This window comes from Accipiter gentilis, chromosome 29 (assembly GCF_929443795.1).
Source record: "Accipiter gentilis chromosome 29, bAccGen1.1, whole genome shotgun sequence".
NCBI classification, from domain to species: Eukaryota; Metazoa; Chordata; class Aves; order Accipitriformes; family Accipitridae; genus Astur; species Astur gentilis.
In genome coordinates, this window is record NC_064908.1 from 4450515 (window position 1) to 4590381 (window position 139867).

General features: G+C 56.9%; 2 protein-coding genes across 7 annotated transcripts; both read right to left on the reverse strand.

Moving 5' to 3' along the window:
* Positions 1-6650: 6650 nt before the first annotated feature.
* Positions 6651-24170, reverse strand: MDFI (MyoD family inhibitor). The gene is made up of 4 exons (XM_049833114.1): positions 23972-24170; positions 12559-12753; positions 8290-8544; positions 6651-7895 (listed from the first exon to the last, which is right to left on the reverse strand). The coding sequence occupies exons 1-4, from the start codon at positions 24039-24041 to the stop codon at positions 7639-7641; spliced, it is 777 nt and encodes a 258-aa protein (XP_049689071.1). The 5' UTR covers positions 24042-24170; the 3' UTR covers positions 6651-7638.
* A 12880-nt stretch (positions 24171-37050) lies between these two features.
* FOXP4 (forkhead box P4) lies at positions 37051-99885 on the reverse strand. 6 transcript variants are annotated; one of them, XM_049832690.1, is made up of 17 exons: positions 99714-99885; positions 76017-76236; positions 66930-67019; positions 58287-58409; positions 56180-56266; positions 50161-50308; positions 49417-49621; positions 49028-49132; positions 46409-46496; positions 44270-44353; positions 43419-43620; positions 43240-43316; positions 42917-43018; positions 38464-38585; positions 38271-38337; positions 37950-38116; positions 37051-37722 (listed from the first exon to the last, which is right to left on the reverse strand). In XM_049832690.1, exons 2-17 carry the CDS (start codon positions 76218-76220, stop codon positions 37578-37580), a joined length of 2016 nt encoding a protein of 671 aa, XP_049688647.1. In that variant the 5' UTR covers positions 76221-76236; positions 99714-99885; the 3' UTR covers positions 37051-37577. The 6 variants fall into 6 exon arrangements, with proteins under 6 accessions (XP_049688647.1, XP_049688648.1, XP_049688649.1 ...); XM_049832691.1 differs by lacking the exon at positions 99714-99885 and adding an exon at positions 99585-99657; XM_049832692.1 differs by lacking the exon at positions 99714-99885 and adding an exon at positions 98362-98480.
* Positions 99886-139867: the final 39982 nt, after the last annotated feature.

Below are 139867 nucleotides of genomic sequence, written 5' to 3' on the forward strand. Positions count from 1 at the left end.
CAGCGTATGTTACGAGAGCTCCCTCTGTGCTGCCAAAATCCTGAGCAAAATAACAAAGCCAGGCACGTTAGATATCTCCCCTTCGCAGCAGGGGTACCGAAGCAGGCAGAGACGCTAAGGCGCAGACACCCAGCAATGCTGAAGGCTCAGTGTACTTTAAAACTCAGAGCCTTAAATAAAAAAATCTTTCATTGCCCGTCACCAGGAACAGGCTCAGGCACTAACGAGCTTGGAAATCAATGGGGCTTGGGTGGAAATGGAGCTTGGATCTTCTGGGAGCCACCAGCATCCCTCCAGCATCAACAGTGCCAGCAAATAATTAACACCAAACGGCAGCGCAGGGGATGGCTCCCGGATTGCTGAGGGGGCTGCCGAGCCCTGGCAATCGGGCGGGAGGTTCAGCTTTCCATGGGAAACCCAGCCCCAGCACAGGGCATCCCAGCACCGAGGGGAAACCCACCCACAGGCAAATGAAACCCAGAGGCCGCTCGCGGGACGAAGCCTGCAACAACAAGATAATGCAGATAGTACCACTGGGGCGAGTATAGAAAAATATATATACAAACAAATAAATGCACAAAAATATGGATATGTAGGTATGTGTGTCTATCTATATGCATGCATATGTGTATGTGTGTCTATATATATATAGTCAGACAGACTATATAGCACACAGTAGGGTCTGTCACACCCACACCCACACGTATATAGAGGAAATAGGAGTGCTCAGGTCACATCCCCATGCCACCATCGCATCTGTGCACATGGGGGAAGCAGGGTGGGTGTGAGCAGGAGCCCATATGAGGCCCAGCATGTAAATAGGAGTGAATTAATGCGTGGGAGGTGAGTGTCTGTTTGCCCTGTCACGCACGTGTGCGCAACGTGTGCCAACTTTCCCTACTTAGCAGGGACGAGCGCTTTGGTCTTAAAAGAAAAATGGTGCCACTTTTTTCACTCTATAACTCACTGGGGCTGTTCAGCGCGTTTCTGTGTGGGGTTAAAGGTAGGGCCGAATTTTCCTCCCAAAATATTCCTGTTAATGGCTTTCAAATGTTGGCATCCCTGGCCGGTGCATGCGCATGTGTGTGTGTGTTGGCTGCTGGCGCTGTCTCACACACAGCAAACTCCCCAGCTCCCAGATATTTAAGCTAACTCCATCTCCTCTCCAGTTTCAGCTGCATTTTTAAAGAAAACAACTCCCACCGACTGCAGCAGGAAATCACTATTTGGGTTTATGAGGCACCTCTTCCTGACGAGCCGCGTGGAAAAGTCTCTGCTCGCTCTGCAAGGCAGGTATCCCTGTGCCGGCGGGGCGGCTCGGAGCCTCGGCATTGCACGCCAGCTCCCGGCGTCGTGCACCAGCCCTTGGCATCGCATGGCCGAGAGATGAGGTGACACTCGAAAGCTGCTTATGCAAAGGCCGCAGCTTTTGCTAGCAGGAAAAAAAAGGAGATGCTTGAGCTGATGATGGGGTTCGTATCAGCTCCATAGAGGAAATAAGGTGTACGTTAAGGTGTTGAAGGCATAAGAAGTGTTATTAAACCAAAAATAAAGTCACAGTTTTAGTAGCGACGTGTCCTGGTTCAGGTCGCCGCTCTGCACGCGTAGAGGACGCAGCACCCAGCGTGGGGCTCCTAAGCAGGAGCCCAGTGGCTGTAATTAGCCCCAGTAATGGTGATGCAGGAAAGCACAGTGCTGCTGGGCCAGGATCCAACCTTCCCATGCCCCAGCCCAGGCGTGCCCGAGTCCGGGGCTGCTGTGCCTTCCCCAGGCAGCCGGACCACACACCGAGCCCACCATCAACCCCTCTGAAGCGGTTGTTTCTCTCTCTTGTTTTCCTGACCTCTCCGATACTGGAAAAGTCATCTGCTCCCCACACGACCTGATCAACCAGCTCCTTCCAGCCGCCGGCTCTGCCCTGAGCTGCGGCACTGCCCGGGAGGCAGAGCCCCCTTCGGCCAGAGCCCGTGCTGATGCCGAGCTCTGGGATGCTCTTGGACAAGGGAAAACACCGACCGGGAGCGAGACGGGGTCTGTGTGTCTGTCCAGCTCTCCTACAGCTGGGTTTCAACCTTGTTTCTCTGCCTTTGGGCAGGAGGCTGAAGGGGTTTGCATTAAATCAAGCGGTGGTCCCTGGATTTATGTGCCTATGTGTATGTATGTGTATATGACCCCAGGGACCATGGGTCCAGCTGTCCTGTGCATCCTGGCTTTGTCCCTTGCTGTGTCCCTCAGGGTCTTGGTGTTTCTTTGGGGGCAAAGCCATCGCCTGCTCTCTTTGCCCAGGTCTCTGGCAGTGCGTAAGGGTGAGGAGCTCACGGGCTGCTTGGCTTCTCTCCGCTCCTCCCCAGGCACCCAGGAGAGGGTTAACATGAGCGGTTCTGCATTTTCCTTCTCCAACTTGGTAGCAAGGCAGAACATGGGGATATATGGTCTCCGTTTGGGTCCCAGCCTCCAAGGCTGGCTGGAGGAGCCGGTGCTTTCAGGCAGTTTGCCGTTTGGCAGCAAAACGCTCCAGCATTTGCCAATTCTGCACTGCTTCAGCTATTGCCGAGCTCAGACGGCTTCTGCACCCCCCTTCCCTTGAGACACGATAACTTTCTGTGTAATCTCTGCTGGCGACAGCAGCACAGAGCTGTCCCACCATGCTCCCCGCCCCTCAACCAGCTCCTGCCAAGCTCCCATCGCACGGAACGAAGGGGCCAGGGGGTGCCGGGCTGGCAGCACCCCTCACTGGGGTGCGGGTCTCCATAATCAGGGGACGGGCAGCTCCGAGGCTCTCCCCGGCACGGGTGCATGCACAGCATGAGGACACCCCAAAGTGACAGCAAACGTGGGCTTTGGGGCAGCCGGTGGGCTTTCGCCGGCCAACAAACCCTTTCCTGCGTCTTGTACGTGTGCAGGGCATCCATGCTGCCCTGAGTGGCAGCAGCTGGCAGCCTGGGTGGTTTTTTCCTTCCTCGATGGTGCTGTCTCTTGTGCAGGAGGTTGAGAGGTGCGAGATGGCTTGAAGCCACCGTGCAGCACTGTTGTGACATCCCACCTTGGTCCCGACCCTCTAGGATGCAAGGGACCCAAACTGGGTGCTTGTGCCGGCATAGGCACTGGGATTTTTCGTTCAGCAGATGCTCACGATTCTGGCAGGTTCAGGATCAAAGAAGAAATCAGCTCGGACCAGATACTGTCGGACGCCAGGGAGTGGGAAAAAGTGATGCTGCCGGGCCTGCGGCCTCAAGCTGGTTTTTGGGGAAGGGTGAAAGCGAGGAGAGGAGCTGGTGGACCTGAAATGTTAATTCCTTCCAGCTGTTGTCAGTCTGGCAGGTTCTCAAAGGAAGTTTAATAGACTGCAGTCGTCTCCCCTCGGCCCGTCCCCCCATCGCCGCGCTGTGCGGAGGCAGCCCAGCAGAACCTGGGATTACATGAGCCGCTGTGTCTTCCAAAGACCTAGTTTTATTTTTTTCTCTCCTTTGGCTCTGAAAGTGTTTTCTTGTGTATGTGTGTGTGAGTGTGCACGCACGCACGTGTGCAATGCGTTTCTCTCATTTCTCCCTAGCAAAACCTGCCCCTTGGATTGCAGTGACTGAGAAGGGACTGTCGGGGTTCCTGGGGCTGGGGCAGGAGCAGGGGACTGCATCAGCACTGAGGAGGAGGAGGAGGAGGAGATGGCTTCGTGGGCCTCCTTGCTGGAGCACACCCCAGTCCACCGTGTGAACTGGGAGGAAACAGGATGAAGAAAGTATTTGGAGTGGAAAATAACAAAAAAACCCACCTCGCTCTTGCTTTATTGATTGTGATTGTGGACAGAAATAGCTCGGGCTGTTGAAAGCAGTCCCCACCGAAGAAGCAGAGGCACATCCAAGCTGCTCGAACGCAGGGCTCGTCCCGTACAGCATCCTCCAGCCGCCCGCAGCACGCAGTGCCCAGAAACCTCACAGCAATGGGGTGAGCCAGCCCTGACGCAGAAGGGTTTCTCACCTGCCTGCCACGGCTTCTGCATAGTTTCCAAGCCTTGTGTTGTACATCTTGCTATATGCTGGCTGCATCTCTAGACATGCTCAGCATGGGAGCCTGGTAGCACAGACGCAGTCCCAGGAATGCACAGCCCTGGCAGTCTATTAGCAGTTAGACAATAAGCTCCCATCATTAATACACCCAATGTCCCATCCATAATAAATCGCCAGCACAGAGTATCGGACAAGCAGCAGCGATGGCCAGCTGGGATCATGCACTGCCCATCCCAGCGAGGTCGAGGCAGACGTGTGTCGCTCCTGGGGGTACCCTGCCACTAAGCTGCTCTAAAACCAGCAACAACAGAGCAATACTAGTTTCGGTGACCGGACCATTTCATGAATTTTAGCCTGCTTCATTGAATTGCTTCACTTGAGACACCAAGTGAGGGGCCAGGGAAGGAGGGCAGGCAAGCCCAGGGTGCCCAGCAGAGCCCAGCCTCCGGGGCCAGCATCCCTACAGGCACCGTGTGGTGGCTCCCAGCTCTGAGAGGCTTCGGAAGGAACAGGAAAACCAAGCGCTGGCAGGAGAGTAATTAGTTAAAACCGAGCACATCTGTTGTTAATTAATTCCCAGGCAGGAGGATTTAACTCTTGCCTTCCCCGGTGGTTTGCAAGGTGGATGGCCAGCATCAGCTTGCATCCAGAGGAAGGCTTGAACTTTGCTTTTCAAGCCCTTTCCACGGACTTGAGTTGCTCTGGTCCACCATTCCCTGCTCTGATCTGTCATTCCCACTTCCCAGAACCATCCCTGTGATTTTCAGGAGCGCCCAAGACACGAGCAGTACTGCTCAGGGCAGTGAATGTGCCCCAGGCTTGGGGCAGGGGCTGAAAAATATCTGGCTTTGCCTCTTCCAATCTCCAGCCTTGAACAGCTGGAAAAGGTGGGACCTCTCTCGAGGGTGAGTCTGCAGAGCATCACTCTGCAGGGCTGAGCTGTGATTTTTGGGTAGCCCTGCACTGGCAACTGCTATTTTATTTGCATTTTTTGAAGGCAGCTGTCACTAAAGTACATTCGTAGGCGTGAATATCACATACATTCAGCAGTACATCATGCTCCGTGAAGAGCCCAGCTCTGCTCCCCACCTCCCTGCTCTGCCTTGCCCGTGAGTTTCAAGCCATGGGTGGGTGGACAGGGCTGCTGCGCGAGGACCTGGTCCCTTGGGAGCAGCATTAAAAGGGCATTCGATGCTGGAGCAAAGGCAGGGAGCAGGCGGTGGGGGGGGCAACTGGCTGCTTGGGGTGCTTCAGGCACGTGGGGTGCGTGCGATCCCCCCCTTCCCACTCTGGGACACAAGCACACATGGCACGGCCAGCCCACAGGGCCCTCCCACACTGGAGGAATCTGTTCCCCATTAAGTGACTCCAGCAGCGCTCGTTACTGCGGCTGGTGGGGAGAGCAGCCCTGCCAGCTCCAACCTCCCTAATTAGCACCACAAGTGAGGCCAAGCTGGGGAAGGCCAGTGCCTCCATCCCTCCTTGCCAAGGATGCAAACGGTTTGGAGCAGGGCCTCAGCCAGAGCCCCTGGAAAAGCTTCCGAGCGCCGGATGGGGCCCCGGTCCCATCCGTCCCAGGGTGGGCAGCGATGTGCATTCCCCCCCGCAGCCCCCCGCTCCGGGGCTCAGCCTGAGAGGCTGCACCAGGGCAAAGGAAAAAAGCCCTGATCCACCACCTTGAGTCCTCCCTGCCGTGCCTGGGGTGGAGGAAGGCTGCCCATATCATCCTCTTCCCCTCCACGCACTTGCACTGCACCATACTCCGACCGCCTTTAGCTCACCACTAAAAATAGGTTTCACGGCTGAGCGGCAGTGCCGGAGGGCAGACAGCCCAGATCCCAAACCAGCCTGTGTCGCCGTGACCAACTGACCCATTTGGCCTCGATTTTTAAGTATTTTTCCCTCCTCGTTCAACTTCAGCCCAGGCAGCAGCCTCGCCAGGACAGCCGAGCCCCCCGAGGGGCAGCAAGACGCCGGCAGCGTGCCGCGGTCCCTTACTTGCATGGCACGGCACGGCACGGCACGGCACAGATGGTGGTCCTACGGCCAGGCTGGGAGGTGGCGGGTGGTAGCAGGAGCACCCCGGCCACCCAAATTCGGATGGCTGCCAGCTCTCACAGCCTCATGCCAAGCCTGGGCAGCCGGTGCCCACCCCAGCCCTGCAGCCGGGAATTTGCGTCATTTATTTTCTCCTTTAGGGAAGTCGTGTCCCTGGGGCAGATGAAGCAGCTCGTGGGTCCCGCTGCAGGGCAGAGCCCTGGGAGGAGCAGGGGATGGAGCTGCAACGGGGCCAGGGTTTGTCCCATGGCTGCAGGAGCAGGGCAGGGAGGCGATGCCAGGCTGCGGCACACGGGGACCTCGACTTGTTCCCTGGAGCGAAGGACAGGGAGTCCTCTCGCATTTTTGCTCCCAGCACAAGGACCACAGCAGGAGCACCCTGGGACTGTCACTGAGCTGTCCCACGTCCCCAAAGCCGAAGGAGCCCGGCAGCCTCTGTGCCAGCCCTCCTGCCCCGCACCCGCAGCAGTGGGAGCAGGATGGGGTGGCAAGCGCAGGGACAGGGGACACGGCAGCCATCCCCTGGGAATGCCCCGCTGAGCACATGACGGGGCAGCCGTCGGTCAGAAATGAAGACAGACCTTTATTTACAGTAACAAACAAAAGGGACAAAAAAAAATAAAATACCGTGACACTTCCCTCCCAGTCTCCCCAAGCCCTTCAACGGGGCATTTTCCACCCTCGCCCAGCCACGAGTCCTGTCCCCAGAGTGGTGGGATGGGGCCAACAACTGCTGGGGGTCATTTGGCACCAACCAAGCCACCCGGCCCCTCCATCCCCTGGGATGCACGGGGGTCGGTAACAGCTCGGTCCGGCTCCGGGCTCTCCCCAGCTGCCCCGGCCCCCGGCTGCAACCCCACTGCAGGGACCGGTGAAGGAAAAGCTTCTTCCCGGCCAGCCAAACAGGGAGGGGAGCAGGCTGCGTGTATTGCACTTGGCTGCCGATCTCAGCACCGAGGAGGGGTGGGGGCTGGCAGGATGCGTCCCACAGCAGGGGACCCCGCAGCCCGGCTAAAGGCTTCGGCATCTCCCGGCACCCGGTGGGCTCCCGGCGGGAAGCAAGGCTCTGTACTGCGCCCAGCCTTGGAGGTGTCCTTGTTGGGGAAGGATGCTCCATGCCATCCCCATGTAAACCAGAGCAAGGCACCCGGAGCACCGTCCTGGGGCAGCCCCAGGTGGTGGCAGCAGGACAGGCTGTCCCCAACGCTGGGACCCTGGGGTGGCACCCGTGGGATCTGTGGGGTGCGGGGTGGGTGCTCCTGCTCTCGGCTCAGGTGGCAGGAGGCTCCCGCAATCCTCGGCGAACTGGCCCGGTGCGGGGAAGAGGTAGAGCGTGACGGGATGCCGGCCGTCCCCGGAGCCCCTACAGCTTCACCCTTCCCCAGGCAGGATCCGAGCCCGGCTCACCAGCTCCGAGGATGAGGTTTGCAATGGGGGAATACTGCTCTCCTCCTTCACCAGGCTCCGTCTTTTGGCATTTCACACCGGCTCAGGGAGCAGCTGGAGCCTCGGCCGCTGCTGGAGAGCCTGGGGGGGGGACACCCACTCCTGGTCCCCCCCCAGCGAGTGCGGCCCCTCAGGAGGAGAAGCAGAGCCCGCAGCACTCCATGCAGATCTCCAGGCAGTCGGCGGACTCGCAGCAGGCGTCAATGATGCCGCAGTCCATGTCGCAGGGCAGGTCGCAGTCTGCGCACTCGCCCGAGTTGCAGCAGCAGCAGCAGATGCAGGAGTCCTCGGAGGTGCAGGAGCCGCAAGTGGCACAGTCCAGCACGATGTTGCAGAGGGTCAGGAACTCGCAGAAGAGGCAGGAGAGGATGCAGTGGACGCAGCAGTCTGCGGAGGAACGGCCAGAGATTGGGCAGGGGAGACGTACCCGGCTGGGTGAGACAGCACCCGACACATGGATGCTCAGCCCCCGTAAGGGTGGAAATCCTCCCTCGGGAATTAACGGAAGGGATGGGAAGAGGGGCTGGGAGGCAGGCGCTGCTCCAGGGGCCTCCCTCAACACTCAGGGACATGCCCAGACCCCAAGAGAGACCGGTTTTGGAGGACATGAGGTGACCCCACTCAGCACCCGCCCTGCAGAAGGCTGCCAGGAAAAGAGTTTGGGGCACCCAGGTCCTGGGGTCCCAGTGGGCTTGAAGGATGCTACATGAGAGACCCCGAGGGATGCGGGGCCAGAGGAGAGAGGTGGCTGGGAAGGGACCCCTCCGGGGAGAGCCGGTACCTTCTTGCGCCTCAATAGGGATGTGGGAAGAGGCCGACTTGGAGCTGCCCTTGCTCTTCTTGCTGCTCTGGCTGTTGATGGAGTGGTGCGACTGCAGCTTTCGGTGAGGCTTCTGGGTGCTGGGGAGGGGGCGGAAGACCCCGTTCCCCGCCTCCCCGTTGGCACCGCCTGGATCCGGCCCCCGCCCAGCACCGTTCTGCAGCAGGTGGGTGCAGGGACTGGGGGGCTGTGGGGCTGCTCGCACCTGGGGCTGGCCTGGCAGGGGGGGAGAACAGCACGTTACCCACCCCGAGCCCTCCCTGCAGCGCTCTGCCAGGGGACAGACACGTGCCCGGTCCCTTGCCACCACACGGGAACCTGGTCCCCAGATGGAGACGGGGTGGCCTCGTGGCTGGGAAGCAGTGATGCTAACAGATGCATGGTCCGAGAGGGTGGAGATGGAAAAGGAGATGCAGAAGAAGAGACGGCTGGAGGGAAGGAGATAGAGGCTCCAGAGAGAGGACGGGATGAAAAAAAGAGCAAGAAAGAAAGACTCGTCATGAAGGATGTGCTGCAACTGCCAAAACTCTGGGGTCTCCCGGGCTCCCAGCGCTGCCAGCACAGGCAGGAGGGATGACACCACCGGGGCCGACCGGAGTGGGCGCAGAGGCACGGCGAGGCGCGCTCGCCTCGTGCCGAGGGGGGAAGAGAAAAGCCTGTGGCTGCTTCCAGCTGAGAGCCACCCCCGTGGCCAAGCCACCGTCCCATGAGCCCTAGGCATGGCGCTGCCAGACGGAGCTCCTGGCTGTCCCCGTCACCTTTGGTAAAGCCAGAGATGATGAAGCACCACCAGAGAGCTGGACTGCTCATCTCCCCAGGACTGTGTGAATTGGCCACTTAATTAAAGGTCTCCCCAGCCTCTGGCTGAACTTCTCTGCAGGAGGAGGAAAATAACTATCTGCTCTGTCTGCACCTCCCTCCAGCCGTGAGAGAGGCCGGCGTCCCCGCATCCCGCCGGGATGCTGCCGGAGCCAGCGGCACGGCTCAGCCCTTCGCTCCTGCCCGGCGCCGCGTCCCCACGCTGCCGTCCTTCTGCGGTGGGGGAGAGGGCTGGGAACCCAGCACAAGGGAGGGGGGTTCAAGCATCCATCCTCCCCCCGCCACAGCAACGCCAATCGAAGCCACAAATAAAGTCCCGCCTGATGGTGCTTTGGCCAAACTTTGATTTTCCTCTCCCGTGGCAGTAAACAAGGGATGATTCAGGCGAGAGGCTCGAGGGCAAAGGCACCTCCAGCCGCCGGGGAACAGGAGCTGCTTTCTGCATGGGGTGGCCGTGGGGTACGGGGAGACCGACAGGGTGGAGGGGGCACAGACGGTCTCTGTCCTGCACCCGCCCTCACCGGCAAAAAAAAATAATAGATGGAGGTTAAAAAAACACAAGTGCACGGACCCAGCGCCCAGCTCTGCCAGACTGAGCTGGGCTCAGACCGCGGAGGCAGTTTAACCGGGTGCTTGGGTGAAACGCTGCGTCTTTGACTTGTGCTGGGAAAGGAACTTAAAATAACTGGAGCTGAGCGGGAAGGACGGGCTGGAAGCAGGAGAGGTGGGAGAAGGGCAGAAAGGAGAAATGGAAAACAGGTCTTGGATAAAATGGGATGTGTGGCCCCCTCAGAAAAAAACCTCCTGGGGTGTTGGCTTCCCATGCACCCTTCTCCATCGCCCTCGACCTGCCTGCGCCCAAGTGTGGGCGCCGAGTCGCACCAAGGTGCCCCAGAGCCGTGGTGGGCAGGGGCCGAGCCCGCAGGGACCCCCGCGGCGGCCCGGCCCGGCAGCAAATACTCTGCAGCTTTGAGCGCTGGGTTTCTCCGGGGGTTTGCAGTAGCATGCAACGCACTCGCTTTGGCATTCCCCATTTCGTTGCATTCCTCGGATTAAACCGTTTGTAAATCAAAATCACGCTCCGGCTCCAGTGAGTGGCAGCGAAAGGCAGCCAGTAATCCCCCCCTCTAAGTTAGGAAAAATAGCTCCTATTTTTTAGGAGAGCCTTTAACTCACAGGAGCCTAAAGCTCTTCTAAAAGAGACATCTTCAACCCGAGGCTTAGGTGGAGCAGTGTATAACGCTCCCTAATAACACGGGTGTCAGGGCAGGAGCCGGGGGGGACCAGCCCACCTGACGGCCCCCACGGCATCTGCCCACCAGCATCAGGGTGGGACACCAAGGCTTTGGGGGAAAGTGCCTGCCTTCAGCTCTTCAACGACCAAAACCTGCCTGGACGTTCACTTTGGGTTTCACACCCGAGACGATACTCCCTGGCACAGCTGCGGTGCTGGCTCAGCTCAGGTTCCTCCATGGCAGCATCACCGCGGCTTAGCAGACTGATGCCCAGACTGCAGCGGTCCTCGCCCTGCTGTGACCACCCCCCCCGGCCATCGGCTCTGCCAAAAGTCATCTTCCCGAGCCGCTGACAGGGCTTGGACAAACCGGCACGTTGTGGCCGCCTGAGCAGAGTCTGCTGCTCTCGCCTGAAACGCAACACCCAGAGCCCGAAACCCACAATTCCCGCTTTGGTTGCTCCTAAACTGCCAGAAGACTGACTTCTTTAAGAACCGTGGTGGGCTTCGACCAGCAGCGCTGAGCCTCGGGGGAGCCGATACCGGCACCGCTGGTGAAGGACATGACCCTACACCCGACAGCCCCTTGCTGCCTGGTCCCTCCTGACCTTGCATGTGCCAGACTGGCACAAAAATGCCACCCTCACCCCCTTCACCTTCCCTTGGGGGAGCTTAACTGTGCTCCCCAGGTACTACGGAAGGGAGGAATTTGCCCCTCCCAAGCGATGGTGACCCCCCCCCCCCAAAAACAGCAGCGGCGGGACGCGCCGTGAGGAGTGGGCTGCAAAGCAAGGGATGCCGGAGGCGATGCTCCGTAGGGAGCTGAACCTCATTTCCCCGGGGAAGGAGAGGGGAAAGAGGGGGGGTTCCCTGCACCCAGCACCCAGGCAAGCCTGGATGCAGGCGGCCACGTTCCTCCCAGCCTCGGGGCCTGTGGGGTGGCCGTACCCCGGGGGGGTGGGCTGGGGAGGGGGCTGCGCAGGGCTGCGCCATGCAGGGTGCAGCAGGCTGCAGCGTGACTCAGAGGTGCAGAATGTCTGTGGGCAGCCGGCCCAGCTCCCAGATGCTTTGCAAGGGCTTGAGCTCTGGTTGAGGAAACGTGCGCTCTCCTCGCTCCACGTACACCGTCAGGAGCGCCCGGATTTTGCCGTCCCTCCCCTTCCCACCCTGCCTGCCCGCTCTTCGAAGTTTGCAACCTCGTTCCCACCCTCCCTCTCCCCGTTGGGAAGCATTCATCCACTTTACACCCCTTGGAAGGGAAAGCTGCACGCTCGCATCCAACAAAAGGGGAATGGCTGTGTGCGTAAGGGGCAGCCTGGGAGCAAAACCCTCGGATCCAGGCTGGGGGCCAGGGAAAGGACGGACGGCGTGACTCCAGGAGATCCTGGCCCCCGGTCTCCCACATCTGCCAGCTCTGCTCTCCCGCCTTTGCAATGGGAAATGGAGCAAGGGCACCCCGGCCCCCCCGGTTCTGCTCCTACCCCACCCCGGTATTTCTCACGGCGGGGGGACCGGCCGGTCTGCAGGAGCAGAAATGGGGAGGTGCTGCTTGGCTTCACCACTGCCTCCAGCAAAACCAGATCCTCAGTGCAGACAGCCCGTCCCCTGCTCGTTCAGGCTTTGCACCAGCCTCACCCTTGCCCTGGATATGCCAAGGCAAGAGCTCTCTCAACGGGAGACATCTCCCTTTGCTCCAGCAAACGGCTGTTGCGCTCCCCTCCCGTGGCTGTGATCACGGACCCCGTTCTACCAAGGGCTCTCCTCTCTCCCGCTGCGGCTTTGGAGGATGCTCCATACAGCAGCCGGCTCCTTTCCCCAGGGGCCGGTCCCTCTTCCCACCCTGGCATCCCAGCAGGACCCCAACACGACCGAGAGCTCCTTCAGTTGCCCTCCCTCCTCCTCCTCTGCCTCCGGCCGGTCCCAAGGACGAGGGCAGCGAGAGGCATCGCTGCGCTGCTGGATGCTGCCCTTCACTTTCCCCGGCTCCCGGTGACTCACGCTCAGTTAAAGCCTTTTGCTTTGATGTGGGGAAGAGCAGAGCGAGGAGGAGACGGCTTCCCACCACAGCTACCCGCCTTTTTAATGAGCCCTGTTACTGATTAGATGGCAGCAGCCTAAAGCACGGGCACCTGGAGGTGTCCGGAGCTGCACGTGCTGCTGCGGAGGGAAACACTCACATGTCACAGCTTCGGGAGCGCCTGCGAGCTCAGCCCGGGAGCCCTTCGTCAGGACTTTTCGGGACTCGTCATCTTCCAGGGGTTTCTCCTTCTTCGGCGGCGCAGGGCCGGCAGCGGGGCGGGCGGGCGGCCGCGGCTCTGCCGATGGTGCCGCTGGCGTCTGCCTCGGCGAAGGGCGCGAGGTCTCGCCCGCTTCTGCAAAAGAAACGGGGTTGGAGCCGAGCACCCCGGGGTGCCCCGCGCTGCGGGCAGAGACCCCGGTCACTCAAACCCACAGCAACCTGCAGGACATCCCCAGCCGCTGCAAACGGCACCAGTCGGTGCTTTGGAACTCTGATTTCTGGCATGAGCCAAATCCAGCTGCCCCTGTTGGTTTTGCAGCCCAGCGTACACCATGCGGGGAAGAGCTGGAGCACCGTGAGGGATTTGGGGCTGCTCGGGGTGGGCATCGGGGCTGCATCGCTCTGCAGCCGCTCACCCCGCTGCAACACCAGCAGTTTGGCAGCACCCTCCTCCCAAAAACCCTCCCGAGGTCCCACATTCCTTCTCTAAAAAGCCAGGGGATCTAGTTACACTCAGTGGTTCAAGCTGGATTTTTCATCCCCCCTTCCCATGAAAGGGCCACTGTCTTCCCTGCAGGAGCCGGCTGCCACCTCCCCTCGCGTTCCCGCTTGCTCTGGGACAGGAGCAGCCCCCGCAGGACCCCCTGGATGGGGCAAACAAAACCCAAAACAAGAGACGTGCTATTTCCCGTGGGGATAAACCCCAATGCCACACAGCCCCTTTCAGAAACCCAGCGAGGAGAAGGCAGAACCACCTCCCGCAGAGCCAGCACTGGGGGCTGGGGGCCGGCTGCCCCACCACGGCAGGGTGTCTGGGGGGGCTGTGGGGTGGCCGGGGGGGGTCTGTATGATGCTCAGTGCGATGCTACGCTTCCCCACCCACCGCGAGCCCACTCCTCGCCACCCCATCCCTCTCCCTGTCCTTCTCCCCAGCACTCAGAATAGCAACCGCTTGCACAACAGGGGCTGGACCGCACTTTATATAAAACTAAATTATAGCTTGGGCGAAGGGAGGGAGACCAAAGACCCATAATTTCCCTGGCTATAACAAGAGGTCCTACACGCAGGCAGGCAAGGGCGGGTGGGGGGAAGAGAGACCTCGGACACTTCATTATACTCAATATAACAAGAGGTCCTACAAGCAGGAGCCGGGGAGGAAGGCAGGCAGACCTCACACATATAATTATAGGGACTATAACAAGAGGCCCTACAAGGGAGGCGGACGGCCCCATCCGCACCCCAGGGTCAGCAGGAGACTGAACACGCTGCAGAGGGGCTGCAACCAGCCCCGAGCGATGCTCACGCAGCTCCCAGCTCCGCTGCACCCCCACATGCTCATCCACCTGCCTCAGTTTCCCCACAGGACCATCCTCTCTGCCCAACTCAGGATGCTGATCCAGCCTGGGGTACCGGAGCTCCTGCGACAGGGGCTTTGCTGGGAAGGAACACTCATCCCGATGCAGACCCCTGCCCGCAGCTCTTGCACGCGAGGTGATTTTGGGGCTCAACCAAGGGAGATTCAGGAGCTCCAGCTGAATTTTGCACAGCACCCTTGGCTCCAAATCCCAAGCGGAGCAGGAGTACACGAGTCCCAGAAAGGAGAAAACTCATTCCCATGTCCCTGGAAAGCCCAGGGCAAAACAGAGAGGAGGAGAGAGCAGGCTGACATCTACCTATAGGTGTTTGCACACAGGCGTGGCATATAGGTGAATAATAACCACATGTTGCTGCATCCACGTCCTGTCATGTCCCAACCTGGACTGGCCTGAGTCAGACTTGCAGTGTTTAGTCAGCTCCTGATCTAAAGCCTGTTAAAGCCAGACATGAAAACCCTGATGGTTGAGGAGCTCTGGATGAAGCCCTGAGTCAGAGCCGCCCGGTGCAGAGCACAGAGGGTGCAGCTCCTGCACAGTCCCTGGGAAGGGATCCAAGCCACCGGGCACCAGCATAGCCAGGCAGCTGCTCCACTTTCTACTATAAGATGCCTGGAATATGCTCAGGGCTTAAAAATCAACAGCCGAGACTTTGGGGTTGCCCAGAGGAGCCCCAGCACCATCAGATCCCCTGCCCTGCTCTCACCCCCCGAGGTCAGCGCTCCCCTCCGCAGCGAGTGATTTACACTGGGAAAAAAGAGCCGGAAAATCAGGTGCTGCAGCGGGAGAAGGGCTGGCAGCTGCTCTGTGCACAGGGAGAGAGCTCCAGCCTCTGCCATGGCCGCCCTGCGCTGCTTCCATCACATCCCTCACCCCCTCCATGCCCGTTCCCAAGGGGCTGAGGACAAGGACGGTCTGTTTAGACCCTGAGCTCCGTGAGAAAGCGACGATACTGGGCTGTATGGCTGGCGAGCGCGCCGGTCCGCCGACTATTGAGACAAGGCTCGTTTTTGCCATGTCCACTTCACACATATAATTACCCTGCACAACAAGAGGTCTCACACACAACCACAGCGATGCAGGGAGGAAGATGGCAATTAAATTAACTCCCGCTGGAACAAGCTGGCCAGAAGAGAGACAAAAATAGACAGGAAAGAAATTTGGGTAAGCTGGTCCTTCTCTGCCTTATACAGCCTCGCTTCCCTATTGCTGCACGTCCATGGGGAGCGTACGGACAGCGTGGACCCCCAAGCGCACGGCATCCCCTGGGAGCGAGATGGAGAAGGGCTACGTCTGCCCTCGTGGTCGCAGCCCGACCCCGCGGCAGGGCTGGGGGCAGCCGGACACGTGTGGGCTCAGCGCAAACCCTGCAGGCTCCTGCCCCACAGCTCCCTGCCTGCGCTGCTGGTTCGCTGCGTCTGGGCGCTTCCCAGGCACCTTCCGACCCACAGGGAATGCACAGGAAAATGCAGGAGCACTGGGCACGCGTGGGTGCGGTGGGTCTCCAATAAGCTTGGCAAAATGCTCCTCTAAACGCTCGCTTTGGGGCTCAAAGCCCCTCCAAGAGAGGGGTTCCTGCTCCCCAAACCACACTAGATAGGGCGAGCGGGGAAAGAGGCATGGGGAGGAGCAGTTCCATCTCCCCCATCACCGGGGTCTAGCAGGGGGTTCCCCGGCAAGCTGATGTCCCCCCCAGGGTCCCCTCTCCCTGCTGCCACCAGGGCAGGGACTGGCTTCTTCCCTCCCCTGCTATTACCCCGCTGCCACCAGAACAAGACCAGGCTTGACCTAAATTTGACGGGTTTAAAACCAACCACAAGCCTGGGCAAAATGCAGATAAAGCCCTAAGGAGAGCCAGCCCTCGAGATGGGACATCCATCCCTTTCCCCACCTGCACCCCAATAGCAGCTGCACCCCCAGCCCCTTCCCAGCCAGGGCAAATGCTCATCAGGTGGTGGAGAAACAGCCTGGGACAAGAGTCCGGGTCTCTGCTCCCCCATTCTGCACCACCTTTTGTAAAATATGAGGGAGAAATGAAGGTAACATGACACAGTGAGAGCAATTCACATGTTTTGTTTACGGGAACAGAGATAATAAGGCATTTAAAAATAATAAGCCAGGCTTCAATAAATCACAGTGCTGCCGTAAGGTACAAAAGATTAGGAAAGCCGATAGAAGCGGAACTACTTTCTTTACCTCCTGGTTGCCAAGCCCAGGCGATGCACACAGGTCAGGTTTTCTGACTATTCTCCCCATTTACAAAGTCCAAATCCACCCGTCATAAAAGCCCCAAGACATCAGTGAGCTCCAAAGTCCACCAAGCATCACAGGAGTTGAGAAAAAAGGAGGGAGGGGAGGAAAGATGCAAAGAAGTGGAAAGGTTTCATTGGCTTTAATCGAGTATCTTGTAATACTCCTGCAAAATCAAACGTACAAAATGTCCCTCTGGGAGCAGCGGCCGCTTTGCACGGCCAAAATCTGCAGGAGCTTCTGGGGCAACCCCCAGTTGTTCTGATTAGGGGAAAAACTATTTGTGCTTTGGGTGCAAGGCACGCTTAATTCCTGATGAGCTTGCAGGACTGAGCTAACCCATCCCCAAAAAGCTGAACAAACAAAAGGAAACAGCAGCGTGTCAGCAGCCGGTGAGAGCACTCGGCTGCGCCGAGCTGGGCCGGGGCAGCACAAACAAGAGCCACACCGCAGGCAGCACGGCCACAGCATCTCACGGCTCACCGGGACCTGTGGGTTTCCTTCTCTGCAGCCGGTTGTGGTGCCCAGACCCCCCAGCAGGGAAGGCACAGAGGATGTGGGAAGATGCAAAGCTGGAGCCAGGCTTTTGGGTCAAACCCACTCAGGTTGTCCCACGGCTCCTGCTCAGCTTTCCTGAGCTGTAGCTTAATGCAACAGATGATCTGCCTGGCTGCTTGGGATCTCCGATTTATCCGCCCCTCTTCTATCCAAGTGCCTTTGGCTGAAGAGGAAGAAATCTGGTGGCGGGAGATGGACGGACCCCTCACCAGCGTGGCACGGACCCATCACCGCCGCCCCACACGTGGCTGCGTGCCAGCGACGGGCAGCACGGGAGAGAAAAATGCCTCCAACGCACGGGCTTGGGCCAGTGAGCTCAGAAGCAAATCCCACCTCTTTAGCAGGCAGCGTGTTTGCATTCGGTGGTGTCAACCTGTTGCAAAAGGGAGGGACAAGGGTCTCGACATGTCTGGATCCACATCTGAGCTCTTCTGGACTTGAAGAGCATCCAAATCTAACACCGTGGGTCGCGAGTCCTGCTGACGTGGAGATGCTCAGGAGAGTCTCCCGTTCCCCCTTCTCTCTCCCTTTAATCCCTCAGGAATGGCTGGTCAGGGACGAGATAGCGTAGGACGGAGACAAAAACAGAGACAGTCTAGCGAGGTATTTGCCATTAACAACATGCTACCTTGCAGCAATATTTAGTTTGGGAGCTTTCTAATCTGTTTTATGCAGATAAAATGAGCGTGTAATCTCTCTTGGTTTTCCCGTACATGCTGCCTGGCCCAATCAGGTGCCTGTCTGACCTATTCAAGGGATATTTTAGAGCTTGATTAAGTGGTTTCAAGTGCAGAAGAGACGGCACTGAAGCAAATCCTTCCAATCCCATGAGCCAGGCTGGAGGAGAGGAAAGCAAAATTCTGGTTTGAAAGTTTGCTCAACTGGGAAAAATCCAAATGGCTTATTTACATTCAGTCTGAAATTAATGCACTAAAGCATTTTCAGATTCTATGATATTCAGGGAAAGGAAAAGCAGGGTGAGAGGGGAAGGAGGAGAAATGCCCAGAGCTCCTGAGCACACCCAGGACAGATCCAGCACAGCTTTGCTTCTCTCCCGGAAAGCGTTTGCCCCAGCGTCTCTCTGCTCACCTGGGCAATGCTTTGGATAAACAGTTCAGTCCTGGGACAATGAGGAATCCGGTCAAAAAAAATATTGGTTTCTATGAAAAGTTACTTCCTAAATGCAAAAAAGCAAAACAAAAGCAAAAAAACCCACAAAACCCCAAATAGCTTGCCAACCTGGGAGTTGTTATTATTTGTTATTTATAGCCATTGGGTGGGTAGGAAGAGAGGAATTTCGGGATGGCCAGACAGGCCAGGATCAGCGTCTATCCAGTCCATCCGCGTTTGGCATTTGACCTCAGCTGAAAGCTCCTTTGGTGACAAAACCCCGACTCCAGGTTTGGGGCGCAGACCCCGTGCCAAGGTGTCCCTACAAATCCCATCACCCAAAGGTCCTCGTTGACCCAACCAGCTCCTGCAGAGGAGGCACAAACCAACCCTCATGGAAGAATTGCTCCTACCCAAGAGCAAGGGCACCAGGGTGGTGGGGATAACCCTCGAGAAGGGGTTTCAGGGAAGATAAGAAATAAAATCACTGCAAGAAGCACGCACCTCTGTCACTGCAGCAATGGTGAGGAACTACTCCTTACGCACTAAGACTATATTTAACATATATATATATATTAAGGCAGCATTCGTGACTACAGCTGCAGGTGTAAGGGAAGAAGCAATCTCCAAGCCTAAACTGGAGAAAAGGGACAACGTGACTTGCCCCAGGACACAAACCCGATCCAGCAGGACCAGGTTTCTGCCTCCAGCTGCCAGGCCAGCCCATCTCCCAGCGTCAGGCCTGGGCTCCACCTAAACCGAAGAGCAACGTCTAACATCCCAAACGCACTGTGGGGCCAAGGAGTGGAGAAAAATCATGGGAAAAACCCAAAGGGTCAAAGACCCAGCCTGGGGTTGAGTCAGCTTTCATTGACTTTGAGGAGCACCGTGCCGGTTCGGCGCTCCCCGGTGCAGGTTATCCCCCGGTACTGGCCAGAAGGATGTAAAACGCCCGTGCCATGGGAACTGGGCACGGAGGAAGGATGCAGGAAGAGATCCTGCCACATCCCGGGTGTCCTTAAGGACAAGCAATTATCCTTGAAGCCTGGAAAGCGGCTAACGTGATGCCTATCAGATCCAAGGAGATTCTGGGAATTACAGAGTAAGGAGCCACACCGCTGTGCTGGGGAAAATTATGGAGAGTCTAATTAAGGACCATGCCGGTACAGTAATTGTGTAACCTTACGGGGTCAAACCAGCACAGGTTCTGCCAGGGAAAATTTGTGTCTTTCTAACCTGCTAAGAGTCCTTAAAAAAAGTTAATTGAAGAGCAGATAAATGTAAGCTGGTGGACATCATTATTAACAAGAATAATAATTTGCACTTATGCAGCACCTTTCATCCTGAGATCTACCCAGCATACAGTTCTAAACCAGTGCCCATCATACATTACCTGATCTCCATGTATTTTACTTTAGCATAGCTGCAGCTCTAAGCCGCTGTGAAATGGAACCTTATCACTGCTCGGCCCGGCGGGGAAACCGAGGCACGTAAAAGGGATTTACCCAAAGCAACATCCTACGGCGATGCAGCCCAAAACTTTGCAGTCCTGGTGCTCAACTTCCCACTGGCGTGCGCTCTCGCTAGGTTGGGGTTTTCTTCTAAGCACGGACCCCAAAGCAGCTTCGGAGGAGCTACGGCGTGGCCTCAACGGGGCCGGGGCGAGGTGAAAACAAGCTCTTCTGCAAAGGTCAGGGCAGAGCTTGCGGGGCAGCAGCATGCCTGCTCGCTGAAGGAAGGCGGCGAGGCCGGCCAACGATGAAGCCATCCGGGTGGAGCGAGAAATCGCTGCCGGAGCCAGCCCGTCAACCCGCTCCCTCGCCATGCGAAGGCGCAGCCGCTGCGGGGAACGCGCCGCGCTGGCAGCTCAGTCCTGGCACCGAAAGCAGCCGAACCGGGTGAGCACCCTCCTGCCCCGGGCACGGGGGCCGCCCGCAGCGGGGGAAGGAGTCCCCGCATACCCATGGGGAGCACCCCAAAAGAGGATGGGACTAGGGTGAAAACGCTTCCCGAAGCTACTGCTTGCTCCCTGATCCGCCCCGTCGCAGAGCCGGGGATGCACCGGTGGAAAGACAGCGGGAAAGCACCGGAGCGAGGGGGGAACCTTCCCCCCACGTCAAACACGATGTCCAACGAGGCTGCTAAAGCCAGGGTGAAGATCAGAGATGGTCGAAAGCGTGCACATGTGCGGCTGCAGTGGGCAAAGCCCGAAAATTGGAATTTGGGGCAAAAAAAAATAAAAAATCCCAATTACCCCATCCCTGCTGCTACGCAATAGCTCATTTCCACCAGTACAACCCAACCGGGGGGGGGGGGGGGGGGATGTGGGAAGGGGCCACCCGCACCAGGAGGCACCGATGTGGCTCCATCCCACACCAAACTTCGCAGTTCCAGGCAGCTGCTGGTGCCCATCCCGCAAGAGGCTGTGCAGGGCACGGACTGAGCAAGGCGGAGCTCTGGGAAAAATCAGAAAAACTACAGAAAACGCCCAGAGGACAGCTTGGGTTTCTGCAACTAATAGACTCAAGCAGGCGCTTTCCAAGGAAATTCAATAGGGAGCTGGAGCGGGACCGGGACGCTGGGGCGGCAAGCAGCACAGCCCCGAAGGGCCCGCTTTGTTTTCCTCAAAACCAGAAACATTTGAAAAAAGTCAGAAATCTGCCTTTTTTATTGTTTTTTTTGAGTTTTGTTGTTGTTGTTCAAAGACAAGAGAAAAAAAAAAGATGCATTTTCATGAGTAGACAAGAAACTTTGAAAGGAAAACAGAAATGAATCTTTTGGTGCAAAAAGTCTTTACATGGGGTAAAACCCAAAATTAATTTTGATTCTTTTAGGGCTTTTTTTTTTTTTTTTTTTGCTCCTTTGCACTTACAGCATGTCTGCATGCAAATCTGCAACCCGTTGCATTTAAATCGGTGCTAAGACAACCAAAGACCCTTTTATTTTGACCTTGGAGGGGGTTGCCTTTGTTTCTGCCCCCCACCCAGGGCAGGACAGAGTCCCAGTAATGGGTACGTGAGTGATGGTGGCACCAACTCCTGCCCAGCCCCCCCTGCCCACAGCCCCACAGTGCTTGGGGCATCTGTGGGTGCTCAGGACCCCGAGTGGGGTGGCAGCACCCTCGTGCAGGCAGGCGGACCCCAGTATTTTGGGGGAGCAGGGCAGAGCCGCTCGGCGTATTGAAGGCTGCACTGCTGGGGCTGCAGCTTTTCGCCTCCTGTTACACCTCGGGCCAAACTCCTTGGGAACAGGCAGAAAGAATTAAAGGAAAAAAATTGCGTGTGTGTGTGTGTGTGTGTGTCTCATCCCTGCCCAGCTCCAAGCAAAGAGCCGCTGAGCTGCCGGAGCCTGCGGCCAAGCCGGGATGCAGACACGGAGGGGGAACATGGAGGGGGGGATGCGGCGGTGGTCCCATAGCAGCAGATGTCCTGCTGGGAAGGGAAAGAAGGGAGGTGGGAATGAGCAGACTCAAACCCGAGGGAAAGGTTTGTCTTCTGGAGATGGATTTGCCTCAAGCATCTTTACATGGGTTTGCTTCCCGTAAGGAAAGCCCCTCTCCTGCTGTCCCTGTTCCCCCTCCTCTTCCTCCCCATGAAGGGAAGGAAGGACAAAAATAATCTCATCGGCCAAAGGGCTTTCTGTTTTTCTCTCATTTTCTGTTAATTCCTCAAAAAAATAATTATACCCCATGTACTCCACACAGGCAGACAACTGGCTCTTCTCTCTGAGGCTCCTCTGCAAACTACCTGTGGCTATTTCGAGAATTTGGTTTGCAACATGCCCGTCCCTCCTGGCAGGGAAGAGGCTGCGACGGCACCGGGCCCGTCTCCAGAGATGCCAAGGAACAAACTCTGGGAAACAGGCTTCGTCTCAGGCTGGGAAATCGGACCGAGCATGGCAATGCCAACCCGACCCTGGCCACGACGCACTAACTCGGGCCAAACCACTCTGGCACCTCAGTTTCCCCATTTACTTCACAGGCTCGGTGTTACCAAATTAACTGGTCTAATTTGCAAAGCATCGGAAAAGGGAGCCGAGCAAAAATTCCCAGGCTCCGTGGTGCGTGACAGAGCCCCTGGACACTGCCCAAGCGATAATGGCTCTGCACCGAAACGTCACGAGGCCAAACCAGCACAAAAGACAAACCGGACCCTGTCCATTCATTGCTCACCAAAAACCACCAAAGAGAAGTTATGTGAGCAAAGAATTCAAAGCTCAAGACACGCACCCGGAAAGCTGCTCTCTGAGAGAGGACAGGGATGTTCTCTCAGCATGAAATTTGGCCCCTGGAGCCTGGGCAGATGGAAATCGAGGGTGTCCTGGAGACCCCCTTGACCCTCCTCCAGCTTTGCATGCTGTGAGAAGCGGGGTCTAAAGGAGGCAAATTTGGTCCCCCTCTGGTCGGGTCACCCACTCCAGGTCCACGCTCCCCTCCAGGAGGAGCTGGGGAAGAGGAGGGTGGGTTAGGGGCTAGTTTGGGATGAAGGTGACACCCCACCACCACGAGCCCACCAAATCGGGCACTCACGGATGCCCCCGGGCTCCCAGACGTTGCACACCTCGGCCGGGTCCCACCGCTCCTGCTCAGGCCACCAGTACAACTGGGAGGCTGAACCATGCTCTACCTACACACCGCTCCGGTGCGGCCAGCGGCTGGCAAGGCGGAAAAGCTGCAAGGCCGTTTTTTCCGACGCATTTAACAGATTTCTAAACTACTTTTTTTTTAAAAAAACCCCACATTTGATCTCACAGCAGCTAGTGCACAGCGTTCCTCCTAACCCAGGCCGGTGGCAAGTTCCCGTGCAAAAGCTTTTTTTGCACTAGGTCCGTGCGTTAACAGTTCACCGTTGCCCACCTGGAGAGGAAAGCAAATGGAAGGAAATCCAGAGAAATAAGCTCTGCACAGCCCCTGCAGCTGCCTCGGCCCCGCGACACGGCTGCAGCACAAAGCAGCGAAAGAGTTTAGCTGGGAAGCGGAGCCTGCAGCATCCAGCTGGAAAAGCAGGGGGAAGAGAACAAGAGGATGTATTCTGCGAAATTTGGGCCCAGCTGTGCTCAGGGCCAAAGCCAACAAGGGGAGAGATCCAGCTGTGCTAAGCTTGGTTTCTGTGTATCGCCGTGCCCGGTGCTCCCGCGGCACAGCTCCTGCCTGCTCAGCCCGCTGCCCGGCAGCCGCTTTTGGAGCACGCGGGGAGCTGGTCCCGGGGTGAATTTGGCCCCTTTTGTGTCTGCTCTGACAGCACACGCAACGGGGTGTTTCACCTCTTGCCATCAGCTTCCCGCTCCGGCATTTTTGCCTCTCGCATCGGGATTTTTAATGCGGTTTCCGCACGTGAACCGACCCTTGGTGGGGACCCACCACCCCAGGACCCCAGCGCAGGTCCTCACGGCCCAGGCAGAGCCCGGACAACTGAGGGGGCTCAGTTTTGTCCCAGGAAAAAAAGTGAGGATTCCCAAAACTTTTCCATCCACTTCTCGGTGGCCTGCTCCTGCGCCAACTGCATCCCACCCGAGAACCCCTAAAAGTTGCTGCGGGGTGGGGAAGGGACCCCCCCCTCTCCTCCCCAGCCTGAGGGGGTTTACCTCGGGGTATCCCTGTCCCTCGGGGGTGTTTTTAACCCTTTCAGCTCGCACCCCTCGGCTGCCCTGCGCGCTTGCCCGAAGTTACCGAAACTGCTGCAAAGTTTTGTGCTGCCAACTTCCCTCCCCCCCCCCCCCCCCCCCGCCCGGCACACGCACCCTGTCAGGGGCACACAGACACACGGACACACGGACACACGGACTCGGGCCTTGCTGGACACGCACTCAGCCCCCGCCCCCCCTCACAGCCCTGCACCCCCCAGCCACGCACCCCCCACCCCCCCAAGCCCTGCACCCCCCCAGCCACGCACACACTCCACCATACACCCCCCCCCAGCCCCCCCCCCACCCCCCCAAGCCGTCCTTACACCCCCCCCCCCCAACTACCCACCCCCCCATACACACGCACCGTCTCCAGCAAAGCACCCCCCGGCGGGGCACCGTAGACCCCCCCACCCCCCCAGCCCCAGCCCCCGGTACCTGTCGGCGGGACCGGCTCGGCTCGGGGGGGCTCCGGGCGGCTCGGTCGGTGCTTGCTGGCCTGGGACATCGGAGAAGGGGCACGGCTGCTGCGGCGGGGGGGAAAGAGGGCTCACTGCGGGACCCCGGCCCCGCCGTTCACCTGGGGGCCCCGGGGGTCTCCGAGCCTCGGCTCAGCCCCCTGCCCGCCCTCTCCGCCCCCCCCCACCCCCGGCATCCCCCGGCCCCGCCGCCAGCAGAGCGCCGGCAGCGCCCACCGCCGCCTCCCGGCCCCGCCGCTCCGGCGACCTATAATGAGCCGGTCGGGGACGCGGGGTTGGGGTTGGGTTTGGTTTTTTTTTTTTTTTTTTAAAACCCAATTCCTTCCAAAAAAAAAAAAAAAAAAAAGCCTGCGAGAACAAACAAACAACCACCCGCGTCCCGCCGCGCTCCGCGGAGCTGGAGGGGGAGGAAAAGTTTCTTTTGGGGGATGGAGCAGAGCCGGGGAGGGGAGAGGCGCAGGGCAGGCAGAGGTTGCTTGGCTCCCAGGGCCGGGCTCGAAATTAGGATTTCTCAGCCTTGCTGCGCTTTTCGGCTCAGCGTTGGGTTTCTCTCCTGAAAACTGGGGCGGGGGGAGCAGTGGGGCTGGGAAACTCCCACCACCCAGCCGTGCTCGGGACCCTCGGGTGGGTGCTCCAGCCTGTCCGCTCTGCGCCCAGGCAGGGGAGGAAAGAGGGTGCTTTTGTTCCTGACTCTGCTCGCACGTCATGGGGAGAGCCTCTCCCTCTCCCACCACTCCCTGCCTCAGTTTCCCCAACCGGTAAATGAGGTTCAGCTCCTTGGGGCGATGCCTGGAGGTGCTGGCATCGGAGGCGGCAGCGTCGCTGCTGTCATCAGCCCCGAGAGCGATGGCGTGGAGCCGAGGTTTCAAGCGGTAGCAGCACGTCCCAAGCGGGCCAACTCAGGGGTCGCTGCGTTTGCTCCGGCGCTGTGTCCCTGCGGGGTCCCCATGAGGATTCATCCTCGTGCAGAGCATCATGTAGGACCCGGTGGGACATTTTCAAAGTTGTTTTTTTTATAACACCGCCGTGTTTTCCTGAATTTAAAAAGCCCAGCATTGCAAAGCGTACAAAAAAGAGGCTGCAATCGCTCCGGAGCTCGGCTGGAGCCACGCTGCCGCCAGCGTGAGCCTGGAGCTGAACCAGCCGGCAGCACGGGGGGCTGCCCTCCCTGCCCTCCCCTGCAGCGTGGGGCTGGGGGGTCACCGTGAGCCGGCACTTCCCTTGGCCACCGCTTCCCGGACATGCCGGGGAACCGGGTGACAGCTCATTTTTGCAATCCAGAGCTATGGCTCCGGGTTCCCAGAGCAGGGCTGAACCCATGGGATGGGCCCCGAGTGACTCCCCATGTCCCGCTTCTTTCCTGCCTGGTGATGCCATAACCCTGCTGCCGTCGGGGCCGTCTCCTACGCTGTGGTGCAGCATTTAGCGTGGCGAGGGAGACGTCACCGCTGCGGCCACATGTAAAGGAAACGGGTTGGGAGGGGGAAATGAGGCAGCCTGGGGCACGAAGCAGGACTGGAGGGACCCGACGTGCTCAGGATCCTTCTGAAAGCTCCAGCCTGAAGCCAGGAAGATGGAGACGTCGTGCAAGACCTCAAGAATCGGTCTCTTTTAAAGCCAACTTGTCACTACGCTTTGTGCCTTTTAAATAATCCTTCCAGGAGACACATTCCTGCCTGCACCATACAGCGGCCCTAAAATCCCGCTGCTGGAGCTGCGTCCTCCGGAGAGCCAGCCAGCACCGTCCTGCCCAACCTTGCCGTGCCGGGCGCTGCAAATCACAGTCCCTGCTTGGTGGGTTGGGATAATAGGGATGCTGACACGGACAGAACCCCGAGTGCTCCCTGCCCAGGCACCGGTGGGTGCGTGGGGAGCAGCACAGGGTGCAGCGTGGGGTGCAGCACCGTGCACCCTCCGTCCCGGCCGCAGAGAGCCTTTCCCTGTGCATCGCTGCCACTGAGGGTGAAGCATCAATTGACACCACGACACCCCGTCCCTGGGGGGGGGCCACCCCGGCGCAGGTCACCCCACCAGGAGCCAGCGGCTGGATCATTTCCTTCACCTGACACCGCCGCGCTGGCAGCAGCCCCAGGAGGACCCAGCCAGCTTTCCACAAGGGTTCATTAAAAGCAGCGTCCAAGCGCGGAGCCGGCAGCGGCGGTGACGGCGAGCGGGGCCGCGGGGTGTGCCGGCATCACCGGCCTCTGAGGCAGTGTCTGTGAGTCACACCGGGAACACGCCAGCCCCACGCGCTGCCGCCGCACATTCCTCTCTGTTTACCTGCTCAGACACCCGTGAGCCTGGCCCCACCGAGGCGGACGCACCCTCGCTCCTCCCGGGCAGCCCCAAGGGACGTGGTCCCACCGGGCAAAGGTGCTTCTTGCAAGAAGGACCCAACAGCCCTGGGATTGCCTTGAACCTGGGGAAGAAGAAGGGCGGCTGCCCCGCGTGGGTGATGCTCTGCCTTGGGGAGGACGGAGCCCGGAACGTGGGTACCACGAGCTCGGCTCAGGCCATGAGGCTGCACAGCCGGGTGGGGATTAGCAGCACTTTTCCTCTGTGCTGACAGTTCGGCCTGATAACCCAGAAAAGAAAAAGAATTAAAGAGTACTTGGGAAGCTGAGTCATGGCTTTGGTGGCCCAGGATTTCCCTGCCGTGCAGCCCTGGCTTTGGAGGGGGAAAGGAGCTCCCCAGGGCGGCTGGCAGACACCCGGGCACAGTGGAACATGCAGCAAAGTGCTTTGCAGGGTTTTTGGGGCCGGAGAGCAGCAGGGCTTTATCGACAGCAACACCAGGGCCGTGGTGCTGCCTGCCCCGTGGGCCATCCCGCTGAGACTCCCGTGTCCTGAGTGGGGACACCGCTGGCCTCAGAGGCGCAGCATCGCTCCCCCTCCAAACGAAAGGGATTACACCGAAGCCAAAGGCAGGATCCAACCTCGCAAAACAACTCTGCACCGTCCTTTCTTTCACCACCCGTGTCCCTTTGCTGTAAGGCAAAATGCTGCCCATGTACCTGCTCCCGGTGCCCCGGAGCTCTGCCGTCTCCCTCCGAGACTGGGCAGGATTCATCCCATCTCGGCACAGCATGAAGATGGCTGACAGCGGGGCTGCTTTCTGCTGCCTTAACTCCCAGCTTAGCCTTCCTCCGCCGTCCCCCCCGCCACCTCCTCGCTGCCTCCTCCCATCGGGGTTTCTCTCCTGCCGTGTCCCACGTTCATTCAGAAGCAGGAGGCGAAATTTGGCAAGTGTAAACGAAGGGCAGCCGGGGCCCAGCCTTCCCCGACCTCTCCTTAGCATGTTGCATCGCAGGGACGGTTCGAGCACGTCACCGGCGGCGCCCGTTGCCCGCAGCATCTGGGCGAGCGGCTCAGCTGGCCCCGCTGCTGCTCGCCCATGAAGCGCCCTGGAAAAAAAAGAACCTGCTGCTGCTTTGCATCGGTGTTGCCCGACAGCGATGAACCAGCCTCCAATGCTCTCCCTCGCTGCGGGGCTGCTGGTCCCTGGGCATGGTGGTCCCACGGGGGCTCCAGCCCCATCCCTGTACTGGAAAGCTCCAGGGATGGAGGTGAGCGGGAAGCGAGGTCTCTCGCAGGGGTTACAATTTGCTCAGCGATGCTGAGTACCCAACGTGCTGACAAGAGCATTTTCCACAAGAACAAGTATTTTTTTTCCCCAAAGTGTTGTCCTATCTAAAGAAAACTCCCCCCCCCGAGCAGTTTTAGCATGGTGCTGGGGTGGGCAGGATGGGGCCTGGGGGCACCCTGCAGTGTACAAGTACAGTCCTGCAGCGATGACACCTGGATTAATCCTGCGATCCACCCGGGACTGCTGCACCCCGAGGAACACTGTGGGAGCTGGCTGTATTTTGGAAAACAAGGCCATTTCTGTAGGTGTGTGACTGCACTGACCCACATTCACAAACCCTGGCATCAGCCACCGCTCCGAGCTCCTCTGCGGCCAAAGTAAATCCATCCGAGTCCTCCCAGCTCCCGGTTGCGTCTCCGGCTCCTCGGTGGAAGCAGGGTCTGTGCCCCATTGCCCCCGGGTCTCCTGCTCCCCGTTTACCCCATAGCTCCCCATCATCCGGACTGGGGGTGGCGCGGAAGAAGGGGGCAGAGATTTAAACCTCCCTGACCTTCCCGACTCTGGCGAGGATTTAGCACTAAAGCCTCGACTTTGCAGTTCAAAGAGGGTTTTGCAACATTCCCGGCATCTATCCCTCGGCGAACCCTTTGCAGTTTCGAAAGAAAAATAAATAAATAAGAGAAAATGCGTGCAATCCGAAAACAAAAAAAACACCACCCCAGCACCCAGCCACAGCGTGCGGTTAACCTGCCATGAATGGGACTGTAGATTTCGGCTGTGTCTCAGCACAGAGCCAGGCTGTGCAGACTGAGCCGTGTTTGCTTAGGGTCCAAGCCATAACCCCCTGATCTGTCTAGCATAATTACCAGTCGCTGGGCGCACACAAAATCTCTAAACAAAATAACCTTCTCAAACCCTTCTGTGCAAAGCGGGCGGGGAGGGGGGGAAGGAGAGGCGCTGCCTCGCTGGGTTCGCAGTGAATGACCCCACTGTTTTAGATTTTCTGCTAAAAGATTTTGATGAGTCACGAGCTATTTCTGTAAATAATAAAAAAAAAAAAAAAAAGGAAATGGACATTTAAAAAAAAAAAAAAAAAGGGGCCCCATGAACATTCATCTTTTGAAGATGGAAAAATTAAAGACTTCCCCCCTCCCCTCCGCGCCACGCTCTGTCCCCAGGGGGGTTGTGTGCAAGCGCTGTTTTTGGGGAGGGGAGGCAGAGGCACATAAGCAGCCGCGGGAGCATCGTGCGGTGAACGTCGGAGCAGCCCCACCGCTGCCACCCACCACAGCCACTCTCAGGGGGATAAATCACGGGGGACCACGGCTTGGGGGGCTCGCCGGTCCCCCAGTGCTGGGGAGGGGGTGAGCGGGCTACATCCCAGCTGGGCAAGGGACTGAGCATCACCGCGGTCTTTTGCAAAGAAGGAAACTGAGGCACGAAGAAGAGGATTGCTGAGGAGGATACGGGTGCACCCGGGGATGGGGAGGTGACCCTCAGCAGCAGCATCCCTGACCGGGGCTGGGGACGGCAGCTCTCCCCGCTGCTGCATGGGGGGTCACGCTGAGCACATTTCTGGGCAGGGGCAGCAAAGCAGATTTGGTTTCGGGGTGGAGATCAGGCGGCCAGATCCTACCATGGGCAGCGATGCAGTGTGCTCACACTCGCCAAAAATGTCCCCTTTGTCCTCCCTCCCCGTCCTGCGCTGGGGGGACCTGCAGGCCTGGGGTTGATGTTCCAGATTTCAGCACAGACGGGTACGAACCAAGGCTGTCGGAGAGGCTGGGGTGGCAAAAGTGGAGGCTTACACCCACCAGCACCTGCTCCCCCATTCCTGGTCTTTTCCTTCCTGGCTACTAAAGCCACAGTTAGTCATTCCACTGCTTTTTGAGACCCCCCCACCCCCATGGTGCAGAGGTCTCACAGCCCCGGGCTGCAGCACATCACAGCTTGTGCCTTGCTCCGGACACGACGCGACGCTGATATTAAATCGGCCACGGTCTTTCCGCAGGGAATACAGCGCTGTCTGAGTGGCAAGAGAAAAATAAATCGGTTACAGGCACTTAAAGTATATTCAAGGGCTGTTCTGAACAGGAATTCATCTACACTGGTCCAGCAGCCCCCCAGGCAGAGGGTGGGCCGGGACCCCCAGGTGCTGCCCCTCCTGCAGCACCCTCCAGCCCCACGAACAAACCCAAAATGGGTGCAGAAAGGAGACTAAAGCTGGGAGCAAACCCGCTCTTGGCCCGTTGCAGAGCTGAGGGCTCTGCGTGTGCCCTCTGCCCACACCGCTGCAGGACCCCTTCTCAGCCCTGGTCCGAGGGGGTGGGATACAGCCACATGGCCCAGAGACCCCCCTGAGACACCAGCAGCTCGGGGAGGGGAACAGATCTCGGAGTAAGAACATTTTGGCCACATCCCTTCCTGGCCCCAGTTGCAATTCCTTAATGCTTATTTAAAAAAAAAAAAACCCAAACCCCAAACCAACCAAAAGCACTCCCTCCTTTTGGTTGTTGTTTTTAACCATTGGAAAGCCGTGCCGGCTGCGTGCATCCGAGGCAGCGACTTGTCCCCAGCCGGGGGCTCCGCTCCCAGCAGCAAACCTCACGCTGTGCTTCAGGGGTGTGCAAAAATCCCATGGATTTGGGGCAAAGCATCGAGCTAGCTGGTATCCTTGTGGGTGCGAGCTCTGGAGCACCCAGGAGGGAAGAGGAGGAAGGGAGTGGGTGCCCCCCGCCACTGTTTTCTGGGTGCATGGAGTTGCTCCGCACCCAGGAGCTGAGGGAAGAGGGTGGCTGGTCCCAGTCTCTTCCCCCATCCACGTACTGGTTTAGCAATCAAACCAAGAAAGCTTTCATGTCCACAGCAAAAAAAAAAAAAAAAAAAAAAGAAAAAAAAAAGAAAGGAAAAAAGGTTTCTAGTTTAAAAGTTAAAAGCTCTTTCTCCAAGTGTTAAATCAATCAAAGCCACATGCTCCCCCAAGTGATCGACAGCCCGCGCCCAACCGCGAGCCCCCGCGCCCTCCCCGTGGGAGCCGCTGGAGGAACGGGAACACCGGCCTCTCCGCACGGCTCCTGCACCCATGGGTGCTGGCTCAGGTCCCCCGGGGTGGGCGGCGAGGGGCTGGCGGGGGCACGTTCAGCGCACCCCCAGGAAGCCACGGGCGAGCTGGCCGCGGTGCAAAGAGCCCTGGAAAAGGGCCACTGGAAAAAAGATTAAGCGAAGTTTGGCTGAGACGGAGCAGCGGAGGGAAAGGGGATATAACAGTCTATTAATATTGGCAGGGTCTAGACGCAGATGGGAGCCAGCCATTTCGCTGGGCTGCGAACCGTGGGGCTGCGAGGCGGCTGGGGGCCGCGGTGGCGGCCGAAATCTGCTCCCTGCCCTCTCCCGTCCTCATCCCTGTCCCCTTTGCTGCTGCAGCCCTGGCCAAGACTCATGGCGAGGATATTCAGGAAAAAAAATAATGCAATGGCCAGAAGTCCCTGACGGCGAAGCCCCGATGGCCCGGGAAGTCGATTCCCCGAGGGGAGTGTCAAAACCTTGCTGTTTTGTTTTTTAAAGGGCAGATATCAAGGCTGCAAAACCTGGCCCTGCTTTCGGAGCCTCGATGAGCACCAAGTGCTTCCGAATAAACCTCCAGTCCTCCAGCTGTGGGTGCCGGGAACCCGCCTCCTCATCATCCCGGGGAGAACCGGGCTGCCACCGGGGCCGAGCCGCGGGCTCAACGGTGCCGGGTGCCGCGTGTCCGGCTGCCCGGGGGCTCTGCTGCTGGATTAAGAGGCCTCTGAAAGGCGGACATGGATGTGTTAAACATGCGGTGGAGGGGCTTCACTGCAGAACTAGTCTTAGAACAATAAAAAAAAAAAAGAGATAGGAGAAAAATTCCCTAAGAGCAGTGGCAAAACCTGTCTTACCTACTGATTATGAACTTCTTAGTAATTGTGATTTTTTCATTTGTACAGGGAGATCTCTTACCGCGGTAACTCCAGCAACTCACCTTCTCCCCAGCCTTTAGGAAAACCCTTCCCATCTCAGCAGGGTGGAGCAGGGGCTGTTTGGTGAGGAAGAGGAGGGACACTCCTGTCTGAGGTGCCATCGCACTTTTCCAGGGGCCACTGCTGCCTCACGCTATGCCGTGCCGTGCCGTGCCGTGCCATCCCACCCCACTCCATCCCATCGCAGCTGCAGGAGTCCACCAGCACGAGCCGGGTGCTGCCGAGGGCTGGCAGGGCTCTGCCCTGTAATCGGCCCATCCAGGGAAATTCAGGCACTTCCCAGGTTTCTGGGGTTCAGGGAGCAGTATGTCAGCACCCAGGGAGGTTGGGGGTACTGGGTGGGTGCTGCCGGGTCCCCTCTCCGTCCCTCTGCCCCCCTGGGGCTTGGAGGGGATTGAACTTGCAGAAAAAATGAGCATCTCCTGGCTCCCCATCAGCCAATGCAGCTCTATGGCGTCGGCTGGTGCTGACAACAAAACCCCCCGGGTTTGGCAGCTTATGGCAACTGTACAGTTCCCAGCACCATGACTGTACGGCTCCCAGCACCACAGCCATACAGGTCCCAGCACCGGCGGACGTGGGTGGCCCTGCTGCGATGCCACCAACAGCATCAGCAAACACTCCACGGGCAGGATGCGACCCCAAGGCTGACCAGCTCAGCAAACCCACCCAAAATGGGTATTTTAGTCAGTCCCCTGGGTTCAGCTGGTGGTGCTGGAAGGAGTGAGCTGGTGAGGTGTAGAATTAAGGACTTAAATTACCAGGACTGCTGTAGCCCCCCAGCTAGCCCAACACCGACAGAGCAGAGCAAGTCACTTCTCTCCCCTCTGACGTCCAGGCTGACCATCGCTCCCTTGCTGCTGAGAGCCTACAAGGATTAAAAATGCAGATTTATTTTTTTTTTATATCAATAATCATAAGAAAGCAGCCACCACAGCAGCATGATAGGTAATTTATTTTATTGCATTTTATAATGCCATTGTCCATACAGATTACATGCAGCTAGATCTACTGTACAAGGGTTTACCGTCTGCCAAAGCAGACACACGGAAGTTCAGAGTACAAATACACAGCAATGCTATTTCCTTTATACAGCACGAGGGATGCGGCAGCGAAGGCGGCGGCGGGAGAGAAAGGGTCACTTTATACACATCCTCCCTCCCCTCCACCCTCCGGCCCCCTCGGACCTCGTCCCACCTCCCCAGCGTCACCTTCCCACCCAGCGCCAAAGAGGATGGAAAAAAAAAAATAAAGGGGAAAAAAGGAAAAGGTTGTGGCAGGGCTGGCGCTTCCCCGGAGCAGCCAGGGGATGGGGATGCCCCAAATCCAGGCACCCACCTGGGGTCCCCCCAAGGCCATCGCGGGCAGCTCCGGAGAGCGGAGGGTCCCCGAGCCCCTGGCTCTGGCCTGTCCCTACCTTCCCCAACGCTTCCAGGACAAAAACCTAGATCCAGGGAGATCCTCTTGGGCTGGCCAGGTGTGTAAACAAAGCAAAGAAACCCTTTGGTTTAATGCAGGTTCAGCTGCTGCTTTCCCTTCGCCTCCACTGGCCTCCCCAGCAGCCCCCCAGTGCTATCAGCACCCCTTCCCTTCGAGCACCGGTTTCCGACCCCACTGGCTCTACCCATGCTAGCTATTCAGGGGAAAACAAAGAAATCATTGGGAAAAAAAAGGGAAAACATGGAAAACTGAGCAATTCCTTCAGTGAGAGATACCAGAAAAAATGCCTTTACTTACAGAGAGGTGCCCACACCTTCCCCTCGCAGAACTGCCCCGGGGGGCCAAGAAACAGGAAATTAAAAAAAAAAATAAAAAAAATCCAGACGAAAACCGAAAAGAACAATTCACGTTGGTAGGTTTACACCCAGCATATATATATCTCAATATATACAGACATACAATTCTGCCACACATTGCGTTTGGTCCTTTATCCTTCCTTCTCCCCCCCTCCCTGCCTCCGGCATGTGTTTGAGGTAAGACATGCAGAATTTTGTAAAATTCAAACCAGCAAAAAATAAACCAGAGGGGTGGGCGCGGGCGAGGCTGGGAAGGGACACGGTACCTGGGTTCAGATGGGACCCTGCAGAGGCGGCCGGGCCGGGTGGGGGGTAAGAGAATGAATTAAATTTACCCCTGAGTATCAAACCGGGCACGTTTCCCGTGAAATCACCCACCGTGATTCCCATTTCAGCAACGGCCGGGGAAGAGGCATCACCTGGAGCCACAGGACTTTCCAAACCTGTGCACGTGTTTAAAGAAAAAAACTCCTTTATATTTATATATTTATTTTTATATATATAATATATATAGAGAGAGTGCTCTTCGGAGCCAGGATGGCGGCTAAAGACCTATAGGAATATACGGTGCGGAGGGGAAGGCGCCAGGTTGTCCTCGCGGGGTCTGGGGGTGACGGTATGATGGTGTACGGGAATTTTGGCTGGACCCGTGGGGATCTGGAGGCACGCAGCTCACCCTGGCACTGGGAGGCCTTTTGGGGATGTCTGTACCTCTGGAAAAGCTTACAAAAAGAAATAAATCACACCCCAAGCAGGAACCACAGTGGGTGCTGGAGGGCTCGCCAATGCTGGGCGGGCTTCGTGCCTGGACCGCCTGGGTTTTGCTGAACCGTATGTGGAAACCAGGGGGTTGCAGAGCTGCTAAAAAATTAAATTTGAAGAGCGTGAGGAAGACGAGGGGAAGGGACTCAGGAAGAGCCAACGAAGGGGAGCAGCTACTGAAACAGCAAGGGGGGGGTCTGAACCCACGCAGAGCTCACAGCCCCGTGGATGCGGGGAAGGACCTGCCCACAGAACACCCCCAACCGTGGGTGGGAGCCGGGGTCGGCAGCACCCAGCACCCGCCGGTGCAATGGCTCGCAGCCCCCCCCGCACCCGTGCAAGCTCCCGAGCATCTGCGGTACCAACCGTGCCCGCACGCATCAGGCTGCAAAACCTCCCCTTCTGCGGAAAGGACAGACTACACCAGTACAAGGCCAGGTCGTTCCCAGTACGAGGCCAGGTCATTCCCTCCCCAGGAATACTGGGGTTTTCCAGACACGCTGGAGCAGCACGAGGGGTGACACTGGGTGCTGGTGCTGCCCTAAGAGGCACAATTGCTGCTCGCTGGGGGAGGATGCAAAGCAAAAACCCAAAAGCCCGATGGAGGCAGGCGATTCCCTGCCGAGGGTGAACGGCGGCCGAGCAGCGGCGGAGGCGGGGGGGGGGCCAAGGGGCTGCACCCCGACATCCATCGCGTCCACCCCTCCCCGCTCCTCCGTACAAGTAAAGCAGCAATGCGCGACGCCGGCCTCCCTCCAGCAACACCCGCCCGCGGCAGCTGTAAACTTGTTTAAAACAATAACTTAAAAGACTGAAAAAAAAAAAAAAAAAAAAAAATTAAGAAAAAAAGAAAAGAAAGCAGGTGGGGAAAATATGCGGCGCCTCCGGTCTCGCAGCTCTTTTGGAGGGACGGGGCTGCAACCCACACTGCAAGAGATGGGGGTTTGGTTCGTGTGTCCCCCCCCACTTCCCCAGCCTGGGCAGGGTCTTTGGTGTCCGGCAGAGCCCGGTGGGCGCCGGTGGCAGCGGGGACGAGCCGGGAGAGGCCGGAGGGCGAGGGGAAGCGGGTGGCCTGGCAAACCTCCTCACCCTGGTATTTTTGGCAGCAGCGATGGAGCGAGCGAGGCTGCGGCGCGGGGAGAAACACGGGTCGAGTGGAGACACCTAGCGAAGGCCGGCACGGCACCGCACGGCCACCCACGCGTGGGGCTGGGGAGGGCGGGTTTTGCAGGATTTTCTGGGGTTTTAGGGAGGGGAAAGGGCCCCCTCTGCAACATCAGCCAGGGGGGATGCTGGTGACCCCCGTTAATAGCCCCACCGGGCTGTGCCTTCCCCCCCAGCCCGGGTGGCTGCTGTTTCCCGAGGGTCCTGGAATGGCCCGGACGGTGCTGGGGTGGCACAGGACAACAAGGCTGGGGGGGGGGTTTCGGTCAGCCTCACCGCTGGCTGCAGGGGGGACCCAGGGACCCCCCCCTCCCACCGTCTCTGCAGCCACCTGGGTATCGAGGATGCACCAGGCAGCAAAAAGGATGATCCGAGGTATGTCCCGGGGACACGCCACAGGGCCAACAGCCCCTTGGGGATGTCACAGAGGTGACAAACAAGCACCCCCCCTGCCCAGGACCCGCAGCCGTGTGTTGCATTTTTAACCCAAAATGCAGCTCCCGGGGTACCAGCGCCAGGAGCCCGGCACGGGGCCGGGGGCTGCGTGCTGGGGCACTGACGCAGCCCCCACCGCCAACGTCTCAACCCAGGGGACCAGGGACGGGGAGGGACGGAGCGGCGCTTGGGGTTGTTGCGGGAGAGCCCGGAGCTGGGCTCAAAAAACGAGAGCAGCTCCACATCCATCACAGCAAATCTCCCAAGACCCCACTGCGTGCCAGGACGGCCAGTGCCAGCCCAGCCGTGCCGGGGAAGGTGCTGGTCCCCGAGGCCAGCACGGGGCACCCGGCAAGCCATGGGTGCCTGCCGGGAGGAGCCTGGCACTGGGTACCCACATCACCACCACCGAAAGAAAGAGCAGGGAGAAGAGGGGTGTTTGGTTGTGTTGTTCTCGTTATTATTAATATTTCTTTTTTTTTTTTTTTTTTTTTTTTTTTTGGCATTAATACCATCTGTTCACCTGAACTACGGACCTTCTGTCTCTAGAAATCTTTTGGTATCTTCCCATCTGGACGCACACGCACACAAAAGGATAATTAAAAGAAAAGATGAAAGCGGGAGCCCCAGCGGCAGCAGGCTCAGCTCGCTAGCCACGGCCAGGTTCAGCCGCCACGGGGTTTTACCGGGATCGGCTTTGCTACCAGCAGGATGGCCGAGCAGCGGCTCACTGCCGGGCTCTGCCCACGCCAGCTCCTCTGCGAGTGCCCCCCAGGAGAAAGCTCGGCCGGTGGTGGATGCTGCCTTCCCCGCGCCATTACCCTTCCTCGGAGACCCCATCCCGGCTTCGGAGAAGGAACCGGGGCGCGCAGGGGAGCGGGAGCCCTTTCCCTGAAGTCGAAGTCGGGCCGGTGGCCGTCCCTGCGTGGGCTGGGAGGGTGTCAGCCGACGTTGAGAAGGGAGCTGGGAGCTGTGTCCTCGCTGCCCGGCGCTGGTGGTGGTCATCACTGCTGGGTGCCACCAGTCCCCCCACCAGCAGGGACTGGGAGGGAGGGGTGGTCGGGGAGGGTGGCCAACCCGGGGCCGGCTGCTCTGCTCGCTGGGCAGTTTAGCAGCCTGTCGGAGGCGACGAGGCAAAGGGGACACAGTCCCACCGACGCGCCGGTCCTCGTCCTTCCCCAGCCGCCAGATAACGGTGCAAGCCCGACATCCGAACCATGGCAGAGGGCTCGCCCCCGTTTTTGCTGTTTCTTCCCCCGAAGCTGGGCGGAGGCAGCACGTGGGCAAGGTCCACGGTCCCTCCTAGTGCAAAACCCACTGGGGGACGGAGAGACGACGGCGGGTTCCTGCCATCGCCTTCCCTCCCCGGGGCGGTGGTTGGCGGAGGCTCGAGCATCGCCGGACGGCAGAGCACCGCAGGGGAAGAGGGGACAGAGGTGCCTTCCCTGTGCCCACCGTGCACGGGGAAGGAAGGAGGGACCATTTCGGACAGAAACAACCTACCATCCTCGTTCACCAGTCACTAACCAAGGGAGGAGGGGAGAAAAAGTCCAGCTCTTGGGTTTTTGCTTCTCGTGTCGCGGGATGTCCCCCGCGGCAGGGGTCGGTCAGTCACCGGGGCTGCAGCGCGGGGCAGTGGGGAGCGTGAGGGACGCGCCGTCGGCAACAGGTTGTTGCACCAAGGAAACCCTTTTGCTTTGTGGAAGTGCCTTTGAGAAACAGGTTAACGCCGAAGGTCACCTTGGAGAGGTGGGAGCCGTCGCTTGGTCTCCGGCCGGAAGGGTGGGAAGGGTTTGCCCCTCGGTGGGGAGGAGGAAGGGGTCCTTAGGACAAGTCTTCCACCGGCAGCTCCTCCTCCAGGTCCCTGTCGTCGGGAATCGTCACATTCTGGTTGGTGGTGGCCATCAGCGAGACAGGTCTGCTGTCGTCCTCCGCCTCAGCTGGTTCCTCCTTCACGTGCACTGGATGGCTGCAGGGAGGGAAGCCTTCAGCCTCGGGGAGCCGATCCCCCTCACCGCAACCCCCCGAAGCTCTCGGTCCAACCCTCCGCGTCTCACCTAGGGGACAGGAGCCACGGGAGGCAACAAGCACCTCCCGATGCCCAACGTACCACCGTCCCTTAGCTCCAAACCTTCCAACAACCCAGTAACACCCACCGGCACCGTCCCTCTCCCCCTCGCCGGCGGCCAGGCTGACCTGTACTGCTGCGGGGACAGGCGCGGGCTGTTGCTGCCGTTGCTGTTGACCTGCTCCACGGTGCTGCTCACGTCGTCGTGGCCCACGTGCAGCATGCCGCTGGCGGAGCTGGTGTTGATCATGGTGGGGCTGTTCAGCAGCGGGAAGCTGCTCTCTGCCAGCGCAGCCTGCAACAGAAAGCGGCGGCGGCTCGAGGCACGGAGGACGCGAGACCGGGAACCGTGCGGGCGGGGAAACGTGGCCGCGAGGGAAAACGGGACCACGGAGCGACGAAGGTTTAGTGCCCCCGCATCCCTGCCGGGGACGGGACTGGATCCTTACCTGGTAACTTGCATTAAGTGCTCCGTAACCGAGTCCTGAAATCATGTTTTTGACTAAAGTCGGACTCCTGCAGAAAGAGAGAAAGCAGGACGATGCACGGCTGAGTGCTCCCGGCCCGGGGACGGGGGTCTGGGAGCAGAGGTGGGCACGAGCGCGGCTCCCAGGCTGCGTCCCGCGGGAGAGGAGGACCCACCCTGTCATCTTTGGTGGCCTTCGCTTTTGGTACTCGTGCTCGTCGACGGTCCAGACAGCTCCCTTGACGTTCTCCACGCGCACGAAGCACTTGTGCAGGCTCAGGTTGTGGCGGACGGCATTCTGCGGGCAGAACGGGCAGGAGAGCTCAGCGGCGCGGCCCTCGCCCCGCCACCCGGACCCCTCCTCTTCCTCCCGATCCTCCTCCTCGCCCAGCCCCTGTGGGTCCCCGTGGCTCTGGGCTGTCCCGGCCACACTCGGCTTGTCTACGGCCAAATGCTCTGCAAAGCCACCCGGGGATGCTGCAAATGCTCACTCACCCCATCGGCACCGAGAGGGTTTAGGAGTTGAGCCCCCAAGGCCACTCGTGGGACACGACCCCCCTTTCATGGACCTTGGCCAGATGCCGAGGAAGATGGGGACAGCGTGGGACAAGGGACAAGTCACACCAGCAAGGAGCCGGGAGCAGAGCCACCCTCTCCGCTGCAGCTCACTCGGCGATGCTCGGCAAAGCTGGCTAATCTTTTCCTTTCTTTTTCTTGCCCCCCCCCCCCCCCCCCCCCGTTTTGGTCCTTTCCCTCCCTTTCTTCTTTACATCGACCATCTTTACATTTCTAAATGTAAAATAAAGAGACACACACGTAGGCAGACAGCACAGCCCCGAGAGATACCAGCTCCCTTTTCCCCTTCCAACTCCCTGCCATTTGCTACTGCCCCTATTTCATTACCAATTTTAATTTGCCTCTAATTAAATCCTGTGTATTTTTCCGACTCACTTGCTAATCCATGAGGGAGGCAGGAGGCTGGAGTGGAATCTCTCCGAGCTATAATTACAAAGGGCCTAATCACGCCGGGGCTCTGCCTTTGAATAAATTTCCTTGCATTAAGGTTCTCAGATTCTCTGCCTTGCAAATGAGAATGACCCCAATTTCAGGAAGTTGGCCTCGGAGGGTTTTTTTTTTTATATTTTTTTTTTTTATTTCGAGTCCTGATTCGTGATGAGAGACTAATTCGTTACGCTAAAACATTAACAGCAATTTAAAAGGTCGAACGGGGGCTGTATAAACAAAGGAGCTGGCCAACACAACAAGGCAAAAGGAGACACAAGGACTGAACCCCCCCGCACTGGAAAGTGTTAAGAGTTCCCAGAAACTCATCAAATTGCACTGTCCCCCCTTTTGCTTTTTAATTTAAGGACAAACCCAAACAAAGCTGAGCTCCTTCCCTCATCCTCCATCCCTCCATCCATCCCTCCCTCCCTCCCTCCATCCATCCTCCGGCAGCTGCCCCGTGCCCGCTGCCCACCCCGGCGTCCCCGGCTCTGCCATCGTTCCTGGCGCTGCCGCGATGGCCCCGGCAAGAGCCGGCTCACACGGTGGCGGGCGGTGGGGATGGGCAGGGTCCTGCTCCTCTCGCTGTTTGGCAGAGCCAGCCCAAAAGGAAAACTTTTCCCAGGAGCTGGTAGCTGGGGAAGGAGGTTTGGGCACAATCGGTGCTGTTTGATGTGATTTTTTTGGGGGGGAACCCCTGGGTCGCACCAGGAACCTGCTGGTTGGCAGCCGGCCCAGCTCCTCGGGCGATGCTTGGTGCGGTGTAGAGCCGGGTCCCCAGGTCCCAGCCCGGTACCATACCCAAAGGGATATGCTCCATTTGGGACATGCCCCGCCCCGGGGGCAGAAGCATCCCTCATCCTCGAACCCCATTGCTGGCATCACCCAAAGAGGAGAGGGTCCGGCTGCACTCAGCACCGCGCAGACAGACATCCCGGGGAGCTGGAAGTCCAAGAGGGACCCCAGGCATCGCTGGGCTCCCGGACCAGCAAGGGAGCAGGATGAGCCCCCGACCCCTGCTCTGTTCTCGCAGCATCTCCGCAAATATCCCACTCCCTGCCCGTGCCTGGGGGTCTGAAGTCCGGCTGGGCCTGGGTCCTGCCGCTGCCCTTGAACCCCCGTCCCCTGGCGAGCAAACACAGGACTTCCTCCCCTCGCCAGGGCCGGATCCTGCCCCGCATTCCCCTTCCTCTTTCCTGTGAGCGCAGGGGACTCCTCGTCCAAACAAAGCCCTGATTAAAGGCAAGAAGCGTGGCAAAGCCGAAACCTTTCCTGCACGTGGAGATGCAGCCCCAGCCCAGCAATGCCCATGTCCCCCCTTTCCCCCCGCCCCGGTGACACCCCCCCTGCTTTGAGGTACCGGTGGGTATGTGTTTGCAAAGGCAAAAGTGGAGATAAAATAAATCCTGGCACTGGGCAAGATGCGATTCAGCATCACCGGAGCCTGGGATACCCCTGGTGCTGGGTGACAGGCAGGGTGCTGGTCCCAGGACACGGAGGAGGTGCCAGGCGAGACCCCCCCCCCCCCTCACCGGTGACATGGGAATCCTCCCACCTAGTGTCAGGGGTGGGTCCCCTGCCTCATCCTAATGTGGCTTTTGTATTTCGACAGAGTATTTGTTCAGTACCAGACTTGGTTGCTCTGTTTGCTTCTCATCTTTGCCTTTTCTAATGATGTTTGCTTTATGCCCCTGGCCCCGCTCCCCATGCCGTGCTGGGGGGTCTCCCCATGGGCCCCCACGCCGCACCGCGGCTCTGCCCTGCCGTGGGGACGGGGTACCCACCTTGGCCCCTGGCACCCCTGCCCCATCCTGGGGGGCAGCTATGGCAGGAGATGAGGGAGAAGCCGCAGCAGAAATGGTGGTTTTCTGAAGAGCGGAAATACCTTATTTTTTCCTGCGTATCCCCCTCCTTCAAAAGAAGCCTGGCCTTGGACGCTGAAAGTTGTGAAGGGAATTATTTCCCCCCCAGCTCTTTTTAATCCCCTGCCATCCCTTTTGGTGGTGGAACAGGAAAAAATAAAGAGCAGCCAAAAGGGAACCAGAAGGGCTGGGGGATGCCCCTCTGAGACATCAACTCTGCCCTTGAGGGAGCCACAACGAAAAAAACCCCAAAACATTTACTCCTTTCAGCTAGTAAGAGGGCAGGAATAAGGCATTTTCACCTGCCATTACCTCCTTCCACAGATGGGGAAACCGAGGCACGGAGCAGGTAAAGCGCTGCCCCGGCCAGCCCCTGCTCTGCCCCACGGCGAGACACCATCCTGGGACCAGCGACGGCCACACCAGGCTCTCTGCCCCAAAGTTCCCCAACGCTTCCCACCCTCTCCCCAAACCCGGGGGTGTCCCCCCGGGCCCGGCCGGGGTGCAGCGGTGCAGCCAGCGCTGCTCCCCATGCCGTGCTTGCAGTGCTGCACGCGTGCCGTGAGGGGGACTCCAGACTGATGCAGTGTCACGGCCAGCACCAAAAACCAGCCCGGGCACCTCTGACCGCTCCTGTCCTTCTCCTTCCCACTACCATCCTCCCGCTCGGTGTGCGGGGATGCTCGGGATGGGTTGTGCCAAAGCCGAGGGCCACCCGTAGCGCTTTGGAGCCGAAAGGCCCGTTATTCACCCGAAGTTTGCTGCGGAGAAGCAAACCCCTGCTGCAGTCAGCTCTGATCTGCAGCAGCAACACACGGGGGCCCTGGGCTCCAGAAGAACCGATTCCTCCTTAACCCTTTCAAAAATGCACTATCTTGCTTGCACCTCGCTTATTCTATTTTTTGTTTGTTTGGTTTTTTGTTAGCTTCCTTCTGCCACTTTACTTCTTGCTGCTCTGAGCAGGAGGAAGCTGTGTCTCAGTAAATACATGCAGCAAGAAACAATAAATAAATCTTCCCTGGTCGGGGCAATAACCGCTCCTTTTCACAACCACCCTGCTCCTCTGAGTTGTGTTTTCTCAGTTCTCGATTTCTAAATAACCAAGGGAGGAGCAGCCTTGGCACTTGAGTGCTGCCCCAAAATTCACGGCCATCAGCCCAGGCCAGCGACAAACGGCTCCTCGGTGCCAAAAACTTTCAATACCTGCCCACACACCACCACGCACCGGGTGGGAGGACCCGACGGGCACCGGCACCCACTCGGGGTCTCGCAGCAGAGCCACGGGTGCTCCCACTCGCTGACGGTCTCCGCAGCCACCAGCGCTCTCCCTCCATCCCCACGGACCGCAACCCGCATCCCCGGCCACCATCGAGACCTGGCCGCCGCGTCTCGCAGCCCGGCTGCGGCACCTCACGTTCACGGCGTGCCACCCGCCCCCGGGTTATCATTAACCTTATTTGCTATTTCGAGTGTCTTGCTCTTTTCTCTGCCCCTCTCCCGGCACCAAGGCTCCGCAGAAAACCCCAGGTTCCTACACTGTGGCCCTCTGCCGTATCCTACTGCATGGATGATGTGTCCCCAGAGACCGGCGATGCGTTTTGGGTGGAAAAAGGTGGGATTTATCCACAAAATCATTTCCTGCACCATCTCAGAGCTATGCAATGAACTGGTCGTTTACCACAGATGCCCATATAAGTTGGAGCACCTCCTGCAGCAGGTGGGATGGGGTGAGCCCCACGGTGCTGAGCGGGGCTGCTCTCACCTTCCAGGTGGCCGTGTTCCTTCGGAAGTAGGCAAACATCCGCGTGAACCAGTTATAGATTTCGTTCAACGTTAGCTGCCTGTCGGGGGTCTCCAGGATGGCCTGGGAAACCAGAGAGGGGACAAGAGCATCACTCGTGATGCCCTGGTGAGGTTCAACGTCTGTCCCGTGGCGAGGCACGAGAGGCAGAAATGGGGGTTCAGCAGGCACGGGAGCCCCCCCAGGACTGAGAAAGTGGGGGAGAGTGCAGCTTTGCCCGAGATGCCCGGCAAGCAGGTCTCAGGGTGCAGAGCTGAACCCCGCGGGCACAGGGAGCCACTCACCTGCCGGATGAGCGAGGCGTACGTGAAGGGCGGCCGGACATCTGCGTTTTTGTAAAACTCGTGATTCTGTGCAAGTTCTGGAGGGGGGACAAGAAACAGGGGGGCGGGGGGTGAAGGGACCCACTTTGGGACCCAGAGACCGCATGATGGAGGGTGCTGAGCCCCACCCTGGAACTCACCTGAAGATATTGGGGTGCAGAACTTCTCCGAGTTTCTCCTACGGATGGGCCCCACGTTGTGTAAAGTGGAAGAGCTGATGACAGAGGGGCCCTGCCGCAGGGGGGTGATGGGCGCCGTGGCGGAGGTGGGGGGATGAGGTAAGCCATCGGGGAACGTGTCAGAAGTGCTCTTGGAGAGGGTGGCACTGGAGACCAGGTTCAGCTGCACGGACAGGCGGAAGGGAGGATGGGCGGTTGGGCACCGGTGCGGGGAAGGCAGGGACGGGGAGAGCCCCCGGCACACCGGCAGCTCGGCAGGGCTGAGCCGGCTCATGCCGCAAATTGGGCGGCGAAGGGCTTGCAAGGGGGGAAGACTTGTTTGGCTTGGCAGGGATGAGATGCAAGCATGGGATGGGATGCAAGCATGGGATGGGATGCAAGCATGGGATGGGATGCAACTGCAGGATAGGATGCAACCATGGGATGGGGATGCAACCGTGGGATAGGGATGCAACTGCAGGATAGGACGCAACCGTGGGACGGGGATGCAACTGTGGGAGAGGATGCACCCACAGAACGGGATGCAACCGCAAGACGGGATGCATCCACTACACGTCCGAGCTGGTGGAGCAGCACAACATGCCAACACAGGCTGCGTTTCACTCCCACCTGATGCCTTGCACCGGCACAAGGGCCCAGGCTTCACGTGCCGGAGCAGAGTCAGGGCATGCCCATCCCGGGGAGCCTGTCCAGCTGGGCTGCGGTGCCCACGTGCAGGGCAGGGAGGGGATGGCAGCCAGCGGCAAGAGGAAAGGGGAGGAGAGGGGGCGGCCGCAGGGACGTACAAGGGCAGGAGGGGGACGCACGCTTACAGGTTGGCTGAAAGGCTTTGGCTCTGAAGGTCTCATGTGAAGATGGGCCATCATTGCTTGGAGACGCTCGCTCTCCTTTGCCAGCTGTGGGAGGCAAGAAGCAGAAGGGAGACGGTCAGGCAGTGCCGGCAGTCACCGTGGAGGTGCCCTGGGCCTGGAGGAGGCGCCCACCAAGCCCCCAGCCCTGGTTCTGGGCAGGGAGCATCCTCCAGCATCCCCCGCAGGAGCCACCTCCTCCCTGATGCTGAGCCCTCCCAAGAGCCCCATCAGGGCTGTGGCTCTGCGGGGGGCTGCGGCACCCATCGTGGGGGGCACAGGGGCCGCCGCTGCTCCGGCTCCGTGTGTGCAGTCAGATGAAAAAAATCGACGGTGGAATGGAGTCACTTCCCATGCCTTCAGGCTGCCATCCACCAGCACGGCTCCATCCTGGCCACACACCGCAGCCCTCGCTCTCCCTCCTGGGTGCTCTTGTCCCCGGGGCCCGGCGCCTGCCGTCCCCATCCCCTTCGCCCTCCTCCAGCCTCTGCTGTCTCCCGCTCACCAGCAGCTCCCCGTCCATCTCCCCGTCCCTCTGTCCGTCCATCCATCCGCCCGGATGTGCAACATCGCTTTAATTGTGCACTCCCGCCTGTTTACTCCCCAGAGTGCGGAGAAGGGTGAAATATTCACTGTGGCACCAGGAGAGATTTTGAACCCGGCGGAGGCGATGGGATCTGACACCCGCTCTCTTCCCGTCACCTTTCCTTTCCACCACGACCCCTCAAGCTTGGGGCTCAACCACATCCCCGCATGCTGCCGTCTCCCCGCTAGCCAAGCCCCCTCCCCGGGCAAGCGCCGGAGCTGGGAATTGGGCGAGGAAGGAGTTAAAGGCAGGAGCCGGAGCAGAGTTTGCTGCAAGTTTGGAGCAGCTCGGATGCTTTTGCGCTGTCGTGGTGCTCATTAGAGCTGACAGGTCTCCCCTCGTGATGCAGACGCTCTCCACCGGCACAGCGGGAGCTCCGCGCTGAAAACTTTATAATTGGTAGCTCCGGTGGCAGGTTCTCCTCTCTGCACACGCAGCCCTTCAGCTTTTTTTCCCCCCTTCCTTTCCCTCCCCTCTTTAAGCCCCAGTAATTGCTTTCAACCTCTCGCTTTAGCGAGGGCTGGGGAGCAGGATGTGATCGCATGGCTTTGCCCAGGCGGCTTGGCAGCCTCCCCACCCGGGCAGGTTTTGCTGTGTGTCCCCCCCACCCCACAGCCCCCATTATAGTAACTCCAGGCAGAGGGTCTCCCAAGGCTGCCGCACAGCGTGGCCCGCTGCCCCCCCGGGGCTGCCGTCCCCTGCCATGATACCCACAGCCACGCACAGCGATGGGCACAAACCGCTTTGAGCTCTTGCCAGCCCCTGGCCAAACAGCCGGGCACCCAGGCAGCGTCATGCCACGGGGGTCTCGGTGAGCAACCCTCTGACAGAGACCCCTGCCCCGTCCCGCTTCCCTCCTCAACTGCTTTCAAGTCCCAAGATGAAAACCCTCCATTTCCTCCTATTTTCCCTACTCCCTTCTCTATTAACCGAATTATGCACAACACATCGGGGAGTCGGAGACACTGGGAAAGGCACTATTTCAAGAACTAACTTTCCAAAAATAGCACCCTGAAGTTGGGCTCCAAAGACCATCCTCAGCCACTGAAATAAGTGGCCTGATTTCCAAAGAGCCCAGCAGCCCCGTGGCTCTCGCTGCGGCGGCACGACGGCTGGGGCACAGCTCACATCCCGCCTGTGGGCATGGACCCCACCAGGCAGCACATGCCTTCCAGGTCCGTGGCATCTCCTTGGACCCACAGGGACACTTTGGGCAGGAGGGATGGCTTGCCCCTTCCTCCAGCCCCGTCATCATTGTGCAGGGATGCTGGTATCAGATGGGGAACCAGTTTGAGGGTTCCCCAGGTCTTGATCTCCACCAGGATGCAGTCCAGGGCCAGCACTCCCATTTGGGAAGGATGCTTAAAATGAGTCCCTGGGGTGGCTGGTTATCTCACTACGGTCCCGACCGACCTTGCTAACCCCCTCCTGCAGAGAGCAGCCAAGACACAGCACGCAGAGATGGAAAGGAGACGGCTTTTTAAACCCGTGTCCTTTGAGGCTGAGGCAGCACCCACCTGTATTTCCAGCTGCTGTACCACTTGCATCTGGACTCGACACTGGGCCGTGCTTCGGTCATCAAGTGCATGTTCTGTATTGAGGTGTCTGGGGAGGAGAACACCGGGGTTTATGCCCAGACTCGCCCAAAATGTGGACCCTCTGCTGAGGCCACACCTGGGATCAGCCCCAACCTGAAACCCCCTGTACCACAGCAGAGCCTGGGGATGCCCCGGCACTGCTGCCCAAAGCCTGATGAGCAGAAGGGAAACTGAGGCACGAAGGAGGGCAACCAAACTGGGCTGTGCCTCCTCCCCAACCCTGGGCTGGAGGGCAGCCGTGGACAACCAGCCCTGCCCATGGCTCCTGCGGTGTTCAGGAGCAGTCACCGGTTGATGGAAAGTCCTTGAGAAAGCTGCTGGCAGGAGGTGTCCAGGAGGACCTGAGGAGCAGGTTTCCAGCACAAAGGCGGCATTATGGAGGTTTAGTTACACCCTCTAAGGAAATCCCCGAGGTGGAAGGTGACATTTCCAGGATGCTCCTCATCCTACTGCTTTCGTGCCTTATGTTTATAAGGCACTTTATGTTTATAAAGCACGAGGACCTTTGGTCCTTGCTGCCCTCCCTCCTTCTCGGGGAGGGGAAGGGCTCCTGGCAGAGGCAAGCAGCCAGTGATGGGGACATCACTTGCTGCAGAGCCACGGACATCCCGGCATCACCTTGTGGGGGTCCTCGCCCCTGGACCCAGCAAAGCGGCAGCCTGGGGACGCATCCAGCCCTGAAGATGCCGCGTGGCCGGGCCATGTCTTTGCTGGGGTGAGTGCAAACCTGGGGGGGGGGTCCTTACCAGAGGAGTGGGACAGGTCGGAGGGGGATGTAGGGCAAACTGGACCAGGGGCAGCCCTGAAACACCCCAAAAGGTGGCACCTGATGCTGGAAAACACACAGGTGTCCCAGGGCCGTGGGCCAATGCTCTCCAGGACCGAGAGTGAGATACTTCTGCTGAGACATCCCAGGAGAAGGTGCCTCAGGAGTATCTACCCTCGGTCCGGATGCAGAAGATGGCGGAATCTCACCCAGCTGTTTGCAAGAGACTTCCAGCCCCAACTTGTAAAAACAAGTTAGGTAACTGGGACCAGCTGCCAAGCCTGCATGTGAGCAAACCCCGCTGGTGTCTCAGCCCCGCTCTGCAGGGCTTCAGCTGGCCCAAGCTGCCTGCTCCTCTGAGGGCACAGCTGTTTCTCCAGGGAAAAAGCTGTCGAGAGCCTAGGCTGTGCTGAGCAGGAATGAAGAGGTCTCCCACTGACCCTCACAGGCTTTTATAAACCACTGCTCAAAAGATGCACTGCCCCTTTCCACCCTAACACTGAGGCTTTCTGAGCTACTCCATGGAGATGATGCTCAGAGGAGGCTCGAAGCCGGTGCCCGGACCCAAAACAAAGTCCATGCTACAGCTGGGCTCAGCCTTTGGGAGCTGGAAGTTTTCCATCTGTCTGTCCCACACCCCGACACTCGCTCACATTGGCGGAGAGGGGACAGAAACACTTCACTAGTGCTGTTGCGGAGGCTGCCCCTCGGGAAACTTGCTCCTGCAACACTACGTGTGCTTGGGGGGGGGGTCAGGCAGATGCGACGCGGGACGCAGGGACCCTACAGCCCCGGCCAGCGCAGCAAGGCTCTCCCAGCACCGTGACCCAGCTCCGGCTGTCCCCTGTCAACCCCAGCTCCAGCTTCCAAACCAGAGCTTGCTTATCTGCCCCACGCCATGAACACAAGCCCGGAGGGGTGGGAGGAGATGTCTTATCTAGGTTCACCCCGAGTCACAGGCAGAGGAGGAGGACGCAGGAGCCTGACTCATTCACTCAGTGGCCACCAGGCAATGCTGTCCCAGCCTTCCCAGGCTGCCTTCGCACCTCCTCATCCTCCTGTGCAAGGCCTCTGCCCAGCTCCTTCCCTGGGAACGAAGAGGCCAGCGCGGTCTGCGGGATGCTCCCACTGGAGCCAGCCCCAAGTGCGTGGCAGCGGACGGGATCAGTTTGTAAAAACCCAAAATCTCGCTGATGGAGAGCGAAGCAAGCGCCCGTGCATCTCGGCTGCTGCACCGAGCAGACAGCCGGAGAGGCGGGGGGGAAGGAGCAAGCAAACCCGTCAGTTCCTTCTGATGTCTTTGCTAAAAATCCGGGCTACAAAGAGATCTAATTGCAAATGAACTAATTAAGTAAACCTCTGACGAAGCGTGAAAACAATTTGTTTGACCCTGACGCTAGCAGAGGGCTCTTCGACAGCAGAGTTAATCAGTCAGCGCCGGAGCCCACAAGCGGTGTCAGCGGGCTGCCGCGCCGCCATCTGCTTCCTCCTCTCCCCTCGCCCCCCAGGAGGGGAGCTGCAAACTCCCCTCGCCTGCTGCCTGCGCCTGCCCGCTCCTTCCCCCTGCATTGGGTCTCTTCTTCTTTAGCAGTAATCCCTGGTGTGGTTTTTTCCTTTTGCATCGGGCTCCCCTGGCTCTGGGCAGACAGACTTTGGGGTGTCTGGACATATTTCCAGGGTCTTCCCCTCCGCCAGCCCCACGCTGTCCCAGCCTGAGAGCACGGGCTCTCCCCTTCTCTGGCAAAACCTCCCCCCAAAAGGGGAGCACTTACTTGACAAACTGTCCCAAGTCCTCACAGAGGGTTTCGCAGCCGGGCCACTTGCACTCTCCGTGGCCGTAGAGCGGGTGGGAGCCGGGGGTCTCTTCGTGGGAAGAGCTGCAGAAGAGGAAAAGGGACCGTCAGATGGGACAGCTGTGATGCTCTGGCATTCCCATGTCCAGGGCCAGCCCTCGGGGACCCACGGGAGACCCCACAGCAACGGCCCCCGTCCTCCGTGGGCACATGGGCACAGCAAAACAGCGACAGGACTTATTTATGTGGTGGGCAGAAACCCCCCAACCCTCCCAACCCTGTTGCCAGCCCTGCGGGTGACAGATCCTGGCCCCTTCCACCTCTCCGGGGGTAAAAACACAAAGTGCCAGAGCCCGACCCGGCTCTACCTGTCCCTTCTCGGCGTGTGCATGGTGCTCTGTCCATTGGGCAGAGGGTGATGGGAAATGGGAGGCGAGACCTTGGCGGCCGAAAACGAGGTAGAGTTGGAGGTGTTGGTGGTGAGGTCGAGACCTTCTTGCTTAATGCTGTCCTCGACGGGCTGGGTGGCCGTGACCTCCTTCCAGAGCTGCTGGAGGTCCGAGGGACACACAGCTACGGCGCGGGGAGAAAGCGCCCGCCGTCAGCGGCGAGAAGGAGCAGCACCCACTGGCACCCATGCACCAGGCTGGTTCGGGACCCCACGGGCTCCCTCCCTGCCCGGCTGGCGCAGCTTGGCTCCCTGAAGCTCAGGCAGCCCGGCACGGACCGTGCATTGGGAAATCACTACCCGAAGCTGGGCACAGCCCTCAGTGCCGGCAGCCGGGGAGAAGAGGCTGCCTGACCCCATCGGGAAGCCCAAAACAAGCCGCCCGCAGCACCCGGGAACCCCGCAGAGCTGTCCCCGGAGGGAAGGAGACCCCAGCACCCTCCTGCAGGAGGAAGCCGGGGGCTCAATCCTGCAACACAACCCAGCTCAGACTCCCCCAAGCTGCTCCAGCTGTTAATGCAATCCGGCCCCAAACTTTAGATGGATGCATTAGGAAAAGCAATGCCCCAGCCCCCTCCCCGCAGCCTTCCCTCGCCCGGAGCAGGGAGAAGGTGCAGCCGCAGGGTCCCCCAGCACTCTCCCCACCCCAGGCAGGGGTCCTTACCTTGGGGCAGGGTCTGCAGGGGCACGGTGCCCTGTCCCGGCGGGAGGCTCACCAGCCCCTGGCGCTGCAGGTTTAACAGGTGCTGCTGCTGGAGCTGCTGCATCTGCAGGAGCTGCTGCTGGAAGGCCAGCTGCTTGTTCCCTAACGGCTGCCGGGAGACAAAAGGGAGAAATCAAAGCACGTTATTTCCAGCCTCGCAGCAGAAGCCTCGCAAGGGAGGCAGGGGCTCGGCGGTGAGGGATGCCCGCGGCGGCGGGACCGTGGCCGTGCGTGCCTCCGTCCTGCTGCCGGGCCTGCTCAGCTTGCGGCTGAGCCGGACGGAGGCTTTGATCTATCGGAAGAGGAGGGGAAGAAAAGGAAAGGGGAAGGGAAAAATAAAGCACTGAAAAGAGAGGGAGCGAGCAGAGCCGGGGGCTTGCTCAGAGCAGAGACCCAGCTCTGCCTGCAACGTGGGCAAACCTGCAAACCCAAGCCGTGGGGTCCCACGCGGGGAGGCTCAGCCGCAGGGCGAGCTCCCACAGGCACCAAGCATCGCCGAAGGAAAGGGGGCTCCCAGCACCCAAAAGGCATCCTGGATACACAGCATCCTCCTTGAAGCAGGGAAACGGTCCCTATTTGCCAAAAAATGACCATTACGAGCCCCTTCTTGTCTACAGGGGAGCAGGTGCCCAGCGCCAGTACCGGTGCCCCCACCCCAGCCACGAGCATCCCCCCAGGTAGGCGACCCTCCCACCCATCCCCAGGAGCCGGCCGCGCTCTGACCGGCACGGCTGGCCCTAAACTAGTTAGGCAGGACAGGTCCCTGGGGAGGCACCAAGAAATCCATGAGAATTAACTGAAGGGGAGAGAATTCAATTAGGGATGGGGACAGGCAGCTGCTAATCTGAGCCGGCCACGAGAGGGGAGCTGCCCCAGGCCTGCCTGGCCTCATTAGCGGGGGCAGGCGCCTCCGTAACCCCTTGAACCCCTCTGTTTGCGCAGACGTTATTTGCAGGTTGCGAGGAGCCGGGCTGGCAGGCAGCGCAAGCCGGCTGTGCCGCGCTGACCGGCCCCGGCAGCAGCCCAGCCTTTCCATGGCAGCTCCGTTATCCTGAGCAAGAAAAGTGCCGGGGTCCCTCTCGGCAGAGCGAGCCCCCGCCTTGGCGGAGCACGTCGGTCAAGCCCGTGCTAAGGTGCTTCCCCCCGATCTTGCTGTACTCGTGAGCGGGGGCACTTTGCAGCCCCATTGCTCAGCCGAAAAAGAAGTATTTTCACGTCCGTGTTCTTGCTGATGAGTGCAAAAGCTTTTTTCCTATCTTCTGGCTGGGTCTGAGCATCGTGGGGATTCAGGCCCCGGTGCACCAGGGCTCCCATGGACCTGGCACAGCCCTACCTCGCTCTCTCCGTGATCCCTGAGACTGCATCTCGCTCTCTGCTCAACAAGGAACAGCAAACAGAATCTCCGTGGCAAATCCAGTACACGGCTTAGTTTGGAATCAGCACGTGTCGCTGTACCCGAAGCAGCACCCCGGGCCTCGCGGGATACAGGTGGTCCCTTGCAGATGCTGCCGATGCTGTGGCTTTGTGAAACGGAAGGCGAGGATGAGCTCCAGGCACTGCCCTGCAAAATCCCTGCAGTCTGCAATGTAAGGCATGACTGCGAGTCCTGTCTAGGGCACAGAGAGAGTTTAAATCTGGTTTCATCAGTCTCAGAGGGATGTGCGGACTCGTCCCTGTCCTGTCCTGTCCACCTCTTGGCCACAGTAGAATTGTCTCCTCAGGGTCAAGTCCAGATTCTCTTTGGCTTTGCCTCAGTCCTGCACCTCTGGCGCTTGAAGATAAAGGCACAAATCAAAGAAATTTCCGCTCAGTGAAGAGAAATCCCTGCGCTCACCCTTGCTCCTGAGCAAGGTGCTGAGCCAGGAGGGCTTCAGGCCATGGGACTGGATGAGACCATGGACAACGATGGAGGGAAAAAAAAGCAGGACCAGGCTGTGTGCCCGAGGGTCTTAACAAAGGCAGCGCTGTCCCCCCCGGCGTCCCCATCCCCTGCGAGGGAAAGCTCTGCCATCCCGTGGGATGGACACTCATGTCCTTGCCTTGGTTAGAAACAGCAGCTGGGATGGGATGGGATGGGATGGGATGGGATGGGCTTCTCCTCCTCTTCCCGGCTCTGCTGCCACCCTCCCCGGGGGGGGCCGGGACAAGCCTGGGCTCCGTTGCAAACACAGCCTCATTCATGGCACTTCCAGGCTGCAGAGCAGGAGGAAATTGGGAGCGGATAAAGTCATGAGGATCCCCGGGGCACATCGCCTGCGCCTCATATCCCGGCTGGGATCTTCCGACCTGGCCTCACCAGAGCTGTGGCCGGCAGAATCAGACCCCGCTGAGCCCCCGGGGGACCGGGTAGCCCTGACCCACGTGTGGTTCTGGCAGGGACGATGTTGTCCACATTGAACCTGCACCTTCACGTGCTCCAAATCCACATGCGCATCCTTCCAGCTTCACCAGACCACGAACACGGGGACCAGCCTCAGGAACACGAGTCCTGGTGCCCAGCAGATGTGCAAACACCTGGGCTAAGCCAAAACAAGGACCGCTTCTCTCTGGGGAAGCCAATTTGCCAGTCCCTAGAGAGCAACCGCTGCCCGTGGAGCCAACAAACTGCCCGGGCTCAAAACCACTGAGCGCAACGGGTGAAGAGGTGCACCCACGTGCAGACCCACCCAACAGCACCCACCAGCCCGGGGGCTCCGAGTCAAGAGTTTGCCCTGGAGAAGATGGGGCAGCGTGAGCCTGACTTTCAGCCCCAATCTTATAAAAAACCTCACTCCCCGGCCATTTCCCCATGAGCTTTGCTCCTCTCCTCTCCCTCTGGCAAGCCCCAGCTGGGCAAATGCTGGCTGAATCCCTCCCAGAGGGGACCTTCCAGCACCCACCGGAGGAGCTTGCTCTGTGTTAAGGCCGGATCCTGCGTCTGGCCCCCACACCCCCCCATCCCAATCCCGCCTCCCATCCCAGCGCGGGGGCTCGGGGTCCGGAGCTTCGCCTGCGCTCAGCGTACATTAGACGCAGATGACTGGGTGCAGCTACCGGGGTAAGAGCCGCCGTCACTTTGATTTATGAGCACATCAGGAGGAGTTTCGGCGTGACACGCGGGACTGACAGGAGCAGTTCATTAAGCTGACACTGAGGTTAGGCAGCCGGCAGCTCCCCCTTGCCACCCCCCTCCCCTGCCCTGCCAGACTCAGGAGAGGGACAAACACCCCCCGCTCCGGCAGCTTTGGGGGCACACGGAGCCCCACTGGTCTCGCCCCCAGGGGATACTGGGGTCTCTCCATCCAGACGCCGCTGGGCTTGGAGAGGCAAAGCGGCTGGAGAAAGAGCGGGACGGCAGACACCGGCTTCGCTGCCTCTTGCCACGAGGACGAGGGGCTGCCTGGAGCCGTCCCAGCCCTGCGCCGCAGCTCCTCGCTTCCCCTGCGCCCGGGATGCTGCTGGGGGTTCACCCTGACACCCTAATGCAGGAAAATGCTCTGGGCTGGGCTGGGATGTGCTGCGCTGCAGCTCAGCCCCATCCCGGACCAGCTGCCTCGCTCGGCCCCTTCCTCGTGGCTCCTCGCAGACCGCGGACACCCCCCACATCCTCTGGGACAGGATGCTGCCGACAGGCGCTTCCGACACGTTTCCATCCTCCGCGGTCCCTCTTTTCCTGCTCTCCCCTTCCCCGCGCCCGCTGGGGGATCTCCAGCTGCGCCGCTCCTCCTGGGGAGATCTGAGCCGCTGCTCCATGAGATGCTGCTACCTGCTCCCGGCACCTTCCCCGGCGCGGCACAAAGCCGTTCCCACCTGCTGATCCCCCTCCGTGCTCACAGGCGAGCCGCCGACTTACAATTACACCAAGGCGAGTCCTTGAAATCAAGCAGAGGGAAAGCAGAAGGCGCTCGGTTTACAAACCTTGCAGTGGGGCCGTAATTAAATACCACCGTGGATTTCCATGAAGGAACCGACGCTGGCCAAGAGCGGCTCTGCGGCGGCATCCCAGACACGCCAGCTATTCCCCGCGCCGTCGGGGGAAGCAACGGCATCACCGTTCCCAGCAGGCAAGCGCTGCTGCCGAACGCAGGCTTTATTAATAGCAGCTGCCCAAATTCATGGGGTGAAGCTGACTCCACAAAGCCTGGCTGGGGGTTTTGGGGAGGGGAAACACCACGACATCTACTCGCAGGGACACCCTCGCTGTTTTTCCTGGCCATGGGGTGGTGATGCTGCCAGGAGCTGGACACGCATCCCTTTAGCAGCATCTAATGCCCCTTCCCCCCTGCCGGCCACTCAGACTTTCTTAGCGGATAAATTTCTCGTCTCCTCTGTACCATTTAATTAAAAGTTAACACGCGCTTTTTAAACCAGGAGCCTGCTAAGCAAGCCCTTTGTTAGAGCTTAATTATATCCCCGTTCGTTGCTGCAATATAACATCGCCACGGCCAAGAGGAAAGTCCTTGAGGAAGCTCAGATTTATGCCTCCCCTGTTCCTGGAGCATGAGCAGCTACTCCAGCTCCTGGAGATGGCTCCGATAAAGCCTGACCCCGCACACGCTGCGTAAATATGCCAACATCCCGCAATGAAAGCCCAGGTCAAAGTCTATTGAAGGCTCGAGTGGGTGCCAGCCTGACCCCGAGCTGCTCGAGCCGCTCTATTTCCCCAGCACCGGCATGTGCTTTGCTGTCAAGTCCCTGCTGCAGCCACCCCAATGCGTAGTCTGGGTTTAAATGCTTTCTTCCTCAAAGGAAAGCTGAATTTTGAAGTGCTGAGAATTGAGGAGTGTAAATCAGGGGGTTGGATTTTAGGAGGGGTGATTGCAATAAACAGCCCCCGCACCCTGTTTCCCTGTTTGCTACTGATACTTGGCTGGGGTCAGGGACTGAGCAGCTCAGCTCCACGTCCCTCTGCCCTGGGAGCCCAAGGAAGGGTGCCCGATAGAGAGGGCAGTGATGCCAGACATATATCAGCACCTGCAATGCAAAACACCCCCTCCCACAGTACCACATGCACTGATCTGGGAAGACAGAGGGGCAAAAATATAGAAGAAAAGGGAAGGGAGCGGTGCTGTCTGCCCGCTGCCGGTCAGGGTCGACGCCCAGCCTCCGTGCGACCGACACATCCCCAAAACCGAGCATTGCTGATACAGCCACAACGCCTCAAAGCGCATTACTCTGGGAAAGGACAGCAAAACCTGTTGTGTAAAGGGAGTTATACAAGATTGATGCAATCACACCAGCATAAAACACTTCTCCACCAGGCAACCACCTCCCCAGCAAAGGGCCCACCGCTGCTGACCTGGTCACAGCATCCTCTGCTTTGAGCATCTCCCATGGGAAAAGCCCTTTGCTGGCATCGCTGCTATTTCACGCAGCGCTTACGTTTTGCAGAACCGCCTTTCCAGGCAGGAAAAGCCCTGGTTTGGGTTCCCACCTGACCAGCCCTGCCTGCCTACTTGCCAGGGTGCTGCCGTGCCAGCTCAATCAGGACTGGGCTGCCCGACGTGAGCTGTGCCAAGACCCAGGCAGGGCCAGCACGTCAGGCAAGGGCTGAGCCGAGCCTCCTCTGCCCCCCGCACCGCAAGGAGGATTTGGGGAGCCCTCGCTCTGTGCCGGGGGGGGGGGGGGGGGGCAGCGACCTGCCCCTCCTGCCGGGGAGGGTCCGGCGGCTCTGCCGGAGCTGCCAGCCCACACTCGCTGACTTCACCGCTCCCCACACCCAGCCCATAGTTTCTAGACGCGCCAACAAGGATGCGGCGCTGAGAACGATGCAGCTCGGTGCACGTGCCAGATCATAGATAGGGAGGAAGAGGAGGAACTCCCAGCACCCGGACCGGCTGCCCCAGCACCCCCCGGGAGCAGGATGCCCCTGTATCCCATCCTCGCTGGCTCCCAGCCGGCTGCCCTGGGTGCTGGGATTCACGCACACCTTGTTTTGTGCTGGTCCCCCTTTTATTTGCTGCCAGATCTGATGGCCCAGAACCCATCTGCATGAGCTCACCTCTTTGGGTTGCTGCTTTCCGGCTTGCTGCTGTGTCAATAGCTGCAGGTGAAGCTGCTCCTGTTGCTTCTTGTAATATTCCTGCAACTGGGAGGGAGGGAGGGATGGGAGGGGAGAGAGCAGCCTGGATTAGCAGCAGGAACACCTTGTTCACATCTCCCTGCCCAGCACTACCCCATGCCCAGCACCGAGCTTTGCCACAGCCATGCCAGCTCCTGGCACCATGCTGTCAGGGCAGGCTCTTGGCTACAGGTTATCTTAAGCACCCACCGAAGGAGTCACGGCTGCAGAAAAAGCCTTGGCCACACGCTCCTAAGGGCTCTGGATCCCTGCAGCAAGTAAAATCCCCAAACACCTCCAATGCCAAACCTGCCATTCGTTTTAATGCCAACGGGTTGCCCTGGCTTTCTGCCACCGGCTGCTCCGGGAGCCTCCGCCTTGCCTGGCCTCCAGGAGGAGGGTCACAACCCCCTGGCTCTAATTCCTGTGCATCCTGGGGATTTTGCAGCTGTGCTAGAGGGATTTGTGTTTGATGGGGGAATATGAAACACCAGAAGGTGGGTGAGCCCCTTGAGAGAAGCGGGCCTGGGCACTCTGGCACGTAACGCAGTGTTTCAACAGCAGAGAAACCCCTTTTTTGGCATGGCGGGACCTCAAAACACCCTGGCAAGTGTTGCGAGAGCTGGGGGGGGCTCTTGGCTGGGAAGGGGCCAGCAGCAGCCACGGTCTGTCCGGTGCAACCCCGTGAGCGCTGGGGGCTCAGACGTGCATCCCCCTTCATGGGCACCATGGGAAAGCGCAGGCAACCCGGCTCCTCGCAGCACCCCGGTCAAAACAGAGGGTTTTGCTGGGCCAGTAAAAGAGAGAAAAACACCCTGGCCCTGTGATGAGCCACCGGAGAGGGTCCCAGTCTGCAGCAGGCAGCATCGGGACCTGCCAGCGTTGACGCCAGCTCTCGCCCCGGCCCCTAAATAAACTGTTGGTGATGGATTTGCTGCGTGCAGGGGGGCCAGAGGCACGGGGAGGTCAGCGAGACCCGGCGGCCCCCTCCCACCCGGCCTGTACCCCCGTGCAGGGGCGACGGTGGCGGCTCAGGAATGCCCCTTTGGATGCCGGGAAGCCTTTATCAGCTCGGGGCTGACAGCGCTGACAGCAGCAACTTTGCTTTTTCTGTCGGCGAACAGGTTTGGAAAGCCTGGGTGTTTACCCGAAAGCCAATCAAAGCCAGGTCTCTGCAACATGGTCGAGCGCGGCTGCAGGAACATTGGGTCAGGGGTGAGAGGTGTGATGTTTGGTTTTCTTCTGGTGGAGAATGCGAGCTATTCCGGCCTGGGTTGTTTAATTTGCAGTCGAACGTGTTTCTTTATCCGGCTCCAAAGAGGCTTGGAGAAGGACCCACCCAGGGTAGTGTTTACCCTTTGTTCTTTCCCTGGGGCCAACCTTGAATCCTTATCAGCCTGTTTGGAGTAAACAGGTACTGGAGGCAGGAGGAAGGGTGTGGAGGATGCTTGTGGGATTTCTCCTTCTCTCCCTCCCGCCAGCGGGAGGTGTTTACCCAAGCAGACCTGTTTTGTTTCGGAGTTGAGGTTTGTTGTTTTTTTTTTTTTTCTTCTCTTCCTTCTTCTTTCCCTCCCCGTTGGTTTTACATTTGACAGAGCACTCCAGAAAAGCTAAGCAGGGCCGTGAGAAGCAAACCCACACGCTCAGGTCTGGAGCTGGACCCCGGCACCTGCCCTAAAGCCCAGGCAGCGGCCACGGGGGCTCTGCTTGGGCTCCACTGAGTCAAGAGCATCCACCCGGACTCCAGCTCTTCCCAAGAGCCGGGCAGCCCCAAACCAGCCCTCATGTGGGAGCTTGCTGGGCTTTGAGACCCTGACTCAGGGCAGCAGCATCCAGCTTTGCCAGCACTGTTACTACCTGCAGCTCTTTCCAGCCCTTGGCGCTGGACGTACTCAGAATCCCTAAGGAAATATGGGGGGAACACAGGAGCCTGAGGAGGAAAGGACTCATCTGCCTGCCCCTAACAAGCTCCAGCATTCACGGACACCACTGAGAAACCGCTTGGCCGGATCCGGCCGATGCACAACCAGCCCAGGATCAGGGTTACCTGTTGCAGCATTATCGCCTGCTGCTGCTGCAGGAGGGCCTGGAGCTGGGGCGGCGAGAGGATCTGCTGCATTTGCTGCGGCGTGATCATCTGCGGGGACATCATGGCCACGGACACCGGGACCTGTGGAAAGGAAGGACATGTCACCACTCCCGATTCCAATCTTGGAAAACCTTCCCCAAGTGCCAACAGCCTGCGAGTGCCTCCCACCTCCCAGGCTCTCCTGGAGCAACCTCCGTGCCCCCCATCCCTGCGTCACCTTCGGGTGAAGCCCACGGCCACCAGTCTGGCCTGGCGTGCCGAGACCACCGCTGGGGACGTGGCGATGGCAGGGAGATGCCCCGGCACAGGGGTGAAGCTTCCTAAACTGTGAGGTCCCCGCACCCCGAGGGCAGGATGCTCTCTGCCCACGGGGTCGTCTTTAAATGCAACTTAGCTGGGGGAATTAGGGACTGAGCGGAGCCAGTGGCACATGGGCAGGCAGCTCCAAACCACGGCTCCCTCCTCTCCTGCGAGCACGGGAAAGGTGCCGGGCACCGCTCCTTCCCTCCGGGTCCCGGAGGGTGCAGGGAGGAGGGAAACACCAAGGGAAGTGGGGAAGATACCGATCACCCAAATAACTTTGCAAAGCAGAGCACGGAGGAAGAGGTTACCAGGTTTTCCATAGACACATCAAAGCTTTACCTCCAGTTGACACCAGTAACTCACGTAATTACCATGCCAAGTGGAGGGAGGGCTAAGAAAACCTGCCAACCCCTGCCTTTGGTTATCATAACACGGGTCTACACCCCCGCGGCAAAGAGCCGGGGAAGGTGTCGGTGACGGATCCCAGACCCGTCGGTCCTGCCCAGGTGGAGCAACGCTGCCTTCCCAACCACGGCCATCAAGAGCTGCCTTGTCCCAGCCCTCCGCTGATCCCACCAGCCCAAAGCCCTTCCCAAGGTTCGGGACAGGGTTATGGCTCTGTTGTAACTTAATAACCCTCCCTGGATGTTCCCTTTTCCTAGGAAAGCAGACGACTGTGGCTGGTCTGGAGCAGGGGAGGGGGTCAGGCTGCCTGGCAGCCTCAGGCTCTTTGAGGGGACCCCAGGAGGAGGCGAATCCTTGGCACGTGGGATGCGGCAGAGCCTGAGCCAGGCTCCCGGTGCAAGCCAAGGACCCCATTTTGATCCAAATTAGACGACTTTTCATCCCCTCACTCTCGGGACCTGAGACACCAAGGGACAGCGAAACAAAGCAACCGGCTTCAGAGCACGCGGCAAAGTCCCAACGAAAGCCCGCTACCTGCCAGCCCCTCCGCCCCAGGACCTCCAGCAATGCCCAGACTCCCCAGTCTGGACCTGCTGCCCACCCCGGGGGCTGCCTCCCCGCTCCGGCCACCCTGGTGGGACACAGAGCAGGACCGGGACCCCAGGGGCAGCCCCGTGCAGTCCCTCCCGTCTGCGGTGGGCATCCGGCCGGGCTGGAGCGTGCCGACCTTCAAGGGAGATTGCAAAGGCTTATCTGTTTACTCAGGCATTTTGCTGGAGGGAGGCGTCGCATTGGGAGTTTCATTTGTCGCCGGCAATCCCCCCCCCCTGCCCGCAGCTGCCTTCGTGTCAAGAGTTATTGATTAATTGCTGCGTGTTCACACCCAAGGGCTGCTGCTGGGGTGCCTTCAACCGCTCCGGCTCGGCTGGCAGCGGAGGGCTCCGGAGGCTGCCTCCAGCAAAGAGCCGCAAAACCCTGCGAGGGCTCCGGCGCCCGCCGACGCCTGCCGGAGAGCCGGGAGAACCCCAAGCACCCCCCCACGGCACCAGCACCGGTGAAGAGCCGCTGTTTCGGCGGTCAGGTGCTCCCAGACAGCTGTGCAAAGCCCTCGGCAAACATCTGGGAAGGAGGGAAGCTCTCGGGGATGGCAAGACGAGAGGGAGAGGGGTGCGCGCCCGCTCGCTGGGAGCTAAGCATCCTGCTAATTTCCCTTTGCCAATTCATCAGCTGGCAACGTGCTCGGAATGAGAGCCCCTAATTAATTGCTCACCGCATCCCCCATCCGGGCGGCCTCCCCGCCCCCACCGCCGCCGTGCGGCCTCTCGTACACGTTTGCTGGCATTTTCAAATCGGAGGCATCCTAATTACCGGAGAGTTATAACACCTTCCATTTCTCGCCCAGCGGACTGACACCCTGTCAAGAGCAAAGAGAATTGCCAGAGGTTTTGACAACACTAATTGCCCCTATAATCTAAAAACACAAAGGAGAGGCGATTAGTCGAGAGGGCCCCAGCTCTCGATCCGACACGAGGTTTTCACAATGTTACAAGAAAACAAAAGCGACGCTTTTTAGAGTTTGATGGCTGCTAACAAAAGCAGAATTATATTTTCATACAACCTTTGTCTGCATTAAATGGTTTTTTCTTCCGTGCTTGGATGTGGAGCTGACACGGGGAAACGGTGGCAGCTTCGCGAGGGGGGCGAGGTGTGAACGGGGCGAACCGGTGCCGGTTCTTGCGAGGGGCATCCAGGCTTTGCCGCCTCCCCGAACCGTGGCGGATGCCGAAGCCGCACGAAGAATTTCCACCCCCCTGGCGTGGAAAACATCCCCCTCCCGACTAAGGTTTCCAGGGAGGGTAGGAACTTTCTTTAGGAAAAGGGGAAATTCCCATTTACAGTAAGTTTTGCTCCCGCCGTGGCCATTCATCACGCGCGCCAGTGCTGGGTGCCGGGCAGGCTGCGGTGCTGCTGCCGGCGGCTGACTCGACCCCGGCACGGGGCAGCAAACCGCGGTGCCGCGGTTCTCGGCCGCGGGGCTCCGGTGACAGCCCCAGCTGCCTCTGTCAGGGATGGTGACGGCTGCTGCCTCAGCAAAACGAGTCGGGGGTGAAAACGTCCACCCCCGGCCCAGCCAAGAGCCCCGCGGTGGCACTCGCCGGCAGCTGATCCGCTAACGGGCAGGGGGACGGCACGGCGCGGCCCCCCCAGGACACCAAGGAGCGGGGTTGAGCCCCTTCACCGGCAGCCACGGCACTCGGCCATCGCGCAAGCTTCCCCGCGGCGGGGGACGAGGCCAGCCTGGCGTCCCCGGAATAACACGGAACGGGGGCTTTGGGCGACGGTCACCTCAAAAGCTCGGATCCAGGCGGTCACGGCGGTCACCAGCACAAGGGAGAGACAAAGGGCGCCGAGCAGAGCGGCACAGGCCGGGTACGAGGGGTTAGCTGCACCCAGCTGCCTCCTCTCCATCCCGTCCACCCGGCGGCAAAGTCCCTTCCCGGGTGCCCAGAGCAGCCAGGGGACCGTCCCCGTACCCGGCGGTCGCACCGCATCCGGCAAATCCCTAGGGAAGCCGGTCCCAGCAGCCAGCCCCCGCGGCAGCGGCTGGTCCCCAGCCGACGCGTCACGAGCTGGCATCTGCCAGACACCAAGTCAGGAAGGGTTTGACTCACTCCTTGGCTGGCTGCCACTCCGCAAAACTGCTTACTAACAGCTCCGGCTGCCTCCCAGAAAGCCCCGGCGCTGCGGCTCCGACCGGCGAGCGGGATCTCGAGGGGGTGATTTTCCAGGCGGTCCCGGTTGTAATCCCTCTGTGCCAGAGGATGGGGCGGACGCGGATCATCAGGCAGCGGGTGGAAAACGAGACGGGTATTACAGGGGAAACTCGGCGTTCGGCGTAAGCGCAGAACGACTCTGCCAAAGCCGGCTGAGCGAAACAGGATTTGGCCGGGCGTAACTCAGCAGGATGGGGGAGCGATGCTTTTATTTAAATTTTTCTTAGATTTTTTTTTTTTTTTTTTTTTTTACGGGAAGCAAATTGCAACTCCCAGCCACGAGGCAGAGCGGGGAAAGCCACGGCCCGACGGCCGGTCTTGGCTCTCAGCGCTGCGGGGCTGCCATCAGAGGGACGGCCGCCCTCCTGACCCCCAAGACAGCTGGCTTGGCACAGCACGGGAACCGGGACAGCCCCCATCAGCCTGGGGCGTGCGAGCAAGCCCGCGGTTTGCTGGTTTGCTCAGCCTCAAAGCATCCCTGCACCGACCTTCACCTCCCAGCCGTCACCCATGCCGGGAGGTTGCCGCAGGAGCCGCCACATCCCTGGGGAGCCGGGGGCAGCAGGTCACCGCTGCTACGGGAAGGAGCATCTCCGGGTTCACACCTAAAACCACACGTCCAAGCTCCCGTGCCAGGGCAGGCGCAGCCCAGACCTTGTCCCCTACCCCGTCCCTGCTGACCGGGGGGGGCTCTGGGGCCGCCGGGATGAGCAAACCTCTCCCTGTGGTGGGTGCACGCCAGCTACCTGGGGTGTTCGATGCTTCCCGCAGAGCCCAAGGCGCTGCACGTCATTGTCTCTGATCTAATCTCGAGTTTTAACTCCCAATTAGAAACAACAGCAAACATGTTTGCGCTGTTTTTCTTTTTTTTTTTTTTTTTTTTTTTAAACACCCTTTTCAAATCCCAAACCAAGAGAAACAAACCAAGGAGGTCGGTGAGGGAGGCTGGGAGCCGTGAACATAAGGGGGAGAAACAACCAGCAGCTTTGGGACTGCTGTTTTTAGGGGCATGGGATGAGCAAATCCCCCCCCCCGCCAGAGCACCCGCTTCTCGCTGCTGCAGCTGGACGAGAGCAAACCTTTCACTTCGAGTCCAGCCAAAGCGCATGCAGGCAAATCCACGTGTCCCCTCCTGCGCCCAGCGTCCCTGGGCGAGCTCTGAGATTCAGCCGGCTCAGACCATCTGCAAGAACTTCAAACGCCCGGGGCCAGGCAGTGATGCCACTCACACCACTGTAACTCCAGCTACGGTTATATATATCTTGATGGGTGGTACAGGGCCACCCAAACACTGCCCAGCCTCCATGCCCTCCTCTGCTCACACCACGCCGTGTCTGGACCTTACCAAGATGGGACAGGGACAACAGACCAAAACCTATCCAGGGTCAGAGCAGAAACCAAACCCAGATCTGCAAGGCAGCTCCAGCTCCACGTGCCAGGCTGGGTTTTGAGGCTGTGAGGTTATTTTAGGAATACTTTGAAGAGCCTTAGCACCAAAGGATTAATTGCTTTGGGTGGGGGTGGCAGGAGGAGGGCAGCAGCGCAGGGCGAGCAGCCGCCACCGTAGCCGTGTGGAGGACAACCAACCTCTGATGTTCAACTGTACGCAAAGAAAAGGAGGAATCAATCCCCTGCGTGTTCGACCCAACGTGCATCCTCGTTAGCAACAGCGCGCCCCGCCAGGGAGGCACTAATCGCGCATAATTGGGCTGCGAGTCACTAAAAGTTGAAAGGCAGCTGGTTGGAGGATGCTTGGCGGCGGTGGGCTGGAGAGCTTGCTGCCTGCAGCCCCTTCCTCGGTACGGCCCTGCCGTGGTTTTTGGGGTGAGCTGCCGTCCCTCAGCATCACCCGGGCAGGATCCCCGGGGGGCCACGTCTCTTCCATGGGCACAGGGCGCTGGCACGGCTCACCACGCCGATGAAATCGGCGGGGATTGAAGCGACTCCTTTGCTACCCCGTTAATCCAAAACGGCGTCGGTGCCGTCGGGATGGCGGAGCGGGATGGCGGCGGAGGCTCCGGGCTGGCAGAGCTGGGGGCTCTGGGAAGGAGGAGGGGGAATGGCGGGGGGCAGCGGGGATGGACGGCGGTGCTGCAAGTTCAAATGGAAAAATCTAGCGCCACGCAAGCCAAGACGGACGGGCTGCTGTATTTTTTTCCTGGAGAGGGAACGCAGAAGGGCTGGTATTGATCTGTCTTCATTACCCATTTCACTCAAGTTTCAAATCAACAAAATACACTTTTCCGCTCCGCTGCCCTCCCCGCCACAGCAGACAAAAGAAAAGCAATTTCCCGCAGTTTGCTCCAAACTCCTCTCCCCTTCCCTCAGCGTCCTTCAGCCCCTCTCCTATTTCAGAAGCTTTTTAACCTCCGCAAGTTGCTCCCACCAGAGGCTGGGAGACCCCCAGCCCCCCAAAGAGGGTACCCCGTGATTCAGCAGTGCCTCCAAGACAGAAATGCCCCAGCACCAAAAATACACGGTGCTGCCTTTCTAAACACGCTCCAGCACCTCACACCGTGGACTTTACCGAATACCGGCAGCACCTCCCCATGCCGGCAGTACCCCGGGGGGGATCCACCGCTCCCGACCAGCCTCGCGCCGGGGAGGAGAGCCCTGCAGACCATCTGCAGCAAGAGTCCTCAAATGCAACACTTAGTCGGCATCTGCCAAGTTTCTAATAGTTTTAAAGTTGTGAAGAAATAAAACCATTTAAAAATGTTTCAGGGTGGGGTTTTTTGGGTTTTGGTTTTTTTTTTTTTTGGACGTAGCTGTAATTCGAGTGTCAGCTGTGAGGCTCTCCACGCACACCTCCAGGCATCTGCAGGGAGAGAGGGTTCATACTCCAAAAAAAACCAACCCCAAGATCCCTACTGAGCCCAGCAGCTCCTTGTTTGTTTTTAAGAGCACGCCATTGCCGACTGTCGTTAATATTCCCGCTGGCTTGGCGCCCCGTAAACGTCCCGTCCCCATCAGCAAGGTGGCAGGGAGCTGCTCGCTGCAAACGCAAGTGCACGGCGTCGGCGAGCACGGGGAATTTGCAGCGCTCCTGGGTGTTGGGTGCTGGGCGCGGGGGCTCTTGCTCGCTCTGCCGACGCTGGGACCCTCTTGCTTGCTTCGCCTGGGACTGGGGGCCGGGAGCTGGCTGGCAGGGAGCCGTGGGGAGACCACTGAAACAGCTTGTGTCCCCCCCCCCCGAGCAAAATAACTCAAGTGATGTGGAAATCCAGCCCCCAACCATGGGGTCTGTGGCGCAGCCGCACATCAACCGGCAAAGCCCGCGGGGGTCCGGACCGGCACACCGAGGGCACCCCGGTTCCTAAAGGCTGCAATGAACCCCCCGGTCCTGCCGTGCTCCCCCCGTCCTCCCTAGCCAGGGGCTGCTGCAGCCTTTCTCCTCCTCCTCCAGCCGTCCTGGCCAGTCTCATCCACACCACTCTGCCGTTAGATAAACTTCCTTTCAAAGGAGTCTGCTTAATCCTCTATCTCCCCTTGGTCAGATCCCGCTCCAGCTGCCGGCAGGGCTAGTGGGGCCGGTGGGGGGGGGGGGGAGGAAGAGGCCGGTCGCTGCTGAGTTATGAGCTATTTCTGACTCACGTCTACAACTTTCACAAGTCCTTTTGCAACACAGAAAGGGAGGAGGGGAGAGGAAGGCAGATCCAGTTCACTCCGGCAAAGCCACCGGCCAGATGGGCAGGGAAGGGAGGCGAGAGAAAGCGGCAGAGAAGGGGGGAATGGGATGTTTAAGCGAGCGGCGAGCGAGCGAAGCGCGTGTGCATCGCGGCCGGGGGAAGCGGCGGAGGGAGCAGCGAGGGATAGGCAGGAGAAGGAGAAGCGCAGGCAGGAGAAGCACGGCCAGGGACAAGCACCCACGGAGGGGAGCGAGGTGCCGGTTACCGGAATCTGACTTCACCCTCGCTGCCTTTGTCCTTCGCAGACATTTTCCATGCAGTGACTGCATTTCCTTCCTGCAAGCGCCACTGGAAAAAGCCGCCTGTTTGTGCCGCAGAAACCCTGACTAATTCCCGCTGCTCCTACCCGGCTGCTACTTCCCAACCTGGTGGGGCAGCCGGGGGGCTCTGGGCTTCCCCGGCGCCCTCGAGCCCACCCTGGTACTGGCAGCACCGGGATGGCACTTGCTGCCGGCCGAGGTTCGGCCGTGCCCCAGCCGTGGGACTGGCCGAGCCGGGAGAGGAGCCGGCGATTGCCCATCCCAGCCCTGGCTCTTGCCACGCTGCCGTGCTGGCTCAGCCTGGCATAGGCAGGACCTCCAGCTCTGAGAGCGCTTGTGCTAATTACTTTCCTTTGTTAATTAAACCCACGTGGCTCTAATAAGGTAACCTGCTGTTCTCCGATAAATTTAATTAGCCTGAAGGGAGAGCCCCTCTGCACAGCTATTTAAATTGTCACTTTCCATCGCTTGGGCTTTGCTTCTTTCTGCCTCCCCCCTCTCCAGGTTCACATCCCTCTTCTGCTCCTTTCCTTTGGGGGAGGAGGGCAGCAGGGGTGCAAAGGGGAGGTCCCCCCCCTCCCCTATGGGAGCAGGGTGCCACCCAAGGGTGCTGCGCTCACCCAAAGCCCCATTTTCCTGCCAGCGCCACAAAACCCCCACCCAAGCTGGGCTTTTGTCCCATCCTAGCGGCTGTTCCACGCTGGAGGACCTGCCCTGGCTCCAGCCCCAAAGGACTGTCCCTTATCCAGTCCCTGCACCCAGCTCACAGCACCCGGCATCAATCCTGGGGTACTCGGGGTGGAAAACTCGGCACTTCCCTATCCGAAATGCTGTCCCAAGGTACGGTGGCACACGATGGCCTTTTGTTCCCAGTCCTTGCCCTGCCTGGAGCCATCCTTTGCCTTGCATCGCCCTTTCCCACCACGTCAGCACACAACGGAGACCCCCCCCCCTTCCCCCCAAAAAAAAACCCAAACAACCCACCCAACAAATTTCTGGAGGTTTCCAGGGTATTTAACTCTCTGGGGGGCTCCTGGTGTGCTCCAGCCACCCCAAGGACGGAGGCGACGTGTGTTTGCACGTGCATTTTCCCACAGTATCAGTTTGCAGCCGAGCCCTTCCCGAAAAAGGGGGTGACGGGGGGGACACACACACGTCCTCGGGGCTCACCTGCACCGCCGGCTGCTTGCCCTCATTGCTGCTGGGGGAGCTCAGCCCCGTGGCCTGCTGCAGCAGGAACTGGCGTGCCACCTGGAGAGCCTGCAAAAGAGACACAGCAGGGTGGGCAGGAGGAAGGATGCCCTCTTCCTCCTCCCTCCTCCGGGCACGCTCCCCCTCCAGCTCCCCAGAGCAGCGCCCGGACGCGGGGCCGGCCGGACTGGTCCTCCGCGGGTTCGATCCGTGGGGTGCGAGGGATACTCGAGGAGGGCAGCGCTCCCCCACGCTCCCTCCTGCCACACCAGTATGACCAGTACATCCCATTACAGACCACCGCTCTCCAACCCCCCTGGAGCCACGGAGGACCATGAGGACCTGGGGGCAATCCTATCCTCTTCCAAAAAAACCCTGCCCCATCTTCGGCAAGTCACCAGGTCCAGCATCTTCGTGCCTCTGGCAGGTTTTCACACGGGTTATCCCCAGCCTCGGCACAGGCGGCTCCTGGCCAGGCACAACCAGCACCCGACCGAAGGTCCGGCGGAGGGGCCGGCTCCCGGCTCATTTATTCCACCCTTGCATGGAGCCACCGCTACATTTCTGCTGCAGCTGACATCCTTGTGTCTAAAGCTACCGTGTATATTTAATTTTACATCTGATTGTCACGCTGGAGCACCAAAAAGTCCCAGATTCAGTCAGGCCAAGAGCAGGATTACACCCTAAATTAATAATCCACGAATGCATCTGCACAGAGTTTATGGTGATGCAGGAGTTCAGCAACTCACTCAAGTGCCCAAGATGAAACCTGCTTACTTTTATGGGTGTTTGCCTAGAAAGAGTTATGGGTTTCCTTAACTTGTTTGCAGGGATGAAGGTGTCTGGCTGGGAAGTCACACAACAAGCAAAAAAGGGAGAAACCAAAAGAAATTGATAAAAACCACTTGTGGAAACACATGCAGGCACAAGCAACTGTGAGCGAGCCCTGCACAGCAGTGTCGGCAGCCGAAGAAAGTGGGTGAAATTAAGGAAAATCCTGCAAAGAGACAAGAAGGACAGAGGAGCAAGTGCGAGCCGGCAGAAGAGCCGGCCGGTCACCGGCGAGCGTGGCCGAAGGTGAGCGCCGGTGCATGCGAGCCGAGAAAAGGAGCTTCATTCAGGAGCTGGGAGCCAGAAGAGGGAATAAAGCCCTAACGAAAACAACCCTGCGGTACCCAGCTGCTGCTCCAAGACCCGCTTCCTCGTACACTCCTTATTTTTGCTTTTAAAGAATTTTTTTTTTTTTGGGGCGGGGGGATACATTTCTCAACAACCAAGTCATTGTAGCCCTGCCTGCAGGACAGGTTTGCATTAGGGCCCGGCGTGGGGTCAGAGCCCGGCTCAGCGGTGCCGCCAGCAGCACACGGGTTCCCCCGGCTGTCATCACCCCGGCTGTAAATCACTGCCCCGGCTTCCAGGAGGCAGCCGCATGCCCCAAGAAAGGGCTGCTTGTTAATTCTCTGCATTTCCAGCTATAAAGAAGAAAGCCCCCAGCCCATACGCTGCCTCTCCATCCCTCCGTGCCAAATCCACTTGCAAACCGGAGAGGCATCGCCCACAGCGTGGATGCACCTTAATACATCGCTCCCCTCCACTCGCTATTTATTTAACCTCTGCGAACCAAGGAGCACCCACAGCACCCTTAAACAGTTGCTCAATGGAGCATCCGTGAAGACTCATTACCTGCGTTTTAATCAAAAGGTCCCATTTCGTGCTCCTCTCCGCAGGGGTTGCTCAGGAAGAGCGTAGGGGACAGATTTAGAGCAAAGGATGTCCGAGCTCTGCCACCACTGTTTTTTCTGTGAATAAAAGCCTTCCGACCCGCTCCTCGCACATGGACAGGCGTTAGAAGTGCATTTGCAAAATGAGAGGTCATTTTAAAGTTGCTGCCGAAGCCAGAGGCTGTGTGCAGAGGGTTTAGCAGACAGAGCCTTGCCTATTTTATTCACAAAAATATCATTTGCCAGCAAGGGACCCAAACCCAACAGCTGTGCCCCAGACGCAGCACAGGACACCCTCCGCCCTGCCGTGTTTGTCAACATGCACATGCCCCAAAAAAGTCAAAAGCCCAGGAGTTTCAAAAGCCTCTGGGATCGTAACGTCACCCTCCCACGACGAATTGCCAGGGCTGCACCCCTGGGTGCCCCCAGGAGCGGGCAGATCCCGGTGCGCCCAGCGTGGGTGCACCCAGAGCTGCCCCAAGCCCACCGCCTCTTCCCGAGCATCCCTGGCCGGCTGCTGGGGATGCTGGAAAACTGCATGACCACTGACTTGCAAACTCAATTTATCCAAACGATTAAAAAATAAAATCCATGAGGACAAACATGGCAATTTGCTGCTGTGAATCACTGATGGTATGAACCCGTGGTCCAAGTCCCAGAGCCGACGCAGCCCCAGCGCAAGGCACGCTCCTCTGCGGGCATGTTATTTCCCTGTTATTAACAGTAATAGATGTGCATCGGTAATGTGAACACAAAAACCATGTGACAGTTATGACAGCTCAAGGTCTGATATTTTAATTACGTTTTGAAATGAAAACAGTAATTCCAGTTAAAAGCCAAGGGTGGAGGAATTCAATCGACGACTGCTCAGCACCAGCGTGCAGCAGAGCCAGCAGGTCCAAGGCACCCACCCGAGGATGGGTGCCGGACCACCGGCTGCATCCCGCGTGTGCACACCAGCTGCCCAAGCTTCATCTATTTTTCCACGTGTCCGTTTGACAGAGGTGTGCACGGATTTGGTTTCTCCATCTGCACCACGTGAGATTCCTCCAGTGTTTGTAAGGACCATCTCACAGAAGTGATCCGGTGAGGCAGGTCCCTGCCCCAGCCCAACAAAAAACCAGTGCAGCAGGTAGGGAAAACACAGCAAAGAGGGGAAAAAACTGAAGAGACATAATGCCAGCACCCAGGCAAAGTGCTAGGCAGGATTTCTCCCCCAGTCGCTCTTTCTAAACCCCAAAACTGGCTGGCCCGCGGGTGCCACCGAGTCCCCAGCGCCCGGCTGGCTCAGCCCGCCGCTGGCCGCCCACCCCGCGCCGCCTCTCAGGGGGGAATTTAATTCACTCCCTGCTGGCTCTCTCACTTTGTTGTGCTCTGAAGCACGAAATTACAAGATTTACAGGAAAAAAAATGACATGGCCTTACAATTGCACACAGGGGCCTCCCCGCCAGAGCCCCGGAGCTGCCCCCTCCCTCCCTCCCCACCACCCAGCAGCGATTTCCACTTAAGCCTAAATTCAGCTCAGCCTGCAAACGAAGGATGCTCCGGCTGGCAGCGCCGAGAGTCTGCAAACCTGTTGCACGGCTGCCCAAGGCAGGCAGAGTCCCAAGAATTGAATTTTGGGATGCAGAGCCCCGCATTATCTGTATTTGTTACCCCCACCCCATAGGGCAGGAGGAGCAGCCCAGGTGCTGGGGGGGATAAAGCCTTTCTGTAGGGATGAAGGTGTCACCCACAACCGCTCCTTAGGGCTGAGGAGATGTGAAAGCAGAAGGAAAAAAGTCTCCCCATAGGAATGGATGGGCTTTCACCTTCTGGCTCTGTGAACCGGGAAAAAAAAAAAGACTTAAAAAAAAAAAAAAGTATCCTGCTGCATAGCGTTATTCAAGAGTCATTAGCATGTTACCCGTAATTAGGAACGAATGGGTTGTGTCAAATTCATCATGCTCCTGGATGGCTCCCTTTGATCAGCAAATTATCCCATAAAAAAAGTTTGTAATGTCTCAGATGCTTACATCAAGAGCTGATGCAGTTTGGCTTTGCCCTCCCCAAGAGCAGCAGCAGCAACACGTTTCAGCGCTGAGGAAGAGGATGGTGACCCGGACTTTGCTGGGGGTGGCCCACAACTACCCCAGACTGCGCGGGGGCACCTGACACAGCAGGGTTTTGCAGGGAGAGATGAGAGATGCTGGAAGGTGTGTGCTGGGACAGGGAGGGGCTCAATATATAAACCAAGCCTGGGATTAATCCCAGGCACGCTGAAGGCTCTGCCCAGGCAGCACAGCCCCTGCCAGGGCCAGCTCCGAGCTGCTCCCGCGGCACCAGAGGTTTCCCTGCCATGGAAGGGGGCTCTCGGGGTACCCAGCCCAGGGCGATGCTCGCCTCTCCCCGGAGACACCGAATCCCTCCAGTTCACTGGAAAAAACCGAGACTGGATCCTTCCCCTGAATTCAGATACAAGCATCTCATCCTCCAGCGGGGAAGCAGCCCGTTACCCCGGCTTCCACTCAACGTAATTATCATTAATTCTTCCCCCAAAGGCTTGTGCTCCGGCCAGTGGGCCTCCACACCTCCACCCCTGTATGTGACGGAGGCATCCCAGGACGGCAGGAGGGCCAGCTTTTTGCCTGCCTTCCCCACAGCAAAAGCCACAAACTTCCCTTTCTCCCACGGGGAACACCAGGTCCCGTCTGGCCCCAGCGACGGAGGAGCCCGGGGAGAGGAGACAGCAGCTCCCACCCCATTTAGGGTGGCTGACTCACACCTCAGCCCCTCATCCCTGCCTGGCTGCCTTTTTTTTCCTCAAAATCTGCCCAAGCAGAGCCTCGCCGAGGCCTCCCGCTGCCTGGTCAAATTAGGAAGAAATAGGTCAAGAGGTTCAAAAAAAGTTTGCTGAGGATGGAGACATCCATGGGTCTCTCTAAAAGCACAAGCCCCAGCCTCCCAAAAAATCAAATGGAAAATCTTGCCCAGGGTATTTTTAAAACTACCTTATTCTACCAGGTATTTCATTTTACGAGGGTGTACTTTTTAATTATGCTCAGCGGTGCCCGGACGCTCCAGTTGCCGGAGCCAAAAGCAGCGCGCCGGCTGCCTGCCGCGCAGGGGGGAGCGGGTTCACCCGGCCCGCGATGGGGACCGCTGCCCAAAAATAGCCGAGGGATTTTCCACCTGGATGGGATCAAAGCTTTGCATGGGGTTTTAACCTCCAATGAGTGAAAAACCACCCTAAAAATGATATTAAACCAAGAATTTTGCCAGGAGGGAGACAGAGAGAGGATCTATAAAGAGAGTCTGTATCTTCCCTTTTCGTTCCTTTTGGAGGGTAGAAGGAGGTTGGGAAGGGATGAAAAAATGTTTTAAAAAAATTTTTTTTTACACTAACCTCATAAAAATGACATCGTCACATTCCAGAATTAGAGCTATTAAAACAACACACACACGGATATTTTTAGATGGATATTAACGGTAAATGATGCCATATTGAGAAGCACTTCCACCCAGCCCAGCCCTGGTCTTGCTTAACCAGAACCAAATGGCTCCAAGAGATCAAAATTAACAAAAATTACACAATTCTTCACAGGAGGAAAAAAAAAAAAACCAACGTCCTTTTTACAACCGGCTCTGTGCCTCTCTCTCTGCCCCAGCTGTTCTCCCTTTTGCTGCACATGCTAATGCTTCTGGACTTTATTCCTCCACTCTTGACTCTTCAATCCTCGCAGGCGAGGGGTTAAACCCATTTCCACTAATGAAGAACACAAGGAACAAGCTCCTGACAATCCCACCCCATGAAAAAAAAAAAAAAAAGAGAAAAAAAAAAGAAAAAACCCTCCTGCATTTGTATTCAGTAAAATATGAAATATAAATCAAGGACCCTAATAGAGAGATGAGTTTCACTTAAGTGCTCCGGTCTCATTTTTATCTTAAATACCCTAATAATAGAGGATTACACAATATATTTGAGATGTGATCACATGTTTTATGGAACGGTGTCTTTCCTATGGCAGAGAAGTGCCCCTCCTCCCCCATCCACACCCTTCTTGAACTACCAAAAAAGTCCGATTTGCTGCTTGTTTTTAAAAAGTCTTGGTTTTGTTTAATAACTTAACGTTTCTTTGACATGTGTCTGCAATACCCCGCAATTTATTTTTTTTTTTCATAATAAAAAAAACACCGAACAATGCCTGAGCGCCTGGATTTTCCAGATGGCTCCTTTTCCATGGGATTGCAAGTTGGAAAGAGCTACCGTGCAGCCGCCGGGCTCGGGGACTTTCCCCACGATTCCCTCGGCACATCCCTGCCCCGCGCACCTCCAGGCTTTCACCTCCCACCCCCTGAACCCCAAAAGCTGCAATGACCCCCGAGACCCAGCCTCTCTGCACCCCACAGCTTTCAACCCCAGCTCCGGGATAAGACTTGGAGAGCTGGGAATTTTTTGCAGGAATTCAACTGGGAGAAACCCAAAGCATCGGAGAGCAGCGCCCGTTCGGCACACAGCCCTGTGCAACGCCCACCCGTGGGTCTCCCCTGACCGCCCCCCCCCCCAGTGGGGGGTGCAACCCTGCACCCCGATACCCCAGCCGGAGCATCCTTCATCCTTCTCCCACCGCAGGGATGCGACACCCCCATCTCCCCACCGTTCCCGCTTCCTGCCCAGCCTTCCGAGGATTACCGGGAAGGGGATGGGGGGCCCTGGCGTGGCGGGGGGCGCGAGGGGCCAGCCCCCACATTAAAAACTCATTAATGCGCAAAGGCGGCAGGGCCCTTTGGAGCCCGGTTCGAGGATGTCAGCGCGTTGGAGGTCTCGCCACGTTCCCACAGCAACGGCGGTGGGAGACCCCGGCCGGCGGGCAGCCCTCCCATGCCCCCGGCCGACCTCTCCCCTCCGCCAACCCCGGCACAATGCGGGCGTGCGCTATTCAAGCTTTTCAGCCGAATCCCGCCATTGAAATCCAAGGATTTAACCTGAACGCCATCCCCTGGGCTGGGGGGAAGAGGGGAGGGAGGGAGGGAGGGGAGGGGGATGCCCTTTTTCCCCACCCCATCCCACTCGGCTCCCCGCTCTTTCTCCAGACTCTCCGGACCGCGGGATGCTCTGAAGTCGCGTGGATCGGGGCGGACAGCCGGACCAGGCGCAGCCGAGGACGGTGACAGAAAGCTGCGCTCCGCGGTGGAGCAGAGCCAGCGCCGCGGCTGGCAGCCCTGTCCTGACAAAGCCGGGCTGGTGCAGCCGGACATCTGTGTCCTCTTGCTCCAGGGACTCCCCAGAGGCCACAAAACAGCTTCAGGGGTTCCCTGAGCACCCTACAATAATATATTCACCTCCCCTCAAACTCCCACCCAGGACACTCGCCTCCGGGCAGCATCCTCAAGAGAGGTTTTAACCTGAGAAGACCCTGCAAACCAACCTCAGGGCTGTCTGGGTTCACCCTTTCAAAAGGGTGAAAGCAGAGAGACTGCGGGTACCAAAGAAGGTCAAAACCAGCTCGTTTCGCCAAAAGGTGCAAAACCAGCCGAAAACGAGGGCAGAGCACGTGCCCCCGGGGAGCTGCATCGCCCAGGCAAACCCCTACGGACATGGAATTTTAAGTCATCGGTGGCCCTTCAAACTCAGGTTGGGTGGTTGAGCGGTGGGTTTCCACCTCTCCAGGCTTCCTAACATTTCCTGGGGATTTCATATAGTTAAATAAGGATAAGGATTGAGTGTCAGCATTTCAGGAGCTGCGGCGGAGCCAGGACGGAGGAGCTGTCAGACGGGAATAGCCCAGTGGTCCGAGAGCCTGCCTGCGACAAGGGGCGAATGCTGGATGCTCCCGAGGATGGTGTAAAGCCTTCATAAAGCACCTAATTGTGCAAAACTCTATATATGGGGACATTTATTCCTGACCCCAGCTGGTGCTCAGCCTGTTTCCTGAAGCATGAAGATTGATAGTCCTCGGGATGTTTTGTTTTTTTTTTTTTCCTCCCCCCAAGGTGCTGTCATTGCAGATGTCATTTGTTTTTGGAAGTTTACCAAACCCTCTGCCTTAATAATTCCACGTGCCAGCAAGTTTCCCAGGGTAATTACACCGGGAATCCGAAAGAAGAAATGCAAAAGGGTGAAATTAAACATCGGCCGTGCTTTGGGCAGGGCAGGATTTACCAGGTGAGCTCAGGGACCAGCATCCACAGGGATGAGCCAACAGCAGCAGCGCTCTGCATCGCGAAAGCCCCTTTTTTCCTTATTTTCCGGAGGAGGTAACCCCGTTTTACAACCATGCTGCCCACCCTCCGATTTGCACAGTTTTGGCCGCGCAGGAACAAGCATCTCCTATTCCCCCCTGGCTCCGGCTGCCGCTCAGTGAAATTCGGGGCCGCCCTCGGCGTGGGGAGGGGAGCGAGCGGCAGCTCCTTCGGCAGGGGTGACTCGCAGCAGCATTACACGCATGATTACCCTTCAGATCAGGGGAACAGGGGCTTAACTGCGTGAGAAACGGCTGTTATTCAGGTAATGGATTTACAGCACTCACTACTAAAGTATCAGACACAGCAATTTTTTACAGCTTTCACGCTGGAATTTATGGCTCAGGGAGGCGATCTCCATACGAGGCAGGGATCATTGCCTTATTTAGTATCCGAGAAGGAAAATTTATGTTTTTGCCAAAGTTTGTTTTGAAAGGTAACCTGCAGGCACGCACACACGTCCCCCCTCCCCACAGCCGCCCGGGCGTGCGTGTTGCAAGGGGCGATGTGTGCCACGCAGCTCCCGGGCACGGGCCCCCCGAGGCGCACACGCGTGTGCTCAAGGACAAAACCGTTGCGTGCACGTGTCACGCTCGCACGTGTTTTAGGCCGCGCGCGTGAAGTTAATTTTTCAGCTGAAGGCACCAGGAGCCCCAGAGAACGGGAGACCACCTCCGGTCACCCACCTGGGTGACCAAATACCGACGAAGAGAAAACCTGCTCCTTATTTTACAGCCAACAGGTCTTCGCTCTGCTCTCATGACCCTCCTCCTTCTCCTGCACCACTTTCCCCGCACTGACGGGGTAACAGGCAGGACCCCCCCCCCCAAAACACAGCCACCTCTGGGGCAGCAGGCACCAGCCCACGAGCCGCACGGACGGACGGGCTCCATCTCCTGTGGGATGTGCACCCCAAAGGACACGCGCCTGCTTTTTGGGGCAGCGCTCGCATCCCAACTTCAACAGGGATGACCAAGCCTAGCGCAACCCATGTCCTCGGCCAGCCCCGGAGACGAGGGGAGGGTAAATTTGGGTATTGCCCCCAAACCAAATCCTCGAAGGACCCGGTTCCACGTTGCCTGGCGTAAGGCAGGAGGAAGCGGGGCGTCCCTCCTATCCTACCTGCTGCTGCTGGAAGTGCAGGAGCTCCACGGGGCTCATCTCGCCGTTGGTCTCGCCGCTCGCGGCTCCTTCGCGCCCGCCGCCCCCTCCGCCGCCGCCGCCTGCGCCGCCCCCGCCGCCATCGGGCTGGTTGCTGAGGCTGCTGACCCCGTTTTGGCTGGAGGGAGTGGACCGTATCGTCTCCGAGGCAGATTCAACCATCATGACTTGCTAGCAGGACCTGAAGGGGAGGAGGAGAGAGCAGAGGCTGAGAAAAAAACCAAAGAGTCTGAAATCCCCGGTTGGCATCCCCATCTCCGCCTGCCCCGTGCCCCATCCTCGCCCCGCACCGGCTCCGATCCCCGCGAGGTCTGGCGGTGAGACGCAGGGATGGGATGTCAAATGCCGGCCAGTTTTAGCTGCGTTCCATTTACTCCAAAAAATAAACGCGCAGCAGCGTGAGCTGCCACGAACAGGCTGCCGGCCCTGTACAGCACCGGGGCAAAGCAAGTGCGACCTGTGTCCCTTAGGAAAACACGACGTTTTCAGCTTTCTCCCAGTCTGATACAAGACACAAAACCCCAAGACCTGGGCAGTTTTCACAGAATCCCCAAATATTTCATTTTCAGATGCTGGAGACAGCAAAGCTAAAGTTTCAGTGAGGCTGCACACCACGCATGTGGAGCCTGCACCACATATTTCACTGTGAAAATCTCAACAAAGTTGACACTTTTCCACAAAGCGCTTCACCTCCCAGCGAACCAGCACTTCCCAGCAGGAAAAACCACCGGCAGAAAGTCTGCCGCCAGGTCGAGGAAGCCCAAAGGTACCGCTGAGCTGGGACACAGCAAAATGAGAGCACGGTGGCACCCCAGAAAACATCACTCAGAAAATCCTCCCTTTCTCATGGATGCCTCCATGCACCCCCCCGTCCTGCTGTACCCCTCAGATGCCCTGGAAGGACCAAGCTGGGCGCTTCGCCCTTCAATGCAGAACGCAGGGGCCACAACGCCCGCCGCATTTTCAGCCCGGCGCGAGCCCCCCGCAGCCGCGGTTTGAAGCTCTTGCACTTCATTTCATGCAATTACAGGCTTCCCTCTCGCAAGGCAACAGCGCAACGCTTTGCCTCTGTGGATGGGTTTTATTCCTGTAAACTCGCCCTCCCCATCACCCCGTTACACCCGGGGCACAAGGGCAGAACTGCCCGCACCTCGCCGCTCCTCCCCGGGCCCCGGCTGCGGGGCTCGTGTTAGCAAGCGTGCCCGTGGGCGCTGCAGCAAACCCGGGAGCAGAGTCGTGGGGTGCCAGCAGCCTCAAGGAGTTGAGGGAAACCATCCGGCACCGGGAGAATCACAGGCTGGAAAAGCTGCTTCCACCCCAACGCACGGCCGGCTGCACGAGAGCTAGGTGCTACGTGCATCCCTTATCCCCCCTGGTCTTAAATGCTCTTTAAATTAAGGCAGATGGGCTGGGGGGACACGACTTGCGAGGAGTTACAGGGCTTGGCTTCAAAGCGATGAGACGAAGAGTCTTTGCTCAGTGCGGTTTGATTAGTGGGCAGGTTGTTAGCTGTGAACCTGAGGGTCCCCTTTTCTGGGAGAAACTCCTGGATCCAGGTTGGCACTGGAGGAAACACAACCACGGCGTCCAGCACCAAACCAACACAACCACGGCGTCCAGCACCAAACCAACACAACCACGGCGTCCAGCACCAAACCAACACAACCACGGCGTCCAGCACCAAACCAACACAACCACGGCGTCCAGCACCAAACCAACACAACCACGGCGTCCAGCACCAAACCAACACAACCACGGCGTCCAGCACCAAACCAACACAACCACGGCATCCAACACCAAACCAACACAGCCACGGCGTCCAACACCAAACCAACACAACCACGGCGTCCAGCATCAAACCCCGCCACTCCAGCCAGCAACCACCGAGCCCCCCGGGGCCACATCCAGCCCTGACGCACACACAGAGTGATCAGGAGCACAAGAAGCCCCATCGGAGCCGAGGGTCTCTCCCTCCTTCCCAACACACACTCTGCTCCGTGGAAAAGCAGAGGAAACAGTTTTATCTCATTCGATCCAGCTCCTTCCCCATCGGCAGGTGCCAGAGCGGATTTGGTGTTTGCCCACCGGCACTCGCAGCCCACTGGCGAGCTTGAAACAGGAAGGGAATAAAGAAAGAGGTACGGGGAAAAGAAATACTGTTTCTCCCTTTTTCTTCTCTTTTTTCCCTGTCTTCCCCCCACCCTCCCAAAAGACAGAAAGACAAACCGCGAACAACATAATTGCTGAAATGTGGCGTGTAATAATAGCTATTCAGAAGCTGATCATTCATATTAAACAGGGTGAAGCAAGCTTCTCATTTGCATGTTTGAGATTATATGCATTTCAAAAGTCATTTCCGCAGGGTATATGACTGACATTAATTCCCATGTGGAGCTGCCGGCTCCCTCCTGCCATCCTGGTGCTACCAAACCCGTGCAGGGTGACACACCGGTGGCTGCGGGAGAGTTCAAGGTTAACGGGATTACTGGGCTTTGATTTTGTTTGAAGTGCAGGAGCTGGGTGCTGGGGTGAGAGCGTGGCACAGTTGGAGCAGCTTCCCGGGAAAGGATGGGATGCTCGCCTACGGCCACTGCGTTAGGAGCTAAAAAGCTGGAAGAAAGAAAACACCTTTTGCCTCGAAAACTACATTTGCTCCTCCCCCCACACCCAACATCAAACAAGAGCCCACAGAAATATTAAATTATTGCTGTTCCTTTTCTCATTTTCCTTCTGAAATCTGCCGCCTGCTCCGCGTTTCGACCAGGCGAGCGGCCCCAAAGGGAAAGCCAGGTTCTGCCCGTGTCCGGCAGTCACAAGGCATCACCGTGGCCAGAAACTCAGCAGGATTCAAAAAGGGATTTGACTTTTATACGGAGAACAAGAATATCCAGAGTTACAACAGGAAGTATTAAAAAAGGAAAAAAAAAGAAAAAAGTTTTTGGAAAGGATATAAAACTTTCCTGGCTTCAGGGCTTAAATTGAAGCTTAACTATTGGGAATTAGGAGGAAATCTCTTCTGGTGGAAGAGCTGTAACCATGGTCTTGCTCTGTCATCCCTGGCCCCTGCCAGAGGCGGGATGCTGGAGCAGATGAACCGGCGCTGGGGTCCAGCCGGGTGATTCCCGCAGCCCGGGACACCAGGCCAGTTGGGTTCCCTCTCCAAGTCTAGTAAAACTCGACTTCCCGTTCGCAAACCCTACTGGGATGCTGGTGTGTCTGGGTTCCCAACACTGCAAGGGAAGTAATAAAAGAAAGTAATAATAATAATGAAAATATTTCCATTCATATAAAAGTTTTACAAAACCTTAAAGAAAAAAAAACGAAGCCAGTGTCTGCAACATTATAAAGTCGATTTAAATTAGGAACGAGCACTTTTCCAGCCAGGACTGATCCGGGATGACTGAAGCCGCGTTGGGAAAAGCAAAACCTGGCTGCGCGACCGGCTGTGAGTGCTGAAGCACACGTGCATCTCCGCACACAGACGGGAGGGCTCTGAAGCATCCCAGCTCCCGCTTTTCATCTATTTTAGTTCAAACGCATCCAATATTTTAGGGATTCTCCATACACTGGTATCCAGAGGGTCTAATCAGGATCAGACCTTCCCCCAGGCATAAAGGCAGGGACCCTGTCCAGACAGTCATCGCAGAAGATACAACACCCAGATAAAGTAGAAAAAAGATGGTTTTACTTAAAAGGGGAGGGGAGGAGACCCCTCTAATGGTGACGAGCAACAGAAGCTGCGCAAATGGATTGCTAATTACCATTTCAGACTCAAAATCACTTCACTGAATAAGCACTCTGCCTTTTTTTCCCCCTTTTACTTAAAGGGGCACCTTTTGCAGGACAAAGAAAAAGGAAACGGAGAATTACAAATGGAGTAAAGAATCCCCCTGCCTTTAGCAGTACCATATGGCAATGAGAGTATATTAATTACCGTTGTTTTTTAATTAACAATTGCTTCATCTGAGCAGTAACGTTTCCTTGACATCCCGACTTGCCGCTAACCTGGAAAGTGCACGTGCCATGCCAAGTCATCAATTCATTTTTATTGACAGCCCCCCCCAACAGGCACAATACCTGCGTTTTCCAATTAACACCTCCACACTCTCTAATTAGCGCAATTAACAGACTGATGGATGCTCAGAGCTTCCCTGCGAGGGAAGGTGCAGATCAGCCGGCCCGGCTGTCGGACACGGCTCCCACAGCGTGCACGTGTGCCCGACACGCGTGTGCCACGCTTCCCGGGGTCCCGCGGGAGCACCACGCGTGTGCTGTACTGCGCAGCCCGGCATCGCCGCGGCGCCCGGCATCACCGCGGAGCCTTTCCGAGCCCTGGCAGAAAGGGCAGGATGAACGCAGAGGCGAGCGAGACGGCGGACTCAAAGCAAAGATTTGCACCAAAGGACACGGGGTCTTTAGGAGCAAGAATAGAAGATGACGCATTTGCAGAGCGGATTTCTCCCCAAAAGCTCCCGATGAATTTTGGGGCATCCAGATCCACCCAAAACGATGCCGCTTCTCCCGATTCAGCTCCACGGACATGAAAATTTAATAGCGCTTCTCAGCCCCTGGGACCCGCAGAAGAAACAGGTACAGCCAAGACCACTAGCTCCTAAGCAATTGCCCGAACGCCTATTTTAGTCGCTTCTCCTATTTTTAAATATCCTCAATACCGTGGTCCTCAGGGGCTCCGTAACTTTGGGCTGTCCTTCACAGGCTATTGGCAGGACCAGGACCACGTAGGGACCCAGCATCACGGGTACCCCGTCCCCGCTGCCAGCGGGTCCCCGTCCTCAAGCCCCCGTCCCCGTGCCGGTGGCAGCGGATGCCCCTTGGCCTTGGTTTCCCCAGATGCAAACCCAAAGAGCATCCCCAGCTCAAAACCACCACCTGGGAGGGATGAGGATGTACAGTGGGAACCACTGGTGGGAAAACGCGCCCCCCCCCCCCCCCCGCCCCGTCTCCATGAGCTGAGCAAGTCTCTGGTGCCGAACCCCGTTTTCCAAGGGACAGCACGGGTGACGCCACGCATTTACGAGCGGCCCGCTACCGTGATGGTCCGGAGGCTTTTTCTGCCCTTCCCACCACATCCTGACCCCAAAGCGGTTTTCCAGACCCTTCCTCCCAGCTCCAGCCTCGCCAGGACCTGGAGGGAAGCAGGGGGCTGCCCCGTGGCACGGCGAGAGCTCTCCCTCCAGCAGCAGGAGCCAGCCGTGCCGGCAGCCTCTTCCAGATGATGGAGGAGCACGGACCGAGCAAATCCCCCAGAGCCGGCAGAAGTTCTGCAGGATGCTCCTCTGCACGGCTGGGAGGAGACGAGGACTCGGGAAGGCTCGATCCCAGGCACCGGATCTGCTCCAAGCTACGAAAGTTGAGCAACCTGCTCGTCCGGATCCGGCACCGCCGAGGCTTTAGGAAGTGGCTCGCTAATCTTAAAAGGCTTTGGCTTGAAGAGAAGCAGCAGCCGGGATTGCTCGGAGAGTGGCTTTTTACCCTTTAATTAACACATAAACACATGGAAATGTGGAAAGGGGATTAAAATAAAAGTCTGGGGGAGCTGAAACGAATCTAGAGCATTACTGTAAATTAGAAGAGATTTAAGGAAGCAAGGACTGGCTAAGCCTGGGCACCGCTTTAATGGGATCTCACCTCTGGGCACTTTCATCTCCCACTTTCATCTTGCTCCCAGCAACTTCTTTGGGAAGAACCAACCTCCAGGTGCTCGCCCTCGCCGGCAGGCAGACCTTTACCCCCTCCAGCTCTCCTCACCTGCCCGCCACGATGCCATCACCGCCCTGGCCACGCTCACGGGCACCGGCGAGCGCCGGGCAGCGGAGAGCATTTGCTGCTCCACAGAAATCAAGCAAGAACGACCACAGCGAGGTTTTTCTCCCCCAAAAGTTGGTTCACCTCACTCGAAGAGCCGGGAGCGCACCTGGAAGCGCGAGCAGCACCGACGGGCGAAGCCCCCGGGACGGTGCCGTGCCGGTCAGCGGGACACGGGCACTACTCCTGCTTGGGTCCTGGCGAGCCCACCCGCCTTCTCCGAAACATGCCTCCCTCGGACCACCCTTTGCTCTCCGGAGCTCGCACCCACGCAGCAACAAGGACGCTCCGACTGTAGCCAACCCCACGGGAGATCCTCCGCTCGGTGCCCATCCCGGCGAACCATCCCGCACGGGGACACGGAGCATCCCTGGAGATGCCGATGGCTGGTTGGCACGTCTTCCGTTCCCTGCCAAGCTTCGAGGAAAATAAAATCCCTTCCGACGCGGATGCGGGCTGGCCGGACATGGGCCGGGCCGGTGCCGGACGGCTGGCGAGGCCGGTGCTGGGCACGTGCCGGGCACCCGGGCTGCTGCTCCATCCTGTGCTTCCCTCGTTGCGCTCTTGAAAAGATTAAAAAAAAAAAAAAAAAAAAAAAAAAGAGCCCCACTCCATCTCATTAAGAAAGTAAACACAAGAGCCGTCTAAGTGTCTAATTAAGCTTCTAATTAGTCCCTGCTTGTTACTAATGCAAATTAGATTACGCCGCTTAACTACAGCATGTCCACAACACCCTTGTTAATTGCGGCCTTTTGAAATTAAATTACTCCCTAATTAGCATATCAAAGCCATTGATTCGGAGCCAGGAAAGATGAGGGCAGGAGGAAGCCGAACGCCAAGTTTTGTTAATCAGGGACGTCTAATTAAATAGTGACGTGGTGCACGGGGGCTCCCACCTCGCTGCTCGGGAGCCGCATGTGTGGGTCCAGGGGGACCCCAAGTGGGGCAGCACCCTTGGTGGGTGCCAGCTGGGTGGGTGCTGGTGGTCTGCACCCAGCACGGTTCACCGCTGCCGCACCGGAGCATCCCCACAGGTCGGGGTGCAGGTGCGGTACCTGCATCCCGGCGGACGCACGCTGCAGCCAGCGAGGCTGGGGGGGGGGGGGCAAAACCCGAGCTCCGGGAAGCCCCCGTGGAGCTCCGGCTGCCATCGCCGTGCCAGGAGGGCCCTGGCAGCAGGGAGGGAGGTTAAAGCAGATTCCAATTTCTCATCCCCCCAAAAAACTCGCTTTCCTTCTGCCCGACGTGTTCTAAATGGGAATTCAAAGGAAAAACGTCCCGAAGCGCAGACACAGCCCTGCAGCCCCCTGTGCCCGTGGGGGCAGGGTCTCCGCTCTCCCCCAGAGCACCCCCAAAATCCTTGACAACCCACACGGGACCAGAAGAGGCACGCGAGCGAGGGCAGGCAAGGCTGGAAAGGGGCAACGACATCTCTCACCTCTAGGACCCCAAATCCAGCGTGGCACCAAAACCCCTCGCCGCGACGGGACAGCACACGGCACAGGGCGGGATGCCCAAACTGGCGGCCCTGGCACCGAATCCCCCCTCGCCCAGGGCACCGGACCCACGGAGAAAACACCCCCACATCCCATCTCCCATCCCAGCACCCCACGGGCATCGACAAGTGCACGGCGCAGATCCGTTCTTCGGAGAAAATAAACCCACCTCCCCAGCTCCGAGGGGGGACGCTCTCAGCACTTACTGCAGTTAGAGCCGATCTCCCCCAAAACTTCCAGCCCCAAATTCACGACGGGACATAAATAACAGAGGCACCAGGGAAGAGTCTGGATCTAAAAGTAACCAGGTAGATTCACTCCAAGGAGAGTAAAAATGAAACGAACACCTAATTTTTAAGTTATCTGAATAACTTCCTGAATGACCCAGTTCTTTAAATTTTATAACTTTTCCTCTCTCTCTTTTTTTTTTTTTGTTTAAAGAGGTGGGAAGGGAAAAAATAAAGGGACGAAGATTGGAAAAGTTTAATAGAGGGAGAAAAAGTCTATTAAAGAAAAAAACACGCAGGCAGCCCGTCTCGGGGGAAGAGTTGAAATATTAAAGAAAGGAAAATCGCTTCTCCGGGTGCCGAGACAGAGGAGGAGAATAGAGTGGCTTTAAGAGAAGGAGCTGTGCACTTTTAATTGAAAAGAGGGAGATTCAAATGAAATATCCAATATCCCCCATTAAAGAAAGGAAGAAAGACGGACCCTGGCCGCTTTGCTACGCCGAGAAATTGCTAAAGCCCCAACTTTCTTTCTCTCCCCCTGCCTCGGAAGTTATAGGAAAGAGGGATGAGAGAAAGGGAAAAAAAAAGGTCTTTCATACAAGAGGAACTCAAGGGAATGGGGGAGGAGGGTGGGAAAAGAGACCAAGTTTTATTCATTTATTTTATTTTATGAGATGAGTAAAAATAATATATATAAAAAAAAAAGGCAGAGTTTTATAATGTCACAGTGTTTGGAAGCAGCAGCAGAAGGGAGAAGAGAGGGGGGAAAGCAACTAAGAACAGAAGGGCCAGCTCCAACCACCCGCCGTACAAGCCTCTCTCCCAACGAGATTCAATTAATTGATAACAAGAGGCATCAAATTAATTTTTCAAGGATGTTAGATTTTGATGAAGGAAAAAATCTCTCTGATTTTAATCGGGGCGGCGTTTAAAAGGCATAAATGAATATCCCTTTCTAATCATCTGAGGCGCTGAGGAAGCACCAAGCGGTTAACGTGAAAATTCAAATCGTTTAATTAGGGGGGGCCGAGGGGAGGTGGCCGTGGTGGGGGAAGGGGACTTGGGTTTTTCTTTTTAAAGAGCTTTATGAAAAAATTATTTTTAAAATTATTTCTTTCAAGCATCCTTGCTCTCCCCCCCTGCCCTGAAACGCACATGCACTTGTAAAAACATCTCAGAGGTTTTTCTTTTGAATAGAGACCATTCCCATCACAATCTAATTAACAAAAATGATAATGAATAGGGTGGGGAAAAAAATTCATAGGGAACAAAAAAAAAAATACTCCAAACTCCCAGGAAAAAAAACCCACCAGGAGGAAGAACGTGTGATTTCCCAACACGTACAGCTCGCTGTCAAGAGCCGCTCTGCACTTCCACATGGGACGGGGTTTTTAAGATACGGGGGATTTTCAGCACAAACACCCCCTCCCTCAAAATCCTATTAAAATAATTAAAAGCACCTCCCATCGCTGGTGCGGCATGGGATGCATCCGCAGCCAAAGCAGAACCCGAGTCCAAAGGCAGCGGCTGCAGGGACCGGCGCGGCAGCGTGGACCGCGGTGCACGCCGGCACGCACAGGCTCGTGCACGTGGACACGCGCGCTCGTGCACGTGTGCGCGCTCACGGCCATCGCACCCGCAGCCCCGGCGAGGCTCTCCGGCATCGCTCCACCGCCCAGCGCCAGCAGCCGGGTCCAGCCCCGCCAGCTGCCGGGACACGGCCGGCATCGCACCGACGTTTTGCGAAGGCTCCTCCGGCATCTCCTTGTAAATCCCGACTCGCGTTTAAACCTCTGCCCACGTGCCCAGCGCCCACGATTATATTTTTTACCCCCATCGGCAACGCAGGCAACCCGTGGTGCGCATCTCACCCGGCCTTTCCGCTCCAGCATCCCACCAGCATCCCACCAGCAAGCAGAGCCCCGAGCCCACCCGGGACACGCGCAACGTGCCTTGCACACGCAAAATCATCTCCAGCCCTTTTGCACGCAGACAGCCCGACCGCGGTCCCGCGCTCGCGGGCGTCCCCGTCGAGGCACCTGCCTACCGCAGGATCGGGCAGCCGAGGAAGAGGAGGGCTCTTCCTCTCGGATGGAGCCGTAAAGGGCATCGCCTCATGGGAGCCGAGGAAGAGGAGGGCCACGGGGAAGCGATAGAGAAAGGTGCCTGCTGCCCCGCAGCACCAGCACCTGGCAGCCCTGGGAACGGGAAAGGCAGCGCCGGGGCGGAGGAAGGCTTCCAGCAAGGGTGTGTGTAAGGGGGAAGCTCTTAAATAAAAAAAATCAAAATCACGCTGCAGCAGCTCCCCCCGCCCCATCCCTTTGAGGGAGGCTGCAAAGGGTGAGGGCAGAACCGGGGAGGAAGAAAATGACGTGGAGCAGGTGAGGGACAAACCGGACCATGACGAGGAGTGATGGCAGGGCCATCGGCGTGAGGGACCCGGCGCCGGGACGCAAGCTCCCGTGTCAGACCCCGAGCGAAATTTTTCAGCTGAGTTTGCGTGAAGTCAGACTGGAGGTTGCTAAAAGTCTCTTCTGGCCTTCAAATAATCCAGAGAGGAGGAATAAAAAGTCACGGTGCCTACTGAACAGGAGGGAGGAACTCAGATGCCGCAAGTTTTCCCAGACTCCGTCATGTTTGTGCAAAAATTCATCCAGAAAACGCTCTATTTAATGCGCTCCCTGCTGCACATTGATGCTTTCCACTGCAAATCCCATTTCTATGCAGCAAGAGGCCTGGTTTCCATCCAGAAATTATGCTGCTCACGAGGAGGGAGAAGAAAAAAGGCGGTGGGGGGGAGAACTATCCTTGGGCATTTTCAAACTCCTGGTCTGAAGTCCATTTTTTTGCATCCAAATCAGAGGCAAGCATGACCCGAGGCCGGCTCCATCTCGCAGCCACCGCCAGAGCCGGTCTCGGCACTTTCAAACAACCTTCCTGATTTTATTTCTGCACAGCTCGGCTCCATCTCGCACGGATTCAACATCTCCTGGTTTCCCCGGGCACCCGGCACCCCCGCAGCAGCCTCGGCACCCGCACGGAGCAAACCGCAGCCCCGAAGACAAACACGGCTCCCGACAGCCCTGACATCTCTGCTTAGAGCAGCGACTGGAATAACCCGAGCGATTTTCTCCAGCGCTTTCTTAAAAGCTGGGAAGCGGCATGCTCAGCAAAGAGGCTGGGCTGTCCCGGGGTCTTGCACTGGGAATGGTGATGGGTGGCTGCGAGGCCACACCACCCGCAGAGGGGATCGGGAAGGTGCATTTATTTTGGGTGCTTGAGAAGAGAGCAAGGCTCGGCGGAGAGGCACGGAGCATCCCTCCAGCCAGGGGAAGTGTTACCCCATGCCAAAGCCAAAGGATTGGCAGGGTCCCCCGTGCTCCTTCTCCCTGTGACCTGGATGAGCCACATTCAGCCACCACGTCCTCTTCCCGGGGAGAGCATCCCTCTCCAGCACCCTTCGCCAGGGAGTCCAGGAGGGCGACGGTTCACCCAGCGCACCCACAGCTGCGGATGCAGCAAGAGCTTTTCCTCTCCCTTCCCGGCGGGATGGCAACGCACCTCCGCGGTTTCAGCATCCCTCTGGACCGCTGCCAGGCCGGCAACATGGGAACGTGATCTGGTCCCACAGCATCACTTCGGTGTCACCCGTGGCATTCCCAGGTCATGCCGATCCATCCAGGCTCCCGAGCCCTGTGCATCCCCAGAGCTCAGCCCTTACCAGACGGCACACTGGGACACAGCATCTTCCCAGATCCGGGCAGCACATCCCCACTATATGGATTGGGACAGAGCTACGGAAGGACGAAGCGGATCGAGGTGATCCGTACCTCCCGAATCCCTGCTCATCCCTGGCAGTAGGCATTGCTTCCTCCTGAGAACAGCGAGAATCCCAAACAAGCCCAGCTTCAGGGTGCAATGACACCCCAGAGCAGCACGCAGGTGGCTGCTGATGCTCCGGGCCACAAGCAGCCGTGCTGCAGTAGCCAAGGAAGCCACCGGCACCTTCCCGCTGACATGGGACAGACAGCACTGTGCAAATCTGGGGAATTATTACCGTTAAGGTGGTGTTAAGATACATCCTCACTCCAAAGCACGTTTGAAAAATTGTGGTTTTTCCTCCCTCCACCCCTCTTAAAAATAATCCTCATTCTTTAAAATATTAGTTTATGATTCACCAATTGCAAGCTGTAACACCCCGCACCTCGCCCAGGCCAGCAGCTCCCGGCTGCCAAGTCCCAGGGACCCTACGAGCACCCATGGGTGCCGGGGCAGAAAGGGGCTCGAGGTACCCAGTACCCGGCCGGCTCCCGACGTGCCCCCCTGCCCGGGGAGGACTCACTGGTGGGAACCTCAGCAAGGTACCCCAGCAGCAGCAACCTGCTTTCTTTAGTGGGGAAGAACCCAGAAATCCCCAGCCCAGGGCACGGCGGAGCTGCGGGCTCTCGCGTGGGGTCTCAGGTGAGGGTGCCCACGTGGGAAGCTTTGGCACGAGCCCCACCGCAGCTGCGCCACGGCTCCGGACTCCCCGCCGGCACCATTCCTCCGCAATCAGGTCACATCATCGTTCCGCATCTCCCGCTGAGACAGGGCCACAGACAACCCTCTCCCCGCTGTCCCCAAAGCGCATCTCCCCGCGCGGGACGTAAGCGCTCCGTGATCACCGGCTGTAGGACACGGAGCCACCGGCTCCGTCATCGGCCACCCCAGGCGGGGCACTAACCCAGGGGACGTCCCCCTTCCTCCCCGGACCAAAAATCATCCCATCGTGGTGAGGGAAGGCAACGACACCAGGATATAGCATCGGGCAAGACACGAAGTGGATAAAGTCCAGGTCACCAACTCCCCCAGGGACCCGACCCAGCTCCCTGTCTGGTCCACGAGCCCCCGGTACCTGCCCACGCCGGCAGCCCTGGCCAGCCCCAACGCAGACCACGGCTCCTGCCTGCTGCCAGGAATTTAAAAACACCAATTATTATTTTAAACCTCCGGCTAAAACCAGCGACTCGAAGCTTGCTCCCAGCCTCAGGGCGATTCCCAGAGCATTTGTACCTGCAACAGCGAGGACCAGCGGAGATCTCCGCTGCGGTCGGCAAGGACCAATCCTGCAATGAAAGGAGATGCACGTCCCCTCTGAGGGCAGAGGACAGGGGTCTGTCCCTCTGTCCCTCTCCCAAGCAGACGGGCACAGCCGCCATCTCCTCCTGCAGCAGCCCAAACCTACAGCTGGAAATTCAGCGGCACCGACGCTCCCCACTGCGGCATCCACTGCTCCGGGATGGCAGGGACACAACTGACCAGATGGCACCGACCTTCCCCAAAGCCAGCATCAATCCCCAAACAAGCCCCCTCGCCTCTTCAACTTCATCTCATTGCATTTCTAAATGGACTAGCCTTTTCATCAGAGGGTATTTTAAAACCACCAGCTCTATAATCCAGGGGGAAATCGCTCCAGCACTGCTTTTGCCCAGCCGCAAGCCCAGCGATGCCAGTATCGGCGCTGGTGCAATACGTGCATGGTGCGGGAATAAGGTGGCATTTGATCTGCAGATGGGGCTGCTCCGACAGCCCCGAAGTTTGACCCAGATTCAGAGCCGTGGCTCCACTTCCCAGGGAAAATGACATTTGTTCAAGGCTCGAGCCCGCCGGCATCAAGGGAAAGACTTCAAGGGATTTTGAAACAGGCCCTAAAAGTACACTCTGCCACGCTAGGTATAAATAAAAACCTGGTTTAAAAGGGGAAGCATGACTAACCCAAATAGAGCTGTGGTGAGCAGGGAACGACCCCGATCTGCCCGCCGCATTCGGTGAGCCCCGAGCATCCTTCAGGGCAGGCAGAGATGCATTAAGAGAAGACGGGCTGGTCCCTGCAGCACCGAACGCCACTGCCAGGGCGAGCAGAGGAGCCGGGGAAACTCAGACCCAAATTTCAGCACAAATCTTCTGCCTATCGCTACGGCAAAAGAAGGATGAAACGAACCTCGTGTCGTGCCACAGGAGCGGAGCTCGGACAGAAATCCCTTACCGGGGTTTCTCCGGCACTCTCTGCACCTCCACCCCTCAGTGGGACAGATTTTAGGACATTTTCCTTTTCTTGTTTCTCTTGAAAGCACATTGACTGGGCATCTCCCCTTTCCAACACGCACAACAAACCCCAGATTTGGGGAGATTTTCCCCAAGACTGCACAGATGCCTCCGCAGGCTGGGCAAGCTCCCGCAGGCACTCGGGGGCTGGCACTCGCTTGCCCACCCTGCACACAGCAGCGATGCCCCGATGCCCCCACACTCTGCAGCCCCCATGTCCCTGCCCCGGCCAGAAACCCTGCACAGAGGGACCAGAAAGTGAGAAAAAGTACATCAAGGCCTCCCTGCACCCGGTGCACGTCAGGAACCTTTTCTGTCACCGCTTGCGATCCCCCCAACCCTCCCGAGCAATCCCACGGGACTCCACCAGCCGGGTGCAATGTGGAAAAACACGGCCCGACCCCCCCGTTGATGTAACGCAGGATCTGCCGGAGTTTTGCAGACCCTCGAGAAGCCAGCGCTTGATCTTGCTCCCTTCCCATGAGGTGACCGAACCCAGCTCCGAGGACAGAGGGGACCCTGCGCCCCAAGCCCCAGCACCCCCCACGCAGGCAGCTTCGGAGCCTTTCCCAGGGCACTTCGCTCCACGTGCTTTTGGTGCTTTCACCCCCATCCATCGGGGTCTGCTGCGGAAACCAGTACAGCTCTAACCCCACTCAGGTTTGCAGGGGTGCAGGATCTGGCCCCGCGCACCCCAGCCTGCCCGTTCTTCTCCTTCGCCTGCTTCTTGCCTCGCGCCTGCACGCAGGAGCAACGGCTCCGCTGTCGAGCCCGGACCCTCCTGCAAGCAGCACCCGACAAACCCAGCACCCCCAGTGCCACGGCGGGTCGGAGGGAGCACGGCACGAGTGCCCCAGACTGCGGGTGCCAAGAGGCTGAGACAAATTGGGAGTGATGGGACCCACAGCAGCACCCTCCTCCTCCTTCCTCCAGCCCCACATTTATCCGCACAGTGGGGGACAAGCACCCCTTTTGTTTTCCAAATGAGGAATCACGTCGATTTTGAGGTTTTAATTTACAAAAGGCGAACATCCGTGCCAGGCGGAGCGGTCGCAGCCTGGCTCCCCAAACCCCACTCCTGGCAGAGCCGAAGCCGAGCGTGGGACACGGCAGCGCGAGCAGATGGGGAGGGGGAGACCCTCCCCTGCCCATAAACCAAACCACATCCCACTGGGACCCCTCTGCAGAAATGCAGAATAAAAATACCACCGCTCTGGTTGGGAAGGGACTTCACTGCAGGGAAAGCAGGTTGGGGAGGAAAAGGGGAAAGCGTAAATACTTTGGAAACAACCCCAGAAGGGCAAAGCTGGAGATGGCGTTTTACCCCTACCCAAATCCATCTCAGCAAAATAAGGTTTTTTTGCAGCTAGGCCTGGCACAACACGTTTTCAAAATCCACATTTCCTGCCACAAAAGTTATGGGACACTTTCCCCCCCCACCCCACTTTTATTTTCTCTCCTTCTTCTGTTTTTTAATAGCCCAATGATACCACATTTGTATTCCAGATCCAAGTTACCCTGCGCTCCAGGGAATTTCCCTCCCACCGTCAGGTCTAGCTGCATCCAGGAGGGATCGGCCGGGTGGGCTTTAGATTCTGGAGGAAGGACCCAGCCTGCTGGGTGACGGTCACCCGCTGGGAAACCCTCTTGGTGGCAAAAAAGCATCTCACCGCCTCCTCCTGCCCCTCCTGGTTGGAAGCCGGGACAACGATGCGGGGCCGCAGGATGCTCAGCAGAGCTGGCCCCTTGCTGGATGTGTGGAGCTTCCCTGGGAGAAGGAGGGAGATGCCCAAGAAAAAAATAATAATAAAAAAAAAAAATCACAGGTCGTTAAAGGGCATTTTGGTTTTGTTCAAGGCACCGAGATCCTGCGCTGCTTCCACACTGTGCTTTGGAATGGCGAGTTTTGGGGTGCACTTCTCCAGCCGGAGCAGCTCAAAAGCCAGCGCAGCCCTCGCAAAAGGGCTCCCAGTGCCACGCAGCTCCATGGCAAGGAGGCTGCCAGGACACAGCCCGAGAAGTGTCCCCCAGAAGGGACACGGCACCATATGGGAAGCCCCAGGCCGCGGGAGAGGGTTTCTCCCTCCCCAGTACAAGGTCTCTGCCCACCACTCCTGCCCAAACCCTGGTCCAGTTCAGCCAAAAAACTCCCGACGCTCGACAAGAAACTTCATCTCTGTCAGTTATGCCTTGCCTGAAGTTGTCCCCTCAGCCCAGGGTGGCTCCTCCGACACCCTGGTGACCACCCTGAGCCCCAAACAGCCCCAGGGCCTTTTGCACCTCTCCCGCTGCCCCCGGAGGCAGCGAGACGTCCCCTGCCATCCCAGCCAGGCCTTTCCATCCCCTGGGAGCTGCGGACGAAGCCATCGGGCAAGCCGGGAGCCGAGGCACCCCCGAAGCTCTATGTCCCAGTGGGGTTTGGGGACAGTCCCGCAGCCGGGAGCATCCTCCCAGTAGCCCCCAGAACGGCGCGGCCAAAGGGGAGATCACCCACGCCAGAAACCCCACGCCGCCGCGGCCAACCCAACCGACGTGCCGTGATCCCGGCACGTGACGGGTGACACCCAACCGAGCCGTGAGCCCAACGTGAGCTCCGGTACACGAGCGAGCCACCCCCGGGCCAAGAAACGCCGGCAGAAAGTCACTGGGCAAAGTCGTTCCCACGAACGAGCCGCAAGGGAGAACTCGCAGGCAGGGAACCAAAGCCGAGGGGCCGCCATCCTTCGCTCACAAGTACAAGTTCTGGCCTTATATTTTGCGTTAAGCGACCTACCTCGAGCCTTCCTCCGCTGTCCCTCTTTCCTAAGGTAGAAAATGTCTTTTACCAAGCCCACGACAGCTTCTCCTAAGTCGACCCCTTCCAGATCTCGCTACAGGCGACCAAATAAAGAACAGTCCCCGGCTCGCAGATTCACAATCAGCAGGCAAAAAGAAAATCACTCACCTAAAATCTACAGTTTGTGGAATAAACCAAGACTCGGAGGAAGCAAGTGAACGGCCAGAGGGTTTGGGCTCAGGGCTTTGATGGCTCCTGGCCCCCGAGGTGGCTTGGCAGCGCGATGCTCAGCTAGCCCTGCCCAAGCGCGTGGGAAGCACTCGCTGCCCCGGACGGCACCGCTGGTGTTTTATGCCTTTATTAGCCACGGCACAGTTAAATCCCACTAGATAAACCCAGCTCCATCAGAGACCTGGCAAAGGTGTGTTGAAATAAGTTGTTTCAACACCGCCCGCTCCGGGCGAGCGGCTCATCCCGGCCGATGCCGGTGGCGGCCCCGTGGTTGTTTAAACGGGAGCATCGGTGCCTGAGCAAAACCCGCTCCGGGGCCGGCATCTCCCCGAGCCTCGGGAGCTGCCGAACAGCCCGCACAACGCACGCAGAGCACGTACCCATCACATGGGGGTCTTCCTTCTCCTCCCTGGGGGGCTGTAGCTCCCCGCCAGCCCCACGGCCCAGCCGGGACCAGTCCGGCATTTCCCAGCTCCATCCGTGGTTTCCCGGCTGGCCGGTGCCAGCTCCCCACCGAAGCCGGTCACGTGGAAGTGGTTTGCCATGAGGCAGAATAAACAGCTTCCAAATCACCTCCAAATCAGGGCCCTCCACAGGATTTTTTTCCTCCTCTAGTACCTTAAAAAGGAATTTTTTATTTTTTTTGCACCTTTCCTTGGCTTTGAAAGTAATCTTCCCCCAAAAAGTTTTATTATCGCACCTTTGACTCCCGATAAACACACCCAGGAGCCCCCAGCAGAGCTAGGACCAGGTGATTTTTCCTCCCGCAGCCACCCTCCTCTCCTTATTCTGCTAAAAAAGCAGCACGTTTTTGCTGCTCATCTAGAGCCGGCGACAGCGGCGCAGGAGAAGTGCTTTCCACCAGAACACACCGCAAAACACTTTTTGCCAACTTGCCAGGGCACAAGAACCAGGCGGCAAGTGTCGCCTGGGGCCAGCGAACGCCAACACCAGCTCGCTTTACTCGAGCTAAGTGCTCTGCAGAGCAGATTGCAAATACAGGCTTTTTTTTTTCCTTTAAAAAAAAAGAAAAAAAAAAAAAAAAAAACAGAGAGAGGATCCCGACTCCCTGTGCCAAGTGCTTTGCGCACGCAGGGCTCGTCTGCCTGGGTATCCAGGTACCGTTACAGCCAGCCCCGTGCCCACGTCTGTGCTGCCGGCACAAGGCATCGTAATCCCTTAATGACTTCCCTCCAGCTCCATCCCCAGATCTAATCTCTCCTCCAGCAGGATCTTTATAAAATAAAACGTGGCGGACGGACGGGTTGCATTTTCCTCCGCAGCATCGCGCTGCCGACCTCCGAAGGGAGCAGCTCTCCTTCTCTGCTGCTTCTGCCTCTTAATTCTTCCCTTTCCCCGATGCCGTTCCACTTGCAAACACGTTTTTGTCACGGGCAGTCTCGTTACCAGCAACATGTTTTATCACAGAGACTTGCCTATGTGATTGCCAAAAGGGGTTTAAATTAGGAAAAGTTCGGAAAAAACCAACTCTCGAGCAGCGTCTTTGCTGTGTTTTATACAACAAACGCTTGCAGCGGGAGGGGGGGAAATTAGGAAGTTTTTCAAGCTGTGCCCAGCCCCATCTTGATCTACAAGTTATATTTGACTTTAAAAGGTGCAGCACAGCGAGCAGGGGGAGGGGGAAGGTTTTGCAAGATGATAAAATGGGTGCGAGTCCTTCCCCACGCCGCTCTCCCATCAGTTGGCAGAGGAGCGAGCTTTACCGGCCAAAGCCCTGCGGCTGCTCGGAGGGGCGAGCAGGGCCAGCCCGACGGGGTCGAAAGCCGGACGGCAACTCGCTGCAAAACTGATATCACAGCCCCTGGGTTTCATTTCAAGCGAGCAGCTACCCCTGCCCTTCTCTCAGGTGCACCGGGGGGCTCCAGAAGCGGCACACGGAGGATTTTTACACCTTCCGAGGCAAACACATGGGTTTCCAAGCTCCGAGTGCAGTTGCAGTTTTATTTCCCACCTTTTTCCTCCCCTCTCCCGCTAGCACAGAGCTCATCCCTCCGTGGGGAGGATGCCCTCAGCGCATCCCTCCCAGGGCAGGATGGACCCCCCCCCCCACCCCAAGCTGGGTTTGCGAGGTGCCCCCCCCCCACCCCACGTAACCCCCACGGCCGCGCCGGAGGAGCTGGAAATCAAAGAGGACGGGACAGGAAATTTCAAGTTTCCACTTCTAGAAGTGGCAGGTGACACCGAGGCGACGGCAGGGTCATTTCGGGAGCCCCGGTGCAGAGCAGAGGATAAACCCAGGACGGCCCCCACTGAGGAGCTGGGACCCCCCCACACACACCCGGGGAGATGCCGGGGTGCGAACAACGGGGAACATCCCCACGAGACCTCCACAAACCACCTGCCAGCCACAACCCGCGGGCTCTCCCGTGCTTCAAAACCACCGCGGGGAAGGGGGACGAAGGCGGAAAACCACCCCAGCTCTCCCTTCCATAAATAAGAGAATTCCCCTAAATACTTCGGACCACCAAACCCCGCTCCGCAGTGGGAAAAGCGACGCAAGGAGCCATAAACGTGTATTACTTTTAAAGGAGCAAAAGAAAAGCCGGGGACCTCTGGGCTCTCCCGCCTTTCTCCGGTTGGAAGAATGAGCCCCGTCCCTGGCTGGGGGCACGGCTCGCCCCCCACTTTGCTTCTACAAAAGCAAACCCAGCACCGCACCTCTCCTCCTCCGGCCTCGCTCCCCCCTTCCACCCTCCCTGCGGGACCAACAAGAAAAGAGGAAAGGGGGGGAGGAAAAAAAAAAAATAAAAGAAGAGAAAAACCTGAAAGCCAGAGCCTTGCCACCCCCCTTTCCCCCAGCCCCACAGCGAGACACAAACATCAGCAGACTCAAAGCATCCCCCTCTCCAGCGGCAGAAAAGAAAAGCTCCCGGGCTCTCCGGGCAGCAACTTCACAACTGAGTGCACTCGCATTCCTGCCGGGTTATTAGGAGAGAAAGGGCGAGGGCCCGGAGTAGATATTTTAGTGTCACTTGATTTTATACATTGCACAGATTTTTTTTTTTTTTATTTTTTATTTCTTTTTCAACGCGCCCTGCTCTTCCCTTTCCAAAAGGAGACGCAAAACCTACAGTCACCCGTCTTTCAGGGAAGCAACCAGGGCTGGACACAGCATTTACAGATATTTTTTATATTTTTTTTTTCGGGTCTGAGTATCAGCCCCCTCCCCGCCTCCCCCCAGCAGCAACTTTAATCCGTTTTATTTCATTTCACTCTGTTTGCTCAGCCTTCTGCCCCCCCCCCCGCCCCCCCCAGCACGCCGAGTCCCAACCCTCCCCTCGCCCCAGCATTCTCCATCGCCTCCTCCTTCCCCAAACCGGCGAGCGGGGGGCACCCATCGCTCCCCCCCCGACCCCGCTGGGCGACGCATCCCCGGGGTGCGCAGGTTAAGGAGCTGGGGGGATTTTCCAAGGCCGATCCCGTTCTCCCGCACTTTTTCCCTCCCAACCGAGTCCAACTTCGCGCGGCACGACGGGGCCGGTTTCTCGCAGCGGTTTGGCTTTTATCACGGGAGTGATGCTCGGAGCGGCGGCATCTCCATCCCCACGCCAAACACCCCAGCAAAAGGAGCTTGGGATGGGGTGGGGTGGGGTGGGGAACCCCACAACAACAGAAAAAACCTCAAGAACTAGTAAATTAAAATGAAAAAAAAAAAAAAAAAGAAAACCAAACAGGTAGCATCTCAAAACAAGGGCTCCTGACCATTACTGGAAGCGGAGGGAGCGGGAGGGCTCGGGAAAGCTCTTCCCCGCCTCGCCCCCAGCCCCGGCACCACAAAGGGCAGAAGAAAAGGCAGGAGCCGGAGCCACCGAGGGCTTCGCAGCCCTGATAAAAGCTCCCCAGCTTGGCACTGGAAATTTTGTCCCTTCTCCCCTATGTATCCCCCCCTTCCCAGTTTGATTTAAGCAACCTGGAAGGGGGGTGCGGGGGGGGGGGGGGGGGGGGGGGAGACAAAAAAACAAAACAAAAAAAAAAAAGGAAAGAAAAAGGGGGGGAATGGGGTAATTTTTCCAAATCTGATACTTTTCTCTGTCCACCAACCCCTGGGGGCTTGTTGGATATTTTTTTTTGATGGACTTTAAGGTGGAGTGGAAATTTAAAAAAATAAACAATAATAAATTAAGAGTTAGATTTCACAAGAGCCCGAGACTTCGCTACATTTAATTGAGAATACGGGGAGGCATGAAAGGGAACACGTCCACGCAAACACACAAGGACCAGGGTCACACCGCCTGTACAAGACACATGTTGGGTTGATTTAACATCAAATGCCTGTTCTCCAGCATAACACATTTCTCGTGTAAATTTTTAACACACAAGAAGAAATTTGTAAAAGTAAATCCTACCTCTGGTTTGGGTTAAAAACAACCCAAGCTTTTAATACAGAAACTAATAACATTTTTATTGTATGCCCCACAGCTTTACAATGCTTGCGGAAAAGTGAGGTCTTAATCCGATGCTAACTTGGTTCTGAGTGTGGTAAAAGGCAAATCTCTGGGTATCGCGGTCTCCCAGCAAGACCGATGGGGATGGAAGAGCTGCCTGAAGCCGAGGAGCGATCCCGGGGAGGAATTCAGACACAAATTCCTCTAGGACTATATTAAGAAGAGCAAAAGAAAAAAAAAAAAAAAAATCCCAGCACAAGTTTTCAAAGCGGGCAGTTCCCGACCACCACTCCGAGCAAAGTGGAGTTTGCAGATGCCTGTGAATTATTCCTGCTTTCCCCCCCCACATTTTTCATCTGTATTAAAAAGTGCAAGAGGGGAGAGAGGGAAAGAGACAGCCCTTTGCTTATTTTTTTTTTAAAGGGGAAAGAAAAAAAAGAAAAAGAATCACTCCCAAATGGAAAAAGAAAAACCAATTACACTCCACTTGTTCTCTCCTATACACACCTTCAAAACGCGCCTGCCAACTCAAAACAGATTTCCTACCACCAAAAGAAATATTCCGAGCAATCTGCTGCTAACACAGCACTTTCTGAAGTGCCTTTCTTTTTTAGCGGGAGAGAGGGGGAGAGGGGAGAAGAGACAGAGGCGCGTTTGTTTATCACGCAGACGAGGAAGAGGGATCAGGGAAGAATAGAAATATCTGAACTTTGCCAGCGCCGGGGCTGGGAGAGCATCTCGCAACGAAGGCGGACACCGGGGTGGGAACGGGATGAAAGAGGCTGATCCGGGGCTCCCAGCGACCCGCCGCCAGCTTCGTTAAACAATATTTGCCCGGGAATTTCTGAACTCCCAGAAGACAACAGCTCCGTAATAAAAACTCTTTCCAAACACGTTATTATTGCTGATATTATTAGTAGCCGCTGCCGGCAGGGTCCCAGCCAGCCCGCCGAGACCTCCCGCAGGCAGCGGGCATCGCGTCGAGGTTATAAAGACCCCCCCAAAACCCTTGGAAAAAAAAAAACAAAACCACTCCAACCTCGCTCCCCTTTCGAACAAAGACACACCAAAGCCTCTCAAACTTTGCAACCGGGTGAAACGCAGGCACGGGCGAAAACGCGGGGCAGGGCTTCGCTTCGCAGCCGCCTGCCGTAACCACCGCCTTTCCCCCCCTCCTCCGGAATCCAAACCTGCGGGAATTTCTCGGGAATATTCTCCAGCTCCATCCGAAGCCGTGCATTTGTCCTCCTCTCCCCTCACCTTGCAGTTTGGGTTATTATTTTAGACACCGCGAAGGATTTCCCAGGGCGCTTGCTGGAGCGACGGCCGGTCTGGCTGCAGGTTGACGGGGCCGGCGGCGGTCGCTTCTCCCACCGATCTCAAAACTTGGGGCTGACTTACTTATTTATCTCAAAGGAGGCGATCGCACCCGCTGGGCCGCTCCTCGGCACGGAGCGGCGGGGCTGAGTTAAAATGCAACGGTGGGGAGGGGAAGGAGGGGAAAAAAAAAAAAAAAAAAAAAAAAACCAACCAAAAAAAAAAAAAAACAAACCCACCCCAACCACCCACCCAAGCCCCCCCCCCCCCCCCCCCCCCCAAGAAGCCGGAATTAAAACAAAACTGCAGGAGAGAAAAGAAAGATGAGGGGGGGGAATGGGAAGCACCAACAAAAGGCAGCCCAGGGGCGGCTGGCAGGGCAGGGACTGGGGGGGGGGGGGGGGGGGTGTCCCCCCCCCTCCGGCTAAAACCCGCCCGGTGCGAAGCCCCCCCGCCCCCCCGGTCCTGGGGGTGCGGGACCCCGAGGGGGAGGCAGGTCCGGATCCGGCCCCGGGGCTCTCCCGGCGGCAGCGCAAGTTTCCCGGTGCCCGACCCCCTCCCCGGGGGGGGGGTGGGGGGGGGGTTACCGTCGTCCCGTCCCCCGTCCCCCCCCCCCCTTCCCTCCTCCACCGGCCAAAGAAACGCCTCGGGTGGGTGGATGGGGGAGGGGGGAAGCAGCGGAGCCCCCCGCACCGAGCCGGGGACACAGCGAGGACCCCGCACGCACCGGGACACCCCCGCGGAGCCCTTCCCCCCCCCCCCCCCCCCCCCGGCTCACCGAGCCCCCGGCCCCGCTCCCTTTGTCCGGGCGCCGCAACAAACTTCCGAGCGCGCCGCGGCCGAGCGGGGGCGGGCGGGGGGGGGGGGGGGACGGACACGGACCCGGACCCGCCGCGCTCCCGGGTGGTAGTGGGGAGGGGGGGGGGGGGGGGGGATGATACACCACGACCCCCACCCCCACCCCACACCTGCCGGTGCTTGGGGGCGGAGGAGGGGGGAGGGGGGGGCATCCCGAAATCCCCCCCCCCCCCCTCCACCCCCAGCAGCTGGGGCGGGGGCAGCGCGCACCCCCCGTGGGAAGGAACGGGGGGGGGGGGGGGGGGGAAACTCCCGTGGCCGGGACACGCACGGACCCTCCCGCCCGGTCCCGCTCCGCTCTCACCCACCTGGTCCCGCCGAACAGCCGGGGGGGTTCCGCGACGGGCATGCGGCCGCGCCGCCTCTCACCCGGGTCCCGTTTCCCCCCCCGCCCCCCCCCCCACTCCTCCTCCTCCTCCTCCTCCCCTTCTCCGCACCTTCCCCAAACTTCGACGGGGCGGCCGCGGCGGGGCTGCGAGCTTAGGAACGGCACGGCATGGCGAGTAAGCGGGGAGAGAGGAGGCGGGAAGGGGGGGGTGGTAAGACGGGGAGAGAAACGGGACGGGCTCCCGGGCACCGGCGCCGCCGCCGCCGCCGCCGCCCCTTGACGCCCCGCTGCGGCTGCTGGGCGGCGCCGGGCCGTGCGGAGCGCGGGCAGCCCGGGGCCGGGCCGGGGCCGTGCGCGCCGCGCTCAGGTCCGGCTCGGCGCGGCGGCGGCGGCGGCAGCGCGGGCGCGGCGGCGCGGGGCGGGCGCCGGCCGCCCTACCATAGTTCCTCTAAAGCAGGTGCAGCCGCTTTCCCCGCCCGTGTGCCCCCCCCCCCTCCCCTTCCTCCTTTCCTCCTCCTCTGCACCCCCTCTGCCCGCCCCCCCTCTTTTTTTTTTTTTTTGGGGGGGGGGAGCTACCCCCACCCCCTGCACCCTCACCCCTGGGCGATGTGCCCCTTTGGCGTTTTGCTCATTAACGGCCGCGCTAATTGGTTTTTCTGCTGCGTTGGGGTCCCCCGTGCTACCCAGGGGGCAGCGATGCCCTGGGGGTGGGTGGGGGTGGCGGGGTGGGGGGGGAAACTGAGGCACGGGAGAGCGGGTGGCTGCGGAGCGCTGGGGGACGCGCGCCCAGCCGAGCCCTCCCTTCCACCCACGAGGCAGAGCCGGGACGGAGTCGCTGACCCCATTTTACAGATGGGAACGGCAAGGCGCTGAGCTGGTGAGCCCAGCGGCGCCCAGCCCGGTTCTGTTACACCCCGACACCCCATCCCGCCGGCAGGGAGGGGGTCCGCAGAGCCCGCGTCGGGGTGCCGGACCCCAACCACCACCTGGATGCTGAACCCAAACATCTCCTGGATGGAGGCCCCAGACCTCCATGAGGATGCCGGACCCAAACCAGTACCCGGGTGCTGAACCCAAACCAGTACCCGGGTGCTGGGATCCCCTCTGAGCAGGACGGGGAGACGCAGCCGGCTGCGGAGGAGGGCTCGGTGCTCCGGCCTCGCCGCGGAGGCTGGCTCGGAGCAGCAGTTCGGGAGGTGACGTTCCCATCTGCCGCAGGGATCTGCACGGGTTAGGGATGGATGGTCCAAATCTCACGTGGAAGGAGTGAAATAAAGTTTTTTGCAAAGTGTTGAAGCCAGTATGTTTCAATAGCACCGAAGTGTGACCGGTCTACGTTCTCCCCTTTTTTTTACCTCAAAAGTAGCTTTTTTGAAATTTCTGTTTTATGGACAGATAAAATAGTTTTAAAAGGTGAAATTGGAATGAAAAGCATTTCAACCCGCTTGGATTTTTTCCCCCTAGAATTTAGGTTTTTACAGGAAAACTCTTTATTAAAAAATAATCTATTCGTGAATGAAAAGTCTGTCCCTGGGCATTCCTGTGCGATGGAAAAGCTGGTTCCCCCCAGCTACAAGCTCTGGTGACCCCAGCAAAGATCCCAGCAAACCCATCACTTTTGCCTCCCCCCCAAAATCATCCCTCGAGGGGAGGACAGGGCCGGCCGTGAGCACTGCGTGACCGGCTCCTAGGCTGCGCCTAGCCTTAAACCCAGGTCTTAACCCAAGCCTTTCGGAGGCCTGGGATTTTCCAGAGGGCTCGGCTTGTTTTCAGGCAGCTCTGGGGCTCCCATCGGATGAGCGTTTGCTGCACACCCACTTCTGCAGAATTGGGTCCCGGTGGCAGGAGCCTGGCTTTCTTGGAAGAGGCCCCCCAGGACCCGTTTCTCGGAAGCACGCCGCTCCGGCCCCGTGCTGCTGCGGGCAGGGCAAGGCTCCGCTTCCTGCCAACACGCTTTCCTTCGAGGAGGGACAGCTTTCCCCTCTTTTTCAGCCGAAAAAACCTAGATGAAAAGAACTCTAGCCAGCCCCTCTCTGTGCTCCCTGGCTTCGGCGACGTTTTCTCCATCGCTGGAAGGGGATTTCCTGCAAGGGTCGCACCCGGTGCAGGCAGCCCCCGGGCTGGGCAGGAGCCCGCTGCAGGAAGGCGACGGGGTGACCCCTCGGATCTGCGGCCGAGGTGGCCGAGCGGGGCTGGCTCTGCATCCCGCAGCATCGCCCGTGGGAGCTCCCGCGGGGACCCGCCGAGCCGGCAGGCCTGTCGCCTCCCGGGACCCCACAGCCACCGTTGTGAAGGCGATTTTTTTCCTTTATTTGCTCAAAAGGGCTATTTTAAAGAAGGCGTTAGAAAGGGGCTCAGTGCTTTTGCTCCATCCTTTCTGCGCTCAGGATTTGGAGATCCGGACACCCCAGCCCGTTCTCAGGGCTGGGTACCACACGGGAAGTGGAGCGGCTCCGATTCCCCCCAGCTCAGACCAACCAGATCCCTCCCGGCACGTCGCAAACCCACGAAGCGTTGGTAGCTCTGAGACCGGTGCGATGGGTTTGCTCCCCGCAAGCAGAGTCGCTGCCCTCCCCTGTCCCACCATCATTCCCGGAGGTAGCCTTGACCCGCAGCAGCCGAACAGAGGCACCGCAAGTCGCTGCCTGCCCCTGGCTCGGCTGAGACGATTCTCTTCAGGCATTTTTGTGGGTTCAAGGAGTTTTATTTCCCTCCCAGATACATAAAAGCTGTTTTCCCATTCGCCTCCCCAAATTTATACCCTAATAGCCAGCATTCTGACTTTATGAGTTATTCACCCAAATATCAGCCTATGAAAAACAGAATGTATTTTTTTAATCCCAAACCGGCACTTTTCTGAGTGAAAAATAGCCTTGAGTGATGAGCCTCGTCAAACCTGCGCTTGCCCTCTTTTCTCAACATAAGAATAGCCCCTTTGAAGACATCAAATAGCATCTGAGCGGGAAGGATTTGCACAAAAAGACATGGGCAGCCTTCCACCAAGGGGAGTTTGTGAATTGAGCGTGGCCCAGAGATCCCTCTTTGTTCATCTGTGTCAGCCAGGAAAAAAAAAAAAGAGGAGCGAGCAGGAATCTGGGTGAGGAGACATGGCTTGACCGGGCTTCAGCCAGGGTTTTGTACGGCACCTTGCTCGGTGGGGTTTGGTCTCCGAGGGATCACCTCGCTCCTGCCACAGCTGGAAAGCCCATGGCCACAGGGACATCAGGGATGCTGCAGGGGAGGCTAGGAGATTCCCAGGAGGGCGACAGCAAGAGACACCACGGGTGCTCGTGCTACAGCGCTAGACTCCCAACAGAGAGAGGGAGAAGAGGAAAAAGAGGAAAAAACTTCCTTTATTCTGCAACAGGCAAAGCTTCAGGCAGGTATCACCTCCAAAGGGGTGTAACAGAGGCAGCAGGATTTATAGCTCTTGGATTAAACATTTTGCATAATGCCTAGTTATAAAGCACTGAGACACGTGGCTGGAGGACCAGGAGTTAGTGTGGGGTAAGTGACGGGTCCCAAACGTTGTGTCCTTCGTCTCTCCCAGGAAAATTACATGGAAAAAATCCAGCTCTTCCAAGCTCATCCTCACTCTCATGCCTCTGGGATCAACCCCCAAACTCTTATCTGTGGGAAACTGTTTTTCCTCGCAAGGTTTTTTTCTTTCTTCTCCAGAAAGTGTCTGCTTTTCTAACCAGAATACTGAAAATCTTTAAAAAGTGAAAATTTTCAACCAAAGGTTTTTGATCCCATGCTTGCCTGGAATGGAATGGAATGGAATCAGTTTGCCGTAAGGTTGACAGAAAGCTGAAATCTTCCATGGAAAAGGTCAACTTGGGTTTGTCCTAAATCCCACTCAAGGCAAAGCAGCTCCGAACCAGGCAGCATCCTCATCCTTCCAGGAAAGTCTTCTCCGAGCCAAATTCAAAGCCTGTTTGCCACAGGTTATGGATTGGCCATTTCTGGCAAATGGCTGGTGGAGAACTTCTCGGTTGTTTTCTATTTTTTCTTCTATGGGAAGAGTAACTTCAAAAAGAAAACCTGACTTTTCTGAAGATGCTCGTTTGAAAAATCTGTATTTGATGATGTGAACAAGTCCCCTGAACTCCTCTGCTTCCTGCCTTGTCTCGGATTCTCTCTCTCCTTCTTTCAAGGCAAAACAAAGAAAAAAACATATGGAAAGAAGAGAAAGAAGACAATTGGGAATGGGAAAATAGGGAGAAGAAGGGAAGAAAGTTATTTTTTCCCTTCCAGAGTAGTGTTTCGGGGAGGGAGCTGTGCTTTGACACAGCTAAGCCCCAAATTCCCATCCCTTCCAAGGTGGAAATTTCAACAGATGAGCGGAAAAGCTGGTTTTCCACCCAAAGTAGACCAGCCGTTTTCACGCAGATCTTGCAGCACCCTGTGAAGTTGCGGTGCCCGACAGCGCCCGGAGCCCAGCCCTCCACTCGCTCCCTCGCCTCCCCCCGGGCTCCGGGGCTGAACCACCCCGGGCTTCATCCCGGCCGCATTTGCACCCCGGCGCCCTCCCGGGCGTCACCGCGGGATGCACTGACCAGCGGGCGAGCGGAGAAGGGTGCAGGATCGGTCCTCGCCAGGGCAAACCCACGGCTCTGGGCGTTGCATCCGCAGCCAGCGCAGGGCTGGCGAAGCCCGGGGGTCCCAAGGAGACCCCCCAGGCCCCCCAAGGGAGGACACCCCATGGTCGCACGCCCCTCTCAGCCCACGCTCGCAGGCCGCCAAGCGCCCGGAGGAATCCGGCTTTGCCCGGACGTGCTGACGGGGCCGCGGCCGACGCCGAGCTCTTGGACCCCGCTCGCCTCTTGCGTAAGGCAAAGAAATGATGCACCGAGTTACTGTAAGTGATGAGAGGCTCCTGGCTCCCTTTTAAAGCGACAGGCTGCTGTCTTCCCGGGGATCTGGCATCGCTCCCCCCTGCCCCGGCCGGCGTGACCCCGCTGCCCTCGGCCAGAAAGCCCCGCGGCGTTTCCCCAGGCGAGCAGCCCCCCGGGGAGGGGGGATCCAGACACCCGCGGGGGCTGGCGGCCCCGCTTCGGAGCTGCGCACGGAAGGGGGACGTGGGGGGAAACGTTGCGGGGGCTGCAGCGTCGCGGGCGCAGCCTCGGAGCCCAGGCGGGGGCTTTGCAAGCCCCTCTGGCTCGCAGCTGTGCCGTGCCTCAGTTTCCCCTGCTTGCACAGACAGAGGAGAGTCGGACACACCAGGCTCGGCTGGGCTTTAGCGAGCTGAAGCTCACGGTTAAAAGAGAGACGGCGGAGAGGCGAAAACGCCAGTGCCTGGGTGTGCTGCTCCCACACACGGAGAAAAGTATGTGGCGTGGGGGGTCTCCAGACAGTGACCAATTTTCCTCCGTGCCTGCAAAGCCTCAGCACAGGAGAGGAAGGAGCCTGCGAGCGGAGGGGCCGCAGATCGCCCCGCTGCAGGGCACCGTGGCATCCCCGACGGAGCCGAACCCCCCGCTCAGCAGCCTGCGCGCCGCGCCGTGCCACCAGCACGCCAAGACACAGGGACGCAGGACACCCGGCTTCTCTCTCCCCGCTGGCATGTGCTGTGGTTTGGTGGTGGTTTGGGTTTTTTCCTTTCCCTTCTTCTCTTTTTTTTTTTTTCTTTTCATTTATCTGCTTTTCAGATAACGTTACTCATCCAGAGCAGGACGTCTGCATTCACCACTCACCGTGTTTGTCTGCATTGTTTCCTTCGGGGAGATGCTTACCCGCACGTGGTGACTACTTGTCTGAGTCGTCACGGTGCCGAGCGGCAGGGATTACTCATGGTGTAAGGTTTGAGAAAGGAGGGGGGAGGCCAGATTCAGCGCTTTGTCTGCAGTTGTTCATTTCTCACTCTTTGATATATTTTTTTTTCCCTCCTCTCTTTCTTCTTCTGCCAATGCTCTCCATCCTGGTTCTCTGAGCTCCCTCCTCCTTGCTCTTCCACCGGGGCCAGAGCATCTGGCCGAATCCCTGCAGGATGTAAAACGGCCTTCGCTGCGCTGCCCCACGGGTGCAAAGGGGCCCCCCGTCCCCTCACACACGGCCGGGAGAACCAGTCCCTCCTTTTGCGACCCCCCTCTTCCCCCTCTGCCCGCCAAACGCCGGCTCTGCCCTCTCCGCAGTTGCCCATTTCCACTCGTTCTTGGCCCAACTTTCCCCCCGGCTCTGCCACGACGTCCCCACGTGGCACCCGGCACAAACCGCTCTGCCCAAACCGGACCAGAGCCGACCCCGGCATCCCCCCATTTGCTTCCACCAAAGAAGACCCAAACCTGAGGTATGAAACCTTAGCGATTATTAGGCATAACAGTGTGATAAAGGGGGGGGAAGAAATAGCACCCAGAACGCCCTCGAGCCTCGCTCCAGCCCGGGGGCTCGGCCGGGCTCCCCAAAGGGCGCCTGCCAAGGGCTGATGTGTGAATTATCGTGTTTGCGATGCCGGGGCACAACCCGCTGTTTTAAGTGCGTGCTTGGGAAGACTCAACAGAAAAGCATTTGGGACACGGTCCTTCCCTTTCTCCATGCAAACCCGCGGCAGATCAATGAATATTTTAACAAAGAAATATTTCATTAAAAGAGTTGATTGCTTAATGAACTGTCCCTGTGAGCCATCAAAATGCAATGGTTTTTTTTTTTTTCCTCCCTTTAACGAAGGCGAAGATTCATATCACGAAGAACTGGCTTATCAAATTACCGTAATAGCCTGTGTAGACCAAGCCCGTGGAGCAGCGCGGGGAGGCCGGGGGCTGCCTCGCACCAGAGACGCCACTCCACATACGCCACGGGTGTGTTTAGACAATACCAAACAAGACAGGACCGGACCAGGGTCCCTGGGTGCTACTGCAATATGATCCATAAATAACAGTGGTAGGGATAGCGTGAGGCAGGTCTGTTTTCCTTTGGGCTGCCAATATTTGAAGGGAAGGAGAACGATCCATCTTTTTTTTTCCCATCCCAAGAACATCGTGATAAAGGGACAGCATCTTAAAAGCCAGTTCTGATGTCTGAATCCACAAATTCAGCACAGCTTTGCCTGATTTGCACCAAGGCTCCAGCCTCATCTACCTGGCTCTCATCTTGGGTGATTAAAAGAGAAAGGCATCCAAAAATGTAATCAGCTCTCTTATCGATGCTGTTTGCTTGCTTTTGTGCCCTGATGAAAACAGCTGAGTGCTTCCCATCACTTCCCCGGGGCTGCCGGGCAGGACATCGGCTCATCTTCCTCGCTTCTTTTTGAAGTTTCCATCGCATTGCCTTTTGAAAGTTTATTAATGAAAATATTCTTCTTCGTCTCAGGTTTCATAATGGCTCTGCTTAGGGCGAGACCTACCAGGACCACTCCGCAGGGCAGCCGTGATGCTCGCCGGGCTCCTGGGCCGGGCACGTCTGGCGGGAGCAGAGTCATTAGCGGGTGGGAAATGAACAATAACTTGACAAGAAACGACCAATTTTCCATCAATTAGAGCGAAGCCTCTTTTTGTCTTTTTGTAAAATTAAGTTTTGCTGACTGGTGATTACTTTGGTCTGATGACAATTCATTAAAATTTACACGGGGACGATGCTAACAGTGCAGCTGGGAGGAGGAGGAGGAGGAGAGGGAAAGGTGGCGAAGCAGCCAGTGCAATGCACTTGGAGAGAAACACGGGTTTGGAGGAAGACTCTGGAGGTCAGGATCTGGCCTCTTTAATGCTCCAGCAGCGGGACAGGACACGGGAGAAGAGGGAAGCAGCCTCCAAAAGCTGGGCAGCAGGAAGCCATCCCCGCTTGCTCTCCGGCAGGAGCACAAAAGCGCTTTGTTTGGGGCCGGAGTTGGGCTTCTCACACCGCTTCCCCCACCGAGGGCTCCTCCGCCGCCTCGCTCCGGTTTAACAGCACTGCAGCATCCCCGGGGCCAACGCCGGCTCGGGATCCCGACTGGGGCCACAGAGCAGCTCTCGGCGACAAGAGGGACACGTGCCACGAGCCCTCGCGCAGCGGGCGGCTGTGCTCTCTGCGCCTTCGTGCCGGCTGCCCGGCCCCTGCAGAGGTGCCGCGGGTGGGGACGGGACGGCAGCAGAGCTTTGAATTCGGCACACACGGGAGCAGGGATGGGCAGTGGCAGGAGTGAGCTGGGCCTGCAAGACCAGGCGGGGAAGTCACCACCAGCACCTTGAGCAACCGCCCAAACCAGATGCAATCGAGATCAAACTTTTGTTGAAGAGTGAGGGGAAAACACGTACGGAGTTTTGCATTTGCAGATAGGTATCTCTGTGTGTGTGTGTGCGCGCACAGGCACAGGAGCCTTTAAAGGTCAAGTCAAACAATGGAGCAGAGCTGCCTCTGTCGCAGGATCAGGCCTCCTTGTCCCCCAGCTCATTCCCAAAACCAAAGACAGAAGTTTCTCTGGCTGCTGCTCCATTCGCACACACCTGGTGATGGGATGCATCTGTGCTTGAGAAAGCATTGGGGGGTCCTAATCCTACAGAAGCCCCCCTCAACCACCCTTGGCACTTTGGAAAACTTCCCTGGGTGAGCCTAACCCCAAACTTTCACTTTTATTTACTTATTTGTAAATGTTTCCCAGCGATTCCAAATCTGGCGCTCATGCGCACGGGTTCTCTGCAGAAAGGAGCTGCCTTTGCTATCCCTTCCCAGGGAAATGGGCAGGGATTAGATCATCAGATGGCGATTGTGAAAGCTAAGTGAGTATTTACTGTAAGAGGGCTTTGATTCAGCAAGGCGGGTGTTTAAGTGCTAAGTCAATGGGATGGGAGTATGTGCTTCTGTGCTGGGCTGAATCAGAGGCAGGGCCGAGCCCTCCCTGCCCGCACCCCTGAGCTCCCAGGTCTCTCGGGACACACACCCAAATCCCCATCCTGCAGGAGAGCAGCAATGGCCAGGTATGAAGGATGCAAAGATTTAGTAGGAAAAAAAGTCAGGGTCTTACCAGGTTCTTTTCTTTTTCTTCCCCAAACTCACTGCAAGTTCAGAAGGGGTGAAATCCGCAGTTGGTTCAAGCTGGGTTTTTTAACAGTACCCAACTGGGCATAATGGGTAAATACAGGGATGATTTGCTCCATGCACTTTTTTGTCACTCTATTCATAACTTTATTTGGGAGGGGATTTCTACCAAAAGCCATAAAAACTGGGGTTTCCCACTGAAAAGCTTTTCATGTTCTTTCATGACCTTTGTTCAACAATGACCTAATTTCACTCAAACTCTGGCACAGACTATTCCTGAGGTGGGAGGAGAAGTGGCATTCAAAACTGGGTCAGTTTTCATTAAAAATGCTTCCGTTTACTAATAGTTTTTCATTTGTTGGAAGGACTCGGATCCGCTCAAAATGCCACTCGGCGCAGAAGGGACGGCTGCCGTTCTCGACTTGAGAAATGGGTTAATCTTCATGGGAAATCGCTCGTCACCGCCGTTGATGCTCAAGGACTTTCTGGCTCTTAGCTAAGACCCTTCCCCCTCACCGAGATGCTCAGGTGGACTCGGTGCTACGCAGCGTCCGCGGTGACTGCACCTTCCCGAGGGTCCTGCGCTGGGTGCTGGGTGCAAGGACTGGGGAGGGACAGGGGCTGCTCGAGGCTGGGCCGTGGTGGTCGTTGCCCACGTCGTTGCGTGTCACTCGCCCTTTGGGTTCGTGAGCACGACCCGCGTGTTGGCCAGGGCAGCTCGAGTTCAGCCGTGCCTCAGGAAAGATGCGGGATGGAAACATGAAAGCAACCGGGAGGCTGAAACATCCCATACTCTGACCTAATTCAGAACCTAATCCAAAGCCTGCCCTAATCAGGGGGATCTGAATCTTAAAGTCTGATCCCCCCCCCCCCCAGTAAAGCAAATGGAGAAATGCAGCGGGATTCGGGAGACGGGGGCCAGCTGCCATGCATCTGCAGAGGCCCCTCGTTGGGGCTCCCGGGGATGGACCAGGGCTCGGGGTGTGGGAAGGGACCGCGGCCTCGGGTCTGGTCCCCGGAGAGGCGAGAGCTGCAAGACCTCACTTTTTGGAGTCATTCAAGATGGGACGGGAGGGAAGATGCATTCAGAGAGCAGCAGAGCCCACGGACCCTGCGATTAAAACCTGTGAGAGCTGCGGGGTGGGCGAAAGCTAAAAAACCAGCTGAAAACCGAGCGAGGTGGAGAAGGAAGCAAAGCAAAGCACCCAGCTCTCAGCAGTGTTCCTGCGGCCCGCTTTTCAAATGTGCAAATTATGCAGCCATTTCACGGGACACTTAGGAGTCAATTTGCAACGCGGCTCAGGGGGGAAATTGGGCACATAATTCCCCTGAACAATAACCGGGAGCAGCCCGCTTAATTTAACTCCCAGCCTGTAGCTAGTTAGCGCTTGGCCGAAGGGAGGATGCTACGGGTGCCGGGGCCACGTGTCCACATCCCGCCGGATCCCGGGTGCTGGCGGCGAGGCCACGAGGACCGAGGGGCAGCGGGGCGAGCCAAGGACTGGGCTCCTCTGCGAGGCAGAGCGGCTGGCGTGTCGCACGCCGGCTCGCACACGCGCCGCGCACCATCGGGCTCCGGCAGCCCGGAGCACAGTGGCAGCAGGCTGTTCTCATTACAGCCCAATGAGGCTGTTTACTCACCCAGCTGGAGACAGTTAGAGAGTGATAAATAATGAAAGAGAAAACATGATTTTCCCCTCTGTGGTTTCTATTTGTGTAACCATATGTCACAGCTCAATACAGCAGCATTTTTTTCTGCTTTATTCAGGAAAGAGTTGATTTTTTCCATAGAGCGGCTATTTTCTTCCCAACTTTTCTTTTTTTTTTTTTTTCTGGTGCAGTGACAAAAGTGTTTCTGTTTGTTTTCCTGTGAAACTCGCTCGTATTCGGTCTCCTTAAAGTCTGGCTTGTCACAGTAACTGCAAAGGTTTGATAGGACGATTCTCAGCTTCTTTTCAAATACCTGTCACAGGGCTGTGGGGAGAAGAAACAGCTGAAAACAGACTGGTGAAGGAATACCACCCTGAGCGAGGTCTGCGAGAAGAGCGGAGCCTGCCTCTCTCTCAGGCTGCAGCAACTTTATACCAGAGGATAAAACGCATCAGAGTTTTCCCTGGCAAGGGAAGGGAGGGTTAGATGAGCGATAACTATGACATTTTTGTAAGCAAGGCTCTCCGAGTGCTTTCCAAGAGTAACAGAGCATCGCTCCTGCCGTTTTGCAAGTAGGGAAACTGAGGCACGGTGCTGCAGAGGTTTCATCCAGGCAGTGAACCTGCAGCGGCACAGCCCAGCACCCCGTGCACCCCCAGGCATCTGCGCTGACCTGTCCTGGAGCGGCAGAAACAAAAGTTTTAACTGGGGGAGAAGGGGCTGGTGGGGGGAAGGAGGCAGGCGGGCAGGCGAAGGAGAAGATCTCAGACGAGCATGGCTCTTTCCCCAAGGAAAAGCACCCGCAGCGCATCGCGCAGCCCGGGTTGGCGTCGGGGAGAGCTCGGCGTGCGTACCCAGCCCTGCCCGCCCGCCGTGCGTGCCCTGGGGAGGGCAGGTCCCTGCAAGGCCCCTCTCCCTTCCCGCCAGGTACCGTACATCTTCCTCCTGCAATTATCCCCCCCCAGCTTCCCCCAGCGCCGCATCTCAGCTGCCGGTGTCTCTTCTCCTGCCATGCCCCCGGAGCCTGCAGTCTATTGTTCGGAGGTCTTGGCACGTTCTGCCGATGAGTTTCCCCTCGGAACGCTCTCGGCCAGGGGTGTGCGATGTGTTTTTTTGCCCTAGCAAGTTCTCCGGCTTCATAACATCCTCTTCCCGCAAGATACATCGTTTGGAGAGAGCAATTATCTGAGTGACCTCATCCATGTCTGCGGCATGAGGTCACCAACGTTCGGGGAGGTGCACACCTAGCCTGGTCCAAATGGGGTGTGCCGGGGAGCTCAGCTCATCCCGATCCGGCATTTGGGCTTGCTCCAGAGCCCGATCCCATCACCGAGGAAACTGGCAATTAATTGTGGTATAATTCCCAGAGGCCAAATCAGGTACCCGAGCGTAGATGCGGCAGTGGTTGGATGGGTGTACGAGCCGGAGTGGCGCTGATTACCAACATCCCTGCCCGACGCGCTGCCCTGGGCTTTGGGGGAGCTGTGCCGGGGCTGAATGTGCCCCTTTGTCCTGATATAGCACCGAGTATCGTATCTCCCTCGCACAGACCTCCTGAAATGAGACCCGCTGACCCACTGCTCCACCTGCCTTAGACGGGGTCCAGGTCCCGTTACTTAGTGTGTAATCACGGTGTGTACATGATGTTAGCTGCGATACCTAATCTCTACAACCAGAATCCCAAAGCCTTTGCTGTGTTTGAATTACCTCAATTAAATTTAGCAAACACACCTCCTCATATGGCTGATCACTTTTTAAAACGTATGAAAACCATTTCTCCGGAGGTTTTGTGTGTAATAATTCCAGCGTGCCTGAAAGGCAGAAGATCATCCTCTGCTCCCCCAGCCCTGCACACACACGTACGCGCGTGCACACACGTTACGCAGGCATTTGCACAGCACTTTGCTTCGCGGGTTCCTACCTCTGCTCCAGTGATACATAGCAGCGACTGGTTTGGAGTGAGACTGGCATTTTACTGGCTGCATCCTCCAGGTCTCAGAGGTGAGGTCCCACCAGCGAGACCGTTGTCAAAACTGTGCTCGAATTCACCCAAATGCTGAAAAGCTAGCTGTTACCCAGACTGGAGCCACCGCGTCCCAGCAAAAACACCCCTGCTCCAAGCCTGAACCATATGCTGAGTGTCTGAACGCTTGCAGCGTTGATGGAGTTGTCCTTTTTTAAAGCAATTTAACTGAGTAAAATCAGTATCTTCTTGCTTCAGGTCATGGCGAGCTCTCATTGCAGGGCTTGAGCTGGAGATTGGGCAAAGATGGACCCTGCTGGTTCCCCTGACCCCCTTCCTGCCCCAGCAATTTTTACAGCCTTCCACAAGCAGCCCAAACCCACTCCTCAGGCCTCCAGGTCCTGCTCCTCTCCCCCCACAAGCATCAAAAAATAAGGGCTGGGAATTTGTTGCAGGTTAATTGGGGTTATTTCATATTAAAGCCCCTTTGCCTCTGTAAACCGAACCTTTGCCGCACAGCATCGGTGGTTTTGACGTGCCTTATTACACCTCTCTCGGTGCAGAGGGGGTTTGCGCTCTGCAAAGGCGATGTGGATGCTTCTCCCATCAGCTCCTGCAGCCCCAGGTGACTGTCCTGGCCAACGTGGGACATGCCACCTCTTTATGTGTGTCACCTCCTGCTGTGGGTCACATCAGCCGGGAGGTGATGAACCCCAAATCCTCTCGCCTCCTGTTGAACACCGGTGCAGATGCCATTCTGGAGACCACCTAGATGGCATCTGGAGGGAGTCTGCAGCCTCTGGAGAAGATGCCCGGCAGCTGGGAACGATATTTAACGCAATTGCATGGGAATATCAAACCAGCTCCCTCCGGGTAATGTTTCTACCCGCAGATCTTGTGCCTCCGGGCTTCCAGCCCCCACCTCCGCAGCTATGCCGGACGGCGGCCGTGCCAGGAAGCATAAAGGCTCTCCATGGCTTTTTCCACTCCTGGCTGTGCAAACACCAGGCCCCTGCTCCTGCTGGCTGTGTTCGCCTCCGCACCCCCCTCCGCCTCCCCGCTGCCCGTGCTTCTGCCGCCCGGCCCGGCACCGCCTGGGTTAACGGGAGGCGGTTGGATGGAAAAGGCCCTTTTTTATTGTAACAGCAGATACGGAGAAGAAAAAGCGCTAGAATCATTTATCTGGCTCACAGTTTCACTAATGCCCTCGGCTTTAGGCCAACGTGAGATATTATGAGGTAAATCGGCCAAGTCATGCTATACAAACATTTCAAAAAAGAAAGATATTTTCAGGCGCTTGCAGGAATCCAGCCCTCCCCCTGCCCCGCGTCGGGTTACTGCAGGATTCGGCCGGGTTTGTAGCCCACTTTACGTTCATCTGTGGGTGCTCATAAAGCAGGAAAACTTAAGCCAAAAGGCAGTGCTTGAATTTGGCTTGGAACTTGCTCGGCGGTGCAACCCCTGTGGCACCGGCCGGGCACCTCGCAGAGCATCGCCGGGGCACCGCAGTGGCCAGCCGCAGCCCGCACGCTTGCCCCGTGTGCCCGAACCGGCCAGGATGCTCTGCCCTTGCCCTCCTCCCTGCCTGCCAGGAGCTGGGAAGAAGGGAAAAGCAAAGGGCAGGGCTGGAGCGGGGCAGCAAGGGGAATTTCCCAGGGGAGAAAAATGCCTTTATGGTCCCAGATAGACAGTTCTTTCCTCGTAACATCCCAGGACTTGCCGTGCGGTGCAGTGGTGCACAAAGATGAACCTCTCCAGCCACACCACGCTGCTGGGCTGCTCCAAAGAGGACGGTGGGCAAAGGCAGCCCCTCCGCCGCCTCCGTTCGGTCGCAAGGCACCGACCCTCGCGCTGGTCCGTCCTGCCCCGAGTGTGCAGAAGACCTCAGAGCCTCCTGCACTGACAACCCTAAAAGCAAAAATATTCTTGTCTGCATAGTGGGCACAGCTAGCTTTTTAGGTTAATAATGGATTTTAACTTCAAGGGAACTATGTATGTTCAACAATATATACATATTTTTTATTGCTTACAACATTTAAATGGATGGGTTCTTTGTTATTTATTAAAGGGCCATTGAAAATGTCTTTCCATTCTTGTTTCTGTGTCTTGAGCAGTTCATTAAAATGCCCACCTTTCCTGTCATAAAACCCACGTACGCAGGCTAATAAAATCCAAACATGTACTATTAAAGTCCCCACATACAGAATAAAAAAAACCACCCACGGCCCGTATTGCAAGTGCCCACATAAAACACAGTAAAAGCTTTATGCCGCTGCACTGACACCCGCTCAGATGCGTGCAGCAACGGCGATTAAAGTATGGAGAGAGGGTGCCAGTGCCTGGGGCTGTCCCGGCTGCCCCAGGTGGGACCGGGAGGGGAACAGACCCTCCCCGTAGGCATCGGCGGTGGGGCAGACCCTACCCGTGACCCTACAAATGAGCTCTGCCTTTTTTCCAGCTTGAAGGTCCTAAAGACATGGCTCCTTTCCCTACTGTGATACCCAACGGGGTGGAATTTGGGGGGCTTACAATATCAGGAGTACCAGGGGCTCCCAGTCTGGGTCCTGCTCCACCGCTTCCCCACTGGGAGCTGATGGGGAGCAGGGAAGGGGCCGCAGAGCTTGAGGGTGGGTGTGAGAAATCGTCATCCCTCCCAAAGCCAAGGGGAATGTCTGCTGGGGAGTTTGCAGTTCAGCTTGGCTAGTTTTTATTGAGGAAACCTGCCTGAACGGGGAGCCTGTGACACGCAGTTGTGGAACAATCTTGGTTTTCCACCCGCCCGGAGGCAGAGGTGCTTGGGTCCAGGATTTGGTGCCACCTGAGCTCCAGAGGTGGAGAGGCAGAAATCCCCAAACCCTGCAGCCATCCGGGCCCTGTGCTGTTGCTGCAACTGGACGTAGCCGAGCAAGATTTCAGTCTACAGATTTTTCCCATTCCTTTGCCCATCTCAGAGGGTCAAAGCAAGATGGGCTTAGCCCGGGTCTCTGCACCATCACCGGGAGTGTCTGCTCCCAGCGTCACACAAATTAGGGGAGAGCTCGTGGCACCCGCCCCTCTGAACGCAGGGCTGGGAGACCCACCCCAGAGAAACCCCTTTGCTCTCCTGTAGTTTATCCTGACCCCAGCCAGGCCGTGGGCTTGCTCACGCCGAGGCCGGCTGCATGGGTGGGCAAGGGGAAGGACAGACAGGCTCCTTCAGAGCCGCTCTCCCGCAGCAGCCCCTGGCCCGGTGATGTGTCTATCACCGAGCATTTACAGCCTCCGATCGATGGCGGGTTGGGCAAAATACTCCAGCGCATCATTATTGTAACGACCTGACAGTAAAATCGGTATACGCTGTCCTGGGGTGACGGTTTCATCTCCCCCACCGGGCACCGGTGCCAGCACTAGCAAGAGGCAGCGGCACCCTTTCCCTGCTCATCCCTCGCTTTTTGCCGACCCCCGTGAGACGGCCAAAGCCCACAGCCACCGCACACCGGCCCCGAGCCCCGGCTGCCACGCTGGAGCATCCGCCGACACGGTATCGCAACCCCCGTCCCCCCTCTGCCTGCGTCCTCCCCCGGGGAGCCCCAGTGCTTTGCTGGAGGGCACGGAGTGAATCATCCAGTAACACAGAAATCTCAGAGTCCTCTTTAGATGTCCCAGGAGGAGGCAGATCTGAGGGAAGGCAGCGGAGAAGATGCCTGCAGCAATGTCAGTGCTAGAACAGCCGGGCTGACAGGATTCAGAGTGGGGATTAAGGTTGGGATCAGGGATGCAGGGAAAATGAAAAAAGGCTCTGGCTTTCAGGCGCGACTCCGCTGTGTTTGTCTTCTTGTTTGCTCGGGAGGAGGACGGGCTCCTGGCTTTAAAAGGCCTCCGATCGCCTTCCCGAAGAGGCCAGGGTTCACCTCGGCGTTGCATCCAGAAATGTTTGCAAGGGGGGTGAGGATGCAGCGGGCCTGCTCTGCTGGTCCTGGTGCAGCTGGACCGGTGGCAGCAGGAAGAGACTGGGCAGACCGAACGCTGTCCTGTGGGAAGATGCATTAAGCAGCACCGAGCAGCCGTGGGTGCCTGAGGAATGTCTGCCTTTTCAGAGGGGTTTCTGAAAGTTCGCTCTTTCACTTCCCGACCAAACTTTTCCCACTTCCATCCTCCGCAGGGCTTCTCGGCCAGGACATCTCTGCCTTCCTCCCAGGCAGGGGCAGCAGGCACACCCGGGTGGTGACAACATTCTTACCAGCTGCAAATGCCTTTGCTCGAAGGTGGCATTTTATTGTGCATGGGAAAGGGGACCAGATGCCTCTCCCCATGCTCCAGCCCCTGCTAAAAGCAGGACTACGGGTCATGGGAACCTCAAGGAAAGCAAGAAAGGAGAAGGAAAAGCCAGGGCAATTGTGCAGCTCGTTTAGGTGCAGGAAATTGGGATCCACTGTAGGCAGGGAGCACCCCACTCCCCACGGCTGCTGCCTGTGCCCTGCTCGCTTTCCACCACGTCACCAAGAAGAGACCCAGCCACTTCTCACCTAGCATCACAACTTTGCTCTGCTTCCCCTAGCATTTCCCCAGGGTCAGCCACGCCGTTGCACCCTGGCAAGAAGAGCTGGAGGTCCACCTTTCCAGAGGCTGCTCTGGGGTCCTGCTCCCCCAGTTGCAGCTCTGCCGAAGGGCGCGGAGCAGCCCCCCAAGGGCAGGCGCTGCTGCATTTCCCCTGGGCGAGCTGGGGAAGAGAAGAGACAGGGAAAGTTTGATGCTGGGGAAAGAAAATACTACCTAAAATTGCATTTCCGAGAAGAAAAAGTCCCACCCACCTCTGACCCAGGCGGAGCAGGCTGAGGATCCCTGGGCAGGCTCAGGGCTGCTCTCTCAGCCCCCCATCTGCCCCAGCCCTCCCCAGAGCTGAGCGATCCCAGGCGTTGGAGCAGGGTCCCCCCGCGTGCCCCCAGCCCGCTCCTCCGCTCTTATCTCTGGGGGAGGGAAGGGGCTGCAGGGTCCCTCCGTGCCACGCAGCCGGAGGAGGTGGCGGGCCCCAAACACTCTCCAGAGCACCGGCGGGGGCTGCTTTAATCCACAGGCTCTGCAGCCATCCACCGTCCAGGCAATATTTCCAGTCAAAGCAAATCTGGACTCTCTTCCCTTCAGCCTATTTCTCTCCCGCTTCTTGCCTTTTTTTTTCCTTCTCTCTTATCTCCATGTACACCATTAACTTTCCCCCCAGTGCTGCCCACCCTCCTCCCTCCCCTCCTTGGGGCTCCTTCACATGCTCTTTTCATGGTTTAGGCCGACCGCCCCGCTCGCACCCCTTGCTCACACAGTGACTCAAGACGCAGAGCCCCACGCAGCTCCAGAGCTGCTCATGAGACACCCGTACGGTTTATATACTCAAACATCCTTCTCTGCTTTGCCACTCCGACTGTCTCATTTCGAAGGTCCCTCTTTTTCCCTGTCGAGATACAAAAGACACCAAGTTTTTCCTTCACATCCCTCTTTCCCCTTCTCCCCTCCCCTTGATTCGCAGTATCCAACCCTCAGTTTTCAAGGGGTTTTTTTTCCTTCTTTCCTACCCCTCTCCCCTTTTTTTTTTATTTAAGTTTTTCTTTTAACTTTCAAGGTCAACACGGACAGACAATGCCACCAGTGCCTGTTTGATATGTGAGCGCTATTGGCGTCCATTGCCACGGTTTCCGTGGTAACACAGTAACCATTAATTTTCAATTAAAGTAGACAAAAAGCCCGATGACAGCTCCAGGTCTGCTGAAGATGTCAAGAATCCGTATTAATATACAGCAAGAGAGCATAATTGTGTGTCCATCTTCCCGAGCAACGAAAATGGAGGGATAATTACCAGCTAGAAAGCCACTCTGTAATTTTGTTCTTACTGTCACCACAACCCTACATATTAGCATAAATTAAAAGCAGGGTTTATTGTTACCAAAGTGCATTGATATTTCCAGCCTATTTTCTTCCTTTTAACTGTTTGTTGTTGATGAGTGACTCCTGGACACATGGTGGGTGAGCCCACAGGAGCAATCGAGATGCCAGAAAGTAATGGATGAAGCCTTGCGATGCCACCCAGGTGGAAGGAAGGGAAGAAGAGCACGATGATGCTTGGAGGTGGGCAGAGAAATCCTAGATCGGTCTGCAGCTCTCTTCCATCCTCGGATCCAGGATGAACTCCTGTCCCCAGCGTGGTCCACCCCAGCTCAACTCCTCCACGGGAGACGTGGGGGGGGGGCTTTGCCATGTGTCCCCATCACCAACTCCTCGGGCTTCGCCTTAGAGCTGGAAGGGGTGTAAGTCCCTGACTGCTGCGCTCTTGGTGACAGGCGCTGAATTCATGAATTTAAGTGAATGGAAAAAAGCGGGTTCCTTGTATCATATCCAGAGAAAGCTGTCCTTCAAAAGGAAATTTAGTGTAATTACCCTTAAGGGAGCGATCCTCACTCAGTCAGTCACAACACTGACCTGCTGCTAGGATCTGACAGGGAAATTACAGGCTGTGTACTCAACAAAAGGGGCTTCCTTCCTTCTTAGAGGAAAGATGAAATGCTGAGGTTTGAAAAGAAAAGTACTGGCTTCTGGGTTTTAAATCAGTATCTCACACAGGGCTTTCCTTTGCACAGAAATTAGAAGGGGGTGGAGGAGAACCAAGCCCGGGAGGGGAATGGGTGTTTTACGGGCTGGAAAAAGAACCGAGAAGCTCCAAATTCCCACCGAGCGAAGAAAGTGGTTTCTCAGGATTTGCTTGCGTGATACGCAGCGAGGCGAGGGGCACGGCGAAGAGCTGACGTGAGACAGCCTTGCAAAGAGGTCTGCTGCAAGCAAGGCTGGCACATCTCCATCCTTCTGCAGGAGCCGTGTCATCGCACAGAAGCCAAGACAAGCCCTGTGCCTCCCCAGCTGCCGTTGCCCCAGTATCTAACCCAGTGGCTCTTCACACAGAGCCCCAAGGCCGGGGGGGGTCACAAACTCCCTCTCAGATGCCGTCACCACTCCAAGCGGGGCATGCTTAAGTGGGGATGGGCTTGGAGAAACCTCTGTGGTTCCCTCTCGTACATAAGGAGGGACTAAATCCCTCTCTGATCCATCGGTTTGCATCTACGTGAACTCAGATGGTGAATTCCCAGAGGGCTGGAAAAGACAATCATAACATCTATGATTAAAGGGGGGGGGGATTAGTCAGAATAAATTGATACTCGGAAAAATACACAAATAGATTATTAAGCAATCAATTTGTAAGGAGCTAAAATATAATGGCGAGGAGATGGGTTTGTCTAGAATACTGCAACAAGGCAATTTCTTTCTGCGCTGAGGCAGCTGGCCCAGCTGAAATGGGGAGAGCAGCAGACGCGGCACAGGCTGACGGCAGGAAGACTTTGGTGCAGCCTCCCCGATATTCTCATAAGCAAATAAAGGTAACACGGTCTCAAGATGAAGTCATCATCCTGCAGAGGCACAGCTGGGTGGGAAACCACCCTAGGAGTTATCAGCAGCTTGCTATCGAACCGAAAGGACTTTTTCAGGGCTGGGGCAGGAGGGATTGTCCCAGGCCTGGTTAATATTTTTGGTGGTACGTTAGGCTGCATGCAGAGACTACATGTGCAATGTCTGCGAGAGCACCCTGGAGAGGGGCTGCCATTTGGGGGGACAAGATTGGCATTCAAAACCATCTCGATAAAAGGAATGAACGACCTAATGAGCTGCAGTCAGGCCAAAGGGACAGGGAATGAGAAGCAAAAAGCTGAACTATAACTTTTTTGCGAAAGGCTGGCGAGCCAATGGTGCAACGAAGAGTGAGATTTATATTCGATCGCAAGCTCAGTAGGAACCAACAAATTGCCTAGTGTAGACGGAGCGAGAGAGCCTGCAGCAAGGTGCTCGGGGGTGCTGCTGCGGGGCTTTGCTCCACGTAGGGCTCGGCCGGGTACCCAGCCCGCATTGCCAGCCGCCTGCCAGGAGGGAGATCGGCAAACTGGAGGGAGTTCAAAGACGACCAGAGAAGAAATGATAAGAGGTTTGGAAAACATGACCCACGAGGAGAGATTGGAGGAGCTACGTCTGTTTAGTCTAGCCCAGAGAAGGCTAAGGAGGGCAGATGATAATGGCCTTACAGTATAAAAGGTTGCTGCGATGAGCACAGGGATCAACTGCTCTCCATATTCCCAGCACAGGAGGAGCAGAAAGGGGCTTCGCTTGCAGTTTTAGGATAGAGAAAACTTTGCACGAAGGTTCTGCACTATGTGACCAAGGGAGGTCACAATCTTCTTCATAACGAGACTTAAGAGATTAGAGGGAGGTGTCGATGCCACCTGCGAGAGAGACCTGACCCTCTGAGCATCCTCTCCGAGGCAGCACTGCCCTGGCTTGCAGGGAAGTGCAGGCTCCAGACTCCGGCAGAGCAGCGCCAGGCACTCACCCCAAACTTGTCTTGAATGTTAATGTTTGTGGTAGGACTAAAATGAGGATTTCCATAACAAACTTCGAGGTGCTTCAATAGCCAGGTGATCTGAACAGGCAGTTCAGCGAGTAATGAGGGTAAACACAAAAGAAATTGCTGGGTTTGGCCAAATTGAAACATTTCAAAAGTAGGTCAGCTTTAGCAACTTTTTCAGAGTAGAAATAAGGAAACAAGAGCAGGCTGAGAGCATCCCATTTGCGCAGTTCAGAAATAGGGGGGCAGTTTTGAATGGATTTGTTTGGAGAACATTTAGTGCCTCTAACACTTAAAATATGACAACAGTTTTAAAAGCTCAAAACAGGATCATCTGATTTTCTATAAACAAAACCCTCAGTCATTTGAAGGTTTTGTTTTTCGTCCAAACTCCAGTTCATGTTAATTAAAAAAAGTTTCTTTTCTATCTGTGGAAAGAATTTTCTTTTTAAATTGTGGGATTTGCACTGATTATTAATCTGTATGGTACCTCCTGTGATACGCATGTGAACCTCATCCATCATATGAGGAGTTATGAACCACAGTTGCCAACATACTGCCCCCGAGAGCATAAATACCACTACTGGGAGAGAGACTCCATCCTTCTGGGGAAACACAACATTAGGACTGAGCCCCTTTTATCCACGTGCCCCTGGGCTGCCTGTGGTGGAAGCTGCAAGCATTGGCTGGATTTCAAAACACTCTGGGCCAAATCAGCCAGTGTAAATTGGTGCTACTCCACCAGCACCACTGTTAAGATGCTGATTTAAACCAGCTGAGCTCTTAGCTTTTAGTTTCCACCTGACAGAGTCAGCTGTTTGTAGCATTTTTCCTTCACGTCCCATGTCCAGCAGATGTGTAGGACACTGATCCTGGCCCCAGGATCTGTCCTAGAAGTGGCAGAAGGAGCATTGAGTGCATCTGGAAGATTTGCATGTGCTATTGGGATCCCTCAGGACAAGGGAAGATGCTATAAGCGTTATTCACGTGCCCAGCTCAGCTGATGGATATTGCATACCCTCTCAGTCCAGGAAAGAGGCCAAATTCTGCTTCTCGTTACACAAGGGTAAATCTAGAGCACGTCCCTTCTGACTGCACCTCCTTCCCAGAGACAGGTGGCTAAGCATCCACGATTTGTTTAGTTTAGGGGGAAAAAGCCATCCAGATGATTTACAGGGGCAGGTCTGAAAGGGAAGGTGACAGAACCGGCTTGTCGCCAGGAAAGTCTCTGCTCCCCTCTTTGCTAGAGTGCTCTCCCAGCCAGGCAGGTGAGGGCAGACTGACCCCCCTAAACCTCTCCCTTGCAGGCGTGCAGGAGGGACCCCGGTGTGGGTCCCCGCAGGTGCTGAGCTACGGTGCTCAGGTGCGTACGTGGCTAGGACAGACTGCAGGCAAAGCTGGCTCTCGGACCTAAACAGGGCCGGCCAGGATTGCAAGCAAGACGTGAGGAAGGCACCTCCCCAGCCTGGTGTTGCTGCTCCTCTGGGGCGGTGCAAGAGCCCTCTGTCCCCTCAATTCTGCCAGGATGGTCCCATCTCTGGGATCGCTGTGGTGCGGACACGCCAGCACGCTGCTAACCACCTCTAGCTCTACTGCCCGACAGCCAGCGCCACTTGAAATACAGCACACCTTTATTCAACTCGCCTTTTGCTAAGCTGCCGAAAGGCCATTTCCAGCTGCAGCTAAAGGCATGGTGCGGGGCTCAGGCGACGACTTGGAGCTCCCATGTCAGCCCCAGGCTGTCGCATGGCCGAGGACAATCTAGGCTGAGCTTCGCCCATCTGCTTCCCAGGGTTGTGCATCCTTCCTTCCTCCCCTTCCCTCCGTGGGGCTTATGTTGCTTGCAAGCTGTCCAAGGCGGGGAATCCCTCACCAGACATTTATCTACCCGGTGCCTGGCACGGCGATCTCAGCCAGGACCTCTGCACGCCTCTGCACAGCAGAGAAACGCTGACGCTCGCTCCAAGCCCCCGCACACCCTCGCACACCCGCCTGGCTTTGTCCCCGGCTGCAGCCCGGGGTCTTGCGTGACACCCAGCCCGGACCCAGCCCAGACCCTCCAGCTCTGGAAACTCCCCAGTTCATGCAGCCGTAGCTAGCAAAGGGTCAAAAAGATCCGAGCCCTCCTTTCCCCCCCCTTGATATAAATACCAGCCTACCAGTCGACACAGAGTACATACATCTTAAACAAACACTTGGCCGGGCTGTTTATCTCCACGGCCTTTAAACAAACTCTTTCAAAGGTTTCTGCTGATATGAGAGATTTACTGAAAACCATTCGCCCTTCTTAAAAGCCTCTCAGTTTATGCTGCTATGGGTGAAACGAATAGTGTTTTAGCCTGGAGTTTTCTGTCTTCTGACCGCATGTTTATCCTAGGGGCCACTGCTGGCTTTGATACGAGAGCAGCATGGACACAAATCTTTACGAGGGAAAATATAAAATAAACCCAGAAACTCCGTATGTGCGTGCGTGTGTGTGTGGCACGGGTGGAGGGGACCAGGCAGGGAGGAGTGAATGAAAAGTTTCGTCCTTGTCAGTGTCATGCTCAGCATCTCCGGTCTGTGGCTCCAGCATCCCATGTTGCTATCCCATGGCGTACATTATTCCCATGAAATTTTTCATCCCCGCAATCGGTGTGGGGCTCCCTGAGATTATAAATTTCTAGCAGCTCTCAGCAGCGCCCGTGACAGACAGCTCAGCACCTCCACGGGGCACGCCGCCGTCACGCCGATCGGTTCGCAGAGCAGGTTTCATTAAACCACTGGCAAAATCCGAGAGACATCAGACTTACTGCCAGAGCAGCGAGGACGTCTGTACAGCCTGAGGCACTTTATATTGTCTCGGTGCGTTTTCAGCCCCATTTCACAGGTGGGGAACCTGAGGCAGAGGGAAATGATGTGCTCAAGGACACTTGGGAAGTAAATGGGAGGAATTGGTCCTAGTTTAAATACTAGATGAGTAAGGTTGATCTGCTACTTCTGACTCCAACATGAGAAGAAATGGGAGAAGGCAGATTGAAAGTGCTTTTGGAGGAGCCGAACAATTTAGTAGGAAGAGCATTTGCCCACCGTGCTTAGAAATCACACCTTGATTTTAACTGGGCCCTTCTGCATCTCACCCATGGCTTTGCAGTGACTGCGCCAGGTTTCAGCCAAATCCAGAGGTTGTCACGCAAGTTGGGAGGGTTTGTCAAGCTGGTCTGCAATGGGCAGAGCTGAAGCCTCCTGAGACCTGGCAGTGTCAGCCAGGGATCACCCCACGGATGGTTTCAAGCCTGGGAGCCCCCGGTCCTCCTGCCCCCTCTGCAAACAGCAGAACAGCCCACGCCATGCAGGGAGAAGAGCAGGACTTGTGGGCACAGGGCTGTCTCCCAGGGTCCTGCCAGCGGGAAGGGCTGGGGACGTTGGAGCAGGAAGGCTGGATGCAGCGGGATGTGCTCAGAGACACCTGGGAAGGGGGGAAGCAGACCTGGCAGCCTGTGTGCTGGCTCCTGGCACCACCGCCGGGGCAGCCGGCAGGAGAAGGGACATTTTCTGTCCTCACTTGTACCCCTGCGTACCCAGGATAGCTGCTTCAGTGAGGCTTTTTCTACTGACTTTGACGAGCTTTCTGCTGAAGCCCAGGCTAATTTCACCAAAGCCATCGGTTTGCCTCGCACCCACAGCAGTGTAATTAGGAGATTCTGGCCCGGCTGTAATTACCGCTCGTTGGATGTAGCGCAGGAGAGGATGCAGCGAGGCATCATCCAGGCTCCTGCCATGACCCCAGGTATAGGGGGGACTTTGGCCAGCTGGCTTGGGTGTCCTGGGTCACCGTCCATGCGCCAGCAGCTATGGCACAGGGACTGCTCCAAGGGGGTTTGCACAAGGTGCCTCTGCCCCAGGGCAGTGCCACCTGGCTGGGTGCATTGCGCCTATGTGACCTGTCTTGGCAACCCTGCCACGCCGCCGCTGTATGCTGGGCAAACTCTGAATAAAGATGGCCCCTGCCCCAAAGACCCTGCAGTCTACTGACAAGGTAAAACATTCTTTCTCCTTTTTTTCTAGCACTTTATGTCATTTTCTCCAGTGTCTTCCAAGGAGATGACCCAGCCTTCTATTTGCTTCTGCTGCAACGTGCCATGCAGAGGAGGAATCTGTTCCCTTGTTTCCAGCAGCCCCGGGCTTTGCAGCATTACGTGTCATTTCTTATTTACCGTCCTCCCTCGCTTATGACACACTCAGGTAGAGACCTGTTTGTTGTCAGTATGACACCCACATTGGTAAACAAGACGAGTTTACCCAGCCATCAATCAGGGAGTTATCGATAGCAGGCACTGCTTTCCAACGGCAAGAACAACCTCAGGGTGGGTGAGAGCTCGGAGCCAGCATAGGCAACGCTCTGTCATCCAATATCCTTGGGGTCTCTGCCACACAGCCAGAGGACAAGGGTCTGCTCTTGCACCACAGAAAATCAGCGACCTACAATGCAGGCCCTGCAGGGAGGAGGTTGCAATCAGGTCTAGGCTCCTAAAGGTTTTATTTTCTTTTATTGCTATATGAATATTTTTTTCTCCTCTGGCTCTCTAGCTCCCTGGATCTCTCAGTGTTTTAGCAAGCCGGAGTGAACAAAGCCACACGACAGGTTTCAGAGTAAACACTGGCTACCACGAGACTCCTGATAAAATTGCAAAAGCTCTGGCCACCCAGCCACACTTGGAGATATGGCCTCACTAACCCAGCAGGCCTGGAAAGCAGAAGGCAAATAAAGAAAAACCCCAACAAATTTATCAGGGGCAGCCACTAAAGCATCATGGCATGGGTTTTCAGCCTGTTTCGGAATAAGCTGGAAGCCTCACATGGGATTTGTGAATGCTGGCATTGATGGTACTGCTCTTCCATCCCTTTTCCGGCCCCTCACCTCAAGGTAGGAGAAGCTCAGATGCTTCTGGGTCTCCTATGAGCCCAAGGTCCAAGGCTGTGGGGAGGGAGGAGGATGAAGAAGACAGTTCCCAGATGTGTCCCTGCACCACCATGCACCTAGAGACATGGAGACAGGGTGATTTGGGCTTCTTTGGGGATAAAAGGCGGTTTCGTATGCTCTGCATTTAGGAGAAACCCGGCAAAAGAGCAAAGGTCAGGAGAGAAATGCTGGTATTTATTTATACAGGAGAGCTTTGCGAACAACATGTATTTGGGAGCCTTTCGAAACAACATAACTCGCCCTACAGAGCTGCTAAACCAGTTTGGTGGCGACACTCCTGCACATACACGGGCAGAGGTGCGGGCAGCACAAGGGACACCCGGGAGAGCATGCGGAAGGGCAGCTGGAAAAGCAGCCATCCACCCGAGTACAATAACTCACCTCAAATCCCGAGGGGCTCAGGGTTCCCCCCAGTCTTGTTTCTAGCACAGGGGGGAGCCCCATTTCTGGGTGCTGTTTAACCTGTGCTGAGCAAAGGCCAAGCAACGTGGCCTGACGCTGGGGTGAGGGGCAGGATAAGCTTAGCTCTAGGTGGAAACCAAGGGAAAAAAGCAAAAAGCTGCTTTCCCAGAGGGCAAACCTTGGAACATTGCCCCCAGGCTTTTCAGACCCTGGATTTATGGCATTTACTTTAATGGCGCAGGTAGGTGTTTATCCATGGGAATCCACGAGCCTGGGGTGCTCGGAATCTCTGCACCAAACCCTGACCACCCCAAATCAGTAGCCACTTTTGAAAACTCGTGGCTGTAACGTGGAGCAGCCTTTGTGCAGTCGGCCTGGGTCTGAGAGCAGAGCCCAGAACAGGTCCAGGTGGCAGCAGGGGCCCCCAGCCCGTAACAACTACCTCCCTTCAAATGGAAACTTTCCCTTATTTTATCGCCGTTTTACACAGCGCGCAGATGAATACAGCCAAGCACAGCTGGGCAAAGGGAGGGACATAAGCAGGAGCCAGGCAAGATGCTGCTAGCTCAGTTGTCCTGATGTTTCTGGTAGCTTGAGGAAAGTCGTTCATTATAAAAAGGGCTTTCTCTTGAAGCCTCTCACTGCTATATTGGTCCTGCAGGAGGACGGGACGTGCACCTGTCCTGATGGGTTCGCCTGGCAGCATTTTGGTGAGCAGGTTTCACCGGGGTGGCTGGACCATGCTGGCACGGTGGCTTCCTCAGTGCCGCCCAGGCATTGACTCCCGGGCCAGCCCCGCTCTGTTTGCTGTTTGTCCTGGTTCCTGGGATGGCAAAACCACGCTGCTGGGGGCTCGGGCTCTTTCTGGGCACTGCGTGAACAAACGCAAGCTGGTAATGGCAGCACGGTCAGTGGCCTTTCCTGAGCTGTGCCTATAAAAGCTCAGATTTGCCCTCCCCATCCCTTTTTTGGGGGATCCTGCCTGCCGAATGAATGACCAACAAACACCCCGACATCTCAGCCACAGCCAGGGCTTTGGAGGAAAAAAATAAATGCAGGCAAAAACTTTGGCCAAAACATGGTGAGGCTGACTTGGAAGCGCTCCCGCAGCGCCGCTTGGGATCAGTAGCTCATTTTTTTTGCACGCCCCTGCCCTCCCCTTCAGGCTGCACGCCCCGATGGGCAGCTCAACCCCAAACACATCCCGGCCCCTATCGCACCCTCATCCGCGGCTCACGGCTGGCTACGAAGGTAGCGGCAAGGTGGCCACGATGGTCCCCGTGCGGGGCAGCCGCGGCACGAGCGCGACAGAGCCCCGCTGCCGGCGAAATGTGGGTAGCACAGACGGGCTCTTGAGCATAAACCGAAGAGAAGACTTTTTGTTCACATGTGTTGGCTCAGCTCAAATAACTCATCAGGGACCCGAGCTGCAGGCTGGAAAGGGAAGAAACTCTCTCCAGATGAAAGGATGTCAGAAAATTGTATTTAGTCAACTGCGTGTGTGTGTTAGAAAGGGGCGGAGGGAGGAAGGGGCCGCGGAGGCTGTTACTGTGACTGACTTTCTGACTTCTTAACTTGTCAGCATATCCTAAAGTTAAAAATGCACATGCACACAGGACTGCAGCCAAAGAGGCTGTCTAGCCGCAAATCCAGATGTGGGGGCCACTGCGCAGCCAGCCAGCCCTGCTCTCCCTGAAACGACTTTCAGACTAAACAATTGTGACTTGGCTGTGAGAGGCAGCGCAATTCCAGATGCTGCTTTCCTTTCACGTTGTTTTAATTGGGCTGGCAGGCGCAAGGGCTCTTTCAGTGAGAGGAAAGCTTCCCCACGGGACCGCAATGTTTTGGCAAAGCTCCCACACTGCTACCTTAAGAGAGAGCGAGAGGGAAGGAGAGGGAGAGGAGGGCAGGCAAGGAGGTGGTGGTGGGGAGAAAAATTGAGAGCGACTTTCCAAGGTGTTTACTGCCGTGAACGGCTGCCGCTTTGCATTTTTATCTGCTGAAATTCTCACCTTTTTTTTTTTTGGGGGGGGGGGTGGTGGTGGTGTTCAGTTTCTTTAACGTCACCCTGGAAAAACCAAAATGCACAGGACATGGGGCCATGCTGGGGAATGGGGACTTGTCCCATTGGGGCTGGGGCGTACCCAGTGGCACGGGCAGTCCGTGCCGGCAGTAGTGCTGGGATAGCCCAGCCATCCTGGGAAGGGAGTACCCAGGCTCTGTACTTCAAGCAGGAGCAGCATCCGAGAGCCACAGTGGGTTTCCATGCTGGCCATCCTCAGGGCACTGTCATAGGGATGCTTCCCCATCCCTTCCCAGATGTTTACAGTCACAACAGCCCCATCACTGATGAGTAGGAGCCAGCGGGTTCGCCCTTCCCCTTGCACTGGCAGAGTGGGAAGCGATAAGGGCTGTTAAAGTCACTGCAAATCTAGTCCTAAGCAACGTAGGTGCTGACATCCAGACTGTGCTCCAAGGGGGAAAACCCCGTGTCTGGGTGGTGAACACCCTTGTTTTGTCCTGCCCTAAATCCCCCAGTGGCAACCCCACGCTGGCTGGTATAAATGGATTAAATCAACCCATTTCGGTACTCCTCCTTACCATCCATGCTGCTCCCCTGGTTATCCCCCTTTGCCCGCAGCACACCCAAGGGAGAGGGCTCTGCCCTCGCAGGGTTAAACCAGTGTGGTCCTTCCTCCATGGGGTGAGACCCCAAATGCTCTTTTAACTGCCTTGAAGTGGTGTGCCGGCCTCGCAGCCCGCTGCCAGCGGGTGAGTCAATAGCACAATTTTAGCCTGGGCCGGGCTCCTCTCCCGAAGCCAGGCTGAGCCAAGGGAGGCACAGCCGCTGTGGAGATGTGATTTTAAGGTGGACTCTGGAAAAAAACTTGGGAGCCCCATGGGGAGCAGCAAAGGCGAGAGGGGAGCGTGGAGCTGGAGTGCCATCCCTACTGGAGAAGCCGCGGTGGTGGGGTAAAGCAGCTCCTGGGAGCACTCGGCCACTTGCAAAACACGCAGAGCGGCAGAGATGCAAAAATACGGCTTTGCTGTTTTTGCAGGGGGATGCTAAAATCCTGGGGAATGCTGCCCGGCCATGGGGAAGGGGCTGGCAACCTCATCCCCTTCGGTGGTGCCACCGGGACGGCTGCCCCATGGCTGTGCAGCTCTGCGGGCACTGCCTTCGCCACCTTCCCCCGGCTTGTTTTGCTTAAAATTGGGAGGTCTGAATTCCTGCTGGATGCTGTCGTTTGAGATTCAGGAAAGGCTGGTCAACGGCCTTCTCTGTCCACCGCTTCCAGGAGCGACAGGTACTTCCGATTCATGAAATGCAAGGCAAAAAAAAGTGCTTTTGGGGTCGAGGGGCTCTCACAATGCAAACACAGCGAGGAACTGAAATTGCTGTCCCAAACCCAGCCTGGCTTCTGGGCCAAGTGCACTGGGAATGTTAAAAAATAATCAGGAAGGTTTTCTAGACAGGAAAAAAAAAAAGTCCCAAACACATCCTTAGCCTGCGCCCTTACAAGTCCCTTAACTCTTTTTTCCCCTCCTAAATGGGGAGGGAAATAGTGTGTTTTTTTGCTTTGGTTTGTTTGGGGGGGTTGTTTGTTTTGTTTGTTTTAAAACTTTGGCCTCATTAATTTCCAAAAAAAATTTCCCCCCAATAAAAGGAAAACATGGAAAGAAAAACAAACTATTAGAAAAGAGAGGAGGGAGGAAATGTTATTTAAAAGGTTACCAGACCACATCATTTTCCAATGATATTATATACTCCCTGCAGTATCCAAAATATATATGGGCCTTAGGCCAAGAATGTAAAAAAAAAAAGAAGAAGAAGAAGAAGAAAAAAAAAGAAAAAAAAACACCCAGAGTAGACACAACATCTGGACAGAGGCTGAACAAAACCTCCATTTATCACACTTAATCCTGCAATGAAGCAGTCAACAGTTTACTTCTGTTTTGCTAATTTAGCTGCTTTCATGCTTCCGAGGTGGAAAAGCCAAAGTAAAAGCTTTGAATTAAGTGTCACTTTGTGAAGCTACTTCTCCTTTTTCTCTTCTTTTTTTTCATAAAACTTTCTTCTCCATTCTTTTTTTAATCCTGTTCTTTTATTAATTCCACCTTCCCTGCCCCCTCCTGTTTTTTTTGTTTTTTGTTTTTTTTTTTTTTTTCTAGGATAAGCTAGAAAATCTGGTGGCACAGCCTGTATGGACAAACCCACTGAATCCTGCCCCCATTTCTACCCAGACACACAGAAACCCCATGCAGGTCAGTGCCAGCCTGCCCAGAACGGGTCCAGCACTAGTGGGATTCACAGCTCGTAAGTTCCTCCGAAAATCAGGGTACTGGTTTAGCTGCCCAAACCCAGATGTGTGCGCCCAGAGCCAGGCCCTCAGGTTGGAAAAGTTTGAGACATGCAGTTTTTGTGGCCCAAGAGGTGTGTGTGTATAAACCTGCTCTCAGCTAGAAACTCTCTTGGAGGGGGGTTTCACTGGAAAATTGGTTTTCTCCCATGCCAATATGGGTGGCAAGGGCTTCTGTGTGTGAAATGTGCCTTTTTCCCCAGGAATCATTCAACTTTTCATTGAAAACCAAACCATACTGGGGCTATGGCCCCTGCTTCCCTTCCAAAAAAGCAGTGGCCATCCTGGGAAATTCAGAGACTGGGGTCCAGGCGCATCTCCCCACTCTCCTCCCACTGCCACGTTTCAAGGTAGCTCTGAGACTTGATTTGTCTTCTCCCCTGAAAAAAAGCTCACGTTTTCAGTAGAGAAAAACCCCATTTCCTGACCTACTGCGGTGCAAATATGAGTACGTACATATGTCTGCCTGCTATCTTCCACACCCGCAGCTCCTACAATTAATTACAGAGGCAGGTTTTGCTGTCCTCAGAGAAGAGACTCTTCCTTTTGACTAGCTATAAAGTCCCCGACACCCTGTTTGGGGGTTGGCGATGATAACACCAACCACAGCATTAACCACAGCACATCTCCATCCCCCCAGGAGTTGCGGACTCCAGAGGATTCTCATTCAGCTGCTTAAATACAGATTTGTGAGCCTAAATTCAGGCTCTTGAGTTGGAAAAATTTTGGCCACTGAAGCTGTATTGCCTAAAGGATGTGTGGTTTGGGGCTCCCAGGGACAAGGCTGGTTTGTCTCATCCTAAAGTTTAAAGTTAAGGAGCAAAACCCAATTTCTGTTGGAAATTCAGCTGTTATCACCTCCGGGACAGCATTATGCAGTGTGCAGCTGAGCCAGCGCTGGGCACAGCCTTTGCTGGAGAGGAGGGCAAAACACCCCTGTCTATCCAGCTGGGCCAAGGTATTTGCACATATTTAGTAAACACAGTTATTTGTCTGCTCTTGTAGCTTCTTCAGATTATTTTTGTTGTGTCAAGAGCAAAAGAGACAACAAATATCCATCCTCAGAGGCTTAATTAATATTTGTTAAGACCAAAATAGCCTACATCTCATGAACTGCAGGGTGTCCTGCCTGTTTCGAGCTGAACATGCAAAGCTTAATGCAGCGTGGGGAATTAGGTTTATTTTTGGGCCTGTCTGGTTCTCTACTATTGTTATATGTATGGTATTGCCATCGTTTCCCTTGACTTGATGTGGTTTCATGTGTGTGTCAAAGGCTGGCTTGTCTCTATAGACACTACTTATTACTGTTTTATAAACTGGAAGAATAATGAACTAACTAACTGAGTGCTTTAAGATCTGCAAAGAAAAAGCCTTGTGCGGTGCGAAATGCAAAAATATTAATAGCTTATCCAGAGCAGCTTGCTGGTCCTGAATGCTGGTATTCAGAAGTGACACATGCTGCATACCTTGTCTAACAGACACATCAATACAAGATTAGATAAGGAACAGCACATTCAGACTCTCTAGAGCAAAAAAAAAATGTACCTAGCTTTGAAAAACAGGAGTGGAAAATTGCCGGCATGCAGGATATTGTTACGGCCTCCATCCCTGCTTCAATGGACTAATTTTATGAAAACATGCATCGGTCTGAAACTAAGCAACAAGTCACCCTTCCACGTCTGACTTAATAAGAACCACGGGATCTCCCATGCCCTTTTGGGGCAGATGTGCTATATGCAGAGTCAGTGTCTGCAGATATTTAGTACTTAATACATAATAGTGTGGGGCCCATAATATTAATATGATTAATTTTCTCTGTCTGTAGGAGGGCAAAGTAATATAACTTAAGCTTTTCGAAATGGGAGTTACAAGTGATAACGGCCAGGCCTTTTCTTTTTGGAGGTGTCAATCTCTGTTCATAGGGTGGCAAGCTACATGTGGAGTTTAGTCCTCACTTCTTATTTCTGGACCCAAAGGGGAGGTCAATCAGCCTGTGCCGGTCAGCGTGGCTTGGCTTCCCTTGGTGCATGGTGTGGTCATGCCACCAACATGTCAACCCCTCCACGCAACCTCCCAGGCTCCTGCCTCTTTCAGAGCACAGCTATGTCCAGCTGCTTTGGGTACAAAGGGTAAAAAGCTGCCCAGAGGCCTTTGGGCTCCTGGAACAGCCCCCTTAAAACCCACAAAACAATATTAAAGTGTAACAGAACATGCCCTGATTTGTTGCTTTCTGGACCTGCCTGTTAGCTCGAAGAACAGGCATTTCCCATTTTGCTCCATCCTAGCAAACTTCTGCATGGCTTTGAGCTATTTCCCTGCAGGGATTTTTCCCATTTCCTTCCAGAAACTTGTCTTAGATGATGGAAACAAGAGAGCCATGCTGCTGTGCAAAAGTTGTTCCCTTATGTATCCTGCCCAGTTCTGCCAGCTGTAGAAGTTGAAGATTTTGATATAACTTAGCTAACGTATTTTAGCATCCTGCCGCCAGCTTAGCAATTGTCAACTCAATACATCCTAGCCAGCTGCTGATAATAAATAACCACATTATCTTTTCCTCCTCGCAAAGGCAAGGTCTGGCGGCTTGCACGTGTTTGCCGCCCAGGGCACGGCCGGACCAGAGACCCCCCAGCCCCGACCCGCAGAGGCCACGGCTGCGCCCGCGTTCCCCGAGGCCACGCCGTCTCCCCGGCGTGACGTAACCGCCGCTGCATTCCCACGGCTCTCCAGTGCACAGACAGACTATTTCAACCCTAGCATGTCGCTCCGGGGTCATCCGTTCATGTTTACTGTAGGGGAAGGAGGCCGCTGCAAACATTCCTCCTTGGTGCCTCAGCCGGGTGGGAGCTCTCCCACCGCGTCGGGCAGCCCGGGCGCCCTGGGAAAGGCTGCCGGACGCGGTGCCCAGCTCTGCCTGCCTCGCGCAGGTGCAGCCGGCGGGGAAAGGGCCCCGGAGGGCCTTTCAGAGGCCCTTTTGTTGCAATGAGGTTGGTGGGGTTCAGGATCAGACCCGTGAGCCCTTGGATGAAGGGCCCGACCATGCCGGCCCCTTCCTACGATGGAGTGGGCTGCGCTTCCCCAGAGGCACAGCCATGCCAGGAGCTCGGCATCGATCCTTTTGCATCCTCACACGGGGTCCACTGCAACATCAGCACTAGGCAGGGGGTTATGGCCCCCAGCTCCCTCCCCAAATCAGTGGGCAAATCCCCTCCTGGGGGCTTTCTCCCCTGCCAGCACCTCCTGCCCCAGCGTGGCTAATAACGATAGTCCAGCAAGCGCCACAAGCTGCGGCACTGCTGCCCGGCCGTCGGCGTCCCTTCCCCAGGGTGGCGAAGGCCCCCCTGAAGCTTTCCAGCAGGGAAACCCCCACACATCTGGCAGGAGCCGCTGTCCATCCCCGCTGCCCCCCCCCCCCCCGACGCGACGCGGAGGAGCTGCCGAGGGAGGACGGGAGAGCAAACATCCCGACTGTGCCAGCGAAGCCGCCTGCTTGTGCTCCAGCCGCTGCACAAAGAGCCCGCTCGGACCCACCTTCGCTAGTCCCTGGCTGAGCAGGGGTTTCGTAGGAGGGGCTGTGCTCATTGGGAGCTTCGGGGAGTGGATTTGGCCTTACCTGGGAGAGGACCTCAGTCCCTGAACCAGGCTGGGAGCATTGCTCCTTGGGCTGGTGCAAAAGGGATGCTCAGCTGACATTTGGTAACCCCCTGACATGGAGAATAAATAACCCAGTTCCCAAATCCACCCATTCTCCTCCATGCACAAAAAGCATCAGTGCCCCAGCAACAGGGTCTGTCAAATTACAGTAAAAATAAGCCCTCTGCTCAGCTGGGAAGCTCCTCTCTCCTGCACTGGGAGGGGAATTGCTTCCCCTCCTGCTCAGCCAGGACTCCTGGTGGGAGAGGGACCCCCGGAGCTGCCCGGCTGCTGTCTGCCCTGCGTGGCTGGTATTTACAGAGGCAGCGCAGGGCTGCTGGGGCGAACGTTGTGCAAACAGGCTCCGGGAGGATCCCCTGCCTTAGAGAGCCTACGGACTAATTGGAACAAAGGAAACCTTCGCAGAGGGGGAAAGGGGACAAAGAGCCGCCAAGTGCTTTTCCCAAGGCCACCTGTGGCAGGGATGGAGCTGGGGGGACACTCCGAGACCGAGTCGCGGGCTCTTCACGGTGGGCTTGGGGCCACCTTCCCGTCCAGGCAGCCCGGCGACGCGGCGGGGAGTTAGCAGCCCTTGGCTGAGTGAGGTCTGGCGAGATGCTCTGTGAGCAGAAGGCACGCGTAGGAAGGGAAACGGGGAGCGAGTTTCTCCATGCGCCTGTTTTTTTCCCGGATCCCCCCTTCCCTCCGCTGTGCTGTGCCGCGCTCTGCAGACACACCGCTCCCTCCTTTCTGGCCTCCCTTATAAAACATCTCAGCTGGGGGAGACGCCGCTAAGCCCAGCCGCCAGCCCCGTGGCCTCATCCAGGAAAGCCCCCCCGAAGAGCCCGAGCAAGGCATAGCCCAGCTCCTCCGCTACCTTACACATCCCCACGTATGCCAAGAAACCCCAGTTTTGCTGTTCTCTGCTAAGAAAAGTAAGAAGAGAGCCTCTGGCTCAGATAGTTTTGTTGCATCAAACGCTTTGGCTCAAAGGGACAACTTGCAGCCAGACAAACTCCTCCACTGGCAAACGTCGTCTGAGCATCCCTGGAGAAACACCTCCTTTACCCCAGCTGCGAATCTGGCCCAAGCCACCCGCTTTACCTCCACGTCTGCTGATGCTTTAAAGCAGCCTCTTTAAGGTTGTTGTCTCATGCAGTTTTCTTTTTTCGTATTTAATATTAATAGTAATGACTGTGGCAGTAAGATAATAAGCTTCAGTCAGATTAGAAGGGGGTCGGCTCTTATCTGTGACTGCTGAAGACGCATGTCTTTCACCTGCTCCTTTAATATCCCCCATCTTTCATTCCTACCGCCGAGCCCCCTCCCACTGTCCTAGAACAAAAGGGGTATTATTGTCCGGGGTCTTTTCAGGCTGGAGCCAGGAAGACCTCCTCCTCCCCCAGCCGCTCCCCGAATGTGCAGCAGTTTGAAATGAGCCTTTTTCCTTCCCCGGCAGGAGATTAGCTCGGTTTGACAAGGCGGTGAACTTTAGGCAGGGTGAAATAGGGTCTCCTTGGGGAGTGGAGGCAGTTCAGCCCTGACTAATTCTGACAAAGAGAGGCACCAAAAAAAAAAAAAAAAAAAAAATCCCTGAAAAAAAAAAAAAATTAAAATAAGAAAAACAACCGAGCTGGAGAGGAGGCAGGGAGGGGGAAGCTCTAGGGGAAGGAGGGAGCGTGGAGGCTGCAGGGAGGAAGGAGGGATGGGAGGCCAGAGGGCACGTTCCCGAGCGGGGCTGGGCTGGAGCTCTGGGGTTTTCTTCCTTGGGTCTGGCCTTGGAGGAGGGAATCGCCTCCCTGTGAGTCCCCGGTCAGCCCCAACACGGCACGGTGCAAACCGCCGCCAGGATTCATGGGTTCCTACTGCTCTGGATTCACTTTCTCCTGAAATCCCCTTTCTTTATATTTTTAAAAGTTCTTTTGAAACCCTTTAAAATTAAAACACTGTGGAAGCGGTACCCAAGACTCGCAGCTTTCTTTTAAAAAGCAAAATGAAGTGTTAAGCTGCTGTGGCCAAGGTAGACAGTTTAAACAAAAAAATCCCCAAACCCCACAAAGTGAAAATCAGGATTTGAATGGAAGGAAACCAAAGTGATTTCATTTAAAAATGCTGTTTGTGCGTCAGAGGCCCGAGTTTGTGCAGAGACTTGTGATCGTGACGTGCCCAGGGTGGAGAGGGTGTGGATGGAGCCGGGGAGTGACGTAGGTAAGGGATTAAAGGAGAGAGGTTGGCAGAGGAAAAAGCAAGCCTTTTCATACTGCGGTATCTAGTCCAGGGGTGTCTTCCATCACAAAAAGGCTTTAAAGTGATGCAGAAAAGGGTCACGAGAACTGAAAGAGAGGAACATAACCTGCAGGGTTTGGAAGGTGTGGGGGCTGGCAGAAGACTGAGGCACTGTGTATCTCAAGTGCTCAGAGCAGAGAAAAGGGAAGCTTTTTCTGTGGCCTTGCACTAGCACAGCAACGGTGCCCTGTGCAGGTGATGCCTCACATAGTGGTTCATGTAATATGGATGGAGAACCAACTTGGAAATATCCTGGAGTGTTTTCCTGGGTCAGGGGGCATGGGGAAGGCACCATGTTCATCCACAGCTGAGAAACTTTTCTATTTAATCAGGCTTTTAAATTGCAAATGTTTGCAGATGAAAAGTTCTATGTCAGTCTTCCCCACCCTGCATATAGGTACACACAAATATTACACATGTAAGTACACTAATGCACACATGTGCATGTACATCTATGCTAAGTAGGAAAAGCAGCCATATGACACAAGGTCTTGGCACTCTGAAATCCTCCATCAAAGAGGAGAAGAGGAGGAAGAGGCTGTGCAGCCAAGCCCGTGCACAGCAGAGGTCTGACCCAGCAGCAGAGACCACGACAGACCTCAGGCTCTGGGTTAACTTGTCTCTCAAAGTGCCTTTTGAGCCCCCTGGAAAAGGGACTCTCACGCCAACTTGTCCCCGAACACACCAGTGAACTGTCACTCGGGATGTTCCTATCGGAGCTCTGGGTTTGGATTCAGCACCTAGACAGCAAACCAAGGCTGCTGTCATCAACTCTTGCCGATGTCCTGGCTCATTTGTGCACAAAGGTGTGTTTTCCTTAGACAGCACCGGCACTTCTCCCAGCCTGGTGCTGGCTCCCTTTGCTACCACCCACCTCCGGACTCAGCATGCCTGTCCTGTTGCCGCAGGCTGTAGGTCGAGGTAATAACCTGCAGCAATGCATCCCTGCAGGCATCACCCCTCTGCCCTTCCATTTGCTCCCGGTGTCCTAGCCCCTGTCCTGCAGGACATGCCGCATTGTGCAGGACATTTCCTGCCACTGGCTCGGCAAACCCCTGAAATCTCCCCGTCCTGCCAGGAGATTCCTCCCTAATACTCATTAAGCCGCTTGCAAATCCCTGGCTGAACATGGCTGCACAAGTTTAATAAAGCAAAAGACAGATGCCATCAATCATGTGGGCCCGCCACACATCTGGGGGAAATCCAGGGCCATTACTCTCCTTTCTTCTCCCCACCTTGTGTCCCAACAGTCAATATCCCAGGAGTTACACAGGACAGGTCTGCTCCCCTCCTGGGCACACTGCACCTTCTCCATCCCTCGGGGTCCTTTCCCTGCCCCTGCTCCCCATCACCTGAGGCCCAAAGCTTGCACAAGTGCTAAAGGAGCTTTACGCTTTACATAAGCTCTTTTCCTTTGGGCAGCGGGATTTCCATCTTGCAGTCAAATTTTTTGCTCTTTGAAATGACCAGGAAGGTCCCCACAAAGGGCCAAGCGCAGAGGAAGGATCTCACAACCCCATTTCGGTCGTGCAAAGCAAGACAGGAGCCAGGGGGAGGAGAGCGGGGAAAAGGCACAGGAGGCAGGGGAGGAGAGCAGAGGCTGGTGCTTTATCCTTGCACCTTCGCATTGCACGTTCTCTTTCATTTCAGCGTTGCCTCCTGCTTGGAAGCAGCGGGAGCAGGGAGGAAGATGATCCCTTCAGCAGGGCTCAACATGTAGATTTTTGGTTTGAATTCAGATGATGGCACCTATGTTCCCCATCTGGAACAAATCCACACCTTTACTCAACTGCTTCCATCAGGTGGGAGACAACATTTATTGAGCAGATGTTCACTTTGGAGGAGTCAGGACCTCGCTGGTGTGTCTGAGCAATGCACAGCCCGAGCATGCACTTCATTTAGGAAACGCGGCTTTCTTTTAGCACGGCAATCCTCTGCTCTGCCTCAGACTCAGACTGGCTAAGAAGAGCTCCTATTTATTTGTTTTACAAGTTCCTGCCTTTCTAAAATCTTTATTTAACAACACACGTTGCAGCTAACCTACTCATCACGGTGCAATGGAGCTCACCCACACATCAGTACTCCAACAGACTGGTTTCTTTTTGCATTTACAGCCCTGATAGTAAGGTGAGAGGCAGGTGAGAAAAGCATAGTTGATGGGTCGATTGACTGACAGATCTGCCCCACTTTGGTTTTGGGCAATCAGAGATAACTTGTCATCTGAAGGTGACAAGGGTGCACACCCTGCAGATGTTGCAGTGTTGGTGTGTGCAGGTGTGTGGATGTGGTTTCTGTAGGAGGCTCTGTCTCAGTGGTGGGAGATTAGTGAAGAGCCAGTGGTCATTTGATTTTGGATAGGTACTCTCAGCTGTGCTTATTTCTCTAGATCTCTGGGTTGAGCTGGTGTCAGCAGGAGGACACGGCCTCCTCAAGGTCTTTCCTATTTTCAAGTGTGGGTGGAAGCACAGCTTGGGCAAGGAAAAGCTGCCTGGGATGGGGAATAGTGAGCCAAAGGGGCATGTAAAGATCCTCATTAGCCTAAAATCAGGCCAAGCCACATGTTCAGACAGACAAAACTTCCATAGAGCCTCGAGGCCACATCAAGGATGGCAATTAGCACTATAGGACAACGGGCATGTCCTGCTTCTGCCTCAAACCTGCTTGAAAGCGAGGATTATACCTCTCCTCTCGCCGTATCCCTGGGCTGCGACGGGAAATTCCTGTCTATTTGCTTGGTGTTGAGACCACAGGGAAGCCAGGAAAATAGCCCAGCAGGAACCACTGCTTAACTAAAGCTATCTGTTAAATAAAGTGGTCTTTAAAGGTTTAGTGAGGCTCTTCCCCCACTAAGTCTCCAGGGCTCATGCTGTCAGCCGTCCCCTGGGTGCCGGCGGCATTGCCTTGACTGGCAGCTTCGAGTGATAGACAAATAGATCTGGCAGGCAGGACGGCGCTTTGGCTCCCACACAAAGTTCTGCCAACCGCCAAACACGCTTCTCATTTCTGTTTTGTAAAAGCCTCGATATGTATTTATTAAAAAAAAAAAAAAAAAAAACACAACAGAGAGATGGAAGGATTTGATGGTCTGATCTTTTTATGCATGCCCGTGCTTATGAACAAGGATCTGTTATTGACTAATACAGCGTCGTGGGACTGGAATAATGCATGGGGTTTACTTCATCTTTGTCTCCATCAGCCACAGAGGGATCTAAACATGTTAGAGCTGAACAGTTTAGTGCATCTAACTGGGATGTCAGGGCTCCTGCGTCCCTCTCTCATCTTGTGGAGGGTGAATTCGCGTGTGGTTACAGGGCACGCAAAAGCCAAGCTCTTCCCTCAGCCCCGTGAACGGCTCAGGGTGGGATCTGGGACAAGTCACCCCAACTCGTGCGGTGCTGTTTCCCCAGCAGTCAATGGGGAGGATGGTACCTGTTTCCCAACAGGTTGCTGTTGAAGTGGAAAGTGTTACCTAAGGGTGTTGAGATGAGCAAAGATCGGCTTCCTGGCATCCTTCAGCTCAGCACAGGGACTTAAGATATTTAGATGTGCCTGGGGCTTGTCCTCTCTTGTCCTCCTCATGGTGACCCCTTCCTCCCCACAGGCTTCCACCTCACCCCTTAGGCTCAAACCACACCATCAAACCGAG

What these genes read in the sequence shown, in the direction of transcription:
- MDFI (XM_049833114.1), bottom strand. Translation starts at nt 24,041, where the DNA reads ATGTCCCAGGCCAGCAAGCACCGACCGAGCCGCCCGGAGCCCCCCCGA. An exon ending in CGAGCCGGTCCCGCCGACAG is followed by an intron (nt 12,754 to 23,971) that starts GTACCGGGGGCT and finishes TTTCTTTTGCAG; the next exon opens with AAGCGGGCGAGACCTCGCGC. An exon ending in CCCTATTGAGGCGCAAGAAG is followed by an intron (nt 7,896 to 8,289) that starts GTACCGGCTCTC and finishes GTTCCTCCGCAG; the next exon opens with ACTGCTGCGTCCACTGCATC.
- FOXP4 (XM_049832690.1), bottom strand. Translation starts at nt 76,220, where the DNA reads ATGATGGTTGAATCTGCCTCGGAGACGATACGGTCCACTCCCTCCAGC. An exon ending in TACAGCAGCTGGAAATACAG is followed by an intron (nt 44,354 to 46,408) that starts GTGGGTGCTGCC and finishes TGCCTCCCACAG; the next exon opens with CTGGCAAAGGAGAGCGAGCG. An exon ending in CTGTCCCCGCAGCAGTACAG is followed by an intron (nt 37,723 to 37,949) that starts GTCAGCCTGGCC and finishes CCCTCCCTGCAG; the next exon opens with CCATCCAGTGCACGTGAAGG.